Source organism: Cannabis sativa, chromosome X (assembly GCF_029168945.1).
Source record: "Cannabis sativa cultivar Pink pepper isolate KNU-18-1 chromosome X, ASM2916894v1, whole genome shotgun sequence".
In the NCBI taxonomy this organism is placed as follows: Eukaryota; Viridiplantae; Streptophyta; class Magnoliopsida; order Rosales; family Cannabaceae; genus Cannabis; species Cannabis sativa.
The window spans coordinates 18,243,960-18,378,268 of NC_083610.1; the positions used below are offsets into that span (position 1 = coordinate 18,243,960).

General features: G+C 31.3%; 21 protein-coding genes, 1 long non-coding RNA gene and 1 other non-coding gene across 28 annotated transcripts in view; 15 read left to right on the forward strand and 8 right to left on the reverse strand.

Moving 5' to 3' along the window:
- LOC115702797 (wee1-like protein kinase) overlaps positions 1-983 on the reverse strand; it is a 4,147-nt gene extending 3,164 nt beyond the window's left edge. For both annotated transcript variants that reach the window (XR_009684933.1, XM_061105646.1), the window contains exons 1-3: positions 536-983; positions 297-357; positions 133-199 (exon numbers count right to left, since the gene is read on the reverse strand). Coding sequence is in view for 1 of the 2 variants with exons in the window: in XM_061105646.1 (XP_060961629.1) it covers positions 133-199; positions 297-357; positions 536-822 (415 nt within the window). In the remaining variant the exon portion in view is untranslated. The remainder of the gene's footprint in view (positions 1-132; positions 200-296; positions 358-535) is intronic.
- A 4,313-nt stretch (positions 984-5,296) lies between these two features.
- Positions 5,297-9,629, forward strand: LOC115716450 (uncharacterized). Of its 4 annotated transcripts, none has more exons than XM_030645255.2 (14): positions 5,297-5,526; positions 5,615-5,645; positions 5,726-5,793; positions 5,908-5,947; positions 6,455-6,498; positions 6,877-6,973; positions 7,058-7,273; positions 7,656-7,963; positions 8,037-8,177; positions 8,348-8,481; positions 8,587-8,681; positions 8,830-8,921; positions 9,001-9,134; positions 9,337-9,629. In XM_030645255.2, exons 1-14 carry the CDS (start codon positions 5,500-5,502, stop codon positions 9,428-9,430), a joined length of 1,521 nt encoding a protein of 506 aa, XP_030501115.2. In that variant the 5' UTR covers positions 5,297-5,499; the 3' UTR covers positions 9,431-9,629. The 4 variants fall into 4 exon arrangements, with proteins under 4 accessions (XP_030501115.2, XP_060961401.1, XP_060961403.1 ...); XM_061105418.1 differs by having other exon boundaries at positions 5,409-5,526; positions 9,341-9,629; XM_061105419.1 differs by having other exon boundaries at positions 5,439-5,645; positions 6,835-6,973.
- A 5,699-nt stretch (positions 9,630-15,328) lies between these two features.
- On the reverse strand, positions 15,329-15,727 carry LOC133032075 (protein FAR1-RELATED SEQUENCE 5-like). The gene has a single exon (XM_061105897.1). The coding sequence runs from the start codon at positions 15,725-15,727 to the stop codon at positions 15,329-15,331; it is 399 nt and encodes a 132-aa protein (XP_060961880.1).
- Positions 15,728-25,619: 9,892 nt separating this feature from the next.
- Positions 25,620-27,025, reverse strand: LOC133032415 (uncharacterized). The gene is made up of 3 exons (XM_061106349.1): positions 26,897-27,025; positions 26,575-26,769; positions 25,620-26,470 (listed from the first exon to the last, which is right to left on the reverse strand). The coding sequence occupies exons 1-3, from the start codon at positions 27,002-27,004 to the stop codon at positions 26,150-26,152; spliced, it is 624 nt and encodes a 207-aa protein (XP_060962332.1). The 5' UTR covers positions 27,005-27,025; the 3' UTR covers positions 25,620-26,149.
- Positions 27,026-28,327: 1,302 nt separating this feature from the next.
- On the reverse strand, positions 28,328-30,621 carry LOC133032076 (uncharacterized). The gene is made up of 4 exons (XM_061105898.1): positions 30,526-30,621; positions 29,634-30,401; positions 29,418-29,555; positions 28,328-29,294 (listed from the first exon to the last, which is right to left on the reverse strand). Exons 1-4 carry the CDS (start codon positions 30,619-30,621, stop codon positions 28,461-28,463), a joined length of 1,836 nt encoding a protein of 611 aa, XP_060961881.1. The 3' UTR covers positions 28,328-28,460.
- A 1,725-nt stretch (positions 30,622-32,346) lies between these two features.
- Positions 32,347-34,137, reverse strand: LOC133032077 (receptor-like protein EIX1). Its single transcript, XM_061105899.1, has 2 exons — positions 34,124-34,137; positions 32,347-33,774 (listed from the first exon to the last, which is right to left on the reverse strand). The coding sequence occupies exons 1-2, from the start codon at positions 34,135-34,137 to the stop codon at positions 32,493-32,495; spliced, it is 1,296 nt and encodes a 431-aa protein (XP_060961882.1). The 3' UTR covers positions 32,347-32,492.
- A 2,164-nt stretch (positions 34,138-36,301) lies between these two features.
- LOC115705803 (protein SRC2) lies at positions 36,302-37,556 on the forward strand. Its single transcript, XM_061105836.1, has one exon. It carries the CDS (start codon positions 36,509-36,511, stop codon positions 37,229-37,231), a length of 723 nt encoding a protein of 240 aa, XP_060961819.1. The 5' UTR covers positions 36,302-36,508; the 3' UTR covers positions 37,232-37,556.
- A 1,199-nt stretch (positions 37,557-38,755) lies between these two features.
- Positions 38,756-42,061, forward strand: LOC115702566 (autophagy-related protein 18a-like). Its single transcript, XM_030629982.2, has 4 exons — positions 38,756-39,772; positions 39,912-40,101; positions 40,213-40,342; positions 41,664-42,061. The coding sequence occupies exons 1-4, from the start codon at positions 39,128-39,130 to the stop codon at positions 41,755-41,757; spliced, it is 1,059 nt and encodes a 352-aa protein (XP_030485842.2). The 5' UTR covers positions 38,756-39,127; the 3' UTR covers positions 41,758-42,061.
- Positions 42,062-43,306: 1,245 nt separating this feature from the next.
- Positions 43,307-44,713, forward strand: LOC115702493 (glutathione S-transferase F13). The gene is made up of 3 exons (XM_030629933.2): positions 43,307-43,535; positions 43,661-43,709; positions 44,017-44,713. The coding sequence occupies exons 1-3, from the start codon at positions 43,389-43,391 to the stop codon at positions 44,472-44,474; spliced, it is 654 nt and encodes a 217-aa protein (XP_030485793.1). The 5' UTR covers positions 43,307-43,388; the 3' UTR covers positions 44,475-44,713.
- A 3,435-nt stretch (positions 44,714-48,148) lies between these two features.
- Positions 48,149-49,246, forward strand: LOC115724061 (glutathione S-transferase). The gene is made up of 3 exons (XM_030653550.2): positions 48,149-48,354; positions 48,426-48,474; positions 48,563-49,246. Exons 1-3 carry the CDS (start codon positions 48,205-48,207, stop codon positions 49,027-49,029), a joined length of 666 nt encoding a protein of 221 aa, XP_030509410.2. The 5' UTR covers positions 48,149-48,204; the 3' UTR covers positions 49,030-49,246.
- A 5,474-nt stretch (positions 49,247-54,720) lies between these two features.
- LOC115706246 (glutathione S-transferase) lies at positions 54,721-55,987 on the forward strand. Its single transcript, XM_030633834.2, has 3 exons — positions 54,721-55,095; positions 55,185-55,233; positions 55,323-55,987. The coding sequence occupies exons 1-3, from the start codon at positions 54,943-54,945 to the stop codon at positions 55,817-55,819; spliced, it is 699 nt and encodes a 232-aa protein (XP_030489694.2). The 5' UTR covers positions 54,721-54,942; the 3' UTR covers positions 55,820-55,987.
- Positions 55,988-56,900: 913 nt separating this feature from the next.
- LOC115702542 (uncharacterized) lies at positions 56,901-60,054 on the reverse strand. The gene is made up of 4 exons (XR_009685151.1): positions 59,529-60,054; positions 58,058-58,130; positions 57,405-57,505; positions 56,901-57,313 (listed from the first exon to the last, which is right to left on the reverse strand). It is a non-coding gene; the product is annotated as an uncharacterized LOC115702542 (long non-coding RNA).
- A 2,319-nt stretch (positions 60,055-62,373) lies between these two features.
- LOC115724154 (glutathione S-transferase) lies at positions 62,374-64,278 on the forward strand. Its single transcript, XM_030653654.2, has 3 exons — positions 62,374-62,754; positions 62,843-62,891; positions 63,672-64,278. The coding sequence occupies exons 1-3, from the start codon at positions 62,377-62,379 to the stop codon at positions 64,115-64,117; spliced, it is 873 nt and encodes a 290-aa protein (XP_030509514.2). The 5' UTR covers positions 62,374-62,376; the 3' UTR covers positions 64,118-64,278.
- A 2,320-nt stretch (positions 64,279-66,598) lies between these two features.
- On the forward strand, positions 66,599-67,840 carry LOC115724506 (glutathione S-transferase). Its single transcript, XM_030653834.2, has 3 exons — positions 66,599-66,945; positions 67,037-67,085; positions 67,163-67,840. The coding sequence occupies exons 1-3, from the start codon at positions 66,796-66,798 to the stop codon at positions 67,606-67,608; spliced, it is 645 nt and encodes a 214-aa protein (XP_030509694.2). The 5' UTR covers positions 66,599-66,795; the 3' UTR covers positions 67,609-67,840.
- Positions 67,841-73,100: 5,260 nt separating this feature from the next.
- Positions 73,101-74,337, forward strand: LOC115724756 (glutathione S-transferase). Its single transcript, XM_030654132.2, has 3 exons — positions 73,101-73,416; positions 73,490-73,538; positions 73,632-74,337. Exons 1-3 carry the CDS (start codon positions 73,267-73,269, stop codon positions 74,072-74,074), a joined length of 642 nt encoding a protein of 213 aa, XP_030509992.2. The 5' UTR covers positions 73,101-73,266; the 3' UTR covers positions 74,075-74,337.
- A 2,587-nt stretch (positions 74,338-76,924) lies between these two features.
- On the forward strand, positions 76,925-78,149 carry LOC115710516 (glutathione S-transferase). Its single transcript, XM_030638881.2, has 3 exons — positions 76,925-77,303; positions 77,399-77,447; positions 77,519-78,149. The coding sequence occupies exons 1-3, from the start codon at positions 77,154-77,156 to the stop codon at positions 77,971-77,973; spliced, it is 654 nt and encodes a 217-aa protein (XP_030494741.2). The 5' UTR covers positions 76,925-77,153; the 3' UTR covers positions 77,974-78,149.
- On the reverse strand, positions 78,018-79,707 carry LOC115710507 (pentatricopeptide repeat-containing protein At5g66520-like). Its single transcript, XM_030638875.2, has one exon. It carries the CDS (start codon positions 79,610-79,612, stop codon positions 78,206-78,208), a length of 1,407 nt encoding a protein of 468 aa, XP_030494735.2. The 5' UTR covers positions 79,613-79,707; the 3' UTR covers positions 78,018-78,205.
- A 363-nt stretch (positions 79,708-80,070) lies between these two features.
- On the reverse strand, positions 80,071-80,141 carry TRNAG-CCC (transfer RNA glycine (anticodon CCC)). The gene has a single exon. It is a non-coding gene; the product is annotated as a tRNA-Gly (tRNA).
- A 128-nt stretch (positions 80,142-80,269) lies between these two features.
- On the forward strand, positions 80,270-88,315 carry LOC115724952 (pentatricopeptide repeat-containing protein At5g66520). Of its 2 annotated transcripts, XM_061106885.1 has the most exons (4): positions 80,270-80,394; positions 80,528-80,602; positions 85,188-85,269; positions 85,624-88,315. In XM_061106885.1, exon 4 carries the CDS (start codon positions 85,920-85,922, stop codon positions 87,324-87,326), a length of 1,407 nt encoding a protein of 468 aa, XP_060962868.1. In that variant the 5' UTR covers positions 80,270-80,394; positions 80,528-80,602; positions 85,188-85,269; positions 85,624-85,919; the 3' UTR covers positions 87,327-88,315. The 2 variants fall into 2 exon arrangements, 1 of the variants encoding a protein (XP_060962868.1); XR_009685287.1 differs by lacking the exons at positions 85,188-85,269; positions 85,624-88,315 and adding an exon at positions 83,809-84,038.
- Positions 88,316-88,906: 591 nt separating this feature from the next.
- On the forward strand, positions 88,907-91,253 carry LOC115710480 (dephospho-CoA kinase). The gene is made up of 3 exons (XM_061106887.1): positions 88,907-89,538; positions 89,808-89,953; positions 90,651-91,253. Exons 1-3 carry the CDS (start codon positions 89,431-89,433, stop codon positions 91,102-91,104), a joined length of 708 nt encoding a protein of 235 aa, XP_060962870.1. The 5' UTR covers positions 88,907-89,430; the 3' UTR covers positions 91,105-91,253.
- A 13,116-nt stretch (positions 91,254-104,369) lies between these two features.
- On the forward strand, positions 104,370-105,936 carry LOC115710470 (heavy metal-associated isoprenylated plant protein 36). Its single transcript, XM_030638831.2, has 3 exons — positions 104,370-104,606; positions 104,695-104,770; positions 104,876-105,936. Exons 1-3 carry the CDS (start codon positions 104,529-104,531, stop codon positions 105,634-105,636), a joined length of 915 nt encoding a protein of 304 aa, XP_030494691.2. The 5' UTR covers positions 104,370-104,528; the 3' UTR covers positions 105,637-105,936.
- A 15,294-nt stretch (positions 105,937-121,230) lies between these two features.
- LOC115725500 (bifunctional protein FolD 2) lies at positions 121,231-124,646 on the forward strand. The gene is made up of 5 exons (XM_030655082.2): positions 121,231-121,517; positions 121,651-121,834; positions 122,382-122,539; positions 122,725-122,937; positions 124,263-124,646. Exons 1-5 carry the CDS (start codon positions 121,398-121,400, stop codon positions 124,494-124,496), a joined length of 909 nt encoding a protein of 302 aa, XP_030510942.1. The 5' UTR covers positions 121,231-121,397; the 3' UTR covers positions 124,497-124,646.
- Positions 124,647-126,317: 1,671 nt separating this feature from the next.
- Positions 126,318-128,711, forward strand: LOC115725418 (ferritin-like catalase Nec2). Its single transcript, XM_030654967.2, has 3 exons — positions 126,318-127,301; positions 127,391-127,616; positions 128,223-128,711. Exons 1-3 carry the CDS (start codon positions 126,982-126,984, stop codon positions 128,604-128,606), a joined length of 930 nt encoding a protein of 309 aa, XP_030510827.2. The 5' UTR covers positions 126,318-126,981; the 3' UTR covers positions 128,607-128,711.
- Positions 128,712-134,309: the final 5,598 nt, after the last annotated feature.

The following is a 134,309-nucleotide window of genomic DNA, read 5'->3' on the forward strand; positions in this document are numbered from 1 at the left end:
AGGCTAACAAGGTCATTCCTTCAGAATTCAGATCATCTTACACTAGATGGTATTAATCACAAAAATTAAAGTAAAACATAAGTTCCATAATCAAAAAACTTGTCACGAAACTTAATTGGGCAACTGTATTACCTTGCCGACGCCTCTTACTTTTTATTGTATTCAGCTTTTCCGGTGATTTGGGGCACGGCATGCTTTCCTGTAGAAACATACATACAGATATTTAATATCTATAAGAAAGTAGAGCAAACTCAATGCATTAAATCTCACATTAAGCTTCAGCATTTCTACATTACCTCGTTGCTACTAAAGCTCTTCAATAAGTTTTGATTATCTGGAGTGATATAATCAGGAGTGCTGGAAGATGTTTCAAAAGAAAAAAAATGAAAAAAAAACGAAAACCCAGGCAACAAAATGGAGAAATTACACAGATATCCTAACTTTCAATGCCACCATTAAAACAAAAATTAGCATCTAAAAAAAGTAGTTCAAACTCCCAAATATGAACCTTGAATGAGAATCAGATTTATATTACCAGAAGAAGTCTTGGCTTAGAATAAAATCTTTGTCATCCACAGTGTTATCTAGGTCTGTATTTCGAGGCGATGAGAAGGGAAGCTGCTGCCGCTCCGGTACAGCTTCAGATTCGAGAATAGTCTGAAAATGAGACGGTTTGGTCATTGATGATGATGATGATGATTGGCAGTTTGGCCCTAGCTGAACCTGCAAGTGCCTCACCAAAGTCCCTTTCATTTTGCTCCTTAACTCTTTCTTCTTCTTCTTCCTGCTGCTGCTTTTTAGGTTTACAGTTTTCCCTCTCATCAACTCTCTCTCTCTCTCTCTACAAATCTGAAATAGTGCTACGCAGAAAGAAAATTAAATTAAATATATTGGGAATTTCGGGAAAGAGGAACATTTCAAAATGCGCGGGATATTTCAGGAAGAGCTACAATCAGGTGTGACTCGATCTATGGTAGATATAACTATTTGGACTACTAATGCTTAGGTGGCTATGGATGTTTCAATCATGATAAAGTGACCATTGGGCTGATTTTGGCGCTCATAAATTGTTAGCGTACCATGGACGATTTGCGGTATTTACCGTATGGTAAGGTTATTTGCGGTGCGGATAGTGCAATTTTTTATTATTTTTTTAAATTAATTTGTATATACAGTTTTTTTAATTTTTCAAACTGCACCCGCACTGTAAAATTAAAAAACCGCAAAAATTGTACTGCAAAAAATAGTGCAGTGCGGTGCAGTTTTTGCAGTTTGAACTATAATCAAATAATTAAACTATCACAAATACAACAAAGCTTTAGCAGCACCTGTCGAAAATAGTATAAGGCTTCAAAATAAATATGAAAAAAAGCTTCAAGTTTCAACAATACAATAATTAGTAGGCTTTAGGTTGGGCAGTTACATATTGGACCTAAATAAATATAAAAATCAGTATTTTTATAATATGCGGTGTAGTGCAGTTTGGACTGCATAGCAACAATATAAAACAGTAAACCGCACCGCACCACGTAATTTAAGAAAAATTCAAATCGCAACCACACCGCAAAAAATTTCAAACCACATCTTTTTTGCAGTGCGGTACGATGCGAGTGGTTTCAACGGTTTGATAAACAACCCTACCATTTAGTAGGGAAGAAAGGAGAGAATAGGACAATATAAACGGGTTGAAGTAGTGGCCATTCTTTCCATTCATTGGCCTTTGATTTCTACTAAGAATAAGTTGGTGTGGGGCCATGATAATTCATGTATCTATAATGTCAAGAGTGGTTACTAGTTCGTTCTCCAAAATGAGAGGCTTGATAGAGGTTTCTCTGCTACAGGCCAGGTATTCGAGTTGGTGGAAGAAATTTTTGAATCTTAAGATTCCTTGCAAAGTAAAAGTATTTGTTTGGCAAATTTTTTCTAATTGAATTCCTACTAACGAGAATTTCATTCAACATGGTCTTCTGAGTGACAAAATTTAATATGTTTATAATGATTGAATGGCGACCACCACCACATGTCTGCATGATAAAAATAAAACTAAGTTTAAAAGCCATTTAGTTGGCTAAATTGTATCAAAAATAAGGCCACAGGCCGAGTACAAAAAATAAAAGATAGAGAAATTTTTTAAATGTTTATGGGGGTCGATGGGTTCAGATCTTAGGCGGCTAAGCTGTTGTCTTCCTACTCCTAGATGGGATTTTGGGGTTAGTAGCTTCATGGGCAGCATTGCTCTCTAGATGCTCGGCCTCCTCCTCGGATTTCTCCCAAGCAGCTTTAGCTTCGCAAAAGGCCAATAGTTTGACCAGCTCATACTTAGCAAATATGTGAATTATTCCTTTGGATTAGCCATCCTGAACTCGTAAAAGACATTGTTGCCTATGGTATCATACTTCTTGTTGTCCTTCTGATGGGCCTCTTCCTCAACCTCAAGGGACTTCGCCAGCTCATCCACCTGGTCAGTGAGAGCGTAATTTAGCCGACGAAAGCCTTCCCTTTCGTCCTCTAGCTCATTGACTCTCTTGGTTTCACCTTCAAGTGCCTTCTCCAACTTGTCAACCTTGGTCTGGTCGGCAAGTTCTTTCTCTAGCTTGACCACCTTATTGTTAACAGTGCTCAAAAGTTTGTTCACCTCACCCAGTTGCCCCATTTTCTTCTCAAGCTCCTTCATTTCTTCATGAGCAACCTTATGGAGATCCTTGGAGGAACTCTCAACTTAAGACGTCGAATACTTCACTTGAGAGTAGCAATGCCTGAGCTTGAGGATTACCTAAAGAGAGAAGCAGTTAGAAATTACTGATAGGCATATATTGAGCTAAAATAAAAGACTTGTAAAATTCTTACCTTGGTCAACTCCCTAGGGAGCCCCCCTGACCAATGTTTTAACCCAAAATTTAACAACCCCTTTAACAAGACATTGGTTTCAAATATTACCTAGTCATGGTAAAATTTCACCATCTCCTTAGCCTTTTTGGCCTAAGGAGAAAGGGGGACATGCGCCTGAAAATACCTCCTAGGTTTGGAAGTAGGAGTAGTGTGAGGTCGGGTGCTAGAGGGAGTCTCAGCAGTCTGCTCAGTAGATTGTGGAGTTGGGTCGTCCAAGTCAATAATATCCCTTTGTAGGACTTGAGTCCCATTGATCTGAGCATCAAGGACCGCTCCCTTGCCCGGAGGGGTCTTTCCTCCCTGGACTAAAGAAGCTTGTCTATGAGTCTAATCTGAATACTTATGAGTGGAAGAATTGCCTTCCTTCTTCTTTCTGAGTCAACTTAACATCTTGGACGACGTAGCCGCACAATTAAACAAAACACTTAGTAAAAAAAGAAAATAAAAAAGAAGTTAAGTACAACATACATATATGGCAAAGCAAGAGAAAGTAAAAATCCATGTTGTCAACTCTCTCAATTATCCGAGGAGTGTCATCATAAAGAATGACAATGGGTCATTCGTCATCTGAAAATTGTGAATCGGCTCTTCTTCCACCACTTTCTTCCCTTTGCCCTTAACAACGGGCGTAAGGGATCAACCAGCCTCAACCACTGGTTTGTTTATCCTTATATTTGAATGAGTTGGTTGGGTAGGAGGCGTAGGATCTCTTGGGATGGCCTTTTCTTTATTTACCACTGCCTGGGCAGTAGAGGACTTCCCTTTGGCCTATTTGGATTTCTTCTTACCTGTAGTGGATGGATAAAGTTCGTACTTGTAAAAGTTTTCCTCTCTGGCATATGTAGAGATGTCCCTAGCCTCCTTGGAAAGCCTGACTATCTTATGGGCCCTACTCCTCAACTCCAAGGTGAGCAATGGGCGAAAGAATGGCTTGACAATTTGGAACGAATGGTGGTTAGCTTGGATGTCCATCGCTATAAAGTAATCTTGAGCATAACCTCCCATCTTTGTTATCTCTTTTGTACCCATCAGCCACGAGTAGCTAAGAAGAGAAAAGTAAAAGTACATCGAATTGTGATTGTAGAGGTTGAATTTGAGATCAAAAAACCAATTAATCTCATGGGCAGAGGGCTCCCCCCAACCTTGTTGGTCATACAGTACGTACAACACCAACAAATACTTTAACTCCTTCGGGCTAATCTATGTCGGGTAGATGTTGTAATAGTTGGCTATATTTTATTCAGTTTTATCGTAAAATGAGTCACGTGGTGGATGTTAGTTAATAAATAAATGCAAATTAAATAATTTTCACCAATTTTATTTTGAAGGTTAAAAAATTGAAAAATAAAAATATAATTTGAAATCATATGATAATTTTTTATAGAGATTTATCAATTAAAAAAAAATAATTTTGTGTGAAAATCTCTAATCAATTAAAAAAACTTAGTAAAATAGTCACTCATACTAACCCAAAAAAAAAAAAATACATAAAAAATATGAAATATTGAAATATGATATAACTTCATGACTTAATCATCACTAAATAAATTAAAATCGCATACGAAGCATGATTTGTTTTCTAGTTATTATAGAAATGAAACAATCTTTTATTTTGTTATTTATTAACGTAAAATGAGTAAAAAATATTTAATTTGCACCAATTTATTAATTATCACTTACAATTTTTTATTTATTTTATAATAAAATTAAATAAAATATATTGGAAAGATTATGTTACTATCAAAATTGTATTTAAAGATATATTATTAATAAACTGTATACTACAAAATCACAACTCGGTAGCGTAAAGAAATCAAGTTAATTATCTTTTCTAAGTATTGCAAGTAAGGCTGAGCATACAATTTAGAAAATTGAAAAAACCGTTCAAACCAACCTATCGAACATCGTTGGAATCGAAATCGAAAATTGAAAAAACCACTAACAGTTAAAACTGCCATTGAACGATCGATTTTTTTTGGTAATAAACCGACAGAAAAAACTAAAACCGACAAGATATAATTTTTGAACAATTAATTTGTATGTTTGTAGTTGTAAAATGTAGAATAATGTGTTTATAGAATAAATTGGATCATATTTTAAAGAAAAAAAATTTCAATTTGGGCGGTTTAAAAAGACCAAACCCAGGAATCAAGATCTCCTTTTAAAAAGTTGTGTGTCATACTGTGTTAAACCAATCTAAGTTTGATAAGTCAACTAATTTTTAATTTATTAAAAAATTAACCATCTATATATACAATTTTTTTTTTCTTAAAATGTTCAAATTAATTGATGTGTCACAATGAGATTGGTATAATACACTATAAAACACAATCTTTTAACAGAAGATTTTGATTTTCAAACCGAGGTTTAAAACAGCCGATTTTAAGATAGGTTCTGCATTGGTTCGGTTTTCAGATTTCACAAATCAAAACCGAAAACTAAATTTTGAATTTTTATATAAAAAAAACCGACCAAACTAACTGATACTCACCGCTAATTAGTCAACAAAATGGTCTTATAAAGTAGCAAAAAAAAAAAAAAAGAAATTAGTTTGGAATAGGAGTCAATAATCAGCAGAAACCAGAAAACGGTAAAAGAAGAGAAACCCCAATGTGGCGGCACCCATCGACTACTGCGGTAACACCCTTTCACCTCTTTCTCTTTCTCTGCTCTTCCAGGCTCCAACAATGGTGTTGTTTTCTTACTTAAGGGAATTCCTTTTCAGGCCAACCCTGATTCTGATCAGAGCATTTCTGGTAAATCCCTCAATTCTCATGTATTCTCACATACCTCCTTTTAACTCACTCTCTCAAGGTAGCTAGTTATCACTTTTCAGACGAAGAAGATTTTGGTCATGTTTCGCCTGAAATTTGCGTTTCATTGGCCCACTCTCCCCAGAAGAAGGTACTCTCATATGCTTGTTCTCTTCTCATACTTGATTTTGCAATATTTTTTGCTAAATGTTGTTATTCTTTATACTTTTGCGGCTATAATGATTTAATTGTGGTCTTTTTGTAGAAAGGATTAGAAATCTTGTCCCAACTTGAGCTACTCGAAGGTACTTGATGATTCATATATTGACTCAGTTTTGTTTTTTAATGTTTGATCATGCACTTTGGTATTAGTTAACTCCCCTCCAAGATAAATATGTGCTGGTGTCTAATAATAATAAATTATACAATCTTATGGGATTTATGTATGTCAAAAGCTATCTAGTAGGACATGTTTTTCTAATATGCAATGATAAATAATCGTCAAAGGACAAGATTTGGAGAGTAATGGAAACCAAAGTAATCATTTCTTAGTTTCATTAATTTTGTGAATAATACCCGAAACTTGGTGTAAAATGTTCAAGTAAACTCATTAAAATAGAAAGCTAAATACATGCCTAAATCTATGACTTTTTTACTGGTCTACTATGTTTTTGTGAAAGTAGCGTTTATGATGTAATTTAAGGGGAAATAAGAGGTGGTTTTAGTTTGATTACAGTGTGGTTTCTACTTCTGTTTATATTATCACTTGGTAGTGTAGGTTTTTTATAACGGTTGTATTGTTTCTTGCACAGGTACTCATGAAAGTGGAACCAAGCCTAGTACTTTGTCACATGTGGTATGTCTTGGTGATAATTTTCATTCACAATTCCACTTTTTTATTCTTTTAGATCATGTTTGGAAAGTGAAATTGGATTGGAAAAGATTGGATGATTTTGATAATGTAATTTCGTTATGAAATTGGAAAACTTAATCCTTTGAAAACTTGGTATAATTTTATGCTATCGAATCCCTTATCTTCATGTATTTCAATAGGAAGAATAAAAAGTTACAACTTTGCATGCATCCAACTTATTTTCTCATAATCATCTCTTTCTTTTTGTTTTCTTATATATATGTATATATATATTTTTTTTAAATCCAATCCAATCCCACTTTTCAAATGTGACTTTAGTGTTTTAAGAAGTAATTGTATGATGACACTGGCCATAATTAGAAGCCAAAAAGTTCAAGTTTTGAAGATGATGTTGAGATGCCTGAGTTCAATGATGAGGATGACTTCATCTGTCCCCCAAAGGAGGCGATATCTGAAGGTTAAGCTCACACTATAATTTTCACAGCTATCACTATTTTGTTTACTTGTTCCATTATGCAAAGTTTTCCCCCCTTGTAAATAGGCCTTAATGATCTGCTTGGAAAGGGAAACTTTATGCTGTCAAAGTTTTCCAAGACTGATGCATCTGAAACACTCTCCAAAGATGTCATACTTAGTATTGAAAATGAAAAACAAGAAGGCTCTTACTCCTGGTCTTCCGCGAGTAAAGAAGCTGAGGCACTAATGGGCCTAAGTGAACATGCTTCATGCCATTCCAAGCCAAAGAAAGTTTTGAAAGGTGCCATTTCTTTGATAATTACTTTGTCACAACTTTTTTCTGCTGAACTTTTAGTTTTCACTCACTTTATTAGAAATGAGAAAGGAATATACTAAAGAAAATTAAAAATAAAAATGGAACAAGCCTTAAAGTTGATTTATTTTGGAATACGGGGGTCGTATGTGCTCCATTTCCTATAATTTGCAAGTTGAGCCTTATAGTGAAGAAGCTATAATTAACTACCACACATATGCTATATGAAAACCCAGTTGCTTACAAGATTTCATTTCTGGATTAGTTAGTACTTTTACCTTTATAAGTTGATTGTGTTTATTTTCAGTAGCCAATCTTTTTTCGGACTTCTTTAATTCTTAAGGTTGAACTGGATAATCTACAACTTCAGGAGCCAAAGTCAAAGGAAAGCCAAAATTTTCTTTTGGTTTACGGTTAAATAAGGACAGACTATCTTCACCTTGTACTTCTAAAGACAAAAACTTGTCAAATAGCATCCATGAAGTGCCGGAAAGATTGAACCAAGATGAGTTAGCTGCTGAGCTTCCTGAAGATATACAAGGCGAAGAGGAAAATATGTCAGAAATTGTGCCTTTTGAAGTAGAGGCTGTTAAACATGGATGCTGTGAGGAAACGATGGCCGCTCGCTTAGATGGCCTACAGGATAACACTAGCCTTCTGAGAAGAAATTCGAAAAAGGTTTTGCTTGCTTATATATAATTTTTTCCTTCTGATTGTCTCCACCCTGGTTTGATATTGGTAAATTTTGCAGTTTGGTAGTAATAGAGGAAAGAAATCCCAGCGTGCTGTAAACAGTGTAAAGAGAACTATATGTCCATTGGGAGATAGAATTGTGAACAATGAAGACTTCGCTAATCTCAGGGGCTGTAGTGGATCATCAAGTGATAGTGAGGTATCTAATTGTTTTTTTTAATCTTGCTAACAGCGAGGTATCTAATTGTTTTGATCACTGTTTTTGTACTTTTTTCATGTTAAAATAATTGTCTATTTTTGATCACTGTTTTTGTACTTTTTTCATTTTAAAATAATTGTCTATTTTATCTTACGAGTATTCTTCCACAGATAAGTGGTAAGGACTTAGAGCTAGCCATTCCTCATATGAAAAGGCAAGCCATGGTAGATCAGTTCCAGGAAGCATTGGGCTCTACCATATTGAATGATAATATGGCTTTACACACTGGGCCTAAACCACCAAGGTAAATGATGTAACTACAGTTTTCCAGTTATAAAATGCAGTTTAGGGTTGGTAAGAAAGAGCTCACTGTGACCAAGTGATGGTTTCTTACTACCAAATTTTGCAGAAGTGGATTATTTTGGAAATTGCAGCAGGTCATGCAGAGCGAAAAGGAACAAGACATTGATTTCTTGAAGACATTAGGGAATGGAGTGTACCGAAGTAATAAAGCTTTAGATTAGTTTTACAACTAACCTACATAAACTACTTATGAGCAATTACAATAATACGTTTGTGCGTTGTTTTTGATGTATGCTTTTACTATTGACTATTGTTTATCTTTGGCTCCTTCTATTATTGCCTGCTTCAGATGAAGCTAGCTGTGTTTATTGTAAAATTTGGGCTAGATACTTGGAAGGAAAGCTGGTAGTTTGTCGTTGCTTCTTCAGCGAGAAATTTGAGGTCATATTTGAAGCTAATTTTCTAAATTTTTGCATGTTAACTCCTTAATATTGTTTTCAACCAGCTTTGTCTCCTGCAGAGTTTCTCATTGTCAGAGACAGCCCTCAAAGAAATGGTAGATGAAGGAACGGAAAGGACAATCATTTTCAACCCCAGAGTTTGCAATGACGTCGAACTTGAAGTTGGGAATTGCATTCGTATCTACTCCCCGTGGTACGGAGTAAAATTCAAAATCTTTGTTGTTTATTAGTTTATTTTATAAGAAGTTTGACCTGATATGTCTTGCTCCATGCTAGGCTGGTAGTGTTCTTAATGTATGCATTTAAAGTAGTTATGATTTGATCATTTACTTTGTTGTATTTTATTAATTCCAATAAAAATGGGTACCATATTTAATGTTAAAACTTTTGAACAGGAAGGAGGTCCAAGCGGCCAATGACAAAAACATTATTTTAGCTAATTATTTTTCCACCATATCGGTCAGTTCAGGTTTCTCAAAAGAGGTTTGATTTGCTTTTGTATTGCATTTCCTTAACATAATATGATGAAGACAAAACGAACAGATGATTAGCAAAATCTCATTCTTTCTGTTTTTCTTAAAACAGTTATTTTCATAATATACATGTACCTTGTCTTAGAAAAATGTAGCTCTATTGGTTGGGTTAGGTGGATAGGTTGTGTAATACATTATTCAAATTCTTGTTTGTTCTCTCATTGGAACCTAGAAATCTGAATATCTGAATACTGAAACTCTTAATCTGGTTAGGTATTTGTTAATGGTTGATTAGCTAGTGCTCATTTAAAAACTTAGTTTTTAATCTTTTAGTTTGTAAATAATTGGTAGGCCTACCGAATTTTTGATCCACCTAGATATTGACCTACTTCACCACTTGTTCTTGGCCTTATATTTATTGTAAATTGTAGTGCTGTCATAGTTGACTAATAACTAATTATGGCTTAAGCCTCAAGATAACCACTTTGAAATACAATAATTAGAACTTTTATATTATTATTATTATTAGAGTGTTTTTTTAAAGCATATAATATACTAGTTTACACTTCTTTGATTTGCTTAAATATCATGTTTATGTTATTGGGTGCTTCTATAACTTCTATATAAAAAGAGTAATAATGTAATCCATTCATCATTCAAATAATTTTAATTATTTTTATTTTTTATTTTATATAATAATGTATATTATAGTTATTTAAGATATTCAGAAAAATTTTTAGAACTTCGAAATAATTTATAGTGCTTAAAATAAAGTTTAAACTAATTTTTTCAAACACAGATAATAAAAAATAAATTGGATTTGTCCCACTTTACTTTATAAACCTTATAAAGTTTTGTCTCATGATATATATATTTTGAAATCATTTCAAATATTCTTCTTTATTTACATTCCCCTTATTTTCTATACAATTTGTCAATATAACACTAGCTTTACTAAGTTTTAATCTGATAATAAAATTTTGATGATTGGATAAATGTTATGTTTGATGTGATTTATAAAAAAAAATTAATTTGGCCTAATAAAGAGTCCAAACATACAAAAAAAAATGTATAAATAAAAGTCTAATAGTAATTATGAGAATATGTATATAGTGGTTTTATGGTACTATATTAAGTACGTACCCGAAGGAATATAACTGATTATCATTGTACTATATGTCCAAGTGTTTTGTATATATTAAATTAAAAATAAATAGATGAACATAATATTTATCGCTCGTCTATCAAGATATCTTCTAGTTTTTCGTATGTTGTATTATCGAAACAATAATGACAAAATTCACACCTTGATTTTTTAGATCTTCTATCACACACAAGAACTAGTGTAGGCTAAGATAATAGTGTATATAAAGTTCTTATATTCTCAACACATGAACAAGAACAATCTTGTTGTAGTGATGGAAAGAAATTTTTTTTTACTAGTTAATCCTTTTTAGGCACTCAGAAAAGTTACCTACAATTTTTTTTTTAAAACTATATAGAATTTGGTTTATACAATATATTAAATAATTCAATAAATGTTTTATTTAATTAATTATTTAAATTTAAATTATTTTATTAAATCATATTTAATTATTTGAATAAATAATAGAATTTTTTTCATTTTTACACATCAAAGCATTTTTTTTAATATTTTTACAGAAATTCACATAGAGCAACTTAATATTTTTTTAATATTTTTAGAGAAACACATATAACAACTAACAGAGTAATTTAACATTTGAAAAAAAAAAGTTTAAAAAATGGTATATGAGGTAATTTTCCTAAATAATATAACTGAACGCTGTTATAGATATTTATATTCTATAACCGATTGAGGGAATCTCTCAACCACTTGAGAGAATATCTTAACTACTTTTCAAGTTTAAATATTTATCTTTTGAATTAATTAATTAATCTAAAAAGACAATCATCGGAGATACCTATATCAGTGGTGCATGACTATGTCTGGACACAATGTATGTGGCGCCTCTCTGTGGCTTAATTATGTCTGGGGATCATGGACCTATAACTCTAAACTCCAAGACTATTAATTGAATTTTATCAACTAAATAATCATGTTTATTAATTACATGATTACTCCACTATAAATATGGAATTGAACACTTAGCAATTATAGAATTATATTTAATGAGTTAACTGCGGTATTTATTAATATAATCAATTCCAGTGATTAGCCCTCCTTGTGTCGGTTCGAGTCTTGGGCTTAGGGCTAAGGCCAGGGGGTCTGGGATTGGGGCAGGGTCCGGTGTTCGTGGCTGTCCAGGTCCAGGTTCGGGTTGGGGGTCCGTCTGGGTCCAGGGTTCGATTCTGGGTCTAAGTCCAAGGCCACGTCCAGTGTTCTAGGTCGGGGTCTGGGGTTCAGGTCAGGTTTGGGTCCGATGGTCCAAATCTATGGTCAGGGTATGGGTCCGGGTTGGGCCCAAGGTTCAAGGCTGGGGTTGATCCCACACCCTTTGTAAACATTAGAATACTAGCTAATACGAGTTATCTGTTGTGTATTAAATAATACGACTTACATTGTATTAAATTTTATGGTTGTAGTAATTAATACAATATATTGTTTTATCTAAACATAGTGTTATTTGAAGCTACTAAGGCTAGTTTAGTGGTAAGGGAGGGATGCGAAAAAGAGAGACTGATGGGTTTGAAACCAAGACCCCTAATTTTTTAGTTAATTATAATATCATTACGCTACATTAAAAAAATATAATATTATTTATTATTTAATACAATAGGACTTTTATATGGTGTACCAAACAAATCCATTATGAATGTTGTGATGAGGTTTCATTGAAGTGACATGACTTCATCACAATTCATTATTTAACTGAAAGTGGTCGAAGTGGTCTTTACGGACAGGGCTCGTATTTGTGAGTTGTTAACCAATATCATGCAACATAGTTTGCTAAAATGGTAAGCACTTACCAATTTTTGAAGTTTTTTTTAACAATTTAATAATACAAACTGACCATCACAAATTTTATACGTTGTTTGTACTAATTCAATAGATCAAATATATATATATATATATATATATATTATATATAGGCTTTGGATGTGATCACGCATTGTATGAAATGCGTGACTAGTGACTCACAAAAATAATATATATATATTATATCAACAAACATAGTACAAGTGACATGTGTTCCTTTAATTTTTTTCTTTTTCTGACAACTATTATTTTAAGCCAATAAATTATAGATAAAGGACAATATTAACCTAATATAGCCGGTTATACTAACCTGTTGAGTTGACACAAATATTTTATATGTGCTAGGTAGGGATATAAGTGTAATTTCACATTAAGTTTTCATGCATAAGTAATCTATTACGTTTTTGAGTGAATATCAACCACACCTAAATAATATAGATGTTACTGGGTAAATATAGACCATGTATGAAAAATATTAGTTTATCAGAATTTTCTTTAGGAGTACAAGTAATATGGTAATTAAACTGGGTGATTTCTTTTTTTTTGAAAAAAAAATAATATTAATTGGCATATTAATAAAAAATTTAAAATAATTAAACTTAATAAATTTTTTATTTTTTAAATTATACTTAGTTATAATATTTTCTTTAGTTTCTCTAAAATTATTTATTTTAAATATAATTAAAACTAATAAAACTATTGCTAAAATATATATGGAAAATATATGTCATAAACTAAACTATAACGTTAATGGTATGATTTATTCAATTTTATACTTCATTCATAATTAAATGGGTATGATAAACACGTGTAATTTAACATTAGGTTTTATGCATAAGTAATCTAGCTATCTCAAACTATTCCCTATAATAAAGCCACAATACCATGCCATATATGTTGAATTGAAGTAGTCTTACATATAAGTTGGTGAAATAACAACTAATGGTCTCACATAATTAAATGACAATAACAATATAAAATAAGAATTAGATGTTTCATTGAAGGCTTAAGAATGGGGACTAGTCTTTTTTACTGTGGAATGTATTCAACATGCATGGGTGGAAGATGATCATGGTCTTGTATGAGTTTTAGACCCCTGTCCTTCTCATACAAGTTCGTTTATTATGATCTCGACCTCCACAAAGTGTGCATTGCCTACCTCCTTGTACTCCATCATTTGTTCCTTTTCTAGAATTCGTTGAGGCCATGCCCTTCGTCCTCACTCTTACAGGATCTTGGATTATGTTTGGATTATCACGATATGTTGTGGTTGGTTGTGAGTTTTGGCTATTATGTCCCTCCTCGTAAGACGCCCTAAAGATGGTATTAAGTTTTTCCAACTCCATCTTTGCCATTTGGAATGTTGCTTCTGAGTGTGATGCAAAGAAATTCATTGAGTTTGAATAAGCATTGAGCGCTCCAAACCTGAACAATCATATGAATCATAATTAAAACACTAATAGAATAAGAATAAAAGAATTTTATTTGCTAATTTAATTTTAATTTACCTTGACAATTGGGTCATCTTTTGATGCTCGGATGAGTGTTCACCAACTTGTGTAGAGGAAGAAGTCTTGACATCCTTTCGCCAACGAGTTAATATTAAGGATTCTGGTATAACTCGAATGTCAAGACTTTTCATTACACACCATATATGCTTGCATGGAATACCATCGGACTCAAACAACAAACACGAACAATTTAACTCATTCTTCTCTTTGTTATATAAGACTCGGTGTCTTATCGTACCGTATTGGAATCTAGCTAAAGAGAAGAGGTATGAATCCCCTTGATCTTCCCGATGAGAAATTGAATAGGGTTGCTCTTCCTCAATCTGTTCTTTTACTTTATAATATATGTTTCTGGTGAAAATTGCGGCGGCCTGTTTGTAATATGTTTGCAAGAAATCTGTCTTACCACGGAATATGAGGGACTCGCATGCATGCTTTTGAAATCTTTAGCGACGTCATTATGGCGCATTGTGCCGATAGCATGGGCAATTTGTGAAACAAACTCTCGTAAACCGTAATTAGCAAGTAAGAATCTCGAGTACATTGTTCATAGACTCACATCTTTGGGTTGTTCGCATGCCTCCATAGAAAACCCCTCTTAAGAACGTCTCTGCCCATTGACCACGTGTGTTGTATTTCGTACGACACCAAGAATTTTCTTCAAGGCCGAATCCGTGCCAACAAAGCGGCCCATTTTTCTTCAAACTCTTCCACTGTGCAGTAGTTGTATATTAAGTCAAAGAAGCCTTTGTTGAAATCTGGAATCTTAATATTCTTTGTGGCATTGTTCCCTAGATGCCATGCACAAAGTCGATGGGTAGAGTCTCGTAACAAATGTCTGATTGCGAATCCCATCCTTTCATCATTATCAGTGAGGACTACTTTTGGTTTTTTGTTGCCCATGCAATCAAGGAACACACTCAAGAACCAAATATAAGCGTCTTCCGTCTCATCAAGTAAAACTCGCGCAACCGAACACACAAGTTTCAAAATGGTGATTGACGCCAACAACTACGATCAATGACTTATTATACTTATTGGTGCGGTATGTTGTATCAAAAGCAATAGCTTCCCGAATAACATGTAGTCTCTTCTACTCATACCATCAGCCCAAAAAAGGAATGCTAATCGATTTTCGTCATCAATCTTGTACTCGACGTAAAATTCAGGATCCATTGATGATAAGCCGTCTAAGAAACCCAATGTACCTTCTGCATCACTTGATATGTTCTCTTGCTTTCTTAAACTAGCCACTTTGTTGTACACATCTCTTAGTTGGAAAGGAAGATTGTCATACCCTCCAGATTGTAGGGCAATATGTGCTACAACGGAAGAAGTTTTGATACCACATCTATTCATGCTAATTACTTGTGCAGCTACTGCTTCAGGAACCTCGCGGTTTGCCCGAGTGAATTGCATTTGTGATGGTATTACCAAATCATGATTATGAAATGGTACAAATTCTTGACACCGCCAAAGATTTGTTTTTTGTAACCGAAGGATTCGTAACGCAGACTTGACACCCACAACGTGTTATTTCTTTTGGTCGCTTCTTCCTGTCTGCCATGTTCAAAAATTTCTCGTTCCGAAAACCTTCTTTGTTACAAACCCATCGTCGAATGTATATTTCTCCATCACTTTTCCTGGATTTTGTATCGTCAATTCTAGGACCGAAACCTTTCCATCTTGCATAAGTATAATAGAATGCCTCCCACATTTTTAGACTTACCATCTCTTTCCCTTCAATATCATGAGTATCTATTTCTGCAACTGATTTGGATAGTTGAAGTGTGTCCAAAATTTCTTGCCAGTGAGAGTTGGAGGCAATATCTACGTCCGTCATACTTTTCCTAATAATTCAATAAAATGAATATTAGTCATTCAAGTGTATGATGAAAACACATTAACTTACATATTAAAGTTAATGAAGTTGATGACTTTCCTTAAATATTTGACACAAAATTTAAGCTTTTCTGTTTTGACTACTAACAGTAATCTTTATTGTTGTACTAACTCTCATAGTCAATGGTATTGCAAATAGTGAAGAACAAATTTACCTAAAAAAACATACTATTTTCATATACGTTCTATTGTAATTTCATGCACTTTCATTAATTAACCAATTGAAATATTAAAAAAATACTCTCATATGTACAAAAAAAAAAACAAAAGTAATGCTCTTACCTAAAAAAAATCCTACATTTATAAAAATATATATTATGTAATAACCATAGAATGAACATGCTTTGAATCCATGACTCAATATAGTTGGACTCCATTTATGTGGTAAGTAAAAGATTTATTGTTTTCAAGGCCCAATATCAAGGCCCAATACCAAGATTTATTGTTCTCTTTTACAGCAACATCTATGTTTACATAAATGAAACATGGTTTGTAATAGTCTCTAGTGAACTCAAACATAGTATCACATCTTATTGGTCATAAAGATTTTATGAAAAATAAATTTTATATTAGTTAACACGTTCAACTATTGTGACGGTAATTAAATATTCATCAGTAAATATTCTATCTATTTTCATAAATTAGATAAATAATGCAATCTTTTAATCTTGTGATGTTATCATTTTTTTTTAGTATTATATATTTTTTTTTTAGAAACAACACAATCACTTATTTTAGTTTAACACTTCTTTTGTTATGAAGATTGTCTCTTGGATAATATATACTTATCTATGTTATTGTATCATATGTAATAACCATAGAATGAACATGCTTTGAATCCATGACTCAATATTAGACTATATTTATATGGTAAGTAAAAGATAAGCATATGCTCTCAAAATAAGATATTGTGTTAATAAGACATACCTTTATAATTGTAATAGGAGACTTACAAGACTATCCAAGTGAGTGAGAGTGAGATTGATTCATCCACCAAAACTCTACCAAATGACACTATAGAAAGAAGTTGAATGAGAGTGAGATCAATAACTTTTTATAAGTACTTACTTTTAGTTGTTTAATTTTGCCATTGTGAGGTCCTCATATTTGTACACTTGTAGGTGGTGTGGTTGGTGTAGTTATTTATGAAACTAACACAAGAATTTAATTTAATATATAGGCTGTAGTTAAATATAAATGTATATAGGCTAGTCAATTGGTTGGCCTATTTTGGGTCATAATCTAACTATGTATCTAGGCCCAATATCAAGATTTATTGTTTTCTTTTAAAGCAACATCTATGTTTACCATAAATCAAACATAGGTTTGTAATAGTCTTTAACTCAAACATAGTATCATATCTTATTAGTCATAAAGATTTTAGATAAATAAATATTGTTATGGTAATTAGATAAATAATGTAAATTTTTAATCTTGTGATGTTGTCAATTTTTTTTAGTATTATAGGTTTTTTTTTTTTTTTGGAAACAACACAATTAATCACAGGAATAATTAATGTTTAATTTTCTTCTCTTTTTTCATTTGGAGAGCATATATTTTTTATGATCGCCCAGATTTTATTACCACATAAGAAATCTCCAGATAAAGATGATTTAGTCCCGTACGTCATTGTATTAATTCCCTTCCAAAATAATAATAATAATAATAATAATAATAATAATAATAATAATAATAATAATAATAATAATAATAATAATAATAATAATAATGTCATTTTCCCTTTTCCCTTTCGAATCAGAAATAATGTCATTTTCCATATCCATGAATGTATATAGTGTAATCTCACATATTTTTCATGCAAAAGTAATATACTCACGTTAGAGAGTGAATATACACCATGAATAAGTAATATAGATATTACTGGATAGGCTATAGTCTATATAGTCTCCAAATTAAATGATCTGATGTGTAATTTTACTTTTTTAAAAAAAAAATAAAAAAAGTATATTGAAGAAAAGATAATAATACAGTAGTTCAAAAGCATAGTGATTTAAAAAAGAAAGAGCACAGTACATTTCTTCAACATAATTGATAGATTAATCTCTAAAGTTTTAAATTGCACTTAGATATATATATATATATATAAGATCATCATTAATAATATTAATAAAAAAAAAGAAATTACATGATATTAGGGATAGAGAATACCCTTTAACACCATGCATGCATGCATGCTTTTAAGAGTACTGTGGAGGACATGACTCAATACTAACTAAAGTTACTAATAAACACGTGAACACAAACTACAACACAACATACTCTTAGAAAAATAATATAAAGCATACCATAATAAGAAAACACAACAAAATATCATAACATAATTTGGAGAAATGTAAGACCATTCATAGGTTTGGAGAGGATGGGGCCAGTGAATGGTGCACAAAAGGCGAGTTCCCAAGACCTCAATCGAGATGAATCACCTCAGGGACTCTCGCTTCACCTCTGAGGTAGTCATTGGCAGCTTCCAAAAATGCTTCCACCGTCTTCACTTGGTCACTTCCTTGACCCTGGAGCTTGTTTTGTTGGTACATGGTCGAAGCAAGCTCGATAATCCTCTTTCGAGCCTCATCTAACAGGTCAGCACATTTGTTTTTTGAAGCATTCACTGAGTTAAGAGTGCTCTGCAACATGACACAATTGGAGCAAGGGATTACTGCTCGCTGAGGCAGGGTATCTCCTTGACCGAGAGGAAGATGGAGGAGATTTCTTGCAAATTGATGAAGGAGTCCCTAAGTTCATTGGACATACGTGGGCGTCCGGGCTGTAATTCTTAGCTGAGCCGTAACAAGAGTTAGTGGTAGGGAATAGGTTTTTGGAAATGGATTTGGTCTTAGTCATTTTTTGGTGATAAAACAAATACTGTAGTTATGGGCTTATAAATTTGATTTAGTGGTGAGGCAATTACAAATGATAAATATCTATATTTATATACACACATACAATGTCACTCTCAATTGTCGAGCAAAACAATTGTATAAACAATGGAAGACCCATTGTGATTTCAAGAAAAACCCTTAATACCCAATAGTTTTATATCTTTATTTAGCAAATTCAACCTACAACTTTATGTACTATTCTTCCTTTGCTTAATTTTAAAAGGAATAAAAATAAAATTACATGCATGAAGTGATTAAAATACAAATAAATTATAATATAATAATGGTGATCTAGCAAAGAAAAAATAGGTCATATTATATAGTTGTTGTATAGGTTACCTCTGGACCAAACCTTGTATTTATCACTAACACAAAATAAGAAAGCTTACAAAAACAATAATAAAACCATGCGTGTACTTTAAACCATGCATAGTAATAAAAGACAAAACAAATGAAAAGTAATAAAAGACAAAACAAATGAAGAAACAAAATTAATATATTATTAATTTTAAGTTTGTCATTGAAGAGAACAAATGTGTAGTCTTATCACAACAATAAATGTGTAGTCTTCATCAATAGTACTACATATTAGTAGGTACTTTGCTTTACTTTAAACACAATAAAAAAATTAAAATACAGTAAATAATATATATAAAAATAGACTCAAGTTACTTAAGAAATTTGTGTTATTCCTAATTTGTGTTGAACTAATAAAATTATTGTACTATTTAAAATGTATAACTAATCCATGATATTAGTATTTTTTTATTAAACTTATGTAATCAGTAGTTTGAGTTAATATGTTGTAATGTATAATTAATATCATGGATCCCTATTATAATATTAATGTGTTATGTTGTTGGTTAAAAAAAATGTCATAAATTATTATTATTATTATTATTATTATTATTATTATTATTATTATTATTATTATTATTATTATTATTATTATTATTATTAGGTTAGTACGTTTCACCTAATGGATCATTAGTGTGTATGTGGTCTTATTATTTTTTTTTTTTTGAAACAATGTGTGGTCTTATCAAGAGTACTATATATTCTCATTTTAGCTAATATAACCTATAACTTTATGTACTATATAACTTTTTGCTTTACTTTGAACACAATAAGAACAAAGTGACATGCATGAATTGAATAGCCTTTAAATGACATTAAAATATAAATAAAAAAAAAAAGAGGACGTTGGCTCTTAGTTGGAGACAATGTTATTATAAATATATCAATGTATTTCTCAAACTTTGAGCATTGGAAAAAGACTTGTCATTGAGCAAACAATGATAAGTGTTTAGTCTTATCCAATGGTACCATATTCTCATTTTAGCAAATATATCCTACAACTTTATGTATTATATATCTCTTTTTTTACTTTATACACAAATAAACAATAATATGCATGCAAAAATTGATTTCTTGGTTTGAAGGAAATGAAAATATATTACAAAATAAAAAAAAATAATGGTGACTATCATAAAATTGGAAAGTTTACCAAGCTACACCAAATACCATGGGTGTACTTCAAACCATTTATAAGAAATAATAATCATTAATATGAATAATGTAAATGCATGCAAAGAGATTTCTAAAAAAAAGAAAAAGAAAATAAATAAATGCAAAGCAATACATGACAAAACCCTCAACGCCTCAAACACAATAAGACTTGATAAAAAAAAAAATACTTTTACAATAATTTTTCTAGAAATTATATACTATCACAACAAAAAATTTCAAAGTATACATATATATATATTCAATGACTAATTTGTAACCAATAAGTAAATTTAGTGCTTTGATTAGTAATATTAATAATTTAATAATTTGATTTGTCTTAAATTTATGAAAATGACAAAGGTGATTACTGTTTTAGAAATGAGCAAGCCACAATTTTTAGTGGGGGATATTTTTTTTTAATTGAAAGAATATTAGTGAAACATATATATTTTTATAGTGATACAATAAAATTATTTGAAAATATGCTGAAAAAAAAATATAGAGAAATAAGTAAAATTATTACGTGGTATAATATGAAAATTATAAAATTTATAGGAATAGAAATAAAAATATGTAAGGATATAAATAAACAAGTATAAATTTTATGTATAAAAGTTTAATTTATAGAAAATTGCGAGTCAGGTAAATGATTCCTAAAGTCCTTTTTTGTCGTTTCTAGTTAACTATAGTGAATCCACTAATAGTCTTGTTGGGATGATCGGGGTTTAACAACGGATCGCACGTGCCTTCCTAAAATGCCCCCAGTCATTATGGAAACGGACTTTCAATGACGATTGATACCTGATAGTGATGATTTGCAAGCAACGAGTAACTTTGACCAAGATCGGTTCTAGTCAACTATAGTGAATCCACTAGTAGTCACGCTGGGATGATCGGGGAATGCATAACAGATCGTACATGACTTCCTAAAACGCCAGCAGTCGTTATGAAAACGGACTTTCAATGATGATTGATACCTGATAGTGATGATTTGCAAGCAACGAGTAACTTTGACCAAGATCGGTTCTAGTCAACTATAGTGAATCCACTAGTAGTCACGCTGGGATGATCGGGGAATGCATAACAGATCGTACATGCCTTCCTAAAACGCCAGCAGTCATTATGGAAACGGACTTCCAATGATGATTGATACCTGATAGTGATGATTTGCAAGCAACGAGTAACTTTGACCAAGATCGGTTCTAGTCAACTATAGTGAATCCACTAGTAGTCACGCTGGGATGATCGAGGAATGCATAACGGATTGTACATGCCTTCCTAAAATGCCCCCAGTCATTATGGAAACGGACTTTCAATGATGATTGATACCTGATAGTGATGATTTGCAAGCAACGAGTAACTTTGACCAAGATCGGTTCTAGTTAACTATAGTGAATCCACTAGTAGTCACGCTGGGATGATCAGGGAATGCATAACAGATCGTACATGCCTTCCTAAAACGCCAGCAGTCATTATGAAAACGGACTTTCAATGATGATTGATACCTAATAGTGATGATTTGCAACCAAGATCGTTTCCAGTTAACTATAGTGAATCCACTAATAGTCTTGCTGGGATGATCCGGGTTTAATAACGGATTGCATGTGCCTTCCTAAAACGCCCCTAGTCATTATGGAAATGGATTCAATGACGATTGATACCAAATAGTGATGATTTGCAAGCAACGAGTAACTTTGACCAAGATCGGTTCTAGTCAACTATAGTGAATCCACTAGTAGTCACGCCGGGATGATTGAGGAATGCATAACGGATTCTACATGCCTTCCTAAAACGCCCCCAGTCATTATGGAGACAGACTTTCAATGACGATTGATTCACTACTAGTGATGATTTGCAAGCAACGAGTAACTTTGACCAAGATCGGTTCTAGTCAACTATAGTGAATCCACTAGTAGTCACGCTGGGATGATCGAGGAATGCATAACGGATTGTACATGCCTTCCTAAAACGCCCGCAGTCATTATGGAAACGGACTTTCAATGATGATTGATACCTGATAGTGATGATTTGCAAGCAACGAGTAACTTTGACCAAGATCGGTTCTAGTCAACTATAGTGAATCCACTAGTAGTCACGCTGGGATGATCAGGGAATGCATAACAGATCGTACATGCCTTCCTAAAACGCCAGCAGTCATTATGAAAACGGACTTTCAATGATGATTGATACCTAATAGTGATGATTTGCAACCAAGATCGTTTCCAGTTAACTATAGTGAATCCACTAATAGTCTTGCTGGGATGATCCGGGTTTAATAACGGATTGCATGTGCCTTCCTAAAACGCCCCTAGTCATTATGGAAATGGATTCAATGACGATTGATACCAAATAGTGATGATTTGCAAGCAACGAGTAACTTTGACCAAGATCGGTTCTAGTCAACTATAGTGAATCCACTAGTAGTCACGCCGGGATGATTGAGGAATGCATAACGGATTCTACATGCCTTCCTAAAACGCCCCCAGTCAATATGGAGACAGACTTTCAATGACGATTGATTCACTACTAGTGATGATTTGCAAGCAACGAGTAACTTTGACCAAGATCGGTTCTAGTCAACTATAGTGAATCCACTAGTAGTCACGCCGGGATGATTGAGGAATGCATAACGGATTGTACATGCCTTCCTAAAACGCCCCCAGTCATTATGGAAACAGACTTTCAATGATGATTGATTCACTACTAGTGATGATTTGCAAGCAACGAGTAACTTTGACCAAGATCGGTTGTAGTCAACTATAGTGAATCCACTAGTAGTCACGCCGGGATGATTGAGGAATGCATAACGGATTGTACATGCCTTCCTAAAACGCCCCCAGTCATTATGGAGACAGACTTTCAATGACGATTGATTCACTACTAGTGATGATTTGCAAGGAACGAGTAACTTTGACCAAGATCGGTTCTAGTCAACTATAGTGAATCCACTAGTAGTCACGCCGGGATGATTGAGGAATGCATAACGGATTCTACATGCCTTCCTAAAACGCCCCCAGTCATTATGGAGACAGACTTTCAATGACGATTGATTCACTACTAGTGATGATTTGCAAGCAACGAGTAACTTTGACCAAGATCGGTTCTAGTCAACTATAGTGAATCCACTAGTAGTCACGCCGGGATGATTGAGGAATGCATAACGGATTGTACATGCCTTCCTAAAACGCCCCCAGACATTATGGAAATAGACTTTCAATGATGATTGATTCACTACTAGTGATGATTTGCAAGCAACGAGTAACTTTGACCAAGATCGGTTGTAGTCAACTATAGTGAATCCAGTAGTAGTCACGCCGGGATGATTGAGGAATGCATAACGGATTGTACATGCCTTCCTAAAACGCCCCCAGTCATTATGGAGACAGACTTTCAATGATGATTGATTCACTACTAGTGATGATTTGCAAGCAACGAGTAACTTTGACCAAGATCAGTTCTAGTCAACTATAGTGAATCCACTAGTAGTCACGCTTGGATGATCGGGGAATGCATAACAGATCGTACATGCCTTCCTAAAACGCCAGCAGTCATTATGGAAACGGACTTTCAATGATGATTGATACCTGATAGTGATGATTTGCAAGCAACGAGTAACTTTGACCAAGATCGGTTGTAGTCAACTATAGTGAATCCACTAGTAGTCACGCCGGGATGATTGAGGAATGCATAACGGATTGTACATGCCTTCCTAAAACGCCCCCAGTCATTATGGAAACGGACTTTCAATGATGATTGATTCACTACTAGTGATGATTTGCAAGCAACGAGTAACTTTGAAAGACATATGCTATATCCCGACCAAACTGATCGATGTACACCCGTAGATATTAATATTTAGTCTAACATATGTCATTGAGCAACACAATGACAAGTGTGTAGTCTTATCAATGGTACTACATCCTTATTAATAATCAAATAAGCAAAATAAATAAATAAATAAAGACAAAACAAAAAAAGACAAAAGAGTTAGGTATATAATAATCATCCATCTCCATATATATATATATCTCACTACTCAATAAACAAAGATTACCATTTACCAAACTTATCTCACCTCCTAACTTTAACTCAATCCTTATTTTTTCAATACCCTCTACTAGTTCACTATAACTTGCATACTTATTGCGAATGGAAAATCATGAAGCAATACCCTCTACAGGTTCACTTAATAAATCTTCTCATGAAAATAGCGATTCTGGATTCGTGCACCATTTGTCACTACCTCCATCTCCTTTACGCTATCTTAATCACATTGAGAAGAGGCTATGGGATGCTGAGCAAAAAATATTGCTAGCCGATGAACAGAAAAAGCTTTTGGTATCACAAGTTTCTTATTACAAAACAAAAATCTCAGATCTACAGCATGATTTAAAAATCCATCGACAAATATCTTCCAGGGATGCGAATGACGTTGGTAGACTAAAAAGGGCCTTGGCACATATGAAGCACGAAGCATGTACTCAATACAAAAGAAACCTTGAAATGATGATTGGTGGTGACAGTGGATCTGAAAAAACAGCAGGTCCCTAGTCAACTCTAATTTACTATGATGAGGTGTTACTGATGTTAAATTATGTAGTGTGAACAATGTTTGATTTAAGTAGTTACTACCATGTTTTGAATGTATTATTTTCGTATTTCTATGTCTAATGTATTTTGAGTTGTCATCTATTTTAATATACATGAACAACTATTTCTTAATATTTATTTGCCTTTGAAAAAAACCTTACAAATAATAATAAAAAAATTAAAAAGCATCTACTTAACTGTATAAAATAATATACCACATAATGTCAAAAGGACACTTATATAATAATATATTTTTAAAACACATTTGGTATAGTGATATGTCTTATATAAATACCCCTAAATAGAGAATGCTTAGAATACCACTTACTATTATATTGCACTTGCATATAAAAACTCTTTAAGTTAACTATGTCTTCCTCTCTTGTGACTTCTATCAATACTCGTCCAAAGTGCCATTGTGGCACAGATTCGGTGTGCCGAACTTCAAGGAGTGAAGAGAACCCTGGTAGAAGATTTTGGGGGTGTGGAAACTATGTAAGTTTTCCTTACACTTATTTTTTTTTAAAAACATATATATATAAAATAGATTTTCTTGACAAGTTTTAGCTATAGTTTTCTTGTAAAAGTTTATTTTATCTTTTTTAGTAATATTTATCATGAAGAGTTGAAAATACAATGAGTTAAACTTTTTCTTTTTAATTAATATAAAATTTTTTACTATGCATATTTATAATATAGTTTTTGAAAATGTGAATAAAATTAAATTATTACAAGCAAACAATTTTTGTATTGTTGGAAAATAGCAAGTTTTACTGTGTAAAAAATCTTAAGTTGAGGTAAGAACTAAACCCTAAATATTTATTTAAATAAGAAAAATTATTTCTAACTTAATCTGATAATATTTAAGATCATAACTAAACATGCATATCATATATTGTAACACAATATTTGGTTACAATTGGTTAAAGTCTTGCATATACAAGACCCACAAGGTAGTTACATATACAAATTATATAATTGCTTAACAATGCATATTCTAAAAGGCATATCAAGGCATAAACATCTAATGCAAATAGTTCCATAATAAACATCTTAAGTTGAGGTAAGAATCACACAATAAATATTTATTTCAATAAGAAAAATTATTTCTAACTCATAAAGATAATATCTAAGATCATAACTAAACATGCATATCATATATTGTAACACAATATTTGGTTACATTTGGTTAATGTCTTGCATATACAAGACCCACAAGGTAGTTACATATACAAATTATATAATTGCTTAACAATGCATATTCAAAAAGGCATATCAAGGCATAAACATCTAATGCAAATAGTTCCATAATAAACATCTACAGACAAAATAACCAAGTATTCTTCCAATTAAAAAGTACTCAAATGCTACTCATTGTCTCCGACCAAGTCTCTCATAGTCAGATTACTGCCGCTGGACATTCTCTTCCTGGACTTAGTTGACGACGAAGGCACCATGTTTTTCGCTCGCGACTTCTTACTTTTAAACCTTGGATCAACAGGGGATTTCTCAGGAGACTTGATAACCAATTCCTTGTCAGTATGTACAGGAGTAGATGGGGGAACATCTAAGACATTGTTAACTGAATACATCTCAGCAACATCTGCCAAAACAGTAGCCCTACACTCATTTTTTGGATGCTGAATTAGATTCATCATGATATTAAACCTGTCTTGACTGGTTACATGCTGAAAGTTGGAAGACAAAACAAATATTAGTTAATTATTGCTTATCCACTATATGAAATTTTCAATTTAAGTCTAATTTCAATCAGTTGTACTTGAAAAAATACCTCAACATCAATTTCAGCAACATTGCCTCTATTGAAGAAATGTTCCATGAATTTCATTACATATACTCCACAATCTACCCCATTATCTTGCTGCGGCACTCGTCTTGCGTAATCTAGGGGAAGTGATGCAAAGTTAAATTTCTCTCCTAATTCCAGAGCCATATCCACTTGGAGAAGATCATCAAGTGTTCTTAACTGCAAGGTATAAGAGATGAAGATCTTTAAATTACTTAATAATTTCGTTATTCAACTTGGATTCTAGTTTTCATCTAAAAAAAACTTGGAACCTAGAATGTGAAATGAAACAATCGAAAGTAAGTACCATTTCAGAAGCAGCTCGTACACGGAAATCTTTCAGATCCTTCCCGCGTGGTGTTTTCAGGCTGTCCCAAATGAATGCCTTACTCGCCAACATGTCTATGTCACACATGAACCAGTGGGGAGTTTTAGTTTTGCATGTGACCGGGACACACATCTGCATATGAAAGGGACAGAAATTTATTATTACCATAACATCATTATAATTAACTAAATGATTAAAAAAAATGCGAAGTGGTCATTACATGTTCAGTTTTTGCCAACTTGCCGTAAAATAGATCCCTCCAATTTTGTTGTCTTGCCCAAGTGCTAACAGAGCATGACAACCCAAGATTTTCATGCTATTTAAACAAAAATCATAACCATTATTATTGTTATGCAGATATCAAGTAATGGAATATTCAAGAGCTTAGAATGCAGAGTAGTGAAAACTCCGAGAAGAAGCAGATTTCTTTTGTTTTATTCTATATCAAAAGATAACATATTTTGGTAAAGAAATAATAAATAAAAAGCATTCCTTAAGTGTTTTAGACATAAATAAGTAAAGGGTATAAATAAAAACTAATGTAGAATTGTGTAAACATAAATGATCAACAACACAAAACCCCCTTAGCTTAGTTTCATACTAGAGTTCTATTAAAACTTGGAACTAGGGTAAAAACTCAATGGAAACAGAAACAACAGGTCCAACCACCAACTCCACAGCCATGGTGCTCTTAGTTATCGATTTGCAGAAAGCTAATGAGCAATGAAAATATTGAGATTCAGAGAAACTACCAAAGTAAGAAAATAAGATTCTTATTGTTGAAATTTCAATGTAAAGGAGAAAATAACTGTCAGACATGTGCCTTGAATAGAATCTTACATATTGTTTTGTTTTCTGTGCATATGTATTGCTATGCTAAGTATGAAAAAGTACTGATAAAATAACATTATATATTGTATTTGTATGCATGGTCTTTTCTGAATTTGTGACACTACAATAAAGTCTTTCCTACCTTGTTTTTTTTTTTTTTGAAAAAAATAAATAAATATGTATTCCTAAATTTGCATAGATGAAAGAGATTTTAGGCCTTTAAATAAGGAGTTGAAAGACTCGAGGTTTTGGCAACTTTCAGTGCATTGGGATTTATAAAACAAATCACACAGTTTGAATAGAAAATATAAATACACGTGCTCATATTAATACTAATGAGACTTACAGAGACCCGACAAGGCATAAACCAATATTTCGGTACTCCATCTGGGGCTGCTTCACGTTCTTTCAGCGTCAATAAGTGTGCGTAGCAACTAATAACCTGCACAAATCAACATGCCACTAAGCATAATCTCTTCGTAGTATTTTTTTTTTCTTCTAATAATGCTTAGAACAGATAAATATTAATGAAGACATTTACTGAATCAGTTATTTCCATTCTAGGCTTCAAGCACAGTAGTTGTTGCCGAAAAAGTTCAAGTTTTTGAAATTTCACAAAAGGGTACCTGCCAATGAGACAATGGAATTAGGTACAATATATGGTAATACTAATACACAGTCTTACTGAACTACCAATCTACTAATTAAAGACTTACCCTTTATGTAAATTTTTTCCGAAAACGAACATTGCCAGCTTAAATTCAATCTCGCTTGCTGGCTCCTTCAAGTGGAAAGTGTCCACATACAATTCCTTGCTTGAGTGGAATCTTTTTTCGGTCTTTTGATACGCGTTTGAAGCAAGGAGAACTTTGATGGCCGAGGTGCATTCACCTTCATGACCGATGTCTTCTACCATTGTCAAATCCACAGGGCCAACCTCATATTGATTGTTGGTAGGCGGGTTGTCAAACTCCAAATTTCTTGTGTTTTCATTTCCAAACTGATCCTCATTTGAAGTGCTCATCGAGCTAGTTTCTTTGTCGGCCTCCTCATCATCTCTCTCCCCGTCCTTATCACTAACTTCCATCATTTCTTTGTCGGCCTCCTCATCATTTCTCTCCCCGTCCTTATCAATAACTTCCATCAGTTCTTTCAGTAGAGATTGCCTCAACTCCATTAACACGGACTGCCTCAACTCTTTCATCACTGTTTGATGCAACTCGGCTGTCACAGATTTTCTCACCTCAGGTAATATAGCTTCACGAAGCTCTGGAATAAAAGATTCCTTAACCTCGTCAATGATACATTGCTTCATAGTGACGAAGCCCTTTCCGATGTCCTTAGAGATGTCGGCTTTGAAAGAGTCAAATAATCTTAGTAGTTCTTGACAAGTAGTGTCTAACTTTTTATCCCTCTCCTTCATTTCATCTCTTAAGATGCAGTTGCAGCATGTAGAGGATGAGGTTCCTCCCTGGTTGGATAATGGAATGGAAGTGTCTTCTGTATGGCCATATGTCTTCCTGAACATAGGCGGGTGTAGAATAATCTGCCCCAAAATGAGAAAAATTTCAAGATCACTTTACAAAAAAAAAAGTAACAATTAACAAAATTGTATTGGCCTATTCCTAATAACAAGTAACTTTGAAGAGTTGTAAACCAAAAAATGTACCTTCCCATTCACAAATCCCCCACTCTTGGAGATGAACGAGGATATTCCTTTCACTCGGTCCTCATTCCAGTAAGCCATGGGAAGGCCGAGGCGAGGAGAAGTGTACAACTTCCTTTTTATATGGCTCCAATAATATATCTGCAAAAAAAAATTATTTGCAATTAAAACTACAGTGAAAGGGATGCATAATTAATTAAAAGATGGTTTAATCCTTACTTGAAGGTAAATAGTACAACCCGGGAGATAATGAACCTTGCCCTTATCTTTCGAATTATTGAGTCGTTTTTGATGTGCTTTCAGATTCTCGTGTAAAAACTTAAAGATGAACGAAGCCCAGTTCAACTTCTTTATTCGCCCAACATCTAAGAGTGCATTTATGTACTCCTTTCTTACGTACGTTCCAGATGTCGGAACCAAGAAGGATCCCAATGCTACCAACATAAAACGTGCAACGAACAAAACATCAGCTTCTTCAGAGTTGGTTATAAGCTCCACCAAGTCTGTGCACTTAATGGATTTTTCGAGGTTGCACACTTCATTTCGAACTTTGTTGTCAGTGTCAACATAATCTTCAAAGTTGATGTCCTCACCACCATCTTCGATTTTCATAATTTCCTTAAACGATTGAATAGTGAAAGGATAAATTACCCCATGTTGGACTAGTTCAAATTTTTCAAGATCCATATGGTTGTACAAGTACCATATGAGAGAACTACGCACTGACGGAATTTCAGGATTAAGGAGGGACCCGAAGCCTATATCTGAAATAACTTTCTTTTGTGCTTCGTTCAAACCGATCACAATTTCTCTTAATCGTTCTGGACTGCATCTACATTGGACCCTACAACGATCTTCGTCATTGTCACTCTCTACTATTGGCTCATTAATCTTTTCTTTTGCAGTGATCTTCCCTGCAATTATTGATGCTTTTTTTTCTAGTAGACGTTGCAGTGCACGTTCAAGTGAGTTGTTTATACTTTGTTCCTGCAATAATGTAAAAGATCAAATTATTTATACCTTTTACACATAGATCAAGTATATCTAGCAATACAATACAATAATAATAATTATGCGACATCACACATTTACGTATACATGTTAAATTTACCTCATTGGTAACTACTTTTTTCCCTTTGTCGGAGGCCTTTGTGCGCTTAGCAACTGACTTGTCATCTTTATCGACATTGCGCTTTCCCCATGACATCTACAACAAACATTTAAATCAATAAAACTAAATATCAACAAAGATTTCAAGCCCATCATTCTTATTGTTGTAGATCTGTATTGATTTATTATTCTGTTTAAGAAAATATGTTGGATTATTTATTTCTATTTGGGAGGAACCCTTTTCTTTATTTTTGGTTGAATTAAAACCATGTAATAAGATGCAAAAGTTATTTTCAAAAAAAAAAATGCAAATGTTAAGAAAATAAAGTCTCATTCAAGAACTCTAAAGTTTGGCTGAGTATCTCAAATTGGGCAATTGAGCATAACAACAAAGATATTAACTTTTGTTCACACCAAATAAAAAATTTTCCTAAGTATACACTCAAAACAGAATCTTTAAATATATTTATGTAAAATTATGATAAGGATGTTTGTATATATTGGTAAGATTGTGATTGTGGAACTCTAGACTGTAATGTAGTATAGATTAGTTCAAATGTGTACTACTGAAAATAAAAGGCTTTAGAGTAAAGTTTCATAACTATTTTTTGTGCAGAAGAAATGATGAGACAGAGAACACTCCTTTATCCAAGACTATTCTTTATTATCTGTTTCATAAACTCATAGGAGAGAGGAATCCTTCAAGAGTAGAATAAGCAATTATTAGTAGCAAAGGAAGAGTCCTTAGAGAAAAACAAAAGAGCTTCTTCTATTGTTGATCCAAAAGAAGCAAAGACTTTGGATGTATTTTGGATTCTGAAGCCTTGCACACTATCCACCTATAGTGCTTAGAAAATTACCTTACATGATCATATATCATCATTTTACAATAACAAAAATCCATTCCTTTATTTATTTCTTAATAATTTTATCTACCCCTTTACTTTTTTTTTTCTTTCATTCATTCATTCATTATTCTTCTTGTTGTTGATAAAAATTGTAACTAAAAATTCATTATCTATGAATAAAAATGTATTCTTTTTTATTTTGGTTCTTAATTCTTATCTCCCCATTCCAACTGTGAGTTTGGTTGTTGTTTTCAGCCATAAGGGGTCACAAAAATATGGCTAAGTAGTAGTGATGAAAACAGAACAATATGAAATAAATAAATAAAGAATTCCGACCTTATGGTTTAACGTTCCTTGGTCGCTTCTTGGGTTGGCGAGGAGGTTTGTCACAGAGGTGAAATCTTCTTCGCGAGCTTCTCCGGTGGCGAATATGTAGATAGCAAGACAATAGACCCTGATTTAAGTCTTAACAGAATGGCTGAGACTGATATCTGGAGTTACATCCAGAACCAGTCTCAAGATGATATGTACAGTGCTAACTTAGCTAATGAATTGGCCTTAACTGGTATATACTAGCAGCAATGAAGTAAAAGTCTAGCAAAACAAAGGTTGAATTAAATAAATACTTAGCACTTTTATGGTTTACACAGTTCATTGAAATTGAATGTTAAAACCAAACCCCATAGCAACTTGTGCTTCATGAAGAAACTACTAATATAGCTACTTAGTAGAACCAAAATTCAGGGATCCTAATTAGCCTTAAACAAAAAACCAGTTAGTAGTTTGTAAACACAAAAAGGTGTGACATTGGATTTTCAAGTTACACAAAAAGGTATTTGATTATGACTTTCCATTATCAGAAATCAAAAAAATCAAAAGTAGTAATCATTTAAGTATGAACTTTCTTTGAAAACTCAATACAAAACAAACCAACTAACCCTCATCATAGAATAGATGAACTATGTGTGGTTACTTTCAACTTTCTCCAACTCTTCCATCCAAAGGATCAAACAGAATAAAGAAAATTATTACTGAATCTGTAGCTAATCCACAAACCCTTTCTCAAAATTTAACATAAATAAATTCATATGAATAAATCACAAAGAAGACACAAATTTTCTCAATACGAAGTTTTATAAAAACCCAAAAAAAGGGTTAATGAGCTTGGGATTAAACCAGATAAGTTGTTATTTGTTACATCAAATCCCCACAACATGTATAAATTGCCCCAACAACTAGGAAGCTCACCAGAGAAATGATTACTTCTCAAAGAAAGAACTTGAAGACTATGCAGATCACATAAGGATTGAGAAATTTGACCACTAAGGTGGTTATGAGACAGATACAACCTTTCCAACCTTGGCATTAATTCAGCAATATTTTCAGGAATAGGCCCAGAGAAAGAATTACTCTCAAGAGATAGCTGACTTGCATTAAAAGACCAATGTGGGAATGCCCCATCAAAGTGATTGAAACTCAAATCAATACTATTCAAGTTTGGAAATTTCAACTGGTGTGGCAACTTCCCTTCTATTTGATTTTTTGATAGGTCAAGTTGGGTAACTTGAGGAGCTAAACTCGAGAACCATTGTTCCGGTATAGTATCAGATATTCCAACATTCCTAAGGGTAACAGATATGAGTTCAGTTTGAACTTGAATCCACATGGGAAAAGTAGGACCTACTTTACAGTTCAAGATTTGGAGGGTATTAAGCCTGAAAGGGGGCAGCCATTTATTAGGAATTTCGAAAACAAGGGAGTTGGGTTCATCTAATGTAATTCTAAGACTTTTCAAGCTTTTGAGATTTGACAAGTGGGTTTTGGTAAGGACACCTCCCCAAGAGTTCATTAACAGGTTTGCATTTTCTAGTTTAGAGAGTTGCCCAAAACTTTTAGCAATAGTCCCATTCATTTTGTTGTAAGAGAGGTCTAAAACCTCTAAGGATGAGATGTTCCCAATAGACTCAGGAATAGAACCAAAAAAGGCATTGCTAGAAAGGAGAAGATGTTGGAGATTTTTAAGCTTTCCTAGTGACTCAGGCAACACACCATCTAGAGAATTAGAACTTAAATCGAGTGTGTGTAATATATTGTTATTTGAGACACTGTTTAAGAGTTCATGAATCCCCCCAGTAAATTCATTTGCAGAAAGATCTAAGACCTTTAGCTTGGTAAGATGTCCTAAAAATCCTGGAATATGACCCTCAAGACCCAAATTATCAGATAGATCAAGGACCTCTAGAGATTTCAAATTTGTAATCTCCCAAGGAATTGAACCCTGAAGAAAGTTCCAACTCAGGTGAAGTGTCTTGAGACTGGTAAGAGAAAGAGCAGGTTCACACTTGAGAAAATATAAGAAAAACACAACAGCTGAACTATCTACAAAACTAAACCCAATGCAGCTGATTTTATCAAGTTAGAACCATAACAATGCCAACAATCTCAATACGCAGAAAATAAGAATAGTGACCTTATAAATTCTATGTTGATTTGAACAGTGAAAATATAATTATTGTCATGATACTCAAATGACACCTTTTGTCCTAAAGTCATAACAAAATTAAAAAAAATATTATCAATTCACTTCTGGAAATTTAACAAAACTGCATAAATGAACAAAGATATAGAGAAGAAGGACATCAAAAAAGTCCATTACAGATTATGACATTGATCAAAATCATAGTTCCAGTTCAAAGTCCAAACTATAATTTGATCAATAATAAAATAAACTTTTTTCTAAAAACACATAACCAGAAACTCATCATGATTATCAATAAGTATACATACACATTTCTTATTTCCCAGATTGAAATAAATAAAACTAATATATATTTATATATTTATTTTCCCTCAATAATTATATATATGTTTGTTTGTGTGTTTATTAAAGTCTGATCTGAAAGCATTTTGAAAGTTTGGTTCTGATCTTGGTTGAGGATTAAAAGGAAGACACACAGAGAGAAATGGGAAGAACACCATGTTCTGATCCTCTATATATTAATGGAGAGGGAGAGAGAGAGAAGAAGAACATTGACTTACTTGTACAAGTAAGAAACGATTCCCAGAATTCTACATAGGACAAGGCAACATCTTCTTCGCGAGCTCCGGTGGCGATACCCTCTGTGATGTAGCAAAGGAGTTTAAGAACCCTAAAAACAACTAATAAGAACAAGAAAAATGATAATAAAAACAATAAAAATACCTTGGTGATGATCTTCAAACAATAAAAGAGAACTGAAAATTGATTTATGGCCTGTTTGGAACCTTCAAACAATCAAACAATGAAGGAGTTTTTTTACCTAAAACTAAGCTGAAAATGTTTCTTCAGATTTGAGAATAGGCGCGAAAATCAAGATTTTGGCAACTGGTTACAGCCGGTTTTACTCCTCATTTTCAAGTCAAATACCCCTTTATTTATCAAATATAATATTATATAGAAATGATATATGAAGTGTGTAATATCAGCCTTTAGATCAAAATTATTACAATCTAATGGCTATTAAAAGTGTGCAGCACTAGTCACTCAAAGATTAGATGCGTGACAACAGACAAGTCCTTATATATATATATATGGAACACTTCTTAATGGGTAATACCCATTGATGGGAACTAAAAAAAATTAATAAGGTAATAATCCAATAACCTTTTTATGGAAAGTTTCTAAAAATTATTTTTTTTTAAAAAAAAAATTATATTTATTTTTTATAAAATTGGAAATAATAATTACAACTAATAATTTGAAAAAAAAAATATAAATTATTTTTTAAAAATTAATTAAAATTACTACTTTATTATTTTATGAAATTATGAGTTTATTAATAATTTATGATTGTAAAACTAAAAATCATTTATATGTATATTAATGTGTTTTTTTTTATTAGAAGAATAGGAGCTTGATTGTGGAATCCAATTGTCTTAATATTATTTATATTCATAAAAATAAAATGCTACAATACTTCTTAGTTCTTACTTAGGCTAAAATATTATTACCATCCAATGATTTTTTTTGATATTACCATGAATTATTCTCCTAGAATAACTAATGAGGTGTTGTTCATTATTTATGTTTTTAGGATTGGAAGATGATAATCTTGTCTAGGGGTCAAATATAATTTTTTGTGCTGAAATTCTTGTGTTGGCAATTGCTATTATTCAATAATGTTTATGACATTTTTTTCTTCCTTCTTTTTTTTTTGTTAAAATTTTCTTCATTGGTTTTGTTCTTATAGATTTGGTAAGCTCGAGTATTTTAAAAAAAAAAAAACATATAAATAATTGTTAATTATTATAAAATTAAAGATTTTAGGTTTTAAAAAAAATTTTATACATTTTATGTGCATTACAGTTTAAAGCTTAAAATTATTATTTTTTTATTTTCAGTAATGCAATTTAGAATTGTAGTATGAAGAAATTTTTTAAAAAGATAAATATACACTTTTTTTCTTTTTAATCTTTAAAATGATTTTTATTAAAAAAAAATAATTTGTTAATTTTTTTAGTTGTGTTTTATTTTTTAAATAACAATTCTATTTATAAATTTTTTATTTCTATTAATAGTTTTATCTATTTTAGGAATATAGAGAATAACAAAATAGGAAATATTAATTTTTCAATATTTAATTAATGATTATAAATTTCAACCATTAGATATTTGATCCAATGGTCAAGAATTAAATACCCATACATGGGTAATACCCATTAAGAGCATACCCATATATATATATATATATATATTTATATATATATATCATAGAGAAAAGTCAAGATGAATAGATTAATAAGGTTTTTTTTTTCTTTCTTATATTTAAGTTATATGAATTAATAGTCCTTTATGTTTATGCCCCCAAAAGCCTTCTCTTGGACGTATTCAAAACTTCTATGTACGACAGGTCCTTATCATACCGAATGATCCATCGCATCACACACCACCACTACCCACAAACTAAAAACAGTTGACTTTCAAAAAATTAGTGTTGACTCGGTTTCATTGACTTTGTCCTCTGCAAACTCTCCCAATCCCAAAGATTAGAAACTCCAAAGCAGTTTCCTCTCTTTGCTTTATATATATATATATACTCCTTTGTCAAACCCAAACAGAGTTTAAAAGTTGATATATTTAATTTAGAGAAGAACAAAATGCAGTACAGAGGCGTAGAGATTACCATAATCTCAGCCAAAGATCTGAAAAGAGTAAAACACTTGACCAAAATGGATGTGTACGTCGTCGTTTCGCTCTCTGGGGGTCCAGAGATGGAACAGAAGACACCAGTGGACAAAGCAAGTGGGCCCAATCCAAATTGGAACTACCCAATGAATTTCAACATCGACGAAGAAGAGGCCCATAAGGGACGTTTGGCCCTAAAATTCGAGGTTAAATGCCACCGCAGACTTCACAGCGATAAAGATATTGGAGAAGTCAACGTTCCGGTCAAAGAGCTCTTGGATAACGGCGGTGACGGCAAGTTCATCAAATACGTCACTTACCAGCTTCGCAAACCTAACGGCAAGCACAGAGGTCAGCTCAACTTGTCTTACAAGTTCGCTAATCAAGTCCTCGAAACGACGTCGTCCACCAAGGTTCATGATACTGTTTATCAAGTTCCGGCTTTAGTAACGGCTTACTACCCCGTTAATTACGCTGCCACCAATTTGAACTTGCCTAAGTCGGACCCTTCTGTTGGATATCCAATCCAGGGCGGGAATCCAGTATTTCAGAATTCGGGTTCGGGTTCGGGTTCAAGATCAGGATTGGGTTATTCGGAGTATCATAATCCGATGTTTGTTTACGGCAGCTCAGAATTTGTTCAGCCACATAATAAAGCTGAGAATCCGGAAGTGGATGCCTGCTTTTTTCAATAGTTATTATGATGATGGGGTTGGTAGTTAATGCTAATTTCCTTCGTATTATGCTTCGTTTGATTTTTATGATGTTTTTATTTCCTCAAAAAAATGTGAATAGATTTTTTGTCAAGAAGATTTGATTAACCTTTCCTATTATTTATGGTTTTTGTTTAATTAACTAATGCTATATAGTAAAAGGGCTTTTTTTGTAGAAGGTATTCAAAATAATTTGTTTGTGGGGAATATGATTGTATGGAAAAACGTGTAAACTCTATTTAGTTGTGTAAGAATTTTATATATTATTTTAAAAAATTAAAATAAAATATTTTTTTTATTATATGTAGTTAATTTTTTTTGATTAGATATGTAGTTAATGTTAATTATACACAACATGGTCCAACAACAAAAGCGCATCAGATCGTTTAAAACTTTTTTAATATAAGTTAATACATAATACAATTTATAATGTATTAAATAAATTTATTCTTAATAATTAATATAATACATTGTTTTATTCATAGTGTTATTTATTAATTAATTTCATTATACAACCTACCAAACAAATCCTAAACATATTGATACTAATGTCGAATCGACGAACTAATACCATTTTAAAAAGAAAAATAGATAAGTATAGAGGTATAAGAAAAATAATGAAATTTAATTTTGTTTATGAAGCATTTAATTTTAAATTATTAGCATTTTCCGAAACAAAAAGATTTCCTTTTTCTTTTAAAGTCCTACACCAAATCAATCCTTTTGTTTTAGTTTTGGAAAAAGAAAAAAAAGCTAAATCAAATAATAACTTTATTTATCTAAAAAAACTTATCATTATGCTTTTTTTTTTTTTTTACACTTTAAAACATGTTTTGTTTTTTTTTTTTAATTTTATTTTTACGGAATTCTACATAAAAACCCTGATTGATAATATATAATTAATTTCACTAAAAAAAATAGGGGCTTTTTATCAATTATCTTTTGAGAAAATTACACTCCATACCCTTTTTATATTGTCCTCTTTTATTTTTGTCCTCTTTTTTAAAGTCTATCATTTTTACTTTTTTTTTTAACATTGTACCAATTTTGCCCCTGTTACTTCAAGATACTCTCCATGTGACTCTCGTTAGGGTATTTTAGGTATAATTCATATAAAAAGAGGTATGTTTCCAATAAATATAAAATTAGAGGTAAATTTGATTAATTGATGAATAAAAGAGGCATTTTTCAACTTACCCCTTATCTTTTTCAAAAAAAAACTAATTATCTTCTTTTTCAAATGGCCGGAAATTTTGTTTAAAAGACTCTTCATATTTTAAAAAATATCTTCTAAAATAAATAATAATCAAAATCCTACACCCTTAAATTTCGATGATAAAATTTGGAGAAAACAAAAGAGTGAGAAGGAAAAAATAGAAAATATCCTATAAATAATTATAAAGTCCTACATCAAATCAATCTTTTTGTTTTAGTTTTTGAAAAAAAGAATATATAAATAAATAATACACTAATTATATCACTATCTTTTTATTTTACAAAAAAAAAAATATCTTATTATTAAAATAATTTTTTTTAAACTAATTATCTTATATTTTAAATAGCAGAAAAAATTGTTTCAAAAGACTTTTTTTATTATCTACTGAAAATAATTATTTAAATTTTACTCCCTTAAATTTCGATAATAAAATTTTAAAAGAAAAAAAATACTATATATATCACTTAAAATTTCATTTAAACGTACAGAGAAGAGAAGAGAGTGTTGAGAGGTGTAAAAGACAAAAGTACCCATTCCTTCTATATTCTCTGAAGACATACGCAAACGAACGAAATAGTAATTTCACTTCGCCCTTTAAATCTGTTAAACAGAGTCAGTTGGCGCTTTTTTTTATTTCAGCTCTGTTTTCATAGCGTCCTCCCATGGCGGTCTCTTCGAATACTCCTTCGACCATCAACCTCACATTCAGCCATGACCGGAGCTTCATCGCGGCGTGTACGGAAACAGGAGTGCAATTATTCAGCTGCGATCCTTTCAGAGCCATAGATTTACGCGAAGAAGGGGGAATCGGCACCGTTGAATTTCTCTTCGGTTCCAACATTTGGGCCCTCGTCGGCGGGGGGACCTCCCCGGAGTTCGATCGGAAAAAGGTCAGGTTCTGGGAAAACGCTAAAAACTGCTTTATAGGCGAGATATCCTGCCGCTCTGTAGTCCTGTCCGTACGAATGCGAAGGGATTTCATCTTCGTCGTGTTGGAGAATAGAACTCTGGTTTACAATTACTCCAATTTGAAAATTTATTGCCAGATTGAGACTGCGGCGAATCCTAAGGGGCTTTGCGCCGCTTCGGTAGGGGATAGTCCTGCTGTGATGGTTTGTCTTGGGGTGCTGATTGGGGAGATTAGAGTTGAGCATTATTCTATAAGGAAGATTAAGTTCATCGCTGCTCACTCTTCTGAAATTGCTTGCTTAGGGATCACGCGTGAGGGTAGCTTAGTGGCCACGGCAAGCGTGAAAGGGACTGTAATTAGGGTCTTCAGAACAAGAGATGGGACGCTGTTACAAGAGGTACGTACTTACTTATATCTATCTCTATATATTTTGAGAAACATAAAACCACCACATAATATATAACTTGATTATGATCAGTTTTTAATTAGTTCTTAGGTTAATGTAAAGAGCTGATTTGAGTGAATTATATGTATAGTTATGGAGGGGTACTGAAAGAGCTACGATCTATAGTTTGGCTTTTTCTTCACCAATTGAATGGTTGGCAGTCTCAAGTGACACGGGTACTGTTCATATTTTCAACCTCAGCAAATGTACTGCTACTCAAGTGCTTCAACCTCAGCCGTTGCAAACATCATATACCTCTTCTTCTATGTCATTTATCAAAGGTATTTCAAATTTATTTAATGTACATTCAACAGAGACTAATTATAATCTACATACTATATATGCACCTTTGATTTTGTTTAATTTCACGTGTGTTTGGCTCTACTTTGCAGGTCTAGTAATGCCCAATTGTATTAGCTTGGATAGGTCTTTGGCTAAGATTCGGTTGGTGAAGGGTTCTAAATACATCGCTGATTTCGGTCACATGAAAAATACGATCATAGTTCTGGGCATGGATGGAAGGTACGTAATGCCAATGCACCATTAATTACAAATGATAATATATATTATATAATATAACATTGCACTTTCTGATTTCATTTATTTACAAGGGAGAAACGAATTCTGGCTTTTCTCTATCTAGACCTTTAAATTACTGCAATATATTGAGTAGCTCAAATAGGAGTACGCACACCATATGTTAAGTTACATAGTGAAGCACGCGCTAGCTCTAGAAAAGAGCATTGCTAACATTTATACCCATTGGCGTTACCTAATGACATCCCTAATACATGACATAAAATATGAGATTCACTATTTTGAAAAATATATTTGCCCATAATTTAGGTGGGCACATATCAGTAAACACCAATATTAAATTTCTCTACTATTGTTTGTTGTATGATACTCAATTCTATCAAGAAAAGTACTCTCATGCATGCACCTAAGCAATTCTTACTGGTTCTTCTCTATAAAATTGATTAGAACATAATATTGTCATTGATGACATTTCTTAAGCGTACTTCATCCCAATCACAAACATAAAATATATTTTGATTGATTGAGTCAAGATTATGTTAAACCAATTTAACTTTAACACATCAACTAATTTTTTATTTATTAAAAAATTAAACCTTTAACTGATCAGTCAACAAGAGTAATTAGCATATCTAATATAAATTAATTTAGTTGACGTATCAAATTTAAATTGGTTTAATATAATATGGGACACTACTAGAAAATCTTGATTCTATGTTAGGATTCTTATCTAATAACTCCTTATTTTTCTGGTTACTTTTTTTTTAGCATTGCTTTTAGGCACCAGTGGTGCCTAGTACCTTCTCGACATATCGCGTTGTGATTGGCTAGCGATACTCCCTAAAAGTTATTGTATTAAACTATATAAGACCCGATACTTAGTTGGACCGATAACGATATTGACACATAGGAGGGTGCTAGGCACTACTGATGCCCGTTAGCATTTTATTTTTTTTTTCCCATAGTTATAGCCTATAGCTCCTTTTCAATAAACTCTCCTTTATGTTTGTATTTATTTATTTATTTATTTTTGTATGAAATGCAAAATTTCAACTAATTAATAAAGATCTTAGATCTAAGTCGTGATAGAACGGTGGAAGAATAAAACATGAATATTTGATTTCCACTAGCTATTTAATATTTTACTAGGAGATTTTGGTAATTAGGTGGGCATCTAGCCATCTACAATTTTCTTTTTTCTATCTGTTTCATTTTTTTACCTAGTCAGTAGTCACCGAGTCACAGACTCACATGCATTATGGGATTATTTTGACTAACAATATGCAAATTAAATTTTTTTATTCAGCTTCTACCGATGTATGTTTGACCCAGATAAGGGAGGAGAGATGACTCAGCTGGAATATCACAACTTTCTATACCCAGAAGATAACCTTTCGTAGTAGTATTGACTAACATTATTTCCCTATTAGTTATACATATATATATATACAGGGTTTCTATGATTTTTTATTCTTATTTTTTTTTAAGAAATTTTTTTGGAGCCATTACATTTGTGGCAGTTTTGTGTATTTGTTTTACAGAACATAGATAATAAATTTGGTACATAGTAGAAAAAATTTCTGGAACCATATTATTCCCAAGTTTTTATTTACTTGTATACAAATAGAATATAGTAATTTGTTATCGATTTCACTCTCTGTAATAACACTGCGAAAGCAATAATCATACTATTTTTCTTCTCCATTTATTTTTATACTTGTTAAGTGTGAATACTGAAATATCTACATTTTGTGCTCATACTCATATTTACATATTCTTCATATCTAAATAAGTGATTTTTTTTCTTCTCGAAATCCTGAATCGGATCGGATATATTGGACTTATAACTTCTATCATCATTATATACATAACGAAATACTTATTATAAAACACAAGCTACTTTTGTCTTCATCGTTGGATGCACAAATTGGCAATTTATATGGTCAGAATACTCGGCAGATGATGATCTGTATGTACACAACCCTATGCAATCAGAAAATAGTAAGGCTGAGTGAGTATTCCTATATACAGCTCTTTTTCTCTTGGTAATTGCTTCGTTTTAATTATTAAAAATTAAGAAAATCAGTGAAATAATAAAATAAAATAAATAAAACAAAAGTACTTTCTAATTGATTCATATTAAATGCCTTTAATTTTTTTCTAAGAAAAGGACTCGAAACCCAATTAATCACACTATTTTGTTAGACTGTAATTACAACTTATTAGAAAATGTCGTTGACCGTCAAATATTAGAGTGGTTGTAAATATTAATAGTGTTTTTGGTTTTGTTGAAAATTAATGTAGATTCTAATTACAAATTTACTTTAGTAAGATTGACAGTCTTTTCTTACATAAAATTCTGTGTCCATGGTAAATTAACCATAGACCAAATCTCAAGGTGATTCTCAAACACTTTGAAATCAGTGCACTGGAAAATTGTGGTTTGACTGGATCATATCAGGTTATTTGTACTTTACTAAACAATTTGGGCTTCATTGCCCATGTGGTAGGTAATTACGCTCATCTATGTCATCAATTAATCTTTGTTATTATTATTATTTCAGGGGCTTGAGAGTTGAGAAACATTAAAAGATGCTATTAATTGTGCCATTTAGCAATTTTTAGCATAAAGACTAGACTTAAATCAATGGTGTGAAAAATTAAGTAAAAACAAGTAGATAAATTTAGCTGTAATTTCTGAATTCACGTGGCCTGGGAGATGAAAGAGAAGAAAAAAAAGAAGATAAATTTGAACAAAGAAGAATCATATGTAAGTATGACCATTCAATTCACGGACTTATTTATTTATTGGATACTGAGCTTTTAATTACTTTAAATTAATTCAAGTTGATATTGATAAAAAAAATTACTAATAGACAGAATGCTTCAAAATAAGTTCCCACAACCTAAGTCCTCCTAATTACTATAAACAAATCTTATATATAAGGTCCTTCTGTTATATGTGTAATATCAACATATATACAGCTCTCTCTTTCTCTCTCTAGCTAGTATTTTCATCTTGAAAGAGAAAATGGCGCTGAAGCTGCATGGTCTCCCCATGTCATCATGCACCACTCGAGTAATGATATGTCTCCATGAAAAAGCTCTAGATTTCGAGCTTATCCCAGTTGACCTTTTCGCCCAAGGAAATAAGCAACCTCCCTTCCTTGCTAAAAACGTATAATTTTCTTAATTAATAATTACCACCATTTATTAATCAATGTTCATCATTTTCCTTCACTATATTTATTGTTATGTAGTATTAATTCACTCACATTTTCTCTTCTTGCTTTAAATGTATAGCCCTTCGGTCAGGTTCCAGTCCTAGAAGATGGTGACCTCACACTTTTTGGTACGTATAGAAAAAAAGAAAATTATTTTATATACTGTTTTTTTATTTTTTTTTTTAAAAATTTACAATTTGGGTTTCTAAAATAGTTCTTCGGTGATTTCTACGTGAGTTTCTATACGATCTTTTTTGCTGCGATTTAGGTTGCAGTAATAGTTGTAATAGGAGTTTTTACGTAGAATTCAGTAAAAATACAAAAAAAAAAAAACTTTTTTAAAATTTAAAAATAAAAAAAAACCCTAAAAAAAATAGTTCAAATATTTATTTATGTCTTAATTGCTCTTGAAAATGGATTTTTTTTTTTGGTCAGAATCTAGAGCAATAAATGAATATTTGGCTGAGAAGTTCAAAGACTCGGGGCATGATCTTTTAAGGTCTGAAAACTTGAACGAATCAGCTATTGTGAAGGTGTGGAGAGAAGTGGAGTCTCATCAATACGACCCTTTGATATCTTCAATTGTGTTTCAACATTTTGTGGCCCCACTTCAAGGGAAAGAACCAGATCAGAAGATTATTGATGAAAATCTAGACAAGTTAGGGAAGGTTCTAGACATTTATGAGGCTAAGTTGAGTGAGACCAAATATTTAGCTGGGGATTTCTATACCTTACCTGATCTTCATCACTTGCCTTACACTTTCTATTTCATGAAAACCCCTTGGGCTTCACTTATTAATGATCGGGCCCATGTTAAGGCCTGGTGGGACGATATTTCTTCGAGGCCTGCTTTTGAGAAAGTAGCCCAGGGTATGACTTTTGATATGAAATGATTGTTTGTATGGAGTTTTTGTTTTTTCTTTTTTGAAAAAATAAAATGTTTGTTATTTTTATATTTTCTTATCAATTAATTTGATTACTGAAATGAAAAGAAAAAAGATAGTGTGTGTGTGAGAGAAGTGGTTTATATGGCTATCAAAGAATGTCATTTTGGGTTTATCATCAACACTTTGCTCTCCTTGTTTTTGATTTTTGATAGGGGAGGAGAATTGAAAATTAAATAAATAATAAATAAAAAATTTAGCACAAACCAACCACCTTATATTTATATAGCAAATATGTAATATCGAGTGTGGTCAAAGTTGCACATTGACTATTGTTAAAAAATATCTTTTGGTTATTTATTTTAAAAGTATGAAATCATATAAAGAGCAATGCTTACTTCACTTTCAAACTATTCTTCAAACACTCCACTAAAATTTGACACTTGAAAAATTTTCTAGCTGCACTATATATAATATATATTAATTTTACATAACAATTTTTTTTTTTAAAAAAAAAAATTACTTTACATTTTGCTCATCTAACAAACCCTTACATGTAATTTATCAATTATCAATTATACCAAACATAATGTATAGGAAATCTTACAAAAATATTCTTTTTTTTTTGTTATTTTTATATTTTTACTGATATTTTTTACATTTGTACAAAATTTTCAAAAATACCGTGTTAAAATTTTAAAATTACAAAAATATTATATGAAAAAAAAAAAACACTTTAAAACAATTAAGATAATTAAAAAAATAACAACTTAAAAACAACAAAAAAGACAATTACAAAACAACAGAAAAATAACAAAATATTGACCTAATTGCAATATACAAAATAATATCAACTCTTCAACTTATTTTTGTATTAGGAAATTCTTTTTTTTATTTAATTTTAATAATTTGATTTATCTTTTTGTATTACTACATTATTTTTTTTTTCATGAACTTTGCATTTTTGAATTGTTAATATGCGGTTCAAACCGCACCGCACCGCACATTATAAAAATACCAATTTTTATATTTAGTTAGGTCCAATATGTGAATGTCCAACTCAAAACCCACTAATTATTGTATTATTAAAACTTAATTTTTTTTTCATATTTATTTTCAAGTCTTATCGTATTTTTGACAAGTGTTACTCAAGCTTTGTTGTATTTGTGATAGTCCAAACCACAAAAATCGCACCGCACCGCACCGCACCACACCATTTAATGTGGTGCGGTTTTCACAGATTTTTAGTTTCGCGGTGTGGGTGCGGTTTGGGAAATTAAAAAAACTGTATGTGCGGGTTGATTTGAAAAAATGGTCAAAAACTGTACTACCCGCACCGCGAACACCCCTAATTCATTGTATTTAATTATTACGACCAAAATTTTAATACAGTGTAAGCTGTATTATTTAATATATTGCAAATGGTCTGTATTAGCTTGTATTATAATAGTTACAAAAGATTTGGGGTCAACCACAATCTCCGACCCGGACCCTGATCCAGACCTGAACCCAAACTCGGGACTTGGACTTAGACCCATACCCGAATTCTGACCCCAAACCCCACACTTAGGCTAGGGACCCGAGACTCGGACCCGGACACGAACCTAGACTTGAGACCCGAACTTGGACCCCAGACCACGAACCCCGACCTGAACCTGAACTCAGGACCTAGACTTAGATCCGGGACCCGAACCCAAATTCGATTCGGGACCTGGATATAGATACGAACCCAAACTCGAGACCCGGGACCTGGGACTCAAACCCGACCTGTAGTTGGTGTTTGGGTCGAGTTTATTAAAACTATATTATAACTTTACACAATATATTAATACAAGTCAATACCAAATATAGTTTTTATTATATAATACTAATACAATACAATACAATCCAACACAATACAATTCAATACAATACAACGTACCAAACGAACCATTATTTTTTAAAATAGTACAAAATAAACCCTAATCTATATTTTCATAATTTTTTTCATTATAACAAACATGAATCCTGTATTTAGCATGTATATATACAAAAAAATATAACCAGACTAGTCATAACACCTTTAGGTCAAGTTATTATTAGATTTTAATTGACAAAAATTAATCAGGGTCTATTTTGTATTATTTTAAAAAATACAGGGTCTAAATCGTAATTTAACAAAACAGAGAGTTCAATCAGTAATTTTAACAAAATAAAGAATCCAAAATAGTATTTTAAAAAAAAAAATCTAAAAATCTGAGGCCAATCTCAATTAGTATTGTAAATATCTGTCGTGCCATAAATACGGGACGTGTCGTGTCGTGCCATAAAAAATTATGGGCCGTGTCATAAAAAAAATACGGACTGTGTCGTGTCGTTTCGTGCCATAAAAAATACGGGGCGTGTCATTCTGTGCTCAGATTTGTATTGTACTCGAATTTGTGACGTGATTTACATAAATTGATCTGTTTTCTTATACTAGCTCAAATTTATACTCTACTATTTTACATTTTATTCTTATAATTAATGAGATAATTAGAGTGTGTTTTTTATAACTTAAATTATTTTTATATAATTTTTCAAAAATATTTAACGTGAAAACATATAAAAAATTCATTAAAAGTATTAAAATTTGAATATTTACTAATAAATACTCAAATTGTCGCTATTGCTACTATCAAATATGACCTTTTTTTTGTTAACATGTTGCGCTTTAAGAATAGATTATACATGTTTACGTGTCATGTCTTTCTTGCTCGCAGTGAGTTCACTTTTTGTGTGATGTAGTACCAAGTAATAGCATTCTACCTCAAGCCTAACCCTAAACATGGTCGAACTAGACCTGTACTTTGGATCTACCTAGGTCAGAGCCCAAAAAAAGGGAAACTTACACAAATATTAGAATTTTGATTAACTTTTATAAAAATACTGTCACACATAAAAAATTTCAAAAATACTGTGTTTTTATAAAACACTAGTAAAACACAAAATAGAACAACTCAAAACAATAAAACAACTAAAAAACACCAGTAGAACACCAGTAAAAACTTAACACAGTATACTGCAGTACGAAACTTATAAAAAAAACACAGTATAAAAGTAAAAAATACTGTCTGACAGTATTTTTGTAAAAAATAAAAGTTAGTATACCATGTAAATTTCCAAAAAAAGAAAAGTTCCCATTTATATTGACATTTTTCTGAAGTGATTTTTAAAAATATCACATTTTTTCTAGCGGCCCGGCCCTATTGTGTTCAAACCCACATCTTTTGGTGTCTTCCGAATTCGTATTGTTTCGTGTCTTATCAAAAGTGTGGCTCGTATTTCGAGCACTATTCTCAATGCCTCATGGCCCCCATCCTGTCCAACAACGCAATTCCAAGCCGTCCCTGAGCTCAGACCTTATCCAAACACACCGGACAAATTTTCTTTTGATTTGTGTTCCTTCAAATTAATTGACTTTTTCTTTAAAAAAATAATAAAATGGTTAATTGGCCGAAAATAAAGTAGATTATTGGAAAAGAGAAAAAAAAAACAAAATATTTGATGGAGTCATCAAATACGTAATCAACTCCACTAAAAGTAAGTATTTGATTTCACACGTGCCGCACGTGGATGTATATTTCGTATGTACCTCTCTAGTCTCACCCACTTTCTTCGTTCGATTAGTCTAGATAGGTTTATACTATATAAATAACACATCCCACAAATTCTAAAATCCATAAACCCAAACAATTCTCTCTCCTTTTCACTACAAAAAATGGCACCCATCAAAGTCCACGGCTCAGCCTACTCAACTGCCACCATGAGAGTTATAGCCACACTCAATGAAAAAAACCTCGATTTTGAGCTTGTTCCCGTAGACATGAGAACTGGTGAACATAAGAAAGAGCCTTTCATTTCTCTAAACGTAAGTACTATATATCCTTCTAATTGATTAGTATTATGGTTTTTCTTATTAATGTTCTGATCTCCCAACAGCCCTTTGGTCAAGTTCCTGCTTTTGAAGATGGTGATCTCAAGCTCTACGGTACAATTTCAAATTTATTATTAACTCAAAAGTTTTTTTTTTTTTTTGGTTATAAAACATGATTATTAAATTGTATATATATTTGCAGAATCAAGAGCGATTACGAAATACATTGCGAATCAATACAGCGACCAAGGAACAGATCTTGTATTCAGAGACCCAAAGGAACAGGCGATCGAGTCTCTTTGGACTGAGGTTGAGGCTCACCATTTTGACACGGCTGGATCGAAGCTGAACTGGGAGTTAGCCGTGAAGCCGAAAATGTTTGGCGCCGAAGGAGACCAAGCCGTGATCGAGGAAAACAAGGTTAAGCTGGCTAAGGTTCTCGATGTGTACGAGAAAAGGCTTTCCGAGTCTAAATACTTAGGCGGCGATCGGTTTAGCTTGGCCGATCTTCACCATTTGCCTACGGCGGAGTATTTGCTGCTCACGAGCGTTAAGGAGCTATTTGATGCTAGGCCACGTGTCACTGCTTGGTTGGCTGATATTACTGCCAGGCCGGCTTGGACGAAGGTCATCGAGTTGAGAAACCAAGCCTTGAACCCACCTAAATAAATTCTTACCAAATTTAATCGACTGTCTCTGAAAAAAAAAAGAGTATATACTAATATTCGTTTTTGCCTTGGTGTTTTTATAATAATTTATAATTTCAGTGTATCTTTATTAGCACAATAAAGGAAAAAAAAAAAGAGTTGATTGTATTATTTTTATTTTATATGGTTTTTTTATGCTTTCCTTTAATAAATAAAGTTGTTGTGATGTGATTTTGGTTTTCGGTTTTCTCTCTTTACATTTGGAGTATTGGATCTCATTAAATAAATAATAATGGATTTTTTTTTTTGGAATGTTTATGTCGTATATTTTTTTTTATTTAAGTATTTATATATTACAAGTTTTACTTGTGACTCGAATTCATGACCTCCAACACACACCCTCTTATGCCACTTGAGCTAGCCTCTGGTTAAGTCACTATTTGTATATGATTAGTCTAAATATATGGCTAAATATTATTCAAAAGAGTTTCTCATCTTTTAATCTACTATTTCAAAAAATTTAAATTTATTTTTGGCTCGGGTAAAATATTTAAAAAAGTTTAAAAATTAATAAAAAATAATGTTATAACTATAATAAATATCACCATAATTTTTTTTTTAAAAAAATATTTTGGTATGTATTTTCAGACACAAAAGATTGACTAAAAGATTGTAAAAAATAATTGACAGTAGAACTCATAAATATTATTTTCTTGTCTTAATTGTTTTGTAAGAATTATCCATCAAATCTTTTATTTTATTAAATAAAAAATTAAACGTTAAGTTGGTATGAAAATGTGAACACTCAATCCACACCAATGAACAACTGTCTAGTTATGGTGGTGAACCTGCACCAGATGCAACTCTCTACAAATTTATTTTAGGAGCTCTCCAATATGCTACCATTACTAGACCTGATCTCTCTTATTGTGTTTATAAAGTCTGTGAATACATGCAAGGTCCTCTGTTTTCTCACTGGACTGAAGTCAAAAGAATTTTGAGGTACATTGTAGGTACTCTAGACTATGGTCTTCATCTCAAACCTGCTCCAGACTTTGCCTTAGATGTATTCTGTGATGTAGACTGGGCATCAAACTTAGATGATCGAAAATCCACTACTAGCTATTGTGTGTACTTTGGATGTAATCTCATTGTGTGGAAGCCCCAAAAATAGGTTACCATATCTGGATAATCACCAGAGGCTGAGTTTCGAAGCCTTGGAAGTGCAGTTACTGAAGTTGTATGGATCCAGTCATTGCTTCAAGAACTTCATATTCAAATATATCTACATCTCCGTCTGTGTGGTGTGTTAACCAAAGCACAGTTTGATTGGCTGCCAATCTTATTTTGCATGTTCGAACCAAGCATATTGAAATTGACCTATACTTTGTTCGAGACAAAATTCTACAACAGTAAATACAAGTTAAACATGTCCATACATCTGCACAAATTGCTAACTTCTTCACCAAGCCAATCAACAGCAGCAAGTTCAGTGATTTCATGTCCAAACTCAGTGTTATATCTCTAGCCACACTGAGTTTGAAGGGGGTTGTCAAGGGAGCTTAGTTAGTTATTTCTGTTAGAACTACTGAGCTGTGTTAACTTTTACAGTTAGTTAGTTAGAAAGTGGTTGTTATTGTATACATATAATCTCTTGTAATCTCTTTCTAGCTAATCAATAACAGAACTACTCTTTTTCAATTAAAAGTCCTCTCTCTCTCTCTCTCTCTCTCTCTCTGAAATCTCACAGTCCTCCTTTACAGTGTTTGTTCTACTATTTATAGGAATATGATAGGAGATATTTTTGATCTAATACATACAATGGTTATGAAATATAAACAATGTCCACGTTAATATGTTTAACTAACTAACAGGCGAGAAATACACATAACCATCTGTATTTATAATAAAAGAGGTAACCGCGATATCTTTGACTAAGTCATATAATAGGTTATTGCAAATAAGATTGCAAGGATTCATCTTCTCAGCGAATTCACTGGAGGAGACATGTACTAAATATAGACTTCTCATAAACCGACTTGGTTTAGATCACGAACCCTCCGAGATGACCATCAAGAACAAGCTTAAGCAAGTTAAGACTCTTAATGTTAACAATATTAATACCAAGAATGTTCTTGAATGCTTTTACAAGCTTAGCACCTTCAATTTGAACTATTGATTTTGAGGCGTTCATTCAGAACATGATTGGTTGCTCTTGCTTCTTGTGTAACGTTAATTTGTGGCAGTTAATCCTGAAAAGATATTATATACATCGTTTTTCCTATTGGTCACCCTTAAGATAATTTTATGTTGTCCCGTCTTCATATTCCGGAATTGATATTGTATCCCAACCTTCTCGTTAATATTATTAATTTGTTGCCTTAATTAATTGTACTTGTGCTATGTAACTGACCCGTATATTTATTACTCGTAAAATGGGTATGACACTGTCTAATACTTCTCGAATTTTTTATTGCTACACTTATCCAATAAAATTAAGTAATTAAGTAATTATCATTTTTCTTTGGCAACAATAATACATGAATTAGATTGATTATTGTTACAACTATGGCCGGCCCTAAGTATAGGCGGGTTAGGCCTGTGCCTAGGGCCCACCTAGCTCAGGGGCCAAAAAGAAATTTGTCCCCTTTTAAAATTACATATTTTTTTTTTTATCAATTTTGAAAAATACCATATTTTTTTCTAAATGAGGACTCAAAAATATATTTTTTTTCTTATGGCCCACTAAATTTCAGGGCCGACCCTGATTACAACATCATTTTGAAGTGCAGTAACATGGGCACTTATCAAATAGGGAGACTTCAACTTCTTTTGAAATTAATTTGACATCAGTGTCAACTTTTTTTTTTAAGATTGATTATTAAAAAAATCATTGGAATGGATAATTTTTTATTTTTTTAAAAAACATTGATATGAAATTATTTGCCTTTTTTTCTTTTCTTTTCTCCTTTACTTTTTCTTTGCAAGTAACTGTTTTTGTAATTATTCCCTTTAAAATTTGGACAGAAATTATCAACGTCTGAAGATCAATGTTAACTTGAATAAAATTAAAAAAAGTGGAATGGACAAGCCCGGAACATGTTCATCTCAAATTAATCATCAATAATTAGCATAGCTTTTCCACTAAATTTGAACGAAAAACATGTGTGCATGGTATAGGACAATGGCTTATCGTTATTTGGCAAATGAATTCAAAAATCCCTACAAGATAAGGATTCCACTTTTATGATATAAGATTTTTTTTTAATTATTATTATTATTATTCACATTGTATATCAAAGCACAAATAATATAGAATATTAAGTGTTGTCAGAGGAAATTAGGGAGTATTCGAGCAAAGTAAAAGTACACATTTGTAAATATGTGAGTATTTACCTAGAGTGGTGAATACTTAAAGAGTAGACTACAAAATAGAAAAAATAAAGATAGCAAAAAGTAAATAAGACAAGAAAGTATAGTGGTTCAGTCAGAGTTTGGTCAGCTTAGTCCACTTTTAGTAATTCTTTCAACTTAGTTTATTTGATTTAGATCACGATAGAAAGTAAGTATCCTTTGATTTTACATAATCAATCAGACAAGATTATTTATTACATTAATTATGCACAGTAATTAGAATAAATGTTAACAGAATAAATATAAGTTTTGTTTGTTCTTTGTTTTAACTGCTTGAACGTGTGTGACTTGTCGAGTCGCATAAGCTCTGTGGGGTTTTACTCACACCATGGGCCTATGGGCCTATTAGGTGAATGTTTGCGTTCATCCTTAATTGCATATTATGACATTCCTGCGTTGACAACGTAAAACTTGCGAGTTCCTAACGAGCCGTCAAACACATTAGTCTTTTAGACAAAACATGTGTGAAGAAGTGGTCTTTACATGTCGCATGCGAGATGTACTTGCTCATTGCATATAATCGATATATGCGCGATTCGTACTAGCTTCTCTTGGTCCTTCTTATATCTTGACACTATGTTATGCATAGTGTGCGACTAAACCATGTCTCGGTCACACCTTCTCGCAAGTTCATATCATGCGAGGTTAGCTCTACAGGAGCTATCTATTGACATGTCATCCTTTTCCATCGAGAATCGAGTCCACGTGTCAGCAATTTATGAGACTACACTTGTATTTTTAGGCAAAAAACTTGCGCCATAACATGTGCCCCTAGTTTAGGGATGACAGTTGTTTGTTAAATGGTAAAAATATTTCGAGTGACAAGCAAGTTGTGTTGTCACATCACAGTGGCGTTTGAATGTCTTATCGAGGGTTTTTCAAAATGATGACTGTAATTATGACTTTTGTTCTCCCAATATCGAGAGTTTTTGAAACGACGACTGTAATTATGACTTATCTTCATAAAATTTCACGTCATTGAACCCTTCAGGGTCTGTGTAGGCATGAATTTGGATGGCCATCGAATCAAATGACTTTTGGTATTCAATCGCCAGGTGTCATGGTCACAACGGGTGACTATGACAACTATATAAACCCTCTTTATATGAAATGAGGATTTTCATTTTTTTTTTCTTGTTCTTAAATCCTCTCAAACCTCTTTCTCTCAAAGAACTAAAGAATTTTTCAATTCAAATTCCTAATATCCCGAAGATTATTCGAAAGGTTTTACTGCTACAATATTCCGAATCACGCCTAGAAAATCCTCAAGAAAATAACGGTGGAGGAGTGTAGTTGAGGTGGGAATGAGCTGGTGAACAAAAATGGACATAGGTGGAAGCTAGGGCACATCTTGAATGGGAAAAAAGAAATAAAAACATTAAATGAGATTTTAAAATCCTCTATACCCACATATAAAAACCCAAAAAAAAAAAAATATATCATAAGTGTCATATATATGTAATAAACTTTCAAAAAGCCCAATGTAAATTCTACTTAATCAATTACTAGGGGTATATTGAAAAATACCTCTTTTATTTATCAATTAACCAAAACTACTTCTAATTTTATATTTAATTGAAACATACTTCTTTTTATATGTATTGTACCCAAAAATAAATACCCTGATATAAGGGAGTCACATAGAGAGTATATTGAGGTGACAGGGGTAAAATCGGTAAAGTGTAAAAAAAAAGGTAAAAAAATAATAGGTTTTAAAAAAAAGGGTAAAAATAAAAGAGAACAATATAAAAAAGGTATAGAGTCTAATTTCCTCCAATTACTAAGCCAAGACTTCTCATTATGTAATTAATTGGGCCTAGCCCAAATCTCAAACCCCAAAAGTGGCTATTTCTACAAAATTTAAAGATTTTGGTATAGTGATGTTGGCCATTGAGGGCGTGTTGATCAAGAAATTTATTAGAATAATTAGATAAGGTATCATTTTTTTTTTTGTAAAATATTTACATTTTTACGTTCAAAGAATATTTTTTTACATTTTTACGGTTTTCCAACAAATAACACGAAAACAACATAAAATCAACAAGAAAACAACATAAAAGTAACATGAAAATAACATCAAAATAACAACAAAAAATAACATACATATAACAAAAAATTAACAACAAATAAACAAAATTTGAACATAAAAAGACCGTATTTTATGTAAATAAAATAAAAAAAAAAAATCGTAAAAATATTTAAAATTCCATAAAACCGTATTTTTGTTGTTTTTGTGCATTCGTGAAATTAACCCAAATTTATTTCCATTTCACTTGTTGTTGTTGGAGTTGGAGAGAGAACGAGAAATATTCTTCAACTACTCTCATCCTAGTTCAAGTTTTGACTGACAAACATATTTTATCTAAAGAAAATAACATATTAAGTCATCAAATACGTAATTCCCCGTTACAAATTTATTATAATGATAACACTTACATGCTCATCAAACCTAACACCAACAGTTCTATAATTTCTCTCCTTATCTAATCAAAAATTACGAATGCAATTACTATAACTAAGCATGGTGGCCGGCATTAAAGTCATCGGAACAGCCTACTCAATAGCCACGATGCGAGTCTTGGCTTGTCTTTATGAAAAAGATCTAGATTTCCAATTTGTTCCCGTTGACTTGAGTACTGGTCAACATAAAATGGAACCCTTCCTTTCTCTCAATGTTAGTATCAACACTTTGATTTTATTAATTATTCTTATTATTATTCTTTACCTAGCTAATTCTCCAAGTAATCAATTTATACTATACAGCCTTTTGGTCAAGTTCCAGCTTTTGAGGACGGAGATCTAAAGTTATACGGTTATGTTTTGAAATTTCACTCACAATTTTCCCAATTTTTTTCCCAGATTATTGATTCACATATTTATGTATTGTTTTTTTTAATGCAGAATCGAGAGCTATCACGAGATACATTGCTGAAGAGTACATGAACAAGGGGACAGATTTGGTGTTCAAGGAACCAAAGAAGCAGGCCGTTGAGTCTGTTTGGGCTGAGATTGAGGCCCATCATTTTGACCCAGCAGGTACTATTCTGAACTGGGAGCTGTCCGTGAAGCCCAGATTACTGGGCCAAGAAGTGGACCGGGCCGTAGTCGACGAAAACGAGGCTAAGCTGGTAAAAGTGCTAGATGTGTACGAGAAGAGATTGTGTGAATCCAAATACTTGGGGGGCGATCGGTTTACGTTGGCTGATCTTCACCACCTACCTACGGCGGATTATTTGACCGACACGAGTATTAAGATGTTGTTCGAGTCTAGGCCACGTGTCAGTGATTGGTTGGCTGATATCACTGCCAGACCAGCTTGGAGGAAGGCTGTGGAATTGAGAAACCAAGCCTTGAAGAAACGGGTTGATTCTTCAATGCAGGGATCACAAACCAAATAGGAGATAGGATGTGTGTCATTGTGTGTATGTTGTTTTCTAATAGGAAAAAGATATCTGTAGTTTATATGTTTGTTATTTTAGCTTTTGTGGTCTGCATATTTTTTTTTTGGCTTATTTGTAATCTATGTTCTTCAACTAGGATTTTTATGGATTGGTTTGTTTTGAATTTTTAATTTTTTTTTTCAAATTAAATCAGTATTATAATTTTTAAAAAATTTAAAAATTTAAACTAGACTAATTAATTGATCAAATCAAACTAAATCAATCCATAATCAGCAGACCTATGAGTCTAACTCTAGGGTCGGCAAAATATAAATTTTTACAAACATAAAACATAAGAAATATAAGATACTTAAATACTTCATAATTATTTTTATAAATTGACCCAATATGCAAAAAAAAAAAAAATATTATTAAAATACACAATTGTTTTACCTTTTATAGCTAAGAAAGACTAGAAATGCTCCCTTCAATTTTTCATACCCTGAAATCGTTTAAATATGCTTTCATCATCCACAATTTCCTTTTGTACACATAGAAAGACATAAATACTTAATATCACTACTACAAAAAGGGCTATTCCCAACGGTTTATAACTGTCTTTTATATGATTTCCCAACGGTTCCTAAAACCGTTGGCTATGTGGGTGTCATAAAAATGCGGAACTTTAAATGACAGTTTATAACTGTGGCAAAAAGTTACTTTAAATGACGGTTAAGAAATGTTGGAAAAAGTCACTGTAAATGACGGTTTATAACCGTGGGGAAAGACTTCCGTGATGGAAAACACCTCTTTAAATGACGGTTTATAACTGTGGCAAAAAGTTACTTTAAATGACAGTTAAAAAATGTTGGAAAAGACTTTAGTCAGACTATAACTAACAAAATACACTACTTAAAATGACGGTTATAAACCGTCAAACAATATGAAGTAAAGTATAAAATAAAAATATTAATTCAATTCTCCTCTTGTATTTTTATTATTTAGATTTCCAATACACAATGATGAAAAAACATAATAACAATAATAATATTTTTGTAAGAAAATTCATACATTTAACACTCTTAAAAAGAATTAAAGCTTCATGAAAATCATAATATGCCATCAAAGTTTAGTAATGCAATACAAAAGAAGGAAATCCAATTAAGTTTTTACATTTTGCAATCTTTTGTAGAATATCTTCTGAACATCTAAAAATATGTATACTAAGAACAAAATAAGTCTCCAAGTAGTCACTTGGGACTTTAATCAAATAGCTGGAGATCACTTCCTAAAAACTAAAAAAGCAAGACAATAGTAACTAAGATCGATGTCAAACCTATCAATCATTTTCTTAGATCACATGGGGATCGTCCATGAGCGATCATTGGTCATCATACTCTATGTTATTAGTCATTTGCTTGCTGCTATCATCTGCATGACACACTTTGCCCATTCGTCACGCATTTCATTGATTTCTTTGTTAGTGTAAGAGGATGATATGTTCCTTTTAAACTGCAACAAACGAAACAAATCACTAATTTAATAGGTCATAATAAAAGTACTTAAAAACTTTAATATTTGTGAAAATAATTAGTGTCTTTACCACACTGGATTCCATCTGGTTGCTCAGGACATCTGTACTCAGTGAAGCTTATTGCTAGAGACCGTCAGTTTCTTTTCTCAAGGGAGTATCTCTCAAGAACACTGCACATAAATAATAAAGTTAATAATACATTAATGAAAATTAGAGCAATATGTTTAGAGCTTTGAACTACTAGAATATACGTTTGAACACATCTTTTAATATCTTGACGAATGGTTTTGTTTTTAGAATCTAGAAATGCTACACTCTGCGACCCGGTTTGGATTAAGATAACCATCCAGTGTTCGCTAAACACAATCAAACAACTAATAAGATTACTAATACCAATCATTATGTAATAGAGTAGGGTATGGGTAAAACTTTTTTCATAACAACAACAATGTAATAATAACAATGTACCAGGGGCAAACAACTTGCTTATTTAAAATTATCTTTCTAAATCTCATTATCTCACTCTATAGTCCATAGTCCATATCCAAACAACAAAAAACCACTTACTATAAACAACAAAAAACAATTAAAAAATAATCACCCATCCGACCGCAGTATATAAATAATCGCAGAACCTACTACGGATGAATATCTAAGATATTCAAACTCTTCTAATATTAATAAAATATAAAATAAAGAATTTTAAAATTGTAGAATAATACCTAACTAATCCAATAAAATTGCTTTGCGTTCTTCAAACACCAAAGATCAATCAAAACTAAGGTTGTAGTGTACCTACAAAAATAAAATAAAGAGTATTACAATATTCACTTCTGGTATATTTAAAGTTTAACACTTATGAATAAAAATCTCTGGTAGAGAAAAACAGAAAAAAACAGATAATCCATCATAAAGTTGGAGAAAATTATATTCATGTATTATTAATAATAATGAAAGTGGTATCCAATTGTCCATGTCTTCATCCATAATTAATGAGCCATTGGCATATTCGCCTAGGTATGGTAGCCACTGTTAATCAATTTTCAATTAATAATCAAAGCTTAAGTTTACAAACTTTGTGGACCAAATGGTATACGACGAAGGTTACTAGCTCGCGTAGACAATTTTCCTTTCCATCTCTAGAAACACTAAACAACTATACTAATCAAAATTAAAATGAAGTTAAATTCTTTGTTGTCTTCCAACAACATCATATAATACCAATGTAAAAGTTGGATCTCTTCTCCATCCTAGGTGGCATACCCAAATCCCTTACTAAAAATAAATTTATGATCAAGTAATTATTTCAACAAACAAAAAGTTTGACATTAATCTTTATCATAATAAAAATATTCAAGTATATATAAATCATTCATTATTATTTTGATATATACAAACAATTGAGCCACAATACAAACAAGTATATATAAATCATTCATCATTAGTACTCAATACTCAAAAGAGAAGAGTCCCCTGCCAATCGATTCCTCTGCCAAAAAAGCTAACCATTTTTGAGAATCAATTCAATTCAGCATAAACATAGTATTCATTTAACATAATCATCATCCTAATAATTAAATAAATAAATTTCCAATTATTACAACACAAATTATTACTTTCTATCAGAAAATATGAAATGTAAATTTGAGTGAATTTTTTTATTCTTGTAATGTTGTAAAGAGAGAAATACTAAAAAAGAAAACATCGTTTCATCACATTTGAAATCAATTCCCCAAATAATACATAAAGATCAAGACGATTTTAACAGTACAACTGAATTACTGAAACAAATTTTATCCAAAGGTGTTGTAATGCTGGAAGATGACTATAAACCTATTATCCTTCAATTCCACTCAATTACTCTTTCGGTAATTAAACTACTTCCACTTCCTTTTTTGTTCGACTCAATTTTCTTGGTAAACAAACAATCCATGATGCCATATGATAAGTTTGGACCAAAATTCAGATTGAAATTTGAAACGACTGACCAAGACTAACAATCGACAATCATCGAGTAAATAAAAATACTTGAAATAAAACCAGAAGAAACCTGTAGGAACAACTCAATCGAGGAAGACCGCCACAACCATTTTCGATGATAAGAGAAGATATATATATGTGTGTGTGTGTAAAACATTCATGAAACCCATAAATAGAGAGAGGTGCCATTAAATCCGAGAGAGAGAGGTATACCGCATCACCTATTTGGTGCTGGTCTGTCGTCCGTCGTTGACGCTGGTGGAGGAAGAGACGCGGGAGAAGCGGGAGAAGCGGAGGCCGCAGGTCCTTGACGTCGTCTCCCAAGCTCGTGGTGAGCAGCTCGTCGGAGAGAGTCTTGGTCTGAAATTTAGGGTTATTCTCGAGAGATAGAGAGATGAGATTTTGGGTATTGGTCTGAAATTTTCAGCCTTAGCCCCAAATTTCAGTCCCGAATTTTTTTTTTCAATAAATTATTAATTAGACATAAAATACATCTTTTCCAACAGTTAATAAGTGTTGGGTATAATAACTATTCTCCATAGTTATAAACCGTTGTGTGTACTTACTATTCCCAACAGTTAAAAAACGTTGGGATAAACTATTTTTTTTTTAAAAACAAAATCTATTTAGTATTGCCAACGGTTATTCACCGTTGGCAAAAACTATCCCAACAGTATTTTTGCTACAGTGCTAAACTGATGGGAAAAACTTCCACTTACTTTTTCCAACGGTTTCCATAATTGACCCTCTTCTTTGGGAATAGCCTATTTTGTAGTAGTGTATTAATATTAAATTTTATACATTTAAATATCTTATTTTTATTTTTGGAGGAAAAATAACTAATGTTACGGTTATCTTACACCTGTTACTATCACTTCCGTTAACTCATAAATATAAACACGTGGAAGGTTCAAATACATTACATTTATTTATTTTTATTTTAAAACTTAATATTATTAATATTAGAAACTAAATACTACTTCTCATAATAATTTTCATATGATATTGACACTTCAATTTGATAACCATATTTCATATATTGCATTGGTTCACTCAGTTATGGTAATTTTGTATTGTATCTCTCTCATTTTTTTTGAAACAAGTAGAGCATTTAACACTCATTGAGGTGGATCCTTAGCCTCCAACCTTGTGTTTCATGCTCGAACCAAACACATTGAGGTAAACCTTCATTTTGTTCGAGACAAGATTATTGCCAAAAGCAACTTGACATAAGATATGTGGAGACAGAGAATTAAATATCAGACCTATTCATTAAACTTCTTCTAGCAATGCCATTTCAATTTTTTCTCAGCAAGTTAACACTTAGTTTTCACCAATGTCACTTGAGGGGGGCTGTTAGAATAGAAAATGGTTAGGCATTTTGTTATTGCTATTGCTGGTTTTTATTTTGCTTTGTTGTAACAATTCTCGAGTTAGTTAGGAGTTGTTAGAAGTTAGTTAAAGTATTTGTTCAGCTTCATTGTATTAACACTCAATATATAAATGACAAGCAAGGCCAACTGGCTTTTCAGTTGAGCAATATTTCTGTACTTCTTCCTCTCTCTCTCTCTCTCTCTCTCTCTCTCTCTCTCTCTCTCTCTCTCTCCTCCATTATTTTCTATCTTGCGCAAGCTCGAGTACTGAAAATTCAGTACTCTTACAACTGCCAACATAAACTATTTATGTGTACACTTTTGTACACAAGGTACATGTATATTGGTACACCTTAAATTTGCTAATAGTTTGGAAGGTTTTACCGCCAAAATTTGAACTTGGAGGGTTAAGTGCAACTCAAACAATAGTTGAGAGGGTTTTAGCCGACAAAAATTCTTATTTTTAATATTTTAAGTTTATTTTTTAAACTTCTGCCAATAAGACTTGTATTTGGTATCTTAATTTTTGGAGCCAACATTTTTTTGTATCAAATTTTAACATATTATATAATGTAGAAAAATAGTACGCCCTCTTCCCCGGCGCCTTTACCAAAAAAAAGTATACTCCTTTTAACTTTAATCTTGGGTCTGCTACCGTCTGGAAGGACCTTTGATCGTATTGCAATTGTTTCCTAAAGTCGTTGTCGAAGAGAAAGAGAATCATAGAAGATCGACGTTCGGAGAGAGAATCGCACAGGCTAATCTATGTGTTTTTGTCTTTATTTTTGTCTTTATGATTTTATACCTTTATTATTATAAAGGATGTCTTAATAAAATATACACATCTCGCCAAAATATAAGTTATTAAGTTATTATGCCAACTAGGGCCGGCTATAAGCCTGTGCACCCTGGTCTATTGCACATGACCCATTTAAATAAGAGCCCAATTTCTTGCCTTCTTTTCAGGTTGGCTTTTTATTTTTTTTGTTTTTTTTATGAAATGAAACATTAAATGAAATAAAATAGTATGAAAAAAAAAAAACAATTATTACTTTTCAAGTGAAAAGGTTGTTCTAAATCCCACATTTAATGGTAATCTATAACTATTTTATCAAACTTTTTTTATTCTATTCATTTATTCATTTTTTTTAAATGCATATTCTATACATTCCAAGGATATTTTTTTTTTTATTTATTTCTATATAATTCTTTACAATTAACTTTCAACATTCCATCAAAAGTTAAAAATTTATAGAAAAATATTATGAATTTTAAGTAGAATGTTAATGTTAGCTTAAAATTGTAATGGAATAAATAAAAATTTAATAAAATAGTTTAAATTTTTTGGTGTAAAATTTTGTAAATTATATAATCCTAATATAATAATATTTGAATATATTATTAATTTTTTATTGTATTTTTTTAAGGCCAGCCCAAATTTTAAGATTAGAATAGGGCTTCAAAAATACTAAGACGCCCTAATGCCAACTAGCATTTAAGTATATTTTGCCAATTATTTCTAAAAATAATTCTGCGGCTAAACTTACGTCCAAAAAAAGTATGTGGTTAAACTTATGGGACATCTTTCAATATAATTGAATGTCCAAACCTGCCATACTCCTCTAGCTTCTAGAAGATAGGAAAGTATTTCCCACGTTGTGGTCATATATGACCTATAATGCAGAGTAATGGCTTTAATAATAAAAGTCTTCTATGAAAAAGAAAGCATTCAATTCCACTTTTTCCGCTTCCACCCCTTCTTTCTTTATTTCATTTCTCACCAGTTAACATTAGAAACGCCTAGAAAATCACTTCTTTGGACCACCACGTACACACTTTCATCTATATATATCGGGGTATTCCCTTGCAACGGTACAATCAAAATTATTGAAGAAAGCAAAGCAATAATAATTATGGGCACAACAATCAAAGTTCATGGCACCCCACTCTCCACCGCCTTCCAACGAGCTGTGGTTTGCCTCCATGAGAAAGAGGTCGACTACGAATTAGTCCCCGTCGACATGAGAGCCGGAGCACATAAACAACAACCTTTCATTTCTCTCAACGTAAGTTACTTCAAAATCAAAACTACTAGACCTCACAAATCACAATTATGTTAAGTGTTAACATTCTCTCTTTTGTTCAATATTTCAGCCATTTGGTCAAGTTCCAGCTCTTGAACATGGAGATTTACAGCTCTTTGGTATGAATTCTTTATTTGTTTTTTCACCCTACATATTATACTTCAAAAATACACCAAAACTTTATTTTTTAACGGATTTACGTCACTTTTTTTTTTTAATTACAAAATATGGATTAAGGTTGTTATAAAAAAATGGTTGTTTTTTTTTCCTTTTAAAAAAATTATATTTATGTTGCTTCTACATTATTATAACGTAGTTTTTCGGAAAAATATAAATAAAAAATTGAAAAAACAATTATATATAAGTATATATAAGAAGTTTAATTATATTTATTTTTAAACGTCAGATCAATGTTAAATTATTATGACTAATTTAAAAATTAAATTAAAATAATTAATAAATTACTTGTAAATTAAATTTTTTGTAAATAAAAAATAAAAAAATATTTATAAATATTAGTTGTAAAAAAATATTTAATAAAATATTTTAATAAAAAGTTAATTATTCTAAATATATAATTAATTTAAGGAATTTTTTTCATTTTTACACTTAACAAATATTGCAACAAATTTTTTTATAAAAACCTCTATTGCACCAACTAGCGCTGCAACACTTTAAAAATCTAAACCGTAAATTTAAAGAAAAAAAATTAAAAAATCAGTATATAAAATAATTTTTCTTATAAAAATAAATTTTTTTACTGTAATAATTAAATAGTCACTCATATATATAATCTATAAAAGAATTGATAAAAATACAAATATTTTCTGTAAATTTTGCCATAAAAAAAGAAAAACACATCTTGCTAATTTCATTAAATAAATGTATTTGATATTCAGAATCGAGGGCAATTTCAAAGTACATAGCAGAGGAGTACGCACAAAAGGGAACACAATTGATACCAACTGACTCCAAGAAGAAAGCGATTGCATCAGTTTGGATGGAAGTTGAAGCTCATCAATTTGATCCAGTCACATCGAAATTGGGGTGGGAGTTACTTTTCAAGCCTATGTTTGGATTAACCACAGATCAGACTGTGGTGGATGAGTATGAGGCTAAATTGGTGAAGGTTCTGGATGTTTATGAGAATCGGCTCTCCAAATCTAAGTATTTGGGTGGCGATTGCTTCACCTTAGCTGATCTTCATCACCTTCCTAACTTGCAAGGCTTGTTGGGAACAAATATGAAGAATCACATTGAGTCTCGTCCCCATGTCAAAGCTTGGGTGGCTGATATAACTGCAAGGCCAGCTTGGGCTAAAGTTCTGGCCATGCTTAAACCCTAGGCAAAGGTTAGACTAGTATTGAGCAAATTTAGTCATTGAATAAAATGAGGAATTGATGTATTTGACTCATTGTCGTGTTTGTCATTGCTTTTTTGTTGAACTTCAATGAAAGTTGATTAAAAATATAAAAAGTTTGTAGTTTTTACATTAAGAATGAAAAAGTGTTATTTTTCAACTCAATTACTAAGGAATATATACTAATTTCCCAAAAAAATATAGGGAAATTTACAAAAATACTGGAATTTGGATTAATTTTTACAAAAATACTGTCACACGGAAATTTTTTCAAAAATACTGTGTTTTTATAAAACACCAGTAAAACACAAAGCAGAACAACTCAAAACAACAGTAGAACACTAGTAAAACACCAGTAGAACACCAGTGAAAACTTAACACAGTATATTGCAGTATGAAACTTATAAAAAAACACAGTAAAAAAGTAAAAAATACCGTCTGGCTGTATTTTTGTAAAAAAATAACAAAAGTTAGTATACCATGTAAATTTCTCAAAAATATATTAATAAGAGCTATTGTGAACTTCCTATTATAAATTTTTTGTCAATTTTTGCCTTCAAAAACACGTGATAGAATATTTTTGAAAAAAAATTTATGTTGATATTCGTTATACTTGTAATATTATTTTTTTGTAATATTTTAAAAATTTTAAATACTTTACAGTGTCGAAAGTAAATTTAAATTTTTTTAAATATGTGTGATAAATTAAAATATCAAAAATTTTATTTTCAAGAATATAAATTATTTAGAATTTTTTCAAAATATATAAAAATAATATTATTATTAATACTATTATGAAAAAGAAATTGAGAAAAAAAATATGTAATTTTAGATGTAAATAACACTTCTCAAATATATAAGAGCTCATCCTCACCGCGAAAACTATGAACATTTATTATGAACTATTGCGCCCACACACATCTATTTTAACCTCACTTGCTTTTTTAGTAAATCAATTTGACATTTCAAAATTTTGTAGATATGGATCAATAATTGGAAAGGTGAGTCAATATTTTTACTCTCCTAAAAAAGAGACACCAATACAAGATTTTTTTTGTTTTATAAGTGACACCAATACTTCTTTTAGGAGACCAACAACAACAACCACATAACCACTGAGACAAATAAAAATTCACATCATTATTAGTGTCAATAAACCTACCTACCCTACATTTATTTTATTTATATCTTCTAACAAGGATACTTATATTATTGAGAAAATATATAGTACTATATCATTATTTAAAACAAAAGTCACTACTTTCTTTTTCTTAAACAATGAAAAAGAGGGAACATATTAATATTATTCTAAGAAAAGAAGAACGTGGAATAAGTAAACTATTCCCTCTGCCAGAAGTATACTCAGATTCTTTTCTCCATTATCTAACAATTTCTCAATTCATATAATTTACTTTGTTAAAATTTTATTTTAATAATATGTAAAATTATAATATAAATATATCATATAACAAAAAGTAATTTAAATTTAATCAGGATATAAAATTTACATCATAAAAAATATTATATTTTTATATTTATTATTATATTATTTTTAATATTTTATTATTAATTTTAGTTAACAAACTTTTTACATTAAATAACTTATATTATTATTAAATTTTATATTTATTTTTGTATTATTTTATATTTTCATAAAAAAATTATTAAATGGATATTAAATATTACATTAAATTTTACATCAAAATCTATAATCTATATTTAAATAGGATTATAAAAATTGGGACATAATTTTGTACTTTCACGGAATGTATTTCGTGGTATTTAGATGGGTCTCAAGGTACATTAAATGAGTGTCAGGGTATGTTACTAGTTTTTAACCCTAATTACCTAGATTAATCTCAACCTTCAGATCAAATAACTCCCTCATCTAACGGTTGTCATACATCACAGAATACATTTTGTAAAAGTACAATCACGGTGTCCCTATAATTTTACATGGGAAATTTAATTTTTTATGCTTACATTTGGTTAAAATATTTTTCCTAAACAAATAATAACTAATATTTGTAGGATATGACAACTTTTATGATATTCCTAAAATACCCCCCATTTACACAATCGGACCCCACATCGGACACAATCGGACCCCATATCGGGCCTATCGGACCACCCATCGGACCACCATCGGACCATATCTGCTACTAATTTTTTTTGTTTTTTATGTTTTTATACATAAAAAAATAGCATCAGGTGACCATCGGACCACTATCGGACCAGATCTGCTACCAATTTTTTTTTTTATGTTTTTGTACATACAAAAGTAGCATCAGGTAACCATCAGACTACCATCGGACCCCATCGGACTACCATTTTTTTTTTTATTTTTTTATTTTTTATGTTTTTGCACTAATAGAAAGTATGGAAAATTTGAGAGGGGTATTTTTGGGTTTTAAATAAAGTAGTCAATGGTGATATGTATTAGTTTAGGGATAAAATATTAAATATAGGTAAGAATATAGAATCAAATTTCCCTTTACATCTCTCCTCTCCCACGGAAGATGTCTTACCTAACCATTTAATATGTTTTATAAAATCAATCCCTTGCTTCATCACTCCATCTATATATAGACTTTCACTAACAGTAGTAAACACACAAAAGTTAAACTAAAGCAAGAGAAAGTCAAAGTAAAGCGATAATAGTCATGGCTGCCGTCAAAGTTCACGGTGCTCCACTCTCCACCGCCTTCCAACGAGCTGTGGTTTGCCTCTACGAGAAGGAGGTCGATTTCGAAGTTGTTCCCGTCGACATGCGAGCTGGAGCCCATAAACAAGAGCCTTTCATTTCTCTCAACGTAAGTTAAAAAGAAAACAAGCTCAAGTTGATTTTACATTTGGTCAACACCTATGTCTGAATTTCTAGTCTTAATTTGTTTATTGTTTCAGCCATTTGGTCAAGTTCCAGCTTTTGAAGATGGAGATTTACAGCTATTCGGTAAAATGATTTTTCCATCTTTTTTTTTTACACTGAGAAGTAGCTAATTTTATTGAATAAACCCATTTTGATACCAGAATCGAGGGCGATTACGAAGTACATAGCAGAGGAATATGCAGAAAAGGGAACACAATTGATACCCTTTGAGACAAAGAAGAAGGCAATTGCATCGGTTTGGATGGAGGTGGAAGCTCATCAATTTGACCCAGTGGCATCGAAATTGGCGTGGGAGATAATATTCAAACCCATGTTTGGGATGACGACTGACCAAGCAGCGGTGGAAGAAAACGAGGCTAAATTAGCAAAGGTTCTGGATGTGTATGAGAATCGGCTCTCTAAATCCAAGTACATGGGTGGTGATTGCATCACCTTGGCTGATCTTCATCACCTTCCTAACTTGCAGTGTTTGCTGGGAACAAATGTGAAGAGTCAGTTTGAGAGTCGGCCCCATGTCAAGGCTTGGGTGGCTGATATAACTTCAAGGCCAACTTGGGCTAAGGTTCTTGCCATGCTCAAACCTTAAGCTAGGCTTGTGGATTTGGTCACTGAATAAAAGTGTTGTGGGGAAATTATTATGTAGTTGAGTGGGTGCTTGTTTTACTATTTACTTTAGTTTTTGTTATGATGATGTTTGATTTGATCATATGTAGTATGTATGTACTTTCTTAAACTTCAATTTGGTTGTTGAAGAGGTTTATGCTTATGTTGCCCCCACTTTTTTCCTTTAATGATAATAATGTTCTCTTTTCTGGATTTTTTCCCTTCTTTTCCAACCTTAAATTTATTGCCCAATTAAAAGAAAACTTCTCTACCCCAATTATTATGAGAAGATTTGTTTGTTAAAAAAAATGCAAAATAAATATCTAAATCTTCAAAATAAGATTGCTTCTCAAAATATAAAAATGTGCTTAAGATGGGAATAATGTGGAACTTAGTCCACCAAATATAGGATATGAAGAATTCAATCAAGCTCTTTATAATTTTTCATTTTTAGAATGGAACTTTCACTGATGCTTAATCATCCAAATAACAATCAAGTTTACATGTGTTGAAAATTGGAATATACAAACATCAGAATTTACCAACAAGAGCAGGCCGAGCAGGTGAGCTAAAATACATTTTTAGCTAAATATATGCCTAAACTATGTTTATTGGCTCGAGATAACATACATAGGGGCTCTCCCTCCATAACTCTATCCCTCCTTTGTTCTCGCATTCTCAATCTCCTCTCCATTCATGGTAGATCTCCAACTTCTCTGAAGCTCTTGGTATCTTATTCAAAAACATTGTCGAACCCCTGAACTTCAATGTCTCTTTATGCTCAAAGGCAGTGACAGACCCAGGATAAATATAAAGAAAAACACAATTCAATATTTCAATTCCCAACTAAAAAGATATTAAATATCAAGCACTAAAAATCTTCTAATAGAAAAGAAAAAAAAAAGCAGTCTAAAACAATGTTCAAAATATATAACATACTCAATATTCTAAAATTTTAGCAAATATATCAATTTTTGAACTCATATCTTTAGAGTTGTCCTCGACGAGTTTTCATGTTTTGAAAACGATAAATAATAAGTTCGTTGTCAATAGCATTGAATATATCCTTTTTGAGTTTTCATTTTTTGAAAACGATAAATAATGACCTCGTTGGCAATTAAAATAATTAAAAAAAAATTTTTTTAGTTAAGAAGTAAAAGAAATATTTTTTTTCAGCATGGGCTTAAGCCCACACTGGTCCTTCATTGGGTCCGCCAGTGCTCAAAGGGACTGTCTCCACAACCAATACAAGTTTCTATCACTGCCAGAAAACTCAACCCCTCATTAGTGATTCATTTTTTTCTCTCTTGATTGTTCTTATTGTAAGACCATCTCCAATGGGACACTAAAATACTAAATATAGTGCAGTTTCACACTATATTTACTTCAATGTGACACTAAACCTATCCTTATAAATGACATTGTCTATAGTGTCCTACCAAATTTAGTGGGACACTTTAGACCACACTATTTTTTTTAAAAAAAAGTTTTTAATAATTAAATAATATTTTAAAGAAGAAAAAATAAATAATTATATATATTTAGTATTAAAATATTCTTATTATATTAATAAAATAATAAAGAATATAAAATTTGGTGTAATTTTTAGTGTTGTGGTTGGAATTGAAAAAAAAAATTAGTGTTGAAATAGTAGTTTTTTGGTATTGATTTAACACTAAATTTGAATTTTCCCATTGGAGATGCCCTAAGACATAATTACTGTATATGTTGTTGTATGTAATTCCCAACATACGTGATCATTATATTTTCTTAAGGAGAAATCCAAAATTTAAATTTTGGATTACAATATTACTCCTCTAACTGTCATTATGATAGGTCAAAAATTATTTTAAACTCTTTTAGTCATTTTTACTCTAAAAGAAAATTAGTGCAACCCCTATTTTCTCCTAAAACCTTCAAAGAACTCTCTAACCGAAACTCGATCACTAGCACCCTTTCAAGCACATTTACGAACTTCCAAGCCATGAGTAAGTTCTCTTTTTTCTTTTCATGCAATTTCTTTAAATACATGTACCATTATTTTGAATTGCTTTACGAAATCAAGATTCTTGAAATTGTTCTTCGATGATTCGAGACTTAAACTTCTTGAAATGTAGACTCGGACCCAGACCCAGACCCGAACTCGAACCCAAACCCGGACTCAGCTCCAGTTCTAGACCCAGTCCCCAAACCCGAACCTTGGCCCCTAGTCCCTACCCAAGACTCAGACCCGACCTCAGACCTAGATCTCGACCCCGACCTCAAATCCAAACTCCGACCTCGGACCTATATCCAGAACCAAACTCGGACTCCAGCGTCAAACTTGTTCTCGACCGCGAACCCCAGCCCCGAACCTTGATCTCTACCTAGGGCTTAGATCCTAGCCCTAATCCCGGCTCGAAATTCGGCCCTAAACCCGTTCTCAGACCCAGACTTGGATCCGGACCCCGGCCCCGAACTTAGACTTTGGCCTGAGTCCAAACCTAGACCCCAGACTCGGGACCCAAACTCGGACCTAGATCTGACTTAAATAAAATTAAGAAAATAAAAATGAACTTTACAGATTATACTTTAATTTTTTGCTTTTAAAATTAAAAAATAAAAGTAGTTATAGAACACATTTTTGTTTTTAAAAAATAATTTACAAAAAAAAAAAATCTACTTTCATTTTGTGATTAAAAAAATTAAAAAAAATACTTTTGTCTTTTAACAAAATAAAATATAAAAAAAATCCGACTTAAATAAAATTAAAAAAAAAAAACGAAAATGGACTTTAGAGTATACACTTTTATTTTTTGTTTTTAAAATTAAAAACTAATTTTTTTTATAGAACACATTTTTATTTTTCAAAAATAATTTACAAAAAAAAATCTACTTTCATTGTGTGATTAAAAAATTAAAAAGTAAAAGTGTTACTAAAAGCACCTTAATTATTTTACTTTAGACATCTTTCCTTAACTATAGCCTACATTTAGCTATAACTATTTATGCTCTAAAGACTTTATTAGACATTTATAGGATCTCCAAAAAAGACTCCATTCGATGGGGGTGTCTCGGAGTCAATTAGAACGTGACACGTCATTTAATAAATGTGTATTTTTTTGAGCGAGATACACCAAATTATTTTGAATATCCTTTTTTAATATTATTTTTGAATTTGTTTTTAATATTTTATTGGTCTTGAGAAATAGGCTACTTTTTTACAGAAAAAAGAATCAGGAGAGAGAAAAAGTGTTCTTAATTATAATGTGTTCAGAGTCTTTAGAGTCTTCAAATTAAAAAAAGTTCAACATAAATAAGACATGCATACACATACAAAGCAATACAATGCAATCCAGCTCCAAATCACCATGATTCATACAATTATTCGTATAAATATAAACCAAATCAAACAAAAATAATTTCTTTTTTTTTTTTAACAAAGAAATCATTTTCCTGAAAAATAAATTCAATTAATATATTTCCAGTTGGGAAATTTAAAAAACTATACTTTAAAAACCCTAATATTTTATGCTTAAACTAATACATTTCAAAATAAAAAATATATGACACTTTTATCAAAAACCCAAGAATGACCTTCACATAATAATACCCCAACTCTCTCTCTTCCTCTATCTCTCTAGCTTCTTTCTCAACCGAACCCTCACCATTCTATCTGCCCACTACGCACGAACCGAACCCCCCACCGCCCACCACGAGTCGAGCCCCACTTCCGACCAAGACCAGTCCGACGGAGACCCACAGCCGCACCACTCCGACCGAGACGCCGACAGAGACCTAAAGCCGCAAAAATTTCAATTTTTTTGGGTTTTAAGGTCGAGTCCGATGGGCCCATCGGACCCCATCGAACGGGGCATCGGGCCCCATCGGACGGGGCTCGGGCCCATCGGACCCGACCTTAAAACCTAAAAAGATTTGTATTGGGCCCATCGAACCCGACTTCAAAACCCCAAAAAATGCCCCATCAGACGGGCATCGGGCCCCATCGGACCTGACCCCTTAAAAGCCCAGAAAAATTTCAGAGGGGGCGGTCAGGTCGTACGCGGTGGTGAGGGGGTGACGGCCTGGGTCGTACGCGGATGTGGTCTCCGTCGGACTGGTCTCGGTCGGAAGTGGGGCTCGACTCGTGGTGGGCGGTGGGGGGTTCGGTTCAGGCGAAATGGGCAGAGAGAATGGTGCGGGTTCGGTTGAGAGAGAAACTAGAGAGATAGAGGAAGAGAGTGAGTTAGGATGTTGTTATGTGAGGGTTATTCTTGGGTTTTTGATAAAAGTGTCATATATTTTTTATTTTGGAATGTATTGGTTTAAGCATAAAATATTAGGGTTTTTAATGTATAGTTTTTCAAATTTCCCTTCCAGTATTCAAATTAGCATAACCCTAAAATACCTATTTCCACTTTCAGCTTCAACAAGACCCTCCTCAAGAGCATATTCCTATCACTTCCAGACTTAGAATTCGAATCCCCATCGCTCTCCCAACCTTGACTCCCTTCCAATTCCTCCTAACGCCCCTCGCGCTGGCGCCTCCTGTACTCAGCCGCAACGCAACCCATGTGGAACACACACTGAAGCGCATATCTAATAATCCAAAGCTTAAGTGGCACCAAAGGATTCTCATCAACGCAAAGCCAGAGCACTACGATCCCATTCCCCACGAACGTAACATTCCACAACACGTCCATTGCGATCATTGGCTTCGAGTAGGCCCAATCGCTCATCGTAGAAATTCCTTGGATCAAAACAATGATGCACATTGACGGAGCAAGTTTTTGTTTCGATCACGTGAGTAGCAAAATACGAGACAGACGAAGTCTCCATTGTCAAAGATTCAGAATTAAGAGAGAAAAAAAGGTCTTCATAGCCAAAGCTAGTCTTTGAATCATATGAAATCATTTAATACATTAATCAATTCATGAATCTTCATAAAAAATCCCAACAAGAAATTAAGTGCATGTTTGGCATCATAACTAAAAAACTGTTTTTTGTTTTTAAAAACAGAAAATTATTTTTTGAAAACAATTTGGCTTGTTTGGCCTTGTTTTTTGAAAACAATTTTCAAAAAACAAAGTTACAAAAAATAAGAATTTTGAAAACAACAATTTTAAAAACCAATGCACTTTTAGTCAATACTGTTTTTAAAAAACACTAACCAAACATGACTTGTTTTTAAAAACTTCAAAAACTATTTTTTGTTCTTATTTTTAAAAACAATTTTTTGAAAACAAAAAACAATACCAAACATGCTCCAATAACACCCATTTTTTCTCTCGTGATTCCTTCTTCTGTAAAATGTAATTATAAAATATTAAAAATAAGTTTAAAAATAATATTAGCAAAATGATGTCAAAATGATCCAATAAATTTCAGTCAAACCAAACACACTTTTATTAAATGACGTGGCGTATTCTGATTGCCTCCGAGACATCCCACCCATAAGATTTTTTGGAGCCCTACTAAATATCCTACATTTATATTACAACATACAAATAATATAAATTTCTAACAATATATAATTAATATTTGGTGTACTTTTCGTGTCTAGTGTTGGATTGGATCCTCCCAAAAAGGAAAATCTTACTTCTTCTTCTTCAGTTCTTCCTCCAAATATTTCTTCACTTGAAGATCAAGTCTGGTAGTGTTAATGGCGATCATCAAACTCCATGGAAGCCCAATATCAACCAACACACAAAGGCCTCTGGTTTGCCTTTACGAGAAACACCTCCACTTCGATTTCATCCCCGTCGACATGTCTGCCGGATCTCACAAACAATCACCTTTCATTTCCCTCAATGTTAGTAATTAATATTCTCTCTTCCGCTTTTTACTTCAATCAATCTCTAATCTCATCTCACCAAATATTTCAGCCATTCGGTCAAGTTCCAGCTCTCGAGGATGGAGATTTACAGCTATTCGGTGAACCATTTTTGTTTCCTCCTTCCTAAACGCTCCTTCTATTTTCATCAAATCGACCTCTTCATTTAATTTTTTAATTTTTATTTGGCGCAGAATCTAGGGCAATTTCGAATTACATAGCGGAAGAATACTCTGAAAAGGGAACGCAATTAGTGTCTTCAAACTCGAAGGAGAAGGCGATTTCGTTGGTATGGATGGAGGTGGAAGCTCATAAATTTGAGCCAGCAGCTGCGAAATTGTCGTGGGAGTTATTCTACAAGCCCATGTTTGGGATGAATACTGACCAAGCTGTGGTGAAGGAGAACGAGGCCAAATTGGAGAAGGTTTTGGATGTGTATGAGAATCGGCTCACGGAATCCAAGTACTTGGGCGGTGAATGTATTGGTTTGGCTGATCTTTACCATCTTCCTAATTTGCAGTGCTTGTTGGGGACCACTTTGAAGAAGCTGTTCGAGTCTCGGCCCCATGTTAATGCTTGGGTGACTGATATCACTGCCAGGCCAGCTTGGTCTAAGGTCCTTGCCTTGAGAGGTTGATCACTAACTTTAGCCCCTAAGCTTCATGATCAGCTACTGCTACTCTACTTAAGTAGTCATGGACCTCATCATCGTGCTTATGATGATGGAAATTTAATGGAAGTTTGATTATGATATTGGGTGGAGTTATTGACCATAATAATTAATTGTGTTTTTTATGATCTATGTGTAGTATTTTCTGAGTAAAATTAAGGTGTTTGCTGAGATTAAGTGATCAGTGCTACAATTAATCTAAATTGAATTTCTAGCATTAACCATTTTTCGAAGTCGTATTGTTTGCCAACAATAAATTATCATTATTTTTATTCCCTAATACAGAAACACCTACACAAAGAGGCAATGTTTACAAGTTCTGGTGTTTCAAACAAAACTAAGAAAATGAAGGTTTATGTGGTATACAATAAGAAGCATTATCTTCGTTTTTAGTCTTATGATGCTTCTCCTACGTGAAATAGTGGACCCGAGACCACTGTGATCTGTGATCCTTTTAATTGAAATAAAGCCGCCGGGACCTACCTGTGTGTGATCTTTATCATTGAGACAGAGCATCATCACGCAACTCTAAAAGTTGCCACAAAATTTGACATTACTTTAAAATGTAATATTTTTTTTTTCTCATTCACATTATTTTTAGACATTTACTACTAAAAAGTACTCCACCACTTAGCAACTCTAAAATTGTTATTATAGTCCCACACACTATTATTTAATATATTATTCATTTTAATAATAAAAACTATCACAAATATACATTGAAATTCATATATTAATAAAAATAAATATTATATGAAATTTAAATTACACCAAATTTAAAAATAACTCAAAAATAATATAATAATAATTAACTAATCCAAAATAATAAAAAAAATACTAATTAAAATTATTTCCAAATTTAAACTATATGTGTTTTACTAAGTCTGCGTGAAGATTGCAGTGAATGTTTCTATCACGAATTTCAGCATTTTTTTTGAAGCATAAAGTCAAAAATAGGTCTATGGCATACTTCATCCGTTAGAGTATCGGTAGAGCCTTTATCATAATTAAAATCAAATAACTCATATGTTTCTCTTTCATCTTGACAGTCATGTTATGTAATATACTACATGAATACATAATATCTTTAAGAGCATCTCTTTGCCAGAATCGAGCTAGACCTCATATAATGGCATAATGAGATTGAAGTACTCCAAATACACGCTCAACATCTTTGCGTACAGCTTCTTGACATTGGGCGAATAATTTTCTCTTCTCAAGACGATGAGATAGTTTTAACAAATGTACCCCATTCTCGGTAGATACTATCTGCTAGATAATACCCATTGTTGTACTGTGTGCCATTTATCATAAAATCAACTCTTAGAGCTTGCCCTTATAAGATGTCAGTGAATAATGGTGATTGGTTTAAAATATTGAGATCATTATTGGATCTCGAAACACCAAAAAATGCATGTCAAATCTAAAATTTCCCTCGAACTATTGAGATTGTTAAATTTAAGGACTTTTGTCTAATTTTAGTAAAAAAATTCTAACATGGATAAAAGTTCAAGGGGCATGATTTAGTACATATCAAAGTTTGAGGGCATGATTTGGTAAATATCAAAGTCTAGGGAGCATGGTTTAGTACATAAACAATCACTGAAACAGTAAAATTGAATGAAATTAGACAAAAGTCCTTAAATTTAACAATCTCAATAGTTCGGGGGGAATTTCTAATGGCCAAAAAAGTTCAGGGGGCACGGTTTAGTACATGTCAAAGTTCGAGGGAAAAATTACTAATTAGCCTAAAAAAAATTGAATAGAACCGTTCCTCCTACACAACAGTTGGAGTGGTCATTCAGGTTTCCTCCAATGCAGAGCTACTCGTTGTAAATTGTAATAACTAAGCCACTGACAAAAGTTTTTTGGGCTACTCCTTCTAATAAAGCGTTGGAGTTGCTTTAAGAGTAAGGAAAGTGTAGGACAAAAGAGAGAGAAAGACAGTGATGTGATATGTGAAAGAGAGTTAGTGTAAAAGTTAAATAATAATTTTGAAAAGTGAAATACTATTTTAGATCCTATATTTTGTAAAAGTTATTAATTGGACCCTCTATTTTGTTAAATGACAAAAAAGATCTTGTATTTTTTGAAATTGTACAAATAAGACCTTGAACTGATTTTTTGTCAAAATAAAAGTTAATAATAATCTAATCTAGATATTTTATGACAAAACTGGTTATATTTTTTTGCATATGTTCGTGTTAGAAATTGTCTTAAAGTTGATTATATTAAAAAATAAAATTGTTGAAAATTGAGCTCAGGGTTTGATTTTTATCATTTGGAAAATATAGGGTCCATTTTGTCATTTAACAAAATAGAAAGTCTAATTGGTAATATTTGCAAAACACAGGGTCCAAAATAGTATTTACCCTTTTGAAAATTTAGAAAGTTAAAACAATGTAAAAAAGAAGTGGTAAATTTTTCTACCTCTTTTCCATTCCATTTTTACTACCAAACAACATGCAAGAACTACTTTCATCTCCTATCCTCTAGTTTCTACTCTTTTTTTTCTTCTTATGCTTTCCATATACACTAATTTATTTATTTAAAACTATCTTTTCTTTTAGAAATAAATATAGGGTAGTAATCCACAAACTTTATGAATCAAATTGACTCGGTCACTAGATTTTGGAAATAGATGCTTCTTTCTAGGACCTTCACCAACCAAACAATAAAGTAATCTTAATTTTAGGAAGAAAACTATATTCTACAAGGACCTAAATTTTGGCTGCTTCAAAAGTAATATGGTGAGAGAAAACGAATATCCACTACAAACAAACTATTTAGTGCACATAGTCAAAATTTTATGTAAGCAAGTACGTATTCTTACCATTAAAATAACTATCACACTATATAATATTGACAACAAAATCACTAACCAGATCACAACAATTTTTCTCATCATTTTGTAATATAGTAATCATCAATTCAAAGGATAAGAACTACTCCCAGTTAAAATTTACAGGCGTCCCAAGAATAAATACCTAAGACATAATCGTTTTGGTTATTAATTCCTTTGCTCATAATACTTAGTTAGGCAACCATGGCAGTGAGGAAAGTCCACGCAAACAATAACTCAGAACCTGCAATGAGAGTTATGGCTTGTCTCAATGAGAAAGAGTTGGCCTTTCAGTTTGTTTCTGTTGACATGAAAGTTGGTGAACATAAAAGACAACCTTTTCTTTCTCTCAATGTAAGGAAGAACTCATTTTCATTGGTTCTGTGTGGTGTTTTCCCAAGCCAATCTTACTCATGTTCATATATTGGTTTGGTTGGATGATGATGCAGCCATTTGGTCAGGTCCCAGCTTTTGAGGATGGAGATCTAACGCTCTTCGGTAAGACTCATTTTTTCATACTAATTTGCTCTGATTTTTTTGTATCAAATAAATTACCTTCTTATGCGCAGAATCAAGGGCAATTACTCAATACATAGCTACCGAGTATGCTAACCAGGGAACAGAGTTATTGTATTCAGACTCAAAGAAGAAGGCAATCTTATTAGTATGGCTGGAAATAGAGAGTCATCAGTTTGATCCAGCAGCAGCAAAATTGACATGGGAGATAGTCTTAAAGCCAATGCTTGGCATGGGTACTACAGATTTTGCAGTGGTGGAGGAAAATGAATCTAAGTTGGCAAATGTTTTAGATGTCTACGAAAATCGCCTGGCTAAGTCAAAATACTTGGCCGGGGACAGCTTCACCTTGGCAGATCTTCACCACCTTCCTCACATACAGTACCTGATGGAGACACGTTCCTGGAAGCTGTTCGAATCCCGGTCCCATGTTCATGCTTGGGCAGCTGATATTACAGCAAGGCCAGCTTGGTCTAAGGTCCTAATTGCCTTGAAAACTGAAGTTTAAGTAGATGAAAATACTTAAGAGCTTTGATGTTTTTGTACTCAATAAGTTACTGCTTCAATAATATTATCCCAGAAGCAAATATTAACAATATGAATAGTGTAATCTAAATTAGAAATTAAACACACACAACATTTCTGCATCACCATGCAATATCTATATCAAAAACAACTATATCATTGATCGTGCATTCTTTCTTAGCTCTCTGTCTGTAATCACATTCAAAAGGTAATTACTATGATACTAAATAATCAACTAGTTTGTGGCCCTCAAATTCTACAGAACTATAACCCAAATTTTTCTTAAGACCCTTGTCTATCATCATCTCCCTCACTTTCTCAACATCACTCCATCTTCCCATCTGTGCATACAAATTAGAAAGCACAACGTAGTAAGCACTATTGCCTGGCTCAAGTTCAATAAGCTTCCAAGCTGCAAATTCACTGAGGTTTAGATTTCCATGAGCTTTACTACCAGCCAATAGTGACCCCCATATAGCTTTTGTAGGCTCATAAGGCATTTCATTTAAGCATTTGAAAGCTTCTTCTAGATGTCCAGCACGAGCAAAGATGTCAACCATGCATGCATAATGTTTGACAGTAGGAGGAAATTGATATTTACCATCAACTATAGCTCCAAAAATTCGAGTACCAGTATCTACTAACCCTGCATGACTACAAGCAAGAAGAACAGCCACCAATGTTACTTGATCTGCTTTAACCCCTTCTTGTTCCATTATGTTAAACCACCACAAAGCCTCATCTCCACTCTTAGCAAGAGCCAGCCCTTGAATAACAGCATTCCACGTGAAGGTATTCTTTTTCTTCATACTTCTGAAAACAACCAAACCCTCTTCAATCCTGCCGCATTTCCCATACATGTCGATTAAGGAAGTCCCCAAAATCACATCCATGTCCCACTTGTTTCTCTTTATAAAGTCATGTATCCAAACTCCCATTTCAAGGGCCCCAGAATTAGCACAAGCAGCCAAGGCATTGACCATGGTTACATGATTGGGGATAACACCAGCATACTGCATCTGCTCAAATGCAATTAATGCTTCATCATACTTCCTAGCATTCCGATACCCCATAATCAAAACCGTCCAGGACACAACATCTCTTTGGGGAAATTCGTCGAACAGTTTCCGACACAAGTAAATATGGCCAGACGAAGCATAGACGTCAAGTAGAGAATTCAGCACGTAAATATCATTATGATGGCCCAATTTTATGACGTGGGTACGGACACACTCACCTTGTTTGAACTCACGCAAGTCAGACAATGATTTAAGAAGAAATGGGTATGTGAAATTGTTAGGAAGGATTGAGTTTCTGAGCATATGAAGGTATATAAAGAGTGGGGTATGAGAATTATGAGAATGAGAAAAGGCCCTGATGAGAGAATTGCAAATAAAAACATGGGGTCTACGATTTTGGGTGAAGTAAAAAAGATGGGCAAGGTCCAAGAGGCCTAAAGATTTGCAGGCAGTGATGAAGTGGGAGCCAATGTTGGAGTCACCTACAAGGTTTTGGAGAATGAGTTGAGCTTGGATTTGGCGTATTTGATTGTGTGAAGTTGAGTTGTTTAAGAAAGAGATTATTTTGATTGTAACATTGTTGAGCTTTGGAAGTGGCGTCATATCTCATTTGTTTGGTTTCGAAATTGGAAGTGTATTTGTTGTGCTCCCAAGTCCCAACAAGTAACTTATCAAAAAAAGAAAAAAAAAGTCCCAACAAGTAAAAACGGAAAAGACACTTTGCCACGATTTACAAGGGAAAAATTTCATTTACACCTCATTTTAATAATTGTATTAATTTTTTTATAACTTTTTTCTTCTTTTTTATATTCTTACAAAATAAAACAAAAATAAATTATATTTTAAATAATATGATAAAAAAATTATATGAATTTTTTAAAAAAATAAAAAAATTATATATACATAAATTTAAAAAAATTATAAAAATAAAATTTAAATAAATATTAAAATTAATAATAAAGTATATTTATCATGGGATTTTTTTCTTTTAAATATTAAATGAAATTTCCATTAAGAATAGGTACATAGCCGAAAAAAAAAAAGGAAAAAATATAAAAGTCTGCGCATCCAGGGAATCGAACCCTGGTCAGTACCGTGGGAGGGTACTATGATACCACTACACCAGATGCGCTTGTTATTAAACAGAAGATTTATATAATATAATAAACGTAAATTTTTGTTATGTTAATTAAAAAAATAAAAACAGAAATTGAAAATGTGTTCGGTTTAATTTATTTTCTATTTTTTTAATTTGAAATCAAAAATAATAATTTTGAAAACAGATTTCTAATGATATTAAAAACACTTTTTTTCTCAATCACTTTTTCTCGCTTGTTTCTACTCCTCCTTGTGCGATTTCCCTCTTCAATCTTCCATGGCATCAGGTAAAGATCCCTTCCTCTCTCTTTCTCTCCATATTCTCTATATATATCTCGCTCTTTCTTTGTATATATGTGTGGCTTTCTCTCTCCCTCTCTGTCATAGTGTCAGGTTTATTTATGTTTCCTTTATTCTCAGATTTGAGAATGAAAAATGAGAAGAGCATGAAGATGACGAGATGATAAGCTTATCATAGAGGAAGGTTTTTTACTAGTATGATTTTTTTCTTTTATTTTCTGATTTTAGGATTTTCAAAGTTTGAGATAATCTCTCCTTAGCTTTTTCTAGGTTTTTAAATTTAATCTCTTATTTGGGTTCTGGGTTTAATCTCTCTGAAATAAGATTTTGGTCTTTCAGATTTTAGTTTTCCGATTGTGCTTAAATCTCCTTCTCTTTTTATTTTGATTTCATATGTTGTTTTATGTAATTTTCTTTGGATGTTAGTATATATATTCTATTCTGTTATATATATATATATGTGTTTGTAGAAATGACTCAATCACTTTTCATGTATGTATGCATGAATCTATATAGTTTCTGATGTGCTTGCTTGTGGTTGATTCACATAATGTATTTGCTAGAGATTAGTGGTGAGAATAATTTATGTTACCCAAGTCAGTCCCTCTGAAGAATATAATGTTAAGGTTAGAGCCAATATATGTGGAAGAATGAAGAATGGATTTGCCACTGCAAATCAATCATTGATGAGCTCTCATCCTTCATCTCATCACCCACTGCAAATCAAAATTAAAAAGAAACAAAAAATAATAATTGGTTCATCTTCGAATGCTAATATATACTTTAGCGCCGGCCCTTCTGTAAAACCCTTCGCCTCTTTTGCTTCTCTGCAATCTGCATCTTATGTCTTCAAATCTAGATTTTACAGAGAAGTTAAGTTCACTCGCCAATATGCAGAACGACGAAGGTGTTATCACAGAGCTCTACATTCCTAGGAAATGCTCTGCAACCAACAAGTTGATCACTTCAAAGGACCATGGTTTAAAATTGCGGATTTAAGTTTTTTTTTTTTTGTGAGGCTAAGCCTCGATTATTAATTAAAATAATATTTTTAAAGTAACTAAAAATACTAAGAATAAATAATCTCTTATAAATATCAAAAATTACCATAAAATGTCGCATAAAATAAAAACATAGCATTTGATCCAATTCAGAGATTCATCCATTGGATGGAATCAATTCAATCCAATGATTTATTGGATTGGTTTGGTTCGGTTCGGTTGAGCTTACAGTATTGGATTGGATCGGTTGGAGAAATCCAACATCCAATTTATAATTGGGTCTCTATTCGGGTCTTCACCCCGCTCCGCCCCGACTAGGTTTTTTTTTTTCGAATCGGGGCTACCCTGATCCGACAATACATTAACTTAAAAAAAGAAGAAAGTAAAATTTCAGTTCCTAAATCACTAAATCTCTAAATTGAAAATCAAAGAAGCCTTTTCACTCGTCTCCTTTGTCAAATCACCGTCTCCTTCATCAAATCGCTGTCTCCTTCCTCAAATCGGTTAGAGAAGCATCTTGCAGAAATGATCCAATCCAATAACAAACCGACCGATCCAATGTCCTGCAAAAATTGGATATCCAATTATGATTGGATTGGATCGGATGATATTTTTGAAAATCCAATATTGGATCGGTCGGTTCTTGGATGACATGTAAATGGATCCAACCGAATGATCCAATCCAATAACAATCCAATATTAAAATAAAAAATATATATTATAAATTTATAATATTAAATATATTATATTTTAATACATACATAAAAAAACATTGAAAAATTCTACAATACACTCCCTTAAAATGGATATATTGATGCACCCCTATCTGTTTTAGCATCCGAAATAATTTTTTAGTCAATTTTTTTCTCATGGTCATGTACGTTATAGTTATCTAAGAAATCCTGCACAATTTTAAGAAATTTGGAAAAGTTTAACACGCCGAAAATTATGTTCAAATAGTGTGTTGCACGCGTGATTATTTTATTTTATACGCGTGTAAAATAGACTGTTTGAACATTGTTATCTATATTGTAAATTACTCCGATTTTTTCAAAATTTTGTAGGATATCTTAAATAGCTATAACGTACATGAATATGAAAAAAAATTAGATTAAAAAATTCTTCTGAATGCCGAAACAAGTTAAGGGTGCATCAGTACATCCCTTTTAAGGGGGTGCATTGTAGAATCTCATCAGATCCCTCTCTCTCTATCGTATTCTCTCTCACCTCATCCCTCTTTGAAGCCGCCTGCCCACTGCCTAGAGAATGGACGACGACGGTGACGCTCGCTGCCCAGCGATATGACGACGGCAGAGACGACGACATCTTCTCCCCTACTCGCTGACTACGACGGCCATCTCCTCCCTAAGTCGCCGACGGCATCTTCACCAACGACGGAAGCGTTTTCCATTTCTTACAGATCGGTATTCAATCCCAACTCATTTTCTAGTCTTTTGTTTTTGGCATTATTTCACCCTTAATCTCTAATCATCTAGAAAACACTAGGGTTACTTGCCTTTGAAGATTTTGATCCATTTTCTTAATGTTGAGGGTTTTATTTCACCTTGTTTAAGTCTTTATTATTATTATTACTCTCAATAGAGACTGTATTATATTATATTCTCAGTGAGTTAGTACTGATACTATTGTTTATACTGGTTTTATTTTATTAGAATTTTTTTTTTTGTCTTCTTCTTTTTACTGGAGAAGTCTTTTAACCTTCTCTTATTTTTCATTTTTCATAATTAAACTTAATAATAATTCTTCCTGACCTTGAAGCACCTAATTTCAAAGATAAGGGGACAAAAAGAAGAAATATTAATTGGTTTGATTTTATGAAATAGATCAGCCATTTGCTGCTTCAGTTCCATGATCTTCAAAAAAGTGTCCCTTTTAACTTTGATGTGCTCTTCCTTGAAATGAATTGATATAATAATCTGTGATTTTTGAAGAATTTTTTGTGTCTAAATGAATTAAAGCATTTCATTTTTGGGTTTTCTTTAAAATTATGGCTTTATAATTGTTTATAATTTTTGGAATTTAATGGATAAAGACAGAAATGGATAGTGATCATATTAAAGCTACTTTTTTTTTTTTTTTTTTTTTTTTTATTTTATATGTTATTAACGTGTTCTCTTTTTGAAACAGAATATGTTGTTGAATATTGTGATTTTCTATTTGTTTTCGTTTAAAGGTTTTGGCATTTTTATTTTCTGGAAAATCTTTTATGGACTTGTATTGGCTTTTGGAAGATCAATGTTGTCTTTCGTATGATGTTTTGCATGATATACAAGAATAAAAATCTAAATTAAGCAGCTAAACTACATGTAAATAATGTTATGTATATATATTTATAACAAGGATCTGAAAGAAGGTGTTACTATTTTTTTTAATTTGCAGAAATATTGGCTGCAATGGGTGATATTAGAATTGAGTGACATTGTTACTTTGGAGTTTGGACTGATGAAGGATTCTATGATATTCATAATTTATGCACTCTTGTTTATCTAACATGTATTATCTTATGTTATAACTCAGAATGGATTTATGTTGGATTTATGTTACAATTAGGTTGGATTTATGTTGTGTTGCAATATTTTGTATAATATATTAGCTGTTTTGGTGAAAAATCAGGTTTTACTCTTGGATTGGATTGGATAGATCCAATCAATCCAATTAATATTGGATTAAAAATATTGGATGGATCCAATCCGGTCTAAAAAATATTGGATCAAAAGTATTGGATGGATCCGATCCAATATAGGGATTCATCCATTGGATGGAACCGATCCAATCCAATGCTTTATTGGATCGGTTCGGTTCGGTTGAGCTTATAGTATTGGATTGGATCGGTTGGAGAAATCCAACATCCAATGTGTAATTGGATTGGATCTGGATGGGTCCAAAAACATTGGATGTGATCCAATGAACAGCCCTGCTAATACCTATTTCTTCACTTGGGTATGTGTGCTTTTCACTTATAAGTGTACTTGTGGTCTAATGTAAAGTAAAACACTTTCATTTATGGGTGTAATTTCTAATTGGGTACGAGGTTATGAAAAACACTTTCATTTCTCTTTTAAATTTGCTTGATTTTCTGAAATAACATTATTCAATATCAATTCCTATGTTTTGTTGATGATTTTATTGATATGCTCTAATATACAAGCAAAATGAAGCATTCCTTTCATCCTTTTTCTTGCCATGGGCTTTGTGAATATATGGAGATATAGTACAATATTAATATACAAGCAAAAATCGGTTCTTTGATGGATCCTCAACTTGATATGTTGTACAGTATTAAACCTGTTTTTCAAAACAAGACAAAAAAATAAAAAGTCATTATATAAGTAAATTTTTTATGATTTTCAATTGTGAAAACTAACTGATTTGATTGCTATACAAAAATGAATTAGAACCTGAAAGAGTTAAAACTTCACTTAGATTATTAGATCAAGTGGGGTTGGAATAAATTGAAATTGATCAAGTGGGGTTGGATGTTACTTTTATATATACTAATTTTTAATCTAAAGCATAATTATTCTGTTCTTAATTTGGAATTGTCTCTTGCTTACCCTCCTAAAAAAAGTGGAGTGCTTTGTTGAATTTTGCTAATGGTGGAGATGAGCTTAAAATGGAATCAAAAATGCCGTGATAGGAAAATGTGGTTGCTTTATTTTTCATGCTATCTCATTTGGAGTGCTAAATGGGATAGGAAAATACAATATTATTTAAATTAGCATATAATTCATGCTGAATTGATTTTGTTGACACGATAGGAAAGAAATTATATAACAAGTTGATGTTGATGAGTTCTTGAAAACCAAAGTTGCACCTCAAGAGCTTGTGGATGAGATTAAGGTACTTTTACTATGATATAACATTCTTTTGTTTAAGAACTTGTAGATATAAATCCATATATATATATATATAAATATATATATTTTTAAACTGATGTTAGAAATGTTGTATTTCTCATAATTTAATAGAAGAGTTTGAATATCTTATATATTCATCCATAGAGAAGTAGGATCTGGAAAATTTGTGTGCTGCGGTGATATAAGGATGAAAACTTGTATATTATTTGATTGTTTGCGGTTGAAATTGACAGATGGTTATGTTAATAAAATAGGAAAAATGTTGTCCGATTTTTTTTTTAATATTTTCTAAGTAGTTGCGTGCATTGATAGACATGAGAATATTGTCTTATTGTAGGTTAAATAAAGAATAATGTCTGGTCAAATCGGTTCTAATTCTGAGAATGATGTTAATTTTGTGCCATCAACTAATATTGAAGAAATACAGTCTGGTGTATTGGTATTATCGTACCCTCCCACGGTACTAACCAGGGTTCGATTCCCTGGATGCGCAAATTTTTAATTGTTTCTTTTTCTTTTGATCAGCTATGTACCTATTCTAAATTGTGGCAAACTACTAGTGTTTTTTCCCTTTTTTTGTTGTTGGGTAACACAACAAATACACTTCCAATTTTGAAACCAAACAAATGAGATATGACGCCACTTCTAGAGCTCAACAATGTTACAATCAAAATAATCTCTTTCTTAAACAACTCAACTTCACACAATCAAATACGCCAAGTCCAGACTCAACTCATTCTCCAAAACCTTGTAGGTGACTCCAACATTGGCTCCCACTTCATCACTGCCTGCAAATCTTTAGGCCTCTTGGACCTTGCCCATCTTTTTTACTTCACCCAAAATCGTAGATCCCATGTTTTTATTTGCAATTCTCTCATTAGGGCCTTTTCTCATTCTCATAATTCTCACACCCCACACTTTATATACCTTCATATGCTCAGAAACTCAATCCTTCCTAACAATTTCACATACCCATTTCTTCTTAAATCATTGTCTGACTTGCGTGAGTTCAAACAAGGTGAGTGTGTCCGTACCCACGTCATAAAATTGGGCCATCATAATGATATTTACGTGCTGAATTCTCTACTTGACGTCTATGCTTCGTCTGGCCATATTTACTTGTGTCGGAAACTGTTCGACGAATTTCCCCAAAGAGATGTTGTGTCATGGACGGTTTTGATTATGGGGTATCGGAATGCTAGGAAGTATGATGAAGCATTAATTGCATTTGAGCAGATGCAGTATGCTGGTGTTATCCCCAATCATGTAACCATGGTCAATGCCTTGGCTGCTTGTGCTAATTCTGGGGCCCTTGAAATGGGAGTTTGGATACATGACTTTATAAAGCGAAACAAGTGGGACATGGATGTGATTTTGGGGACTTCCTTAATCGACATGTATGGGAAATGCGGCAGGATTGAAGAGGGTTTGGTTGTTTTCAGAAGTATGAAGAAAAAGAATACCTTCACGTGGAATGCTGTTATTCAAGGGCTGGCTCTTGCTAAGAGTGGAGATGAGGCTTTGTGGTGGTTTAACGTAATGGAACAAGAAGGGTTTAAAGCAGATCAAGTAACATTGGTGGCTGTTCTTCTTGCTTGTAGTCATGCAGGGTTTGTTGACACTGGCACTCGAATTTTTGGAGCTATAGTTGATGGTAAATATCAATTTCCTCCTACTGTCAAACATTATGCATGCATGGTTGACATCTTTGCTCGTGCCGGACAACTAGAAGAAGCTTTCAAATGCTTAAATAAAATGCCTTATGAGCCTACAAAAGCGATATGGGGGTCACTATTGGCTGGTGGTAAAGCTCATGGAAATCTAAACCTCAGTGAGTTTGCAGCTTGGAAGCTGATTGAACTCGAGCCAGGCAATAGTACTTACTACGTTGTGCTTTCTAATTTGTATGCACAGATGGGAAGATGGAGTGATGTTGAGAAAGTGAGGGAGATAATGATAGACAGGGGTCTTAAGAAAGATTTGGGTTATAGTACCGTAGAATTTGAGCGCCACAAACTAGTTGATTATTTAGTATCATAGTAATTACCTTTTGAATGTGATTACAGATAGAGAGCTAAGAAAGAATGCACGATCAATGATATAGTTGTTTTTGATTGCATATGGTGATGCAGAAATGTTGTGTTAATATTACAGTAGTGAGTAATGGATACGTAATACGACTAATTTGTTGAAACTTGATACAAGACATTATATATCTGATTATTATTGTTTACTTCTTTAGACGAAACATATGTGGTGCTGCTTTTACTTTGCCGTGTGCCATAGGCATATGTATTGATACTATACAGGTATGGATATTTATTTTACCTATTGAATTATATATTAGTGAAATAATATGGCCGAATTCACCAAATACAGGGTACGTAACTAAGCCACTAGTGTTGTACTGTTGGCCATCTGTTTTGGTCTGATATACGAGGAGTGTTGTTGTCAAAGAAATTAAGTTAACACCAAAATAAGTGAGTATTCGTGTAAATAAGAACGCTCACAAAAATAACAGTGAGTAGTTTGGTAGAGTGGCGAATATACTTAAACAGAAAATAACGAATACTTAAAGAAAATAGCGAGTATATAAGTAGCAAGAAAAATTAATTATATAAATATACTCGTTCAGAGTTCAGTCTGCGTAGTCTATTTTGAGAGATTTCCATGCAAAATCTAATTTTATTCATGTGTATTTTTTTATAGTGTATATTTTTAGTTTCTTTCAGATATTTTTTTTTATTGTATATTTGTTGTTTTATGTAGTTTAGATACATATATTTAGTTTAATTTTTTGACATATTTTATTAAAATATAATGATAAGATTTTTTTTTTTAATTTACACAATGTTCAGTATTAGATCTTTATATGTTAATTATATATTACCATTTCTACTATTAATGTAATTATTTATTAACTTTTAAAAAATAAATTATCATTTTAACTGTCACTAACTCTAAAAGAAAAAGAGATAAGAAAAAAGTTGAAAGTATCAAGTTATAACAACAATTTTCACAAAAAATAATGTAGTAGTACAAAAAGATAAATCAAGTTATCAAAACTAAGTGTTAAGAAAAAATTTCACATTCAAAATATTAAAAATGAGTGCAAAACACAATTTTACTTATGTCAAATTCATACCATAAGAGTTTATTAATTTTAAATTCGACCCATCTAAGATTATAAGAATGATTTCTTAATGATAATCCTTTTGTTTAAAGAAAACATACTTTCCAATTACGATGATATTAAATAATTGAAGTAAACTTTGGGAAAAATTGGAGAGAATTTGGAATTGCAGTTGAACTTAGTAATTTTGGCTAACTCAGCTGCCTACATAACTTCTTTACGTAGAATCAAGCCACTTGTTGTTCAGAATGCGCTATTTTAGAATTTGAATATAAGAATTTTGAGTGGATTACCTCTTTCAGAAATTCTTCGCTATTTGAACATCTAGAAAAAATCCTAGGTGAATGACTTTTTATGGAATTTTGAGAGTTGTATTTTATACCATTTTGCGGTATTAGTGATTGCACTTAGTCTTAGCGACTAAGTTGCTTACATATCCTTTTGAATCAAGTCAAATGTAGTTTTGAATCAATGTAAAAAAATAAATTACTTTGACATTTGAGGTGAATGACCTCTTTGGGAATCTTGAGGTAGACAACCTCACTTGAAATTTTTGTTGAGATGAATTACTTCATTTTGGATTTTGAGATAAAAGACCTCACTTGGGATTTTTGTTATTAAGGTATGCTAGAGAATGTTAGTCTAGGCTTGTATGTTTGCTTTACTTTCTGCCAGTAGGAGTTAGTTAAGTTGTTTTGGTTAGTTAGTTAATCTAACTATCTAAAGTTAGTTCAGCTTAGTTAGTTTTGACTAGCTTGACTAGCTTAGTTAGAAAGAATTGCATTACATTGAATAGACCAATTACAATGGAAAAATATACACAATAGAGCTGAGGGTTTGGCATATAGTTAGGTGTTGAAAAATTAAATACAATAGAGCATCCCATGTTGCCTTTTTCCTGCTCCAAGTTATGTCAAAATGTTTTTGAAAGACATTTTCATTTTTTATAGTTACACTGCTGGCTCAGCCTTGTTTCAATTCTTCTCATCAGTTTCTCAAGAGTGAAAGAAAATGAGGCTTGTGGGACTCACAGGTGGAATTTCCTCTGGCAAGAGCACTGTTTCAACTCTCTTCAAAGCTCATGGCATTCCGGTTGTTGATGCTGATGTTGTTGCTCGTGTATGCTTCTCTTATTATTGAATTAAATCCCTTTGTAATAAGCTTTTATTTAATCTAATAAAAATATATTTAATATCAATTAGTTCATAAACATTCAGCATTATAAAGATGGAAAAATTATGAAAATTCAGCATGATTCTTTATGTGATATTATCCACTTGGTTCCTAGTGAAACCTGGTATCATTATTTGCGTGTATTCGTTCTTTTCAACAATTGGGGCCTGTTTGCTATTTGCTTCTGTTTCATGCATTGAATTTTTATTGTTCAGGATGTTCTTAAGAAGGGCACTGGTGGCTGGAAAAAGGTAGTTTCAGCATTTGGAGAAGAAATCTTACAACCAGATGGAGAAGTAGATCGGCCTAGACTTGGCCAGATTGTATTTTCTGATCCGGGAAAGCGTCAACTTCTTAATCGGTATGCATATTTGAATCTAGATACAATTATTCTACATAAAAGTCTAATGTTTATGAAGATGTAGATGGATTAGATGTTTCACTCATGTTGTGCCTACACAAAATGATTTCTATTGTGTTTTTAAAGGAAAAGTTAAGTGGCGTAAAGGTAAAAATGGATGGTTTGATGTCTTTGGGTAATTTGTCATTTATAGAAACTTCAGTTTGAATGGACTCTTTTAGAATTAATTTTAACTTTTTATCGAAAACAGAAATGTATCGTTTACTTTTACAACTTAGAATGCCAGTACGAGGTATTGTATACTAAACCATACACGAACATTAATAAAAACTTAGGACACTAGTAACTGCATGAAAACTATTTGAACTGATTAGCACCAATAGCTAGGTATAGATTTGTAATTGTAGGAAATTGTTGAGATAATGCGACCTCTTTCCATTTACCTATTTCTTGTTGAGTTACTTTCGTCAATAATTTTAAGTTGAATTGATTCAACATCCTTTAACAGGTGTCCGTCTAGCAAAAAAATTGGTCCAATTAAATTTTTAAACTACAAAGTGAACTTTTAATGCTTGTATGACTTTGACTTGTACAGATTACATGTGAGACATTTTTCATTTTCATTTGTTATGAACAATTTGCCCTGGATTCTTCTTACAATACCAATTTTTTACGTTACTATTTCATTGTCTTGCAGCCTACTAGCCCCTTATATATCTTCAGGCATATTTTGGGAAATTTTGAAGTTATGGATTAAGGGGTCTAAGGTGATTGTTCTTGATATTCCTCTATTGTTTGAAGCCAGGATGGATAAATGGACAAAGCCAATTATAGTAGTATGGGTTGACCCTGAAACACAGCTCCATCGACTTATGGCAAGAGATGGTTCGAACGAGGAGGATGCTCAGAATAGGATTAATGCTCAAATGTCACTAGATTTGAAAAGAAAAAAAGCAGACATAGTAATTAATAACACTGGATCACTTGATGAGTTGAATGAAGAGTTTCAGAAAGTCTTGTGTGAGGTGACAAAGCCCCTGACATGGACCGAATTCGGTCTTTCAAGGCAAGGAGCCTTGTCTGTTCTCGCTTCCACTATTGTTGGTGTTATTTTTTGCAGAAATATTTTCAGTAACAGTTCAAGACTATGACTTGGTGCTTAGGATTTTATTTCTTTATTTATTTTTCAAACCCATATATCTGGTTGGTGTCGTGTTAGTTTGTATGTTTGAGTTTCCAAACAGTTGTATTTGTAAAAGAATTCAAGAAAGTTTTGTCATGTTCTCTCTACTTTGTGTTACTTCATTGGTCTTCAGAATTTTATTTGAGCAAGCTATTAGTTTATTTATTTATTCATAATTGTTCAAGCTAATCCGAAGTTTATGAATCACTACTTTACAGTTTTTATGTTATGTTCTTTTTTACATTTTCTTTTAATTGGATGACCAGCTTAATGGGTCACTCCTTTTAGTGATAATGGATCTATTTATTGTCCCAAGTGACAAGTATAGTCACAAATCACTTTAGATATCATTTATAAAGCTTTATCAAACTCATTGGCTTACCTAAAGTGGGACATAAGTAAATCAAGATCCATTATAGCATTCTTTTTATTGTGTTTGATATGAATATTTTACTGATAATGAGTACAAGAGTATTAATAAAATAAAGAATAAAAAGAAAAGAGAAATTTAACTAATTATGTCTACATTAGGGGGAAATTGATATTCTAAACTAAGAATCCGTTTGGCACAGTTGTACTGTGGGGAAAAGTAATTGTGATCAAAACTGTGGAAAAAACATATACCAATTTTAAAGTGCTAAAGTTGTTGAGATTTTATTATAATAGTGACAATATTTTTATTTAGTTCATTATAATTACATATATATATATATATAAAAGGAAGAGATTTCAATGGTTACATTTTTATTGTAACCATCATGGTTACATTTTTTTAAGTCATTGGATTACTATTAAATGGTTGTGATTAATTTGGAAATTAAATAAAAATAAATAATAAATAACTTGTAACCTGAAAGTAACCTAATAATTTATTTCCTTATAAAACTTTAATTAAGATTAATTATAATTATTAATTAATTTTTTGTAATTTATTACTATATAAGGATCTTTCAGCATTATTTTTTTTGCACTTAAATTATTTAAAGTTTTATAGCAAAACTTTTTATAATTTAAAATTATACACATATAATTGGGCTTTTTTCATAAATGTACAACAAAATCAAAATAATTACAAAAAATGTGCAAAAAAAAATTATTTTAAAAATTTATACATTTTGAAAGCTTATTACATGAAACCATACATTTTTAATATGTTTATTAAACCTCAAAATAAACAATTTCGTAAAATTAATTAAACAGTTTTATAAAAATAAACAAGTTAAATATTTTTTATTAAAAGATAAATGTTTATTATCTATTTTATTATGAATTATTATAATTTAATAAGATTTTTTTTAATAAAATACAATATCAAAATTATAAACATTAATGTATATAAATATAAATCAATACTTAAAATTACTAAAAATAAACATGACACGTAGAGTGATATAATAAACATATGTGAATATTATTATTTTGTTTATTAAAGTAGTATGTTTAATAGATAGAAAATAAAATAAACATATATATACAAAGTATTTTATATTATTAGTATGTTTATTATAATTGTAAACATAAAAATAGACATAGTCAATTTATACTATACTAAAATAAGTATATTTTCTTTCTATTGTTTCTATATATTGATTATTTTCTAATGAGTTAGTGAACGAGTTTTTTATTGAAGTATAATTCTTACATCAAAAAATAAATAAACAAACATAACTTTATAAATTCCAAAAATTATTTAATTAAAAAAAATAAACACGACACAATTAATAAACAAAGAAAAAGATAAAGATAAATAATTTTTTATATATATTATTTATTTTTTAAAAAATTACTAAAAAAATAAACATAACACACGTAGAGTGATATAATAAACTTATGTGAATATTATTATTTTGTTTATTAAATTAGTATGTTTAATTAATAGAAAATAAAATAAATACACACATAAAATATTTTATATTATTAGTATGTTTATTATAATGGTAAACATAAAAATAAACATAGCCAATAAACACATATATAAAATGTTTTATATTATTAATATGTTTATTATAATTGTAAACATAAAAATAAACATAACCAATATTACCATATATATACTAATCAATAATTATTACCATATATATTATAATAAAAATTGAAAAAAAAAATTTAATTATATATAAAAGTGTATGAGAAAATGATAATAAGTTTTTTTGCACATATTTTGTAATTAATTAAAATAATGTATATAAAATTGTAAAATGCCCCATATAATTTCATAATTTAAATTTTATTATACTTGTAATCTTAATTTTAAATTATTACACTTAATTATTTATTTTTTTTTATTTAAATATTTACAAAGTAAAAAGTGAAATAAGTTGAAGAATTTTTTTTTTAAAAAATGGCTACACTTGTTATCGATTGATTAGCTTGAGGCTTCATACTTAGTTCATCTAATTGTAACAAAATAATTAAATATCATTTAAAAATAATTAATTATTTAAAAATTTATTATAAGAAGAGAATTTTAATTTGTGTAAAAAGAAGTTTAATTTTTGTAAAAAAATAAATTTTATTGTAAATATTATAATTAAATGGCTTAATTGTTAAAATAATTAGAGTAAGGATTTAAATATAAATAGAAAAAATTATTTATAAATATTAATTGCTAAAAGAGGTCTTGTTAAATATTTAATTAATCATTTTAAGAAAATAGTTAATTATAATTAATTAATTCTAAAAAATGAATGTTTACCTATTAGTAACCTGCTATTACAGGTCAAAGAAAAATGTAACCATATGGTTACAATAAAAATGTAACCATTGAATAGTCACCCATATATAAAAATATGTTACATATAATTTTTATTTTTATATATTTTTAATTAATTTTTTTCATAGTATAAATTTATATGCATTTGATAAAATTAATTTTTAATATTTTTAAATTATATGTTTATCACTTGTAAAAAAAAATTGTAATTTATAAAAAACATAGAGTGATATTGTTGGTTAATAATAATAAAATATTTTTTAAAAGAAAATAAAAAATAAAAAATTTATTTCTTTCTTAAAAAATATTTTTATTTTTTGTAATATACAATAAATAATTAAATAAATTTATCGTAAAAAATAATTTATTATAGAGTCTTTTAATCAAAACAGTTTTTTTTTTTAAAAGTTGAGTTATACCAGCTTTAGCTTTTAGCTGTAGCTTTTCTATAAATTTTTTAATAAGCTTTTTTTTAATTACTTACCAAACACCTTTTTGTCACAGATTTTTTAAAAAACAGCTTTTAACTTTTTTCAAAAAATGTATCAAGCGGGCCCTAATATTATGAAATATTAAAAGAATATGTCAAATATTATGTGCTATCCCTATAATACTCCTCTAGGCTAACTCACTTGTGTTCTCTCTTCACTCATTCATACCAACCCACTCACAAATCTCATTTTTTTCATTCATTTCTTAACGAAGTTTATGGCAAAGTTAGCATTAGACTTTCTGACCCATGCTAAATGTTGTCCTCAACCATGTGTGGATCCACTTCTAGAATTAGGCATATTTCGTCAAATAGATGGAGAACCACGACGATGAGACAGAGTAGGGAATCTTGGTGGAGGATGCTGAGCTGAGACATAGCCAGATTGAGATCCTGGACCTCTGGACAGGGGAGGAGCACTAAAAATGTTAGTGTGAGAATAATAAGGTGAAGAGAATGTACCTCTTCCTCTAGTAAATGGTTTTGTATGAGTAAGATTGGCCTCTGTTTTAGCAATGTCAAGTTCTCAGGTGGCTTTTTCCAATCGAACCTCCTGTGCCATTAGGAGATCTTTGATTTCAGCCACAAAATACTCATCAGTTCGAGAATTGATAGAAATAATGAAGACATTGTAGTCGTTTGTCAAGCCATTGAAGATAGCTTCAATGGGTTCAACAGGATTGATGTGATGACCAATCGAAGCAAGAAGATCCACCAACCTCTTGATCTTGAGAAGATAATAACCTAATGACCCCTACATCTTGGCATTGCGAAGCAGAGTTCTGTATTGACCTATGTTAGCTCGATTGAGAGTTGTATAATTCTCATAAAAAGCAGATCTGTGCAGCTGTGTCACAACCCACCATTCTCGTCAAGATCTTCTCAGACGTGGAAGACAGTAACCATGAAACAAGAACACTATCTTGTTGTTTCCAATCCTCATACTCACAACTTAAACGATTCATTCGACAATCAACTTCAGTGAGAAATTGAGGAGGAGTAAGATTTGGATCAAGGAAATTCTATAATCGTGCACTTATTTGATTGCAGCAAAGACTTGGTGTCTCCATGGTAAGTAATTGTGTTCACCGATTCAGACCAAAAGAGAGTGAGAAAAGGTAGTAGGTGGAGATGTTTTTGGAAGAGCAAAATTGTTATTGGCTGAGGCTTGAGACGAACCTCCATGGCTGTCAAGAGACGAGGTTGCCATTATTGAAAGAATGAAGCTCTGATACCATGTAAAGTTTTAGAGAGAAAGAAAGGAGAGAAAGAATTGTATTACATTGAATAGACCAATTACAAGCCTAGACTAAGATTCTCTAACACTCCTCAATAACAAAAATCCCAAGTGAGGTCTTTGATCAAAATCCAAAATGGGATAATGTGAGGTCATCTACTTTAAGATTCCCAAAAAGTCTTTCACCTCAAATATCAAAGTGAATTAATTTTTCACAAAAATTCGAAACTACGTTTGACTTGATTCCTATAAAAGAATACGTAAGCAGCTTAGTTATTAAGATTAAGTGCAATCGCTAATATCACAAAATGGTATAAAATACAATTGTCAAAATTTCATAAAAAGTTATTCACCTATGACTTTTTCTAAATGTTCAAATAGCAATAAATTTCTGAAAATGGTACAAGTGGCTTGATTCTTCATAAAGAAGGTATGTAGGCAACACAGCTAGCCAAAATTACTAAGTTCAGCTACAATTCTAAATTTTCTCCAATTTTCTCCAAAGTTTACTTCAATTATTTAATATCATCGTAATTGGAATCCAAGTGTATTTCCTTTAAACAAAATGATTATATTTAAGAGATTATTCTTATAATCTTAGATGGGTCGAATTTAAAATTAATAAACTCTTATGCTATGAATTTGACATAAGTGAAATTGTATTTTGCATTCATTTTTAATATTTTAAATGTGAAATTTTTGCTTAACACTTAGTTTTGACAACTTGATTCATCTTTTTGTATTACATTATTATTTTCTATGGAATTTGCTATTAAAAAATTCATACTTTCAATTTTTTTTTTGAGTTAGTGACAGTTAAAATGATAATTTATTTTTTAAAAGTTATATAAATAATTACATTAATAGTAGAAGTAATAAAATCTTATAATTTTAAAATGGGGTACTATATAATATAATGGGTAATACATAATTAACATATCAATATATAATTATCTACTATTGCACATTGTGTCAATTAAAAAAATCTTATTATTGTATTTTAATAAAATATGTCAAAAATAAACTAAATATATGTATCTAAACTACCTAAAGCAACAGGCGTACAACAAAAAAAAATATCTGGAAAAAATTAAAAATATACACTATAAAAAAATGCACATGAATAAAATTCGATTTTGTATGGAAATCTCTCAAAATGTACTAAGCTGACTCAACTCTCACTGAACTAGTATATTTATATAATTAATTTTTCTTGCCACTTATATACTCGCTATTTACTTTTAAGTAGGAGCGTTCATCAAATCGCTTGCACTGCACTGTAAAAAAAACACAGTTTGAAATTCTTTGCGGTGCAGTCACGGCTTGTATTTTTTCTAACCACGCAGTGCGGTGCGATTTATAGTTTTGAATTGTTAATATATGTGGTTCAAATCGCACTGCACATTATTAAAATTTTAATTTTTATATTTTTTTAGATCCAATATGTGAATGTACAGTCCAAAACCCACTAATTATTGTATTTTTGTAATTTTTTTCATATTTATTTTTAAGCCTTATGGTATTTTTGACCAGTGTTGCTCAAGCTTTATTGTATTTGTGATAGTTTAATCATTTAGTGATAGTCCAAACCGCAGAAACTAAGGGTGTTCATCAAACCGCTCGCACCACAAAAAAAAATGCGGTTTGAAATTCTTTACGGTGCAATCGCGGTTTGAATTTTTCCTAAACCGCGTGGTGCGGTGCGATTTTCGGTTTTGAATTGTTAATATGTGGTTCAAATCGCACCGCACATTATAAAAATACCAATTTTTATATTTGTTAGGTCCAATATGTGAATGTCCAACCCAACGCCCCCTAATTATTGTATTGTTGGAACTTAATTTTTTTTTTTATATTTATTTTCATGCCTTATGGTATTTTTGACAAGTGTTGCTCAAACTTTGTTGTATTTGTGATAGTTTAATTATTTTGTGATAGTAAAACCGCAGAAATCCCAAAAATCGGACCGCACCATTTTTTGCGGTGCAGTTTTTTAGTTTTACAGTGCGAGTGCAGTTTGGGAAATTAGAAAAACTGTATGTACGAATTGATTTGAAAAAATTGTCAAAAACCGCATCACCCGCACCGCGAACACCCCTAACTTTAAATATTCGTTATTTTCTGTTGAATTATGTTCGCCACTCTAGCTAACTACTCACTGTTCTTTTCGTGAGTGTTCTTACTTTACATGAATACTCACCTATTTTGGTGTTAACTTAATTCCTCTGACAACAACACTCCTCGTATATCAGACCAAAACAGATGGCCAACAGTACAACACTACTGGCCTAGTTAGGCTATCTCCAATGGTAAAACTTAAATTTAGTGTTAAATTAACACCAAAAAGTTACTATTTTAGCACCAAATTTTTTTCCAATTCCAACCACAACACTAAAAATTACACCAAATTTTACATTCTTTATTATTCTATTATTTTATTAATATAATAGAATATTTTAATATTAATTAAATCTAATAAATTATATTAATAAATATTATTTAATCATTAAAAACTAAAAAAAAATACCGTGATCTAGTGCCTAGTGGGACACTGTAGATCCCCATAAATATAGGGTGACAATTACAGTCCCATTGGAGTAAAAAAAACGAAAATTTCACACTATATATAAGAAAATTATGCCGTTGGGTTGGAGATGCCCTTGTATCTGGTGAATTCGGCCACATTATTTCACTCATATATATTTCAATAAGTAAAATAAATATCCATACCTGTTTTTGTATAGTATTATTAATCTTAATACATTTGCCTATTGCACACGGCAAAGTAAAAGCATTGTCACATATGTTTCGTCTAAAGAAGTAAACAATAATAATCAGATACATATTAAGTTTGGGGTTTGGTTTGGTTGGTAATGTTATTAATTTACCAATATTGGTAGAATTGGATTTTTTTTTAACAATATCAATTAAATGACAAAAATGAATGAACTGGCCTGCTTGGGTGGGAATTACTTATTCTTCTTTGTTATTATATTTTCTATATATAGTGTGGTAGGTGCTATATTTAAGATCTGTGGAGAGTGAAAGTAAAAGAGTATCAACAAGAAATTCAAAAATAAGCTGTAAATGAATTACTCATTGGTGAAGATTGAGACTAAGCTTAGCTGTTGAATGTATTCACAACAACCAACTCTTACACCAATTTCCCTAGAACTAGGGGTTCTGTGATAAATATATACACGACAAACAATTCTAACACAATGGCTTACAAGAGCAAGTATTTTTTATTATTACTTTTTTTTTGAGACCTCATTAAAACCATGCAAAACTTAATTTTTATACTATATGATTAAGATTATTATGGTCACGTTTGGTTGAAGGTAATGAAATGGAATGGGATGGAAAAAGAAACAATTTTCATTCTATTCTTTTGTTTGGTTGCATATTAAAGTATTGGAATATCATTCTAATGGAATGCTTTTTCACCATTTTAGTAGAATAACTATTTCATTTTAAAATGGAAGGAAATATCATTCCAATACATGATGAGAAAAAATTTAATAATTTTTTTATGATTTTTTTCTTCTTTTTTTTTTAAAAAAATTTTATTCCATTCCATTTTTATTCTTATTCCCATGTGTATATATATTAAACTGAAAGTAAAAAGATGAAAGGAACATTTACATCTCGAAGTCGATCTATCAGGTTATTTTCGATTCTTTTTGTATGTTATATATCCTTAGAAAAGTGATGACAAACTCACACCTTGATGATCTTCCAGACCTTCTCCCATTGTAGACTAGTAGGATAATAGTGTATATAAATTAAGTTTTTGATTAAATCTCAACGCATCAACAAGAACTATTTAATTACTATTTAGTGATGGAGAGAAAAAAATTACTAATTAATCATTTTTAAGCTTTCAAAAAATCAGATATATTAAATAAACTCAATAAAAATTTTATTTAATTAATTATTTAAACTCAAAGTTTTTATTAAACCTTATTTAATTATTTGAATAAATAATATAACTAAATTCAGTTATAGATATCATATTTTATAACCGATTGAGAGAATCTCTTAGCCACTTGAAAGAATAGCTCAACTACTTTTTAAATTTAAATATTTATTTATTGAATTAATTAATTAATTACCCCAAAAAACAAAATAACCCTGGTGGCACATTGTCTTTTCTCAATTTAATTAATTCGAAAAATAAATTGTTTATTTACAAAATAAGTAATTACTATTTTGACATTAATTCAAATTATATTTTTTCGAACTTCCATATGCAACTTTTATCTCACTCCTTGACAGTATTTTAAAATGGCGATCCGAAGACCATGAACTATAATTTTTTAGCTCCAATAAATTAGATTATTTATTGAATTTCATTGACCAAATAATCTTGTTCATTAACTCTATGATTACTCCACTATAAATATAGAATTGAACTCTTAGTAATTATAGAATTATATTTACTAAGTTTTACTACAGTGTCCATTGATATAATCAATTCTAGTGATTAGCCATCCTTGTGTTGGTTCATAATTAGTTTTAGTCAAATTATCATTTTATCCTTCTAATCACTTCTTATCCTTTAATACTGTTAATTCACTAGTGAAAGCTTAATTTAGATCTAATCTAAATTTGTGCACAATTTTTCAGCTTCATTATTAACTACACTTAAAGGGAACCAACATTCAAGTCATTCGAAAAGTTAGGATTCCATAATTGTAGATCATGTTCCCAGTCATCTACAATATTGTTAGATTTCTAAAACAGAAGTTATAAGAATTATCTTCTGTAAAAAACTTTAACGAGTGAATCAAAGAAATTAATAACATGAAGATGGTTCATATAGTTACTCGAGATTTAGGCCAATGTACCATTGATCATCATTATGACATGAATCAACTACACTGATGTATTGGATTGTAATTAGTTAACGATTCTCCATATTATTTATTCAATTAATTATGTAGAACTCAATATTAAAATACACTATAAAATGCCACCTCTTGTGGGACATGTTAAGGTGCCCGCATACAATTGTTTCCATTGAAGACTTGTTCTATTGATCTTATAATTTTGACATGACATATATATGTATATCATGTTGATGTCTTTCTTTGTTGTCCGAAAAGCACATCTGTTCGATTCTCTCTGTGTTTTGTGTATTTAGATTTTTGCTTTCATATAATATATGTGCAGTGAATAATAAGGTACAAAACATCATATAATTATTCATAATGCGAAAATGTCAGGCTCAGGCATCAAATCTCTCTAGCTACTAAAAAAAGCCATTGTACCACCATCTTTTTCACTGGGTTAAGTGGGATTTTTTACTTTCTTTACTTTTGGCTTTTACCCAATTGTTTAGAAACAAACGATTGTAGTAGTACACATTCATTTCTTTCATTAATTGCTTAATTTGTTTATATTATTACCAATAATACAAAGACTAAGGTAATAATATTAGAATATAATTTTTTTTTTTGGTTTAATTGCTTTGTAAAGTATTGAAATAATGAATATCATTCTAGTAAAATTATAATTTTTCATTTTGGAGAAATAATGATTCCATCCAAAAGTAGAATTTTTTTTTACTCATATTAAATTGAATTAAACCATTTCTATTTTGTTTTTCCATTCATATGTAATTTTCATTATTCCCAACCATTCTTACACATAATTTAGTATATAGTACGTAGTCAAAAGTGTATGGTGTGGTGGACGTGCCCATAACAACAATTAATTCCCTAATTATATTATAATTACACTAATTGAATTTGGATTACTAAGAATCTTCTAGACCAGCTTTTATATATCGAAAAAATGGATGGTATCATCATTTTCGATTGGATTGGTTAATTGGGGCCCTCACGGGAAAAATATCAGAGTATACTAACATTTACATATGTCGATATATGATCAAATAATCGATGGTTATTATAAAGATTCTACAAGAAAGGAGGGGACCCCAAAGTCTTTTTATTATTGGGATCCTTGTCACATAATAGTAGAAGGGTCGACCCTTTATTGGATGATCGAATAAGGCTCATAGTTTATTTGGGGTCTAATTGTTTTACTTATTCTGTTCATGAGATCAACATAATGAATCGATGGATCTATATCTATTACCTACAATAAATTTATCTATTAATTGGGTCATTATCTCAATCCCTCCTCCAATAAAATTAAAAGCATGTAATTAATGACACAAGCTATTAGCCCCCTTATTATCAAATGCCAACAACTTACTGAGATGTAACGGTTTCTTATGTTATTTAATAGATTTAAAAAATATGTAAAACGTACCGATCGATGGGAAATTTCAACATCAAAATTAACTTAAATTGAATTAAAAAATAATTAGCAGACAATATTAACAAAATACAATTCAAGAATTAGGGAAAAATAGGGTATAACATAAAAGATAAAATCAGAAAATAAATAATCAATAAAACCGTAAAATCAACACTAAAAGTTATCCTGGTTCAAATTTAATAAATCAATGTAATCTATAAATCTACTCCAGTTCTAAAACACCACCTTAATTTCTTTTATTGATTGAACAAGAATATAGGTACAATACAGTTGAGAGCGATTCTTGTTTTGAATTCTCTTAAGGTGTTTTCTCTCTAACACTCTTCCCTAATTAAGAAGCTTCTTTATCTACAGAAGAGTCTCCTTTACGAAAAAACCCAACCCAATCCTCTCTTTTCTTTGTACCTCTTTCTCTACCTCTCTCAATCAAAACTTTCTCTCAAAAGAACTTCCGTAATCTTCTATTGTTTTTCGTATTTTGTTGTCTCAAATGAAGAGATGGCTATTTATAGATGGAGGGCTTCAAACAACTAAGTAGTTAATTTGGTTAAGACTTAACCGAATTGACTGGCTCCTTACAATGAGATCTCTAAGTCAACTCTTGGTATCGAGCTCTCTCCGGACATGTATCACGCTTCCTGGATGGACGTCCCAAATTGATGAAGCGCATTCTGAAAGGACGTCCCAAATAGGCACAAAGCTAAACTATCCGGAACACCTTCCTGGAATGAGCAGCTAGCCTTATAATACTCCTTCCGAGGACGACTAGCTTTCCTAAACCACATCCTAGAGGGATGGCAAGATCCATGAGACTTCTTTCCGGATGGACTAGCTAGCCTTAATTTCGAAACTCTTTTCTGGTCGAATTATGACTAGCTTTTCACAAGGCTACTTCAGAATAAACAAGCTAGCATTCCAAAACTCTTTTCTAGATAATGAATAACTTTTTCGAAGACTCGACTTGAGACTTGTTCATAACTATACCACAACGAATTATTAGAAATGCTAAAACACACCCGTTTAACAACCCAAGTTTACAAGACCACAAAACAAATCTAAAATTTACAAAGAAACTTAATTAAGGTAAATTTAAATGCTATATCTTTTACCTCTTATAGTTTTCCTTTGAGTATAAACTTTATAGGGATTTAAATTCAACTAAGTTTGCTCTAAAGCCTCCAAAACCGCGGAGCCCTAAAGTCCCATGCACAGATTTAAATGAAGTTAATACAAGATTATAACCCGAAATAGAGAATGAAAAAAAAACATGTAGAGAGTTTATCATTTAAAATGTCATATTGGGTCACAATGTTTTAATGTAATAATTATATGTTATAAAATATTGCACTTATTTGTAAGGTTCTCATCTCATAGGCGGGCTAGGCTTGTGCCTAGGGCCCACTTAGCCCAGGGGCCCAATTTTTTTTTTCCTTTTTAAAATTATATATTTTTTTACTGACTTTGAAAAATATCATATTTTTTCTAACATAAGGTCTCAAAAATAAATTTTTCTCCTGTGGTCCACTTTATTTCAAGGTCGGTCCTACTCATAGGTATTGGAATCAGGATTTAAAGTAATGTGAGTGTAATTTTCTTGTAAGGCATAGCCAAAAATAATAACTTAAAAAGTAAAATAAAAGTGCTCTTAGTGAGTTTTGAAGCTTGACCTTTATTATATATATAATCTAGTTTAACTATTATATACCAAAACTAATATGATATCTATAAATATCAATATTTTTTATTATAAATATATGTATGTCTTAACTAACTAAAATACATATATATATATATTTTTTAAAAGAGAGATTGCCTCTCTCGTTTTTATATGAATTCGCCCATTTTCATAGAAGAGCTAGGTACAAAGAAGAGCCTATAATAATATATTAATAGCAATATGACATTAATTTGTTGATTTAGCAATTCGTTGAGATATACATTACAAAAAACAACTATATTTAGTGACAATTTTTTTTAGTGATAACATAATTTTTTTGCGGCTAAATATATGACTTTTAGTCACAACAAAATGTTACTTGTGACTAAAACATAATAGTTAGATACAAGTCGTAACTAATTTATTTTTAGTCACAACAACAACAAGTGCTGTGACTAAAAGCACATTATAGTCACAATAAATTGTGAATTTTGTGACTAATACATTTAGCTACGGACCTTTTAGTCACAATATAGGAATAATAATTTATAATTAGTCACAACTAAAAAGTAAAAAATTTGTGCAGTGATAATCTTGCAAGTGTCAATTTAGTTTAATCCGAAAAACCCAACAAGAAAGTGTCCAAAGATTTATATAATTGGTAGGTTGAACTTTAGTTAATTAGGTACCCTGAAGGGTGATCACCTGACTTGGTCACGGGTCACACGAACCTGCAAATTGATCGTGTCAAGTGACATGGCATGTACTCACCCAAACTATAGATGCTTTCATGTTTTTTCTCTCCTACTTTTATTCCCATACTTACTACTATTACTCTACTACCACTCAATACTATAGATCTCATTCTATAAATATAGATATGTGACATTTTCATCATTTGCTTTCCCCTTTCCACAGGACAAAACCCATTAGCCCCTCATTATTCCTTATAATATTATTCCGCATTCTTCACTCTTTCAAATTCTCTCTTCACTCTCTACTTCATGGCGAATAATACTAATACTAATAATAATAATAATAATAATAATAATAAGCCACAAGAAGAAGCTTTAAAATACCAGGTGATCATCATCATACTATATCTTTGTTATAAAATATTAATCTTATATTGTGTTCCTAATTTGTTACAAAATTTGTCTGAATTTGTAGACATGGGTCTTGAAAGTCTCAATTCACTGTGAAGGCTGTAAGAGAAAAGTCAAGAAAGTTCTTCAAAGCATCGAAGGTAAAATCATATACATATATATATATATTATATACGTCTTTTTATGTGTTGTATATGTATGAAAGAATTATTTTGTTTGTCATTTCTTTCTTTTATGATTTTCAGGGGTTTATACAACGACCATTGATTCTCAACAGCACAAAGTTACAGTCACCGGAAACGTCGATGCCGAAACCCTTCTAAAAAAGCTATTGAGATCAGGAAAACTCGCCGAGCTTTGGCCTGAAAATAAGCCTTCCGAGAAGAAAAAGTCCGGAAAATCAAAGAAGCAAAAAGCTGCAGATAATACTACTACTCCCGATCAAGAACCTGCCAACGACGACGGAGATGATCAGGCCGTTAAAAATGACGGCGGTAGTGCTAACGACAACGTAGATGGAAAAGAAGCCAATAATGAAGATGACGGCGATAACGACGAAGCCGATGGAGATAACGGCGAAGGCGGTGGCGGAAGTAACGACGGTGCCAAAAAGAAGAAAAAGAAGAAGAAGAAGAAAGGTGGGCAAAACGGGAATAATTCGTGTAACAATGCCGGCGGCGATAATCCCGGCGAGTTTTTTCCTCCGGGGGACATAGGTCCGACGAACGTGATGACGTCAGCAAATCATCATGGGCAACCAATTCAGCACGTGTTTCCTTACCCGCCAACTTTTAGTTACAATAACCAACAAACTCCGGTTATGTACGGATTAAGTTACAATACAAGTTACCCAACCCATAACGCTTCTTATTTTGCTCCCTCATTAATGCATGGTGATTATTTGTTCTCTCATCATTCAGAGATGTATTCTTTACCGTCCGATCAAACGTATAGCGACGGTGATGATGATGATGATGATGACGGGACTGGATGCTCCATTATGTGATCTGATCTTAGCTAGCTAAAAAGAGATCATCATGATAGATAATAATGGCCACGTGGAATGAAGGGTACCATATACGTAGAATATCTATTCATATACTATAATGATGATTATCATAAGTACTGTACTATTTATATGGGGATGAATTTTGTACTATTTATACATTAATTAGCCAAATTTATTAATTAATTATATATATAGTGTGTGTGTGTGTAAGAATAGGGGCGAAATAAGGTTTGTGTTGTAACTTGTATTTAAAAATTAAGAGGGAGCTTTATTAATATTAATGGGGTACTTATGCTTTGTTTTGCTTTTTATTTATATCTAGCTTTTCGTTTCACATACTTTATATGCTTTTGCTAAAAGAAAAACCAAATATATAAGGTTGTAATATGTTTTGTAGTTGATTGTAGGACCTAAAGATCTTTAATTTTCTCTCCCTCCGATGTGTAAAGTAAATTTTTGTTTATGAGGTGATAGCATATCTCTATCCTTTTCTTTAACATGATATACAATTTCTTGAATAAGAAATATCATTAATAACATATATACATATATATGTGCAACTTGTACAGTTGTACTCGAAATTCGAAATGATTTCTCCAATAAATCACTTTAGCTTCACAGCAAAAAATAAATCACTTTAGCTAGCCACTTAATTTCTATAGTACAACTTGGCATATATTCTTTTAAAATTTTAATAATAATAATTAAAAGCATATATGGTACACACAAATTAATGTAGTTTAGTTGTCCGTACAAATAACACACAACGCGAACGATGCCCAATAACTATAAGAAATTAATCTTTTGATAATATGAAGACTTTCAAGTGGTTAATTATATATAATAATATAAATATCAATGCAACACCACTAAAGGTAAAATTTTGCTATTGATTGGTTAGTAATATTAAAAAAAAGTTATTATATTAAATTTGATATTTAATTGTATCAATAATTATATGACAACTATCTTTTAATATTTCTCTATAAATATATATATATTGTTTATGTTTAGTTAAAGTCTATTAGAATTAATAGTTTTATGTTGCGTGAAAAAATAATAGCATATATAAAAGCATCTTCAATAAAAATTGCCCATTAAGTGATTTTTGCCACATGTGTACTTTGGTCAATATTTCAAATTAATTTATCAACATAATATCCAAAAATGAGTAACATTCATGTAATAATATTTAATTATTTTTTTTTTAAAAAAAATTACTTTATCACCAATCAATTTTTTGAAAGAATAAATATAATTATAAAATTTAATTAAAAAGTGGTATATAAGACTATATTGGATAACTTTTGGAGTTGCCCACCATTAACCTAATTTTTTTAAATAAATGTGTCAAGGATGAGAAAAAATAATAATAATAAATAATATTTTAGAATGATGTATATATTTTAATTAACAAAAATATTATCCACTTGGAGACAGGAGCGCGGACCCACATAAAGGCGAGGTGGGGCAGTCACTTACCCTGAAAAAAAAATCGAGAAAAAAATATATATGCATTTTAGTTAATTAATTACAACATATATTTATAAATAAAACATGTTATGCAATGTTAAAAAAAAAAAAAAAAAGTACCCCTCACTTATAAAAAAAAAAAAAGTATTGCCCCCCTCAACTTAAATCCTGCAACTTAAATCCTGGTCCGCCACTGATTAGAGATATATACTCTAACATGCATGAACTATCTCCTTCATTATATCAATATATTATTTTGAGATGGAAACATATGCATCTTAATCTTATATTTTCTAACATTTCCAACCCAAACGAGCTACTCAACACCTTAATCCTAAATCTTAACAAAGTCATATATCTTTAGACGTACATATCATGATGAGAAAGAATGCTAGCTAGCTAGTCTTCTCCCACTTTGGATTGAAAGCTGGCTCATCATCATCACTGATATATTTGTCTTTGTTTACTTTATTTTTTCTTTCCCTTCTTTTTGAGTCGCATGGGGGACCAATAATATGCCCCCTAAAACAGAAAGGACTTGTTCTATATGTAATCTTTGGCTAATCTTTTAGGCCCTTATTATATAATAGGCAAAAGTGTTATGGACATAAACATAGAAAGGGAAATAAAGGCCAGAGAGGGAACCAATTATAAACCTGATCATCAGAATTGCTTTATGATGAAGATTAACAGAGAAATTGTATAATTTGTGATCCTATCGATGGCAAACCTTTAATAATAATTGCTTTTATTTCATAGCAGGAATATTCACTAGCTAGGAATTATACTTCTTTTAAGTATGGCATATATAAAAGTGAGTTTTTGCATATACTTATCTTTCATATATAAATTTTATAAATATATATATATGTATATTCTTCGAGAAAAAGAAAATGGTAACATTATGTCCTCAAACTTACAAATAAATTAATTAACTACCTAGAGCTTGGTGAATGGTGATCATAGCTTTTCAACACTTATATATATGTGATGTGCCAAGTTTATTTCCTTTTCATATCTAGCTCCTTTTTTAGAGATATTCTAGAGATCGAACTCTACACAACCATCATAGAAAATATCAGACTACGAGAATATATCGGTCAAAGAAAGGAATACTAAGATACAATATTTATTAATTACTTTCTTCTTAGACCCAGTTTGGCATAGTTGTGCTGTCCGAAAAAATAGCTATAGCTGTGCTGTGAGAAAAAACAGCTTAGCAAAGCTGTAGAAAAAAACTGAGATAAACGTTTAGTAAATTATAAATTTCAAAGTACTGTGAGTTGTTATAAGATATAATCATAATGATATAATCTAGTTTATTATAATATTAAATATGAAAAATTTATTTTATATAATATGTTATTTTTAATTTTTTTTTCAAATATAAATTTATATGCCTTTTGATAAAAATAATTTATAATATTTTTTTATTATGTTTTATCAAATTTAGAAAAAAATTAGAAACTCATAAGTTGATGTTGTTTGTTAATAATTAAATAAATATAAATTATTTTTTTTTTGAAATAAGAGATTTAATAATTATTTATTTTTTCTTCAAAAAAAATTATTTATTTTATTATAATTAGTTTATTTTTAATTTTTTAATTTTTTTAATATGTAATAAATAAGTAAATATGGTTTTAGTACAAAAAAAAATTATTTTAGTCTTTTAAACAAAACAGTTTTTTTTTCTAAAAGTTGGGTTGGAGCAGCTTCAGCAGCTTCTTCAAAAATTCTTTAAAATATTATTTTTTAACTGTTTACCAGACACATTTTTATCACAGTTTTTTTAAAAAGTAGCTTTTAGCTTTTTCAAAAGCTATGCCAAACGGACCTTTAGTGTTGTAGTATATATATATATATATAAATATATATATATATATTATAGATCTATCCACACTATCTTCTATACTCATTTGGGTAAAATTTGAAGTCATACTTCTATACATATGACTTTATATTTGTAATAATAATTTTGGAACAAAGTAAGAATGAGAGTTTGGTTCCAATATATATACATGATTTCGAGTCTTCCACAAATCTCAGTAGCAATAGCCATATGACTACAATCTCACGTTTCATTTTTCACTTTACTATCTACTGATCCAATTAATTAAGCATATATGCTATATAGCTTTCAAATTTGTAACACTTGGCCCCAATCAATCCAATTTAAGACAGCCAACATACATTATTGCTTGTTTTCCAAAAATATTCACACTACGTGAGGCAATTTTCTGTTATGACACTAAAAAAATTATAACCTTACATCTAAACAAAAAATATATAATAATAATATTATAGATCTTGTTCTTCAAGAATGAAAAATATATTACAACTTAATCTCTAAACAAAAAAATATATTACAACTTAATCTTGTTCTTTACAGTAATGGTCTTCTTCACAATATCAGATTTCATCTCATTTTTCTCAGATCTAATTTTTCGAAATAGACCAACGTGCCGCCATTACGCCACCAAATACACAGCCAAAGTAACCTCAACTTCCCCCTCTCCTCTTCCCCTCGACGTCCGAGGTTATCCACTACCCCGCCACGAACTCATCTACACGGCCACAAGAATCCTCTTCCTCCGCCGTCGCCAATCCTCTTCTGCCTCTTCCGACCCTTTCTCCGACCTATCGGATTACCTCGCCTCCCTCTCCGTTACCCTAACTTCATCCGAAGCCTCTGAAATCCTAAAATCCCTAAACACTCCTCTCATCGCCCTTTGATTCTTCCAATTTTGCTCCTCGTTTTCTCCTGATTTCCGCCATGACTCGTTTACTTACACCCGACTCCTCCTCATTCTGTCGAAGTCCACCGCCGCCAACCGCTTCGACCAAGTTCGCTCTGTCCTCGTCGATATGGAGCGTTCTGTCGTGCGTGGAACAATCTCCACTATCGACAACCGTGCCCTGTGGCCACTTGAGCTAGTAAATAATTCATTCGTTGTTAGTAAATTCTGAATTATTTACTGGGCAGAAAATTGCTAGCTAGGGTTCAAATAATTAATCAGCTGAACGTACTCTGCAAACAATTAACTATACATGTAAATTCTATTTATGATAAATTATTCAAAAAATTTAAAACCTAGTATGATATCTGCTATATATATATGACTACAATATTATATGTATACACTGGCATATATTATATTATATTATAATAATTTTTGTATGTGTCATAAAATTGCACCACATATAAACATTTTTGGTTCTCCAGGTACCGATTGAGAAGGCAAAAGTTACAAAACATTGAAGACAAATTCAGCTAGCTATAATGATCGATTGTTGAATAATATATATGTCAAAAGTGAATGAATTGGGACGATAAATGTTATGGTTATTCATATTGGATTTGGATAGAAAGATTGCAAAAAGAATCTTAGTCCAAAAGCTAAATGAAGCTCAAAACAAAATCACACATATATATATATATATTTTAATTTTATCGTGTATATAAATATATATATATATATATATATATATTATTTGATGACGTCTATTTCCATATCACCATGCATTATATGGTGACTTGGTTCGATTTGATGAATGTTTTCGTCTCTCACGTCTAAGTACATGAAGACTACCAAAGTTATAAAGTGATAAGCACAACGGATTTAATCTCAGCAAAAAACTGATTGTTTTCTAAAGGCTAATTATGATTTTTGCCAAAATACTCTCTGAACTATTAAGATTGTTGGATTTAAGGATTTTTTTTTTCTAATTTTAGTAACATAGATGAAAGTTAAGGATCATAATTTAGTACATATAAAAGTTCAAAGGACATAATTTGGTAAATATCAAAATTTGGGGAGCAACATAAACAATCATTAAAATGGTAAAATTTAATGAAATTAGAAAAAAGTCCTTAAATTCAACAATCTTAATAGTTCATGGGGCATTTTCAACAACCTTAAAAGTTCAGGGACATAATTTGGTACATATCAAAATTCAGGGAGCAAAAATCTTAATTAAACTTTTCTAAATGAGATGGGAGCTATTTATATATTTATAGTGGTGGGCTAGGCAGGTTAACGTACAGTAAATTTTAACTACCAATGGTCCTGATAAATACCACGTACATAAATATATGTAGATATTAATTCATCATGTTGTTGATAGACTCATGTTGTTGGTTAAATACTAAATAGGCGATCATTATTAGATACCTAACCGGCCTTTTTTGAATGAAAAAAGGTTATAGGTATATTAATATTCTTTCTGATTAAGTGGAAGAGAGATTATGATCTGCCTGCATGCAATAATAATTAGTCAAATATTTATGCATATATATATATATATATAGAACCCCACACTAGACTATTAGCTAGGGGATCTTATTACTCTTGCGTGTGGCTAGGCCGACGGCCGGAGCAGGCCAAAATGTAAAAAAAAAAAATTAAGCTAATAGTTGTTTGTTACAACTTGCACGTCTGGATATAATGATGCCTTCTTTGAAGGACCATGTAATAAAGAACAGGGGATATCCTCTTTCAATGAAGGAATGTACAACTTTAAATGAAACCCCCCCAAGAGTTGTTAAGACTCTTATATAAGGTTATATATATAAACAAGAACAAAGCAGGCTTAATTATCTTTACATTTCTATAACTAAAAAGATGCATGGTATCTATTCTATATCACAATGGTATATGCAGAAATTCTTTATGATTGGACAAATGTTTATAAATACGTATATATACCATAAAAATATATAGAGTTGGGGCCTCACTTGCCTTGCCTTAATACGGTCGACACTGCATTAATTAAGATACTTGAGGGATTAATTAGGTTTTAACATTATATTAATTATTATAAAATTGTATAATTTTCAAGCACTTTAAAGTCTCTATAACTTGGTTTATTATATAAGACCATCATCTCTATTCTCTACTACATGGGAGATATAAAAATTTGTGCAGTAATATTTAGCACAAAAATTAATTTTATATATGATATATGTGCACTAATTTTTAATATTGTACTAATTTTGTACAGCTTTTAGCACAGAGTAAATTTTTTTGTAAAGTGAAATATGTAATTTATGCCTTCATGTGATGCACTATAAGTATTTCATAGTAGTTTTAATCTTATTATATTACCAGATACTACTACTATTATTATTATTATTATTAAGAAGAAGAAAAAAAACTTCATTATAGACAAACAAAATAAGGAACTATTACAAACCGAACCACTACCAGGCAGCTCAAACACTCAACAAAAAAAACTATTAATATATAATTACATTATAACTTTCTTAAATAATCTCTCTAGTAATCTTCCTATTAGTAACAATTTGCAAATCTGTACAAAACAATCCTTTTAATATTTGTAACTATGTGAGCTATGGAACTAGAATAGTCATAAAAAAACAGTGATTCTTATTCAGCCAGATGTTGTAAATTATTGTTGCCAAAATTGTAACCCTAACCCACATAAAGTGAATTAACCCCTTGGCATATTTGAGGCCATCCAAAATATTCCAACCTTTGTGAAGGCCAAATTATGGAACCCAACTAATCAAAAATCTTCTCCATAACTCTCCGAGATAAATCACAAAAGAAAAATAAATGCTCAGTACGTGATTCAATAACTATGCCACAAATAGGCACTGCAAAAAATTTTATTTTTTGTCACAAATTTTGTGACTAAAGATAAAATAGTTGTGGCTAATTATAAATTATTATTATTACTGTGTTGTGACTTAAAAATTCGTATCTAAAAGTATTAGTCACAAAAATTACAATTTGTTGTGACTAAATATATTTTTATTCACAATATTAATTGTGACTAAAGCTAAATTAGCGATAATTTTTCACTAAATACTATGTTTTATTCACAAGCAATTTTTTGTTGTGACTAAAAGTCACATTTAGTCATAAAAAATTTATGTTGTGACTAAAATGTTGTCACTAAAAGTACCAATTTTTTGTAGTGAGGGCAGCCAAGCATTTCCAAAACAATTTGAAATCTTATCATTTTGTACCTAGTTAGCACCTAATTATTCACAGCTTACCAAAGAACAAAACGATGTTTAGAAAAAGTTAATGAACTCTAAACAACTTTGTGATATGTTACATGGGTTTGAGCCAATAAATTGTTGTACAGCTAACCAGTTTTAAACCAGCCCAAGCCACTTGCTGCCAATATATTATTATTATTATTATTATTATTATTTACGGTAAAATCTCCTTAATATTTACAATTATTACACAGATAACCTTAATAAAAAAAATAGCAGTAAAAATACTTTATCTTGTGACTATGTTGCAATCGTACCCTTTTTTGATCATTAAATGTCAACTCAAAAACACGGGGCGATATATTATTAGACATGTATTAAATAAGCTAAAGAAATATATCGCCGCATGTTTCTAAGTTGGCACTTAATGAGCTTAATTGACACTTAACAACTAAAAAAGGGTACGACTGCAACAATATCGTAAGATAAGGTACTTTTGTTGTCATTTTTTATTAGGATCATATGTGTAACAATCACAAATGTTAATGAAGTTTCGTCGCAAATATCTTTCATTATTATTATTATTCACTATAAAAAATCTTACTTTTAGTACAACAAAATTTGAGACTAAAAGTAAAAAAGTTGTAACTAATTATTAATTATCATTCCTATGTTGTGACTTAAAGGTCCGTGGCTAAAGGTATTAGTCACAAAAATAACAATTTGTTGTGACTAAATGTGGTTTTAGTCACATACTTGTTATGACTAAAAATAAATTAGTGACAAACTTGTGTCTAAATACTATGTTTTAGTCACAAGTAGTTCTTTGTTGTGACAAAAAGTTACAATTAGTCACAAAAATTTATGTTGTGACTAAAAAGTTTTTACTAAAAGTAGCTATTTTTTGGTAGTGGATATTATTATTATTATGATTACTACTATTATTATCATCGAAATTTGGTATATTAGGTCTCACAAAACTTTTAAAATCATAATTGTGTTGGGCTTGGGCTTTTTAGGAGTGATACCAAAACCCATCCAAGGAAAAATGAGAATTGACTCTATATCCTTTTGATATTGTCCTCTTTTATTTTTACCTTCTTTTTTAAAATCTATCATTTTTACCTCTTTTTTAAACATTGTACCAATTTTGCCCTTGTCACTTCAAGATACTCTCCATGTGATTCTCTTATGTAAGGGTATTTTGGGTACAATACATATAAAAAGAGGTATATTTCAAATAAATATAAAATTAGAGGTAAATTTGATTAATTGATGAATAAAAGAGACATTTTTCAACTTACCCCAAATGGATTTGTGACATGCTTGCTGATTAATTCGGAGAACGGATCTAATGTTTTATGGTCATGTTAGTGCTTATGGGCTTTCATTGAAGTTTTGGATCTATATTATGCCTAGAAATTATTTTTCAAAATAACCATTTATCACGTTACAATTTGAATGAGATGTAATTTTTAGAATGACACAAAATAAGAAAATCGATTACCAAACTAACTATTTATTTTTCTTCTCAAAGTACCAAACTTGCTATTTATGTGAGATTATTTTTGTTTGAAAAAGTATATAAACCTAGATTCTCATGGAAAAATTGAAATAATAATAAAAAAAATATCCAAAATCGGTTTCAAAATTCAAAATTGTTATTTGCTAAAACGAGGATCTGTCATACAATTCAAGCAATTATTGATGATTTACTTAGAAAAAATTAGTGATTTTGAGAGCTAGCTAGATAGAAAGGCTTCAGAGAGAGAAAAAAAATTGGATGGTGAATTAGAGAAAAGCTACAAGAAAGTAAAAATAGATGGGCTTTGGAAAGCTATATTATAAGAATTAGGGGTTTTTCTCTATGAGAAAATGTAGTACAGTTTATTTTTTTAGCATAAATAAATAATAAAAAAAATATGAGATTTAAAAATAATTAAAGTTTAAAATATGAGGAAAAAGTAATAAATAAATTTAATAAAACTTGTAATAATAAGGTTCACCGAGAAAGTTATCGGCGCTAGAAAAGTTGTCGGTGCCGGAAAAGTTAGTGTTACCAGAAAAATTGCCGGAAAAGTCACCGTCGCCGGATAAAGTCACTGAAAAAGTCACTAGAATTAAATGTCTCGTATATAAACAAAAAATAGAATAACATAATGAATAAAAACAAATAATTCAAACCAATTATAATTGAAATATAACCGGTTCTGTAACATAATGAATAAAAAATAAATAACACAAAACAAATCAAATTAGTTATAATTAAAATGAGGATCAATTCTAAAAAAATATTGAGTTATAAATATGAAAAGAACTGGTTTCATAACAAAATAAATAAACACAAATAATAACACACAATAACTCAAATATAATAAAAAAAAACTGGTAATATTTATCAACTAGTTAAAAATTTGAGACAAAAAATTAGTTCTGTAAAGCAATTAAGATAAAAACTTAGTACACACAAAAATTATTTAAATAAAATAACTCAAACAAAAATATTGAGGTATAAATATGTAAAGAACTGGTTTCATAACAAAATAATTACACTCATACTATATCTACCCAAAAATACTCATTCATTATGTTATATAACTGATTCTATTTTAGTTATAACCGGTTTGAGTTATTTCGTATATAGTACACACAAAAATTATTTAAATAAAATAACTCAAACAAAAACATTCATTCAACATGCTCCAACCACCAAATAATTACACTCATACTATATCTACCCAAAAATACTCATTCATTATGTTATATAACTGATTCTATTTTAGTTATAACCGGTTTGAGTTATTTCGTATATAGTATAAGACACGGTTTAAAACCGTCGCCTATACCCTGTTATAGACAACGATTTTAAACTGTCGAGAAGTCCTCATTAGCGACAGTTTTTAACCGCCACCTATTTTGCCCATTTTGCGATGGTCGTATAGACGACGGTTATAGAAACTAATAAGAATACTTTAAATGACTGTTTAAAAACGTTGGAAGAAACTATTTTTATAGTAGTGCTTCTTTCTTCTACCCAAACAATTTTTTTTTCCAACAATAAGTACTAGCACGTATTTTTTTTCTTTATTCTTCTGTTCACGACAATAATTTTTATAGTTTAGAAAAAAAAAAATTTACCATAAAAAAATCAAGGGAGAAAATTTTACAAAATATCGTAATTCATCCAAATAATATTTTTCTTATAATATGTACTATTAATTACATAAGACATCATTTTTTGTAAGAAAAATATATTTTTATGTTTAAAGAATTTTTTTACATTTTTATAGTTTTCTATAAAAACGACATGAAAACAACAAAAAAATTACATAAAAGTAACAGAAAAAATAACATCCAAATAATATATATATATATCAAAACAACAACAAAAAATATCATACAAATAACAAAAAAATCAACAACAAATTAATAAGAGTACAATATAATAAGATCGTATTTTCTGTAAATAAAATCATAAAAAACCTAAAAAAAATGTTTAAAATTTCATACAACTGTATTTTTGTATTTTTTTTTTATGTATTTATAAAATAATTCCAATACATTATTTGTAGGTTTCCTTTTAATATTAAACTGATAATAACAAATTGTTTTGGTTTTGTGTTTTTTCTTCTTTTCTCTATCCCACTACATTAATAAAATTGACATTGTCTCATCCCACTAATGAAAGAGGGCCCCAAAGACCCCAACAACAATAAACCAAATGCCCTATAAGATACCTTGAAAGTGGATAAGAGATGATACAACCAATAAGTTAATTCCACTAAAACTCACACTATTATTGAAAACCTTCTTACCTTTTTCTTTAATCTTCCACTTTGTATGTGATTCTACACCAGCAGCCATAAGTGGATGATTGTCTTTGTAAGTGAAGCAAGAATATATATAATAATTTTCACATCAAAATTTTGTTACATACTGAAACATAAGGAATCTGGGTCTTCTCTTAAAATCAAACTCAAACCAGAAATGGGCATCTTAGAAACTTCAAATTTATCGAACTTTTGATGATCCAATATGTATATGCCATCCTATATGGGCATCTCAATTTTAGAATAGTGTAAATATGAAGTTTTATCTTTATTAGAAACAGTTGGAATGAGTACATATTCTAACTACTTAATATTTTGAATACCATATTCCATATTATAGACATTTTCTTCATTTCTTTCAAGAATTCCTTTATACTTTTATACATTTTTTTTATACAACTTACTTCTCTTATGATAAAGATAGGACATTAATTAAGACTAAATTATTGTCATATCATATGCCTTCTCTTATATCCCCTTCCCCACCACTTATATGGAAATATTTTCATTATCTTGAATTGAGTACTAATGTTAACTTTATTGAAAGTTCTCATTACAATTTTTTTTTTCTTGCAACTTGTATATATAATCTTGCATATTTTAAACATGATACCTTATGATAAATAACGTTTATAATTATCAAAATAAAGTAGAGAAATTTTTTTACTTATTAATTCTAGTAAAAAGAATATATAATTTTTTTTATAAATCCTAAATCACTCCTTAAAATTTCTAAAAACATAAAATTATTGAAACATTCATAAGATCTATCAATAAGGATTACAAAAACATTATTTTACCTACTTTGCTTTATTAGCTTATAGAAATCAAATCCCAAATTTCACTAAGATTTTTTAACTCAAACCAAATTAGGGCAGATGTGAGAATAAGTTCCCTCTTCAAAAATACTAGTTAAAAAAAAAAAAGAAGAAAAGAAAAAGAAACTCGTGATTTGATTCATGAAGAAACAAAAAAAGAATCTTGGACACTATTTGGTGTCAACACATCTACTATTCAACCAATCTGTCATCCACAACCGTAAGAATATAATCATATTCAATAGTACTTTTTGGGCCCCAAGCCCATGTGTCATTAAGATACTTGTGTCGAGTCCAGCCCATTTTTCCATCTATATAAACCCAAGTTCGACCTTTACCAATTCTAATACCTTCTTACCTTAACTCATTTTTACCAATGGAGAGAATTAAGCCTCAACCATTTCTTGGTGATAGTTGTCTGAGCCCAGAGCCTAAGAAAACTTTAGGAGCAAAGCTTAGGCAGGCTTGTGAGGCAGCTCTAGTATCCATGGATAGCTATGGTTCCAATCAGAACTGTGGAAAAAGTCTCTTAATTCCCAAAGATATTGAGAGACGAAAGGTAGTCTACCAATACAAAGCTGAAGACCCCATAAGAACCATGATGTTCTTGGGGTCATGGAGTCACACTTAATAGTCTTGACTATATTTAACTTTTTTCTTCTTCTTCTTCTTATAAGAAATTATAAAATGATCAAAACCTTAGTTGGTGAATCCACAAGTTTTACAAACTTTGGTGGTGATATATATGTTAGGTTGTGATCCATGAATATAATGAAGTATATAGTCTCATGTATATATGTTTAATGGAATGGTGATTATTATACACCTACTAATAATATGTTATTTTATGTTTGTATGAGTTGATTTCATTAACATGATGTTTTTAGATGAAGATCTAATACTAAGGTTAAAAAAAGTTGTGAAATCATGATAGATTCTCAAGTTATAGTGGATTATGTGAAATTGTGAATTGTATTTACTAGCTATCCTGAAAATAACTTATTTTTTTTGTTTGTTTAAGTAATAAACTCTTATATATAGAATTTCTAATGATTATATTAAATAGGTAATTATGTAATTATTTTAATAATTACATTATTATTAAATGATTATGATTGATTTAATATTAATTAAAACTTACGTATAATTTAATTTAATATAATTTTATTTTATTTTATTTATTAAATATATTTTTGTGTTCTTATAAAATATTAATTAAGATTAATTTTATTTTAAAATTAAATTAAATTATAATTGCTAAATAGTTATTACATTAATTAGTTACAAAATAAAGTTTTTTTATATAATTAATTTAATTCTAAAATATATTTTTTTAATAATATTCTTGACAACAACCTATTATATAACATATCATAAAAAAATAATTATACTATAACCATTAAATAATCACTAATATTTATTAAAAAAGTAGTTGTCATAAGTTACTTCTATGAGGCTGGTTTGTTATGTTTTAACTTTGACACTTAAATAGACCCTTTCTTGCGTTAATTCATCCAAAAATAAATAAATAAATAAATCTTTTTTGAGTTGGTGGGTTTGGTCGGTTTAGATTACATTTTATTTATCCCAATGTAAAGATTGTGCTAGAAATATTTAAGTGCAACCCGTCCAATTAAAAAAAAAAAAAATTCAACCCGTCCAATAAATTGGTCAGTTTAATCGGGTTAACCCGTCCAAACCGAGCACTAATATTTTTTTTTTCACATTCAATTGTTATATTTTAATTATTGTGATAATGAGATAAATATAAAGATTGAATTTAAAGTTCAAATCATACGCCATAAAAAAATATAGTAGTTTTAACTTTCTATTTTTTATAAATATATATATATAAATTATATAATATATATTATATATAATAAATATATATATATGAAAAAAATTCTCTTAATCGGGTTGATCCGATTAGTTCGGGTTGATTGGGCGGGTTGATATTATTTTCAACATACCCAATATAAAGATTGGGCGGGTTATATTTTCGTCGGATTTTTTTATTTGCATTTTTCGTCGAGTTACCTCGATTTGGTTTGGACAGGTTATTCGGGTTGTAGGGTTTACAAAAATTTATGTACAACCCTAACTTATATAAGTATTTGAGAAACTTCCAAAAATGAAAAGTATACCTAATCAAGACTTTTCATCTTGTTTGACTAGTCTTATTGTAATTTGCTTTTAGAATTAAAATAATGTTTGGGTAAAAAAAATATTATTATTATTAAAAAAAGTACCAAATTTCATTAAATCGAATCAACTATTATAGAAGAACTTAAAAAACAAGAATAAACATTCGTCTATGCTCTCTTGTTCTAATAATAGAAGTTGTCAGTGTATAAGCAATCAGGAACGGACCCAATTGTTTTAATGGCCCCACTAACAAAAATATTACCTTTTAAAAAGTTAATTTTTTTTTTAATTTGATAATTATAGACTAAAATAGTAGAAAAGCCCCCACAAAATTAAATAAATCTAGTAAAAATGATTATAATATATGCATAAATATTTTTTAATAATAAAAAGCCCCCACAAAGAAAAATTTCTGGGTCCGTCACTGTAAGCAATACCATTTGCTGAACACAAAATAACATCACAAGAATCACCACCAACAATTGCTATTGAAAAATTAACATCCACTATAATAGAATTAAAAATAATATTCAAATTAGGATTCCTAAACAAGAACAACATTCGTCTACAAAACGCTCTCTTATTCTAATAATAGAAGTTGTCAGTGTATAAATAATACCATTTGCTGAACACGAAATAATCACAAGAATCACCATTAACAGCTGCTATTAAAAAATTAACATCCACTATAATAGAATTAAAAATAATATTCAAACTAGGATTCCTAATCCAACCCACAACATCTGTAGAGTCACTTTAGATACTGGAAATGTTGAAATCAAATCTTTGAGTATAAATCAGCCCTAATCAAATCTTTGGGGGTTTGCATTGTCTAATTTTTTTCATTTAGTTTTTTTTTTTTTTTAAGGTGTTCTTATCTTGCATTTATTTTCTTTCATCATTGGTAGACAAAACATCCTTATGCTTTTTGATGATATTTATCTTAGTGTCATGTACTCTTTATAAGTTTGAGATCTTTTGAGTAAATTGAAACTATGTAATTAGGAGTTATGAATAGGATGCACTACCATTATAAAGTGTTACCTTCAGTATGGTGTGATAACATCTAATTGCGGACTTGAAAAAGGTAAAAAATAAAAATCTTATCAAGGATAATGATCCTATTTTCAATGCACACAATAATACCTGACAAGTATGTGCAAGTTTGTAAGTCCTTTTCTACTAAAATAAAAAAATTTGGTTCACATTTTATCTAACTTATTTATTTTTCTCAATATTTGGTAAGTATGGTTTGTATTTATTTATACATGATTTAAAAAAATAAAAATTAAAATGAGTATTAAAATTAACACAAAATAATATTAATTTTTAAAATTTATTTTTTTAAATATTAGTGTAACTATTATTGTGGATGTCCAAATATAACTCCCATCAAATTTTGGACAACACGGAGTTGCCACCATGTAGAGGCCATGCTTACGTTGTTTGCCACGTCATTCTAATATCTAATATCAAATAGAGTTTTTCAGTCAGCCTACTTTTCAGAAAATCCACTCTCAAATGGCTTCATCCTCACCGTCCGTTCACTCGGCTACTGTTATCGACGGCAAATCCATCGCCCAGACAGTCCGATCCGAAATCGCCGTTGAAGTTCGTCAACTCTCTGAGCAGTATGGCAAGGTCTTTTTCTATCTCTCAAAAATGGCGTAATTGCATAGTAACAATTACGAATCTGAGAAACCTTTTATTTTGTGGAGAACAAACGGAAAATTGAAATTTGGGAATTTTCAATTTATATAGTTTTCTTTTTCAGGTGCCGGGACTTGCAGTGGTAATAGTTGGGAACAGGAAAGATTCGCAGAGCTATGTGGGCATGAAGAGGAAAGCTTGCGCTGAAGTTGGGATTAAGTCCTTAGATTTGGACCTTCCCGAGGACGTTTCTCAAACCGAACTCATTGCTAAGGTCCACGAACTCAACGCCAATCCGGATGTACACGGTTCTAATTCTTACTTAACCTTTTTCTTTTCCCTCAGAATTCTATATTTTGCTAATTCATTATTGATAGATTGAAATGGGATTGTATCAATTTGAGCGTACTGACATCACATTATACAGTGCAACTAAGCTAAAATATGCTTAAACACTTATTAATGTTTTTTCTTTTCTTGAAAATTTCTGTTGATTTTGCTGATCTGAAGGAGAATGTAGTTTAGTGCCAATAGGAGTAGGAACATGTTATTTGACTTGGTTTTCGTTTTTGTATTTATATATTTAATAAATAAACAAAGAAGAGAAGAACTAAGCTAAAAAAAAGTGGCTGGATTTCAATAAGTGAAGCAGCAGCATACGCAAAGTTAAAGTGTGATGTGTGAAATGTGTTGTTTGATTGATTAGGAAAAGAAGAGGGTGGCAAGATAGTAAAAACAAAAAGTTGCTTTTTTGTATATTTGTTTTGTTTTATGTACTGTTTCTGACTGAGAAAAGCTATGGTGGATCTGTTAGACTGTTTTAAGTGTTTGAGAGTAGAGTTTGTTGACTGACAGGAATTCTGGTTCAGCTCCCACTGCCCAAGCATATAAATGAAGAGAAAGTGTTGAGTGAAATTAGCATTGAGAAGGATGTAGATGGCTTTCACCCGCTCAACATTGGCAAGCTTGCAATGAAAGGCAGAGATCCTCTATTTCTTCCTTGTACTCCTAAGGTGAGACGGTTTTCTTGTACTATATGTATGTTGCCGTGTAACATGCTTGTGCATTTTCTTCACGTGGAAATGTACTTTTTGAGAGTCTGAAAGAGCAAGAAACCATCATGAATGCGTATTTGTGAATGCATATACATCTGCTCTGTAGGAACAATTCATGCTTATTTCTTGGTCATTCTATGCAGGGATGCATTGAGCTTCTCTCACGAAGTGGTATAACTATAAAAGGTAAGAGGGCAGTTGTGGTGGGTCGAAGTAACATAGTCGGGTTGCCTGTTTCTTTACTTCTTTTGAAGGAAGATGCAACTGTTACTGTTGTCCATTCACGTACTCCTGAGCCAGAGAAAATCATTTGTGAAGCAGACATTGTTATTGCAGCAGCAGGACAGGCAATGATGGTAATTCTTTAAATTTCTTAATATTTATATTCATTAACAAAACTAATCACTGTTTTTCATACTGCCTCTTCTTGTTTGATCCTGCCTTCCCATGGAAATATTAGAACTTAGTGCTTTTGTAGCTGATTCTTTCTCTTTAAACTGAAAAATGCTATAAAAATAACAACAGTGAGGAAAATTGGAGGACAAGTTTTTGACTTCTCAGAATTCCAACATAGGAAATCAATGATAAAAGACTAATGAGACATTTACAAAACTGTAATAGGAATCAATGATACACTCTCAATTCTCATGCTAAATTTGCACACTATGATGTCCCATTAATATCAACCAAGTAATAGTTTTAGATTTCTCAGCAAAAGAGTAATATTTTAGGTGGGACCTTTATATTTTAATTTGTGAAGTTATAAATTATTACATATCATACTATGCAAATCTAGTGTGTGACTTGAGAGTGTCTGATTGGGAAGGAAATCAAAATCCTTTCATACACTCAATTCTCAGGCTAAATTTCAACACTGATGTGTCATTAAAATCAACCAAGTAACATTTTTAGGTGGGATTTTTTATAACACATCATAATCATACTATGTAAATTTAGTGTGTGAATTGAGTGTCTGATTGGAAAGGAATTCAAAATCTTTTTATTTCGTTTACATAGTCTTGAAACATAAGCGGAAGCTTGAATTGATTAAATTGTTCAAAAAAAATATATTTTATTGTGTTCATAGACGTAGACTAGTGGTTTCATACCTTTAAGAAGTCTCAAGTGCAAATTCCCTCCCTCAATGTTAAAAAATAATATTTTATTTTAATTTAAATAATAAAAAATGATTAAAAAGGTAATGTTATTCCTAAAGTAAAAGCATTCTTGATATCATTTCTTTAGTAAATAAATGAATAAGAGTCATTATTATACATATATTTTCACTTAAGTAAATGTGACATTATGTATATTTATTATGATTGTTGGTACCATAAGGCGCCCCTTAGCAAATCCACATTGTATTCTTAAGAACATTAGAACTTTCTCATCTGTCTTTCTAGGTGTAACTCTGATTCATGTTTTGAATATTTATAATACTTTGGCTCTGTTTGGCTATCCGAAAAATGATTCCCATTCTCTTATAGGAATCAATATGACAGATTGATTCTCACAAAGTACTTTATTTGACAAGGGCCTATGATTCTGGCAATGTTTCCGCTATTTTAAGAATCAATAATTCAGGATGTCATTGCTGGTGCTAAGCATGGTGCATGCATGTCATCAGTATTGTGGTTGGTACTTAATGTATTTTTAATGTAGATATTGACATATGGTGCAGATCAAAGGCAGTTGGATTAAACCTGGTGCTGCAGTAATCGATGTTGGCACAAATGCTGTGGATGACCAGAGTAGAAAGTCAGGTTACAGATTAGTAGGGGATGTAGATTTCAAGGAGGCATGCAAGGTAGCAGGATGCATTACTCCTGTTCCGGGTGGCGTAGGCCCAATGACTGTTGCAATGCTCCTAAAAAACACTTTGGAAGGCGCCAAGAGGGCTATACCACCACAATAGAAGCTTCTGTGAGCTGTGACTCTCTTCCCCGATTCGGACCATGGTAAAATGTGCTATCAAACTGACATTGTAATATTATTTGTCACAATCAAATGCTGGAAAATTATCTTCATCGTGTATTGTCAGCTAATAAAATTTCAAGTTTTGAAAGGTTGATCATATATAGTGATTAAAATTTTAAAACAAAGTGAAACAAAGTTAACCAAATGACAATTTATCTTCTTATATAGAAAAATACTGAAGATTTCAAGCAAAGTAGACACACAACCAAAATAGATTATTGTTATTAGGTAAGAGTGGTGTTCAACAACACTACATTTACAAGATAATATACTTAATTATACAAATAAAATATAACTAATGGCTTTTAGCATTTCTCACCAAAATAAAGCTAAAAACACTACGAAGATTTATAGAAAGGCATTACAATAACCTTTTATTTCATAAATATGTAAGAAAAAAAAACTGAGTTATAAACTAAATTCACATAAATATGTAAGGAAATTTTTAGACGGGATCACTTGTTATCTCACACATTAAAATTATATTAACTATTTTGTCAATTTTAGAAAAATTTTAAATAATTTAGTGTCAAAATTAAAGTTTAAATAATTATTTACACCTTATGATTTGTTTACCATACGTGTGAAAAATTAGTTGTTTATTGTCATATTAAAAATAAGGTGCCAAAAAAAAGAGAAATTTATCAATTTATATTTTATATCAATTAATTACATTACATATGGATAAAAACTTATTTATAATTTATTATACATCTGATTAACTATAAGAAACATATTTTTAATTTTACATACAAATTATATATTATAAAAATAAATAACAAACATCATATTTTATTTATAAAATCATATTATTAAATAAACACATTATTTCTTAAAAAAAAAAATTATCTTTAGTGACAACATTTTAGTTACAACATAATTTTTTTGTGACTAAATGTAATTTTTAGTTACAATAAAAAATTACTTGTGATTAAAACATAGTATTTAAATACAAATTGTCACTAATTAGTTTTAGTCACAATAAGTATTGTGACTAAAAACACATTTAGTCACAATTAATTGTAATTTTTGTGACTAATACTTTTAGCCACGAACTTTTTAGTTACAATATAAGAATGATAATTTATAATTAATTACAATTTTTTTTACTTTTAGTCACACATTTTGTTGTGACTAAAAATAAAAAAATTTATAGTGTATATAAACAATATTATCACAAATATATTTATAATACATATATTAGATTAATAATTAATAAACATTATCAATAATAATAATAATGTAAACATAGTGCTTATACATTATGTCACATTTAATTATAGTTTCATTTATTTTTTAAAACACATTTTTGGAGAACTAATAAATATAAGTATCATTTTTAAAGTGGTCACAAATATTTTTTTATTGTTCAACTCATGAGTTATTTTCAAACAAATTTATTTTGATTTATGTATATTAAAATTAATGTAGCCCAAGTAAGAAAATTTAGACTTTTATTTGAGCTTCATTAAATTTTTAATAAGTTTAGCATCTGTGTGTAAAGTCTAGTTGAAGTAGAAGTGTGAACTTTTCTTGTTATTTGATGAGCAGACCCAGTCAAGTAGGATTATGTAGCTAAGTCTCATCTCTAACCCTATGAATACATATTGTCTCATCACAATGGTATACTTTTTATAATTACATGAATAAATTTGTTTCCTATTTAGAGATTTAGGGAAGAAGAATTATTTATTATTATTGTGTTTTATATTATATACAAATTTTATAGGTTGGATTATTCATTTTTTCTAACCATGTGAAGTAGAGAATTTGTATACCTTTTCTCGTTATTGTCAGTTTTTTCGTCATATCATTTTCTGTTTTCTTGTAGTTTGCAATATTACCAAGAATAGATTATATATATAGATGCTGGTATAGATGGATTAACAAAGATTGGTAGCTGAGCTTCGAGTCCGTTGATTTTGAATAATTTCTTATTTTGGATTGGAGGTAGAAAACAATGGGCACTGGTAGTAGATACTACATCCACATCAAGTGTTTCTATTTCCTTCCATCTTTCTATCTTTTCACCAATGAAAAAAGTGGTTAACGATAATCAAAAGAAGAGAACATTACAAAGTCAATTACGTAGACGCAACAATTTGAGATTTTATGTCTAATTCTGGAAATGCAATACTGCTGTAAACAATAGTTATGGCTCGTACGTACACCCATTATAGTGAAATTATATCGTTTTGGGAGTTAACTTGGAACATCATTCTTTAACTTACAAACATTCAATTAATCATTAGCAGCAGTTAATTAAATTACGTAATGAATAAGCAATAAGATGAGCCTAATAATGATCAGTTCATCTAGTGTCCTTTTAAGCAGGTTGACAATTGCTGTTCTACACAAATTCATGGATTAATATTCAACTAACTCGACGCTTTTTTGTCTATGTTCTGTTGCTGTGAAAAAAAATGGCTATTATATCATCAACTTTTCATATTTTTGTTTTCCTTCTTGCAATGGAATCTGGTCTGATCTGGGGTACCAATACTAGTCCTTGCTGCGAACCAGTAGAGGCCACTGATAATGATAAGATTCAGTTTGCTCTGAACTTAGAGTTCATGGAGGCAGAGTTTTTCCTTCGAGGAGCGCTTGGTGAGGGGCTTGATGCCATAAATTCATCTTTGGCAGAAGGTGGTCCGCCCCCAATTGGTGGCAGGAAAGCCAATCTTGATCCCCTTACTCATAGGATAATCGAAGAGTTTGGTTATCAAGAAGTTGGTCATATCAGGTAGTACAGTACCCATCTTCACTTTTACTTCTTAAAACTACTTTCAGTTCTGTTTTTTCAATTAATATATTCTGATAATATATATGCAGGGCCATTATTAACACAGTAGGTGGATTTCCAAGGCCACTAATAGATCTCAGCCCTCAAAATTTCGCAAAATTATTCAATAAAGCAGTTGGTTTCACTCTGAAACCTTCATTTGATCCTTATGCAAACTCACTTAACTATCTCTTGGCATCTTATGTAATCCCTTATGTGGGGCTGGTAGGCTATGTTGGCACCATCCCAGGTCTCACCTATTATACCACTAGACGTGTAAGTAACCAATTATTTCATTATAGCATTGTTTATTTGTTATCTAAGTGTCATGGTGTCCAATACTACCACATTTATCTTGTTAATTGGTATAATTAAGCATCGTCACACGTAAATATGTGAAACCTGATACACAATTGTACCAATAACAATGAAAATTCGGGTAAATACTATTTTTGGACTTGTATTTTGTAAAAGTTACTAAATGAACCTTCTGTTTTGTTAAATGACAAAATGGACCATATATTTTCTAAAATTGTACAAATAGGATCTTGAACTGATTTTTTTTTATCAAAATAAAACTTAATAATAATCTAATCTAAAAATGTTATGATAAAACTGGTTATATTTTTTTATATCAATTCGTGTTTAAAATTGTCTTAAAGTTAATTATATTAAAAAAAAAATTTGTTGAAAATTGAGCTCAAAGTCTTATTTTACTATTTTGGAATATATAGGATCCGTTTTGTTATTTAATAACACAAATGGTCAAATTGGTAACTTTTGCAAAACACATGGTTTAAAATAGTATTTACTTTTAAAATTCGTGGTGTTAGACACTAATGATGCCTCATACTCATGGCGAGTATGGTTATTTCATTGCAGTTGGCAGCTTCACTTTTGGGAGTGGAATCTGGGCAGGATGCAGTGATAAGAACATTGTTGTATGAGAGAGGCAAAGAAGAGGTGTATCCATATGGTATAACAGTGGAAAAGTTTACAAACTATATATCAACTCTTAGGAACGAGCTAGCCATGTGTGGCATAAAAGACGAAGGACTAAGGGTACCTAAGAAGCTTGGCGCGGAGAATAGGACTACCAGCAACATTCTATCAGCCGATGCTTATTCACTATCTTATGCGCGAACACCGCCGGAGATATTGAGGACAGTTTATGGAACCGGTAATGAGTCTCGTCCCGGCGGATTCTACCCTCATGGTGCCAATGGAAACATAGCTAGGAGCTTCCTTTTCCCAGATAAATATTAGGAGAAGAAGATAACTGTATGGAGGTCTATTATTATGAAACCATATCACTAATAAATGATAATAATTAATAATACAATATTTTTCTACGTGAATTAAATATAAAAATATTAAATTATATATAAAAAAAAGAGAAATGCTAAATGATACAATTGGTGCCTAGCACTCTCTTATGTGTCAGTATTGCTATTGGTCCAACTAAGTATCGAGTCACACATAGTTTAATATAATAGATTTTAAGGAGTATCGCTGGCCAATCGCAATATGATATGTCGAGAAGGTGCTAGGCACAACTAGTGCCTAATAGTAATGCTCTATAAAAAAAAACATGAACTACTCTACTCATTACGAATTAATTTTAAAATGGAACTATAATTTTTAACATGAAGCCAATAATATTATCTATAAGTTCGAAGATTGAATCTTGAAAATAAGTCACAATATCACAATTGTCGAGTCAACTTTAATTTACATGTATGTGAGAACCCAATTGATTATTATTTGTACTACTTAAATCTTTCATTTTGTTTAGTTTGTTACTTTGCTTTTGTTATTATTAATACCTTAATAATATGAACAATGCTATTATAGATTACAGTTATTTATGTTATATTAAATATAATTTTATAACAAAAAGTATTATTTATTTTTAAAATATTGCAATTTAAATTTAAATTAACTACATGTATTCTTATTTTTATTTATTTTATATGAAATGTTGCTATATAATATAAAGTATTTTTTTTTAACATTACATTTAAAATTTAAATTCATTATACATATCTAAAATATATTTTTCTATTATTATCTTTTTTTACTCAATCCACATATCTAAAAAAATATATTTCTATTATTATTTTTTTAAAATAATAAAATAGAAAATGTATATGTTTCTTAAAAAATCACTATTGTAATGCTATTATCTTATTTTAACAAGAAAAATAAATTTAATTCAAACAACCCCCAAACTAATACAAAGTAAGGGGACTCCCAAACAAAACAAATTACTAATTCTTAATGATTACAATAAAATACTCTAGCCTTGAGACTAAGTCATGATCTTCAAGCTAATAACCTTGGCCAAGTCACAACTCTCCTCAAACATACAATTATTTTTATTACACCAAATGTAATAGACCACAGCTGCCATAACAGCAGATTTAGTCGCTTCTAACAGGTTATTCTGATTCCCTCTTGGCCCAAACAACCAATCTTCAAGATTTTTAGGCCAATTAAATTGACTCAACCAACTAGAAACTTCAAGAATGACACTCTTAGAGTAATAGCAATCAAAGAAAATCAGTTTCCAAACACACTAGACAGAGAGGAGAATCAAGCTCCACAAAACCTGGCCAAGAGATCCCAAGTTAAAAGATTGGTGTTCAGAGCCTGCAACAATATGAATTTGTGCTTCGAAACTTTGAGCTTGTGCCAGATTTCTTTATGGTAAGAAACCTTCGGAACCAAAATATGCAAATGATAAAACTTTTTAGCTTTAAAAACACATGTAAGCCCCGCTTTAATTATGGCCTGCCTACTAATTTTATCTCAAAGATTTACAAGCTTGCAAAAGTACCAACTTGTATCCAAACTTGGCTTGAAAGTCCAAAAGTCCTCATTCTTCATAGAAATGACATGGGAAATTTGATTATCTATGCTTAGAAAATCAAAAAATTTGATTTATAAACCAATAATTAAAACCCTAAAAAAACTATACTTTTTTTTTCAAAACCCCAAAAATACCCCCAAACTAAAACTATCTCTCTTTCTCTCTCTATCTAGCCGGTCCCAATAATCCCACACCCCAGGTCCGATGGTCGGACCATGGGGTCCGATGGGGTCCGACCAATCGGACCCATCGGACCCCAAGGTCCGACCATCGGACCTCTCTCTTCCCTCTCTCTCAAATCGCGGGAAAAAAAAAAAAAAAAAAAAATTAAAGCCGACCATCGGACCCATCGGACCCGACCATCGGACCCATCGGACCCATCGGACCCGACCATCGGACCCTTTCTTCCTCTCTCTCCAAAATCGCAAAAAAAAAAAAAAAAAAAAAAAAAAAAATTCAAAGGTTCATGGTCGGACCTTGGGGGTCCGATGGGTCCGACCATCGGACCCCCAAGGTCCGACCATCGGACCTTTGTCTTCTTCCCTCTCTCAAATCGCAGGAAAAAAAAAATAAAAAAAAGTTTCAGAGACTGGGGTTGCTCTTTCGGGTTGGGGTTGGGGTCGGAGGGGTTGGGGTCGTGGTCGACGGGGGTGAGGGTGGTGATTGGCGTTGGGGTTGACGTGGGTGGGTGAGGGTGGTTCGGGTGAGGGTGGGCGGTTGGGGTGAGATAGAGGGAGAGAGAGATGATGCAGAGAGAGAGAATATTGTGAGGGGGGTATTTTTGGGGTTTTGAAAAAAAAGGAATAGTTTTTTTAGGTTTTAAATTTTTGGTTTAAAAATCAAATTTTTTGATTTTCTAAGCATAGAAAATCAAATTTCCCAATGACATTCACTCAATGGACCCAAAGATTATCTTATTTCATAGAAGGACCCAAATGTATTTAGTCATGAGAGCAACATTCTATTTTTTTTTCCCTTCTCTAAAGCCAATACCTCCAAATACCTTAGATAAACACACTTTTTTCCAAGAAAAAAAATGGAGCTTGCTTCGGTTTCGAGAGGAACCCCAAAGAAAATCTCTGCAAAGTTTGTCAATATCCTTAGTCAGTTTTTGAAGTAAGATGAATATGCCCATCCAATAATTTCTAATGCCCAAAAGAACTGAATGGACTAATTGAACTCTGCCAGCAAAGGAAAAGTTATTACTACTCCATCCATGAAGACTTTTCTAAATTTTTTCAATTAAGCCAACACAGTCAGTATATTTCCATTTAGTAGGACATAGTTTAACCCCAAGGTAATTCAAGGAAAACGAACCTTCTTCCGTATTTATAATGTCCAAAAGGTGCTTTTTGAAATTAGCCGAGATACCTCCAAAGAAGGTGGACGATTTAGACTTATTGACTATTAGACCCCGTAGCATCATATAAATTAGAAAATGTCTTATGAAAAATATGAAGAGAGGAAGGATTACTCTTATAAAAAATGATTAAATCATCAACAAAACAGAGATTTATAAGTGTCAACAATTTACAAAGGGGGTAAAATTCAAATCCTTTTGTATCTGAGAAATAGCTTAGAAGTCGAGTGAAGTATTCCATGACTAGCACAAAAAGGAGGGGAGAGATTGGATCCCCTTGTCAAAGCCCTTTTCTCCCTTAAAAAAAGAGCCACAAAATCTACCATTTAGCATTAGGGTGTAGGATGTACCACAAAGACACACCAAGATCCAGTCAATAAATTTGACATGGAAGCACAAACCCTTGAGTAAGTGTGAGATGAAGAGCCAATCAACAGTATCATAGACTTTACTAAGATCAACTTTCATCAAGCAGCAAGCTGATAAGTTTTTCCTCGTGTAGCCTTTGAGAAGGTCTTGAAAAATAAGGATGTTGTGAGCAAGAACTCTATTCTTAATGAAAGCTCATTGATTGTCATGACCAAAGAAGGTAGAATCTCACTCAATCTAGCACATATCATCTTGGAAATGTATTTATAGAGTGTGTTGCAGCAAGCTATGGGTCTATAATCCACAAGGAAAGTTAAAGAAATAGTTTTCGAGATTAGCGAGATTAAGGTCTTTTGGAGTAATTCCTTATTCAAAGAAAGTAAGAACTACCTTTGTTATTTCAGCTCCTATCTCAAACCAAAGCCCCTTGAAAAAACCAGCTCCAAATCCATCTGATCGACCCCAGACTTTTTAACTGGTGAATACTAAACATTGCATCTTTCACATTTTTCCTAAGAAAGGCCTTATAAGCTGGACCTATTGAAGAATATTCAATTTATGACCATAATCCAAATATTCCTCATTCAAGCTTTTAGTGGTCGAACTATTCACCCCCATAAAGTTCTTAAAATGTTCAAAATAATGAGTGATAACACTATCATATTCATCTACCACCTTCCCATTGGAAACTAAAGTGGTGATTTTATTTTGCTCATTCCTTTTCTTGATGCTAGCATGAAAATAATGGGAGTTATCATCACCATTAGGGCTGAACATCGGGCAGGTTTACCAGGTTTCGGGTCCGCGGGTTTCGGGTTCAAAAAAATGAAACCGAACCCGGACCCGAATAAGGCACGGGTTGGCGATTTGGCGGGTTGGCGGGTTTCGTTTGGCCGGGTTGACTGAGTTGGTGGGTTGACCCGGTCAACTCGGTCATATCTTAAAAAAAATAATTTTTTATTCAAATGATTATTTCTTTTATTTTTTTATTTATTAAATTAAACATATATAATATAACAATTTGTTCATCAAATCAATTGAAACTATTGAAGAAAAGAAATAACTAAAATATTTCAACACTAATCTAAAAAAATTACTAACTCTAATCTCCTTAGATTCACTCTCAACAGCCTGTAGAGAAGTGTTCGAAAGATTAGCAGTAAGGCAATTCTGGGTAGAGATGTAATTCTCCTTAGCTTTAAAAAAGCTTTGAGCTAAATCATTGATTTCGACTTTGTTAAAACCCTTTAGGCAGTGTTTTAATCTATTGAGTTTACTCATGATCTTGAACAACCATTTTTTAACAATTGGTTTACACCTAAAATCCAAAGGAGGCATGAGATTCTAGTGAATCTTCCATATGGACCGAGAGCTGCTGACTTTTTGTTGCATGATAACAATTTAAAGTCATGTTATCTTCTCGGTAAGGACCAATGCACCATGGACTATAAGGATTCCAAGTACCCTACTTGACAACAAGTTTTAGTGCCTAAGGATGAAGAAGATTGCGACTATGTCGCTCGCATCTAGTAACCTAGGTGTTTGCTTCATGTAGATTTCTTCATCCAAGAACTGTTCAGAAAAGCAGTTTTGACATCAAGTTGTTCATCTTTAAATTCTATTTGTGCTTCCAAAGATAGAATCAATCTTACCACAGGTGAGAAGATTTCAGTGTAGTCAACTCCTTCTACCTGAGTACAACCCTTAACCACTAACCTGGCTTTGAACCGTACCGGTTCATTCTCATTGATGCTCTCTTTCACCTTGAGAATCCATTTTCACTCTACAATCTTTTCGTTCTCCAATTTTGGAACAATCACCCAAGTCTTATTCGTTCGGAGTGAATCCATCTCCTCATTCATGGCCTAGAGCCATTTAGACTTGTTTCCACCTGAAATTTCCTCTTCATAGTTTCTGAGCTCTATAATTTTAGTCTGTTGTACCGCTACCAGTGCAATAGCTATTAAGTCTGCTTCCTCAAACCTTGCTAGAGGATGAATTTCTCTCCTAACTCTATCCCAGGCCAACTAATAACCTTCCAGACCTTCTTGTTCAGATTCATCTGAAACATCTTTTTGGTCAACATTATCTTCTGACTGCGCGATAGCTTTTGTCTATGTAATACCAATAACTTTCAATTTTTTTATTTCGTGCTCCATTTCCATGTGAGTAGTGTTCTAGTTTTTGGTCTTTCCTACATCACATAAAGATACTCTACCTTTCTAGATTGTCAAGTAGGGAAATTCTAATTCATTAAAAACCATATTTCTAGCAATTACTACCTTTGTTCTACCCTCGCTACTACAATGTTGGCCTTTAGAGGCTGTTTTTTCACCCCCATTTATAAAAAGGGAAGCTAAAGGGTGTG

What these genes read in the sequence shown, in the direction of transcription:
- LOC115716450 (XM_030645255.2), top strand. Translation starts at nt 5,500, where the DNA reads ATGTGGCGGCACCCATCGACTACTGCG. An exon ending in GGCACCCATCGACTACTGCG is followed by an intron (nt 5,527 to 5,614) that starts GTAACACCCTTT and finishes ATTCCTTTTCAG; the next exon opens with GCCAACCCTGATTCTGATCA. An exon ending in CCAACTTGAGCTACTCGAAG is followed by an intron (nt 5,948 to 6,454) that starts GTACTTGATGAT and finishes TTTCTTGCACAG; the next exon opens with GTACTCATGAAAGTGGAACC.
- LOC133032075 (XM_061105897.1), bottom strand. Translation starts at nt 15,727, where the DNA reads ATGACGGACGTAGATATTGCCTCCAACTCTCACTGGCAAGAAATTTTG.
- LOC133032415 (XM_061106349.1), bottom strand. Translation starts at nt 27,004, where the DNA reads ATGTGTGACATAGACATGTTGGCGAGTAAGGCATTCATTTGGGACAGC. An exon ending in TACGAGCTGCTTCTGAAATG is followed by an intron (nt 26,770 to 26,896) that starts GTACTTACTTTC and finishes TATACCTTGCAG; the next exon opens with TTAAGAACACTTGATGATCT. An exon ending in TTGCTGAAATTGATGTTGAG is followed by an intron (nt 26,471 to 26,574) that starts GTATTTTTTCAA and finishes TCCAACTTTCAG; the next exon opens with CATGTAACCAGTCAAGACAG.
- LOC133032076 (XM_061105898.1), bottom strand. Translation starts at nt 30,621, where the DNA reads ATGTCATGGGGAAAGCGCAATGTCGATAAAGATGACAAGTCAGTTGCT. An exon ending in GTTGTACTATTTACCTTCAA is followed by an intron (nt 29,556 to 29,633) that starts GTAAGGATTAAA and finishes TTTTTTTTGCAG; the next exon opens with ATATATTATTGGAGCCATAT. An exon ending in GGGGATTTGTGAATGGGAAG is followed by an intron (nt 29,295 to 29,417) that starts GTACATTTTTTG and finishes ATTTTGGGGCAG; the next exon opens with ATTATTCTACACCCGCCTAT.
- LOC115705803 (XM_061105836.1), top strand. Translation starts at nt 36,509, where the DNA reads ATGCAGTACAGAGGCGTAGAGATTACCATAATCTCAGCCAAAGATCTG.
- LOC115702566 (XM_030629982.2), top strand. Translation starts at nt 39,128, where the DNA reads ATGGCGGTCTCTTCGAATACTCCTTCGACCATCAACCTCACATTCAGC. An exon ending in ATGGGACGCTGTTACAAGAG is followed by an intron (nt 39,773 to 39,911) that starts GTACGTACTTAC and finishes TTATATGTATAG; the next exon opens with TTATGGAGGGGTACTGAAAG. An exon ending in GTTCTGGGCATGGATGGAAG is followed by an intron (nt 40,343 to 41,663) that starts GTACGTAATGCC and finishes TTTTTTATTCAG; the next exon opens with CTTCTACCGATGTATGTTTG.
- LOC115702493 (XM_030629933.2), top strand. Translation starts at nt 43,389, where the DNA reads ATGGCGCTGAAGCTGCATGGTCTCCCCATGTCATCATGCACCACTCGA. An exon ending in CTCCCTTCCTTGCTAAAAAC is followed by an intron (nt 43,536 to 43,660) that starts GTATAATTTTCT and finishes TTAAATGTATAG; the next exon opens with CCCTTCGGTCAGGTTCCAGT. An exon ending in TGGTGACCTCACACTTTTTG is followed by an intron (nt 43,710 to 44,016) that starts GTACGTATAGAA and finishes TTTTTTGGTCAG; the next exon opens with AATCTAGAGCAATAAATGAA.
- LOC115724061 (XM_030653550.2), top strand. Translation starts at nt 48,205, where the DNA reads ATGGCACCCATCAAAGTCCACGGCTCAGCCTACTCAACTGCCACCATG. An exon ending in AGCCTTTCATTTCTCTAAAC is followed by an intron (nt 48,355 to 48,425) that starts GTAAGTACTATA and finishes ATCTCCCAACAG; the next exon opens with CCCTTTGGTCAAGTTCCTGC. An exon ending in TGGTGATCTCAAGCTCTACG is followed by an intron (nt 48,475 to 48,562) that starts GTACAATTTCAA and finishes ATATATTTGCAG; the next exon opens with AATCAAGAGCGATTACGAAA.
- LOC115706246 (XM_030633834.2), top strand. Translation starts at nt 54,943, where the DNA reads ATGGTGGCCGGCATTAAAGTCATCGGAACAGCCTACTCAATAGCCACG. An exon ending in AACCCTTCCTTTCTCTCAAT is followed by an intron (nt 55,096 to 55,184) that starts GTTAGTATCAAC and finishes TATACTATACAG; the next exon opens with CCTTTTGGTCAAGTTCCAGC. An exon ending in CGGAGATCTAAAGTTATACG is followed by an intron (nt 55,234 to 55,322) that starts GTTATGTTTTGA and finishes TTTTTAATGCAG; the next exon opens with AATCGAGAGCTATCACGAGA.
- LOC115724154 (XM_030653654.2), top strand. Translation starts at nt 62,377, where the DNA reads ATGGCTTTAATAATAAAAGTCTTCTATGAAAAAGAAAGCATTCAATTC. An exon ending in AACCTTTCATTTCTCTCAAC is followed by an intron (nt 62,755 to 62,842) that starts GTAAGTTACTTC and finishes TCAATATTTCAG; the next exon opens with CCATTTGGTCAAGTTCCAGC. An exon ending in TGGAGATTTACAGCTCTTTG is followed by an intron (nt 62,892 to 63,671) that starts GTATGAATTCTT and finishes TTTGATATTCAG; the next exon opens with AATCGAGGGCAATTTCAAAG.
- LOC115724506 (XM_030653834.2), top strand. Translation starts at nt 66,796, where the DNA reads ATGGCTGCCGTCAAAGTTCACGGTGCTCCACTCTCCACCGCCTTCCAA. An exon ending in AGCCTTTCATTTCTCTCAAC is followed by an intron (nt 66,946 to 67,036) that starts GTAAGTTAAAAA and finishes TTATTGTTTCAG; the next exon opens with CCATTTGGTCAAGTTCCAGC. An exon ending in TGGAGATTTACAGCTATTCG is followed by an intron (nt 67,086 to 67,162) that starts GTAAAATGATTT and finishes TTTTGATACCAG; the next exon opens with AATCGAGGGCGATTACGAAG.
- LOC115724756 (XM_030654132.2), top strand. Translation starts at nt 73,267, where the DNA reads ATGGCGATCATCAAACTCCATGGAAGCCCAATATCAACCAACACACAA. An exon ending in CACCTTTCATTTCCCTCAAT is followed by an intron (nt 73,417 to 73,489) that starts GTTAGTAATTAA and finishes CAAATATTTCAG; the next exon opens with CCATTCGGTCAAGTTCCAGC. An exon ending in TGGAGATTTACAGCTATTCG is followed by an intron (nt 73,539 to 73,631) that starts GTGAACCATTTT and finishes TATTTGGCGCAG; the next exon opens with AATCTAGGGCAATTTCGAAT.
- LOC115710516 (XM_030638881.2), top strand. Translation starts at nt 77,154, where the DNA reads ATGGCAGTGAGGAAAGTCCACGCAAACAATAACTCAGAACCTGCAATG. An exon ending in AACCTTTTCTTTCTCTCAAT is followed by an intron (nt 77,304 to 77,398) that starts GTAAGGAAGAAC and finishes ATGATGATGCAG; the next exon opens with CCATTTGGTCAGGTCCCAGC. An exon ending in TGGAGATCTAACGCTCTTCG is followed by an intron (nt 77,448 to 77,518) that starts GTAAGACTCATT and finishes TCTTATGCGCAG; the next exon opens with AATCAAGGGCAATTACTCAA.
- LOC115710507 (XM_030638875.2), bottom strand. Translation starts at nt 79,612, where the DNA reads ATGACGCCACTTCCAAAGCTCAACAATGTTACAATCAAAATAATCTCT.
- LOC115724952 (XM_061106885.1), top strand. Translation starts at nt 85,920, where the DNA reads ATGACGCCACTTCTAGAGCTCAACAATGTTACAATCAAAATAATCTCT.
- LOC115710480 (XM_061106887.1), top strand. Translation starts at nt 89,431, where the DNA reads ATGAGGCTTGTGGGACTCACAGGTGGAATTTCCTCTGGCAAGAGCACT. An exon ending in ATGCTGATGTTGTTGCTCGT is followed by an intron (nt 89,539 to 89,807) that starts GTATGCTTCTCT and finishes TTTATTGTTCAG; the next exon opens with GATGTTCTTAAGAAGGGCAC. An exon ending in AAGCGTCAACTTCTTAATCG is followed by an intron (nt 89,954 to 90,650) that starts GTATGCATATTT and finishes ATTGTCTTGCAG; the next exon opens with CCTACTAGCCCCTTATATAT.
- LOC115710470 (XM_030638831.2), top strand. Translation starts at nt 104,529, where the DNA reads ATGGCGAATAATACTAATACTAATAATAATAATAATAATAATAATAAT. An exon ending in AAGAAGCTTTAAAATACCAG is followed by an intron (nt 104,607 to 104,694) that starts GTGATCATCATC and finishes CTGAATTTGTAG; the next exon opens with ACATGGGTCTTGAAAGTCTC. An exon ending in AGTTCTTCAAAGCATCGAAG is followed by an intron (nt 104,771 to 104,875) that starts GTAAAATCATAT and finishes TATGATTTTCAG; the next exon opens with GGGTTTATACAACGACCATT.
- LOC115725500 (XM_030655082.2), top strand. Translation starts at nt 121,398, where the DNA reads ATGGCTTCATCCTCACCGTCCGTTCACTCGGCTACTGTTATCGACGGC. An exon ending in CGCCAATCCGGATGTACACG is followed by an intron (nt 121,835 to 122,381) that starts GTTCTAATTCTT and finishes GTTGACTGACAG; the next exon opens with GAATTCTGGTTCAGCTCCCA. An exon ending in CAGCAGGACAGGCAATGATG is followed by an intron (nt 122,938 to 124,262) that starts GTAATTCTTTAA and finishes CATATGGTGCAG; the next exon opens with ATCAAAGGCAGTTGGATTAA.
- LOC115725418 (XM_030654967.2), top strand. Translation starts at nt 126,982, where the DNA reads ATGGCTATTATATCATCAACTTTTCATATTTTTGTTTTCCTTCTTGCA. An exon ending in CAAGAAGTTGGTCATATCAG is followed by an intron (nt 127,302 to 127,390) that starts GTAGTACAGTAC and finishes ATATATATGCAG; the next exon opens with GGCCATTATTAACACAGTAG. An exon ending in CCTATTATACCACTAGACGT is followed by an intron (nt 127,617 to 128,222) that starts GTAAGTAACCAA and finishes ATTTCATTGCAG; the next exon opens with TTGGCAGCTTCACTTTTGGG.